The sequence below is a fragment of the Alnus glutinosa genome, chromosome 13 (genome assembly GCF_958979055.1).
Source record: "Alnus glutinosa chromosome 13, dhAlnGlut1.1, whole genome shotgun sequence".
Classification (NCBI taxonomy): domain Eukaryota; kingdom Viridiplantae; phylum Streptophyta; class Magnoliopsida; order Fagales; family Betulaceae; genus Alnus; species Alnus glutinosa.
The window spans coordinates 8,731,469-8,854,856 of NC_084898.1; the positions used below are offsets into that span (position 1 = coordinate 8,731,469).

At 38.1% G+C, this 123,388-nt stretch overlaps 3 protein-coding genes, 1 long non-coding RNA gene and 2 pseudogenes across 5 annotated transcripts; 1 reads left to right on the plus strand and 5 right to left on the minus strand.

Moving 5' to 3' along the window:
• Window positions 1-5,784: 5,784 nt before the first annotated feature.
• Window positions 5,785-8,235, minus strand: LOC133854738 (flavonoid 3'-monooxygenase CYP75B137-like). The gene is made up of 3 exons (XM_062291003.1): window positions 8,105-8,235; window positions 7,055-8,003; window positions 5,785-6,679 (listed from the first exon to the last, which is right to left on the minus strand). The coding sequence occupies exons 2-3, from the start codon at window positions 7,991-7,993 to the stop codon at window positions 6,047-6,049; spliced, it is 1,572 nt and encodes a 523-aa protein (XP_062146987.1). The 5' UTR covers window positions 7,994-8,003; window positions 8,105-8,235; the 3' UTR covers window positions 5,785-6,046.
• Window positions 8,236-9,439: 1,204 nt separating this feature from the next.
• LOC133853700 (uncharacterized) lies at window positions 9,440-11,629 on the plus strand. Of its 2 annotated transcripts, XR_009896711.1 has the most exons (3): window positions 9,440-9,566; window positions 9,672-9,709; window positions 11,317-11,629. It is a non-coding gene; the product is annotated as an uncharacterized LOC133853700 (long non-coding RNA). The 2 variants fall into 2 exon arrangements; XR_009896712.1 differs by lacking the exon at window positions 9,672-9,709 and having other exon boundaries at window positions 11,338-11,629.
• A 3,546-nt stretch (window positions 11,630-15,175) lies between these two features.
• On the minus strand, window positions 15,176-17,243 carry LOC133854945 (labd-13Z-ene-9,15,16-triol synthase, chloroplastic-like; annotated as a pseudogene).
• A 7,891-nt stretch (window positions 17,244-25,134) lies between these two features.
• Window positions 25,135-32,590, minus strand: LOC133853642 (uncharacterized). Its single transcript, XM_062289636.1, has 3 exons — window positions 32,313-32,590; window positions 25,907-27,581; window positions 25,135-25,812 (listed from the first exon to the last, which is right to left on the minus strand). The coding sequence occupies exons 2-3, from the start codon at window positions 27,576-27,578 to the stop codon at window positions 25,454-25,456; spliced, it is 2,031 nt and encodes a 676-aa protein (XP_062145620.1). The 5' UTR covers window positions 27,579-27,581; window positions 32,313-32,590; the 3' UTR covers window positions 25,135-25,453.
• A 3,238-nt stretch (window positions 32,591-35,828) lies between these two features.
• Window positions 35,829-37,940, minus strand: LOC133853874 (uncharacterized). The gene is made up of 3 exons (XM_062289897.1): window positions 37,563-37,940; window positions 36,757-37,175; window positions 35,829-36,039 (listed from the first exon to the last, which is right to left on the minus strand). Exons 1-3 carry the CDS (start codon window positions 37,938-37,940, stop codon window positions 35,829-35,831), a joined length of 1,008 nt encoding a protein of 335 aa, XP_062145881.1.
• An 11,595-nt stretch (window positions 37,941-49,535) lies between these two features.
• On the minus strand, window positions 49,536-52,415 carry LOC133853875 (anthocyanidin 3-O-glucosyltransferase 5-like; annotated as a pseudogene).
• Between the last annotated feature and the right edge of the window lie 70,973 nt (window positions 52,416-123,388).

A 123,388-nucleotide genomic window follows, 5' to 3' on the forward strand; every position in this document is an offset into this window, starting at 1 on the left:
CATCTTTTTTTTTTTTTTCAGATGAGATAAATAAGATCTTAGATAAGATTTTTATTTTCTTAATCATTTCCTTAGACAGTTGCCTTTAATCTAGCCATTGAGGACGTGAAGAGCTAGATAGATCTCAACCATGCATGAGCATTATCTAATCATGCATGGGTTCAGTTGGTACACCAATGAGAAATTAGAATTTTAGTGGAAATGCTGCTCGAGTGATTCTTGTTCTTCTTTGTTTTTAGAGTTACTGAAACTTTGATTCTAAGTTTTAATGTTTCACTTATATTTCTATCACTCATTGAACTATGAGTGAAGCTTCAAACCACCTTTAAACACCTGTAAAATCGGTAGAGAAATCAATCAAAACAACCTTTGTTTTTGAACCCAAAAACAGAGTGAAAATAGAAGAAGTAACTGAAGATGGAGAAGCAGAAGTAGGCGGCTTACTCGGGGGAGCAAGATTTCTGGGACAAGAAAATCGCTATACCAATCCTACCCTATTTATTCTAGATAGCAACGTTCTTCCTTGGTGTGGATTGTTTCTGGAGCGATTTCAAGGGATTTTTGGGCTATAGAAAAGCAAACCAGTAAGTTTTGAACTTAATTTATGTTTATATTTGAAGAATAAATCATTAGGATAACTCTTGTTTACGATATAGTATATATATGTATGTTTATGTGTGTGTGTGAGTGTGTGTGTGTGTGTGTGTGTGTGTGTGTGTGTGTGTGTGTGTCTGTTTTAACCTGCTGTATTTGTGTGTACTGGACTGTGCGTGTGTTAAAGAGAAGAAAAGAGTGTATGTGTGTGTTGTGTGAGTTTGACCAGAGGAGACAATAAATGGTTTGGGTGTTTAAGAAAGAAAAGAGAGAATAGTAAAAGGAAAAGAAGGTGTGTGTGTGTGTGTGTGTGTGCGCTGGACGTGAGGAAGGGTGTGTGAGTGTGCTATGTGGTTCAGCCAAAATGGAGTGAGAGTGATGGGTGAGTTTTTGAGTGAAAACAGTGAGTGTTTTGTGAGAGTGATGAGTGATTTTTTGGATAAAAAGAAGAAAAAAGGTGTAAACGTGTGTGTGCGCGCGCGCGCGTGTGATGGGGAGTTTTGTGAGAATAAAAGAAGAAGAGAAGTGTATATGTGTGTAAATAGAATATTTCTAAATAAATAAGATATTTATTAATAAGGGGGTATATATATATACGAAAACATAATCAGACTGATAAGTGTAACGACCCACCCCCAATGACACAATATTGTCCGCTTTTGGCTCCCCAAACCAAACTTCTCAGGAGGTCACCCATCCTGGGATTGCTCTCGCAGAAGCACGCTTAACTGCGGAGTTCTGATAGGTTCATAACCATCACGACTTTAAAACGCGTTGTGTCATAAATGGTGCATTTATACATATAGGCACATCCTTATTCCCAGGCGATGTGGGATGTCACAATCACCCCCTCTTTGGACCCAGCGTCCCCGCTAGTGTCCCTCATTGGCTTGTGCACGCTCCCCCCATCTCAGGTTGGGCAATGGCTCTGATACCATTTGTAACGACCCACCCCCAATGACACAATATTGTCCGCTTTTGGCTCCCCAAACTAGACTTCCCAAGAGGTCACTCATCCTGGGATTGCTCTCGCAGAAGTATGCTTAACTGCGGAGTTCTGATAAGTTCATAACCATCACTGCTTTAAAATGCGTTGTGTCATAAATTATGCATTTATACATATAAGCACATCCTCATTCCCAGGCGATGTGAGACATCACAATAAGCTCTTCAAGGGGGCCAGTATGATTGTACCAGGAGAGGTGATGATTCATCCTGCCAGAGTGCCAAATGCTTAGCATCCTCATTGGGGGGAGGTAAGTAAGTGAGTGGGTTGCCTATGAAAGGTGTTGCAAGTGTGCACACCAAGTGCTCTTCTCACTAAATGAACCCGGTATACTTTGTTGGCTAATGTTAAGTTACTGAAAGGCAAAGAGTGACCCATCCATATGGGGCATGAACAGTAGAACAAGGGAGCTAAGGAATTACCCCACAGGAACTGGAGGAAACCAAGCCAAAGGAAACAGCTCCTTGTTATCCTGTTGCTTGTTATTCCTATTGAATGCACAAGCTTATTATACATAATACATATACATATTCATATTCACAAAATATGTTTTGTTAGAAAAGGGAATGTTTTTATGGCATTGTTATATTGTCCAAATATTTTAGTATCTGGCGTTTAATATATTAATGCCGTTATTCTGTTTAATTTAAAAGGACAGAATAACAATATATTTTATACCACTATGTTTATTTATGTAAATCGTATTTTATAAATATAAGATACAGTTATATTTATAGTTGTTATGATGGCCAAATAAAGCAAATAAATAAGTAGGTTCATTTAGTATTAGTTACTAATATATTATTGCATAAATGTAATTATGCAGTTTCGAAGGATTGTCTTTCGAGAGAGAACTGTCCGTATCTTTATACTTACTGATGGTAATATTGGTGGACTTTTCCTTAATATTATATTTACTGTTTTGTTTATTTGGTTGTGCATGTGAATTTACATATTTTCTATTTTATTTAAACTATCTAATAACAAAGCTGGTAGGTAGAGGGGGTACAAGCCAGTGGGACCTTTGGCTCCTATGTTAACTTAATAAATAACTTGATGTTGGAACCTTTGGGTTCTAGTAAAAACTAATAAATTTTAAGTGAAGGGACAGTAATCCCGGGCAAACACGCTAATCTGGACTGTTGGCTTCATCACGAGAGGAGTGCAAAAGATAAATAATTAATACACTGCATATAAAATTGTTATATTACTACTTTAGGGTTATTTGATATTCAATCTATGTTTATGATTCATGACCCTAGACTATATATTGCATATACTTGTAACCTTGAGGCTATAAATTCATTGTGTTATATTTTATAAATAAACCAGCATTCATTATATTATTGGAAACAGTTGACTCACTTAGGTATTTTCTTTTGTACTATTCTTTTTCCCATATTAAACATTAATGCAGGTTATGAGGATGAGGAGTATCAGGATTTCCCAGATGGTTAGAAAGATCCTGATATTGGATTTTGAGACTGTGTTTTCTCCAATTTTGTCGACTACTATGTAGTAGTCCATTAGGTTATTATTCGGATATATTATATTTATATTTTAGTTGGATTGTAATAGTAATACTTTGCTGACATGATTGTATATTATTCGTGCCCTGCGTGGCACAAGTACTATCGTATGTGTAATTATCTAATTACACTTACTTATCTATTATGAGGTATTTTTATTATAAGCTCTGATGTTCTTCTATGTTAAAATCTATTAGATAATTAAATATATTCCGCTTCCATTTTATAACTTTGATGATTTCATAAAGACACGTGGAAAAATCAAAATTTTTCACTTATGCCTTTATGTAAAAGGTGGGTCGTTACAGAAAGTGTTGAGCATATGGCATTCATAACTTTGTCATTCGTAGCACAAGTTTGTTTTTGGAAGGCAGTCCATTCAGCTATTGCTGTATTCGGTGTAGTCCATCCAGATTCAATAATATGCCAAATGTCTATTGCTTTCAGAAAAATCTCATGTCTGATTTCCAATAGCCATAATTATATCCATCAAAGTAAGGAATAGAATTAAGTGAGACAGACATAATGCAAGGAGCCAGATCTGTTGTCTGAAGAGTTCTATTGGTACAGTTTCCGGTATGGTGACGTGTCGCCTTGTAATTCGTCAAACAAACTTCTTCTTCTTTTCCCTGCCTTCCTTGGGATCTACAAAAATAACAAACGACTAATCGGGGGCACTGACTACGCCCACTCTGATGACTAAATGAGTACAAGTTTTATGAATTTTAGAGAGAACTAAAAATCTCAGAGCCTAGAGAATATATATATCAAAATATCAGGTGAAGCAGTCTTATTTATAAGCTCTTAGTTAAAGACTCACTGGAGTTCTTGAAGTGTAGTTGGACTAGGAGTCTAAGTCCTAGATCGTGTAGGTTTCAACCTTATCTTTATAGAATTTGAAATCGAGTAAAAGTTGGATAGGACTCCGCCTCTTTTAAATGAATTCCACGTCGATAGGGACCTGTATCCCATTAATGTTGGGATACTGATCCATTCCGGAAATCTTGGGATTGGAGACTTAACAGAAATCTCACGAATCTTGGATATATAATTCTAACGGTTAACAGATACTTACTTGCCGAATCTGAGAAGATAGCTTCACGGTGCTTGTACTGTACACAAACCAATCCTCCAAGGTGAAAATATCTGAGACGTATTTGCTCTATACAGACTAGGAGATCTCAGTTTATTCTGCATCCTACAGAGTCTTCCTGTCTAAGGTGACCAACCTATCAAGACATGTCATAGTCCGAGGTGCTCAGGCACTGAGTTGATTTCTTCGTATAGGGTTGTGACAAACATCTGAGGTGTTACAACCGAGGTAACCAAGCCGGGTCGGATCTATGGATTGAAACTTCGACTTGACTTGAGGGCCACGTGGCTCGAGGCTGATTGTTTCACCAACAAGTTCTTCAATGGATTCCTTTAACTTAGAGCTTCTCTCTAAGTTAGACTTGAAAATGTTGAAACAATACAATAAAATAAAGCTCTAAGAGAGTTAGCACATCTAACAATTTCTGCCTAAACACCCTGTCTTAGCACAATGAGAATTTAGCTAAGGAATTCTTAAAAATACACAGCCTATGAGCCTCTTTATATAGGCATCAGAAATCCTAATTCTACTCAAAAATCGAATTTCATAGGTAGCGTTCGGACCTGCAACTGAAACTTCAAGCAAAAATTGAAGCGCATTCAAACCTGCAAGCCTAGCGTCCGAACGGTTGCACAAAGTACTTCCATTGTCCGCAATCATCGCATTTGCGTCCAGACCTCTATGAAGACAGGTGCTCTCTGTGTGTCACGTCTGCTGTGTGCTCTTTTTGGCTTATGTTTGCTAGGCCATTCGGACTTCAACGTCTACTACGCCGTTCAGACCTTCATAGGACTTTGACTTTTTGAGCTAGGCATTTGGACTAGCTGTAGGGAAAACCGACTTTCTGAGCTGTAAATTCGCCAAAATATTTCCTTCAACAGGAACTTGCCTTCTTAAGAGATATTCTGTGCAGATACTTGTCATGATCAGTCCTTTTCATAAAGGAATATATATTCTGAAATATTCTTCTGGAAGACTTTAGAAATACTGTGTCCCTGCTATGGAAGTCCCTGATATGGATTTCCCCAAGTGGTTTCCCACTTACTTCACAATACTATTAATACTCTCAAAATCTTTTTCTAGGTTTTTAAGAGATATGAGAAAAAATTTAGGGTTAAATCTTTACAAGAACCTATGGTTTAACGGGAAATCAAACGAACCTTTTAGTTTGAAAAAGTATCGCAAATGGTGCCTATGGACATCTAATAATCGCAATTGATCATCCGTCCATGTTCACTTCAATGATTTAAAGGGGTGCCATGACAAACCAATCAGTGACTACCATATGTCTCATATATCACATTAATATTGTTTATTTTTTTTAAAAAAAAAAAAGGAAAACAAAGAAAAAAAAAAAAAAAACACAACCTCATGGCAGCCCTAGGGGGTGACGCATTACCATGGGTTGGCTCTGGTCGAACCACGTTTGTAATGTTGGAAAAAACCGAAAAATAAATAAATAAATAAAACCTTGTGACCTAAACTTGATTTTTTTTTTTTAAAAAAAAAAAAAAAGAAAAAAAAAATCAGGATGGAAAGGGGAAATTTCATTCACAGGCCAATGCAAAAATTAATTAAGATTACTCTTTTTATTTCTAATTAACATAAATTTCAAATCAAATGAATGTATTACCACCTGTGGTCAAAGGCAATAAAAATTTATTTGAAAAGCATCTCAACATTATTTGGACGAGAAGAAATAAAAGATGTTACAATATTTTTGTATATATATATATATAAAGCTCCATATGTGTACTGGTTGACAAATGAATGCCGAACCAAGCAGAAGCGGTGCAGCTACCTCTATTAATTTCTCACTTTCTATTATTCAGTGTAGAGCTCGAATTTAGATAACCTTGGCGTTGGAATTGCAACCATTGGCTTCATTTTCTTGGTAACAATACCAAATTTGTCTGAAAGATCCAGCTCTGTGCCCTGTGGCAACTTCCACTCATACGAGTGCAGAAACGAAGCTACGACGTACATTAGAGACCTTTCTGCTAGTGGAAGCCCTGCACATATTCTTCTCCCGGATCCAAACGGAATATAATTAAAATTGTTTCCTGAATAATCCAATTTGGTAGGATCACTTATTAGGAACCTTTCTGGTTGAAATTCTAATGGGTTTTTCCAGATCTTTGGGTCCCTATGTATAGCCCAAACATTCAAGAAAACCCTAGTCCCTTTGGGTACGCAGTAGCCTCCAATGTTGGTAGATTGGCTTGGACAACGGGTTACTAGGAGAGGGAGTGCTGGGTGCAAACGGAACGTTTCTTTGATGACAGCATCTAGATAGTGTAATTTGGGCAAATGCGAATTTTCCACTAAGCTATCCACCCCAACGATTTCTGTTAATTCTTCATTCACTTTTCTCATTGCCTCTGGATGTTGCATCAGCTCCGCCATCACCCATTCCACCATCGTTATTGTGGTGTCCGATCCACCCACTACTACATCCTACATATATATATATATATATATATATATATATATTAAACATCAGCATATATGTGCTAAAGAACTAATTAAATGATTAAATTTAACTCTTTCTATTACCATAAGCTTTTAGGACAAGTCCAACAATATGTTACACTAAAAGTTACAAATTACTATCTATAATTAACGATCAACAGGGACACCATGCAAGACCATATCAACAAGTACATATAATTAAATTAAACATTTAAAAAGAATACCCAGATCGTACTACAAACTAATTATTAAGCTGGATTTGATTAATTACGGGTCAAAAGGTAGTACTCATTGTAGATATATTAGATTAAGTTGAAGTTATTATTAAGGGAGCGGAAAGTAGAAATTGGACATATATACCATAAGCAAGGCCTTGAGTTGGTTCATGCTTATCGATGTTGCAGCATCACCTTGATCCTTTATCTCCAAGAGAATTTGCAAAAAGTCCTTTTTTTCTTCAATCCTTCCTTTTCCCCCTTCTTTCTCCTTGGCCATATCCATCCGTTTTTCAATGGCAGAGTCAAGAATGCGTTCAATCCACTGAGAAATCCTCTTTGATTGCCTCTCAATCCCTTGCAAATCAAACCTTGCAAGGAATGGGAAAAAGTCAGAAACATTTGGTTTTGCAAATAGCACCATTAGTTCCACCAGCATACTCTTAAACTGAGCCCCAACAGTAGCCCCTTCCTCTCCTCGTAGCGTGCTGCCCCACAACATGCTCATGGTCGCGTTCATCACCGTCAAAAATGCCAATTCCCCAACGTCGATGGGGGTCCCAATTTTGTCATAGACATTTCTAATACATTTGTTAACCTCTTCTCTGCGTAGAATGTGAGAACTATCAAGATTTGCATTACTTAGCACCTCTCGTACAAATATCTTGCGCAACTTCCTCCAATCATGACCATATGATGCAAATGCAATATCATTTCCCCCATATGTGGCGGGTAGAGTAGCTATGGGAGGGTCACGGTTAGCGAATACTGTGTCTTGGTCGCGAACCACTTGTTTCACCAGTGATGGGGAACTGACCACCACACACAACTTTTGGCCAAGCCATACCTTGTAGATAGGACCATAGGCCATGGCCAGTTCCTCAAATTTCCTATGAAGCTCGGTACCAAGAAAGGGAAGGTAGCCGACAACTGGCAAGCCACGGGGACCTGGTGGCAGTGGAGGAACAACCTTTCTTGATTTCATCACGACTGCCCGTAGGAACCACAACACAGCAAATATAGAGATTAAAGCAGTGAGAGTTGCTCTAGCATCCCACCACATGGCCAAAACAGTATTCAACATGTACGTACGGCTTTTGTTGAAGAAAAAAGACAAACAAACAAGGAAGAATTAAGAATGACAAGTCTTCAAATTAAACTTGAAATTAATGTATTATCTAAAAGATTCTGTTACCTTTTCTGATATATATTTCGTACACTTTCTAGAGACAAACCTATTATGCGCAGCCGTATGTGAAGTGTTTGAAAGGTTTTGTCTGAATCAACTCCGAAGGTTAATTTGGGAAGGTTTGTCTGAACAGGGAAGTGATGAAATGATGAAGTGAAGTGAAGTGGATGTGTGAGGAAGTGATATGGTTTGTGATAAGGTTTGGTCTGATTGGCTGCCGCGTGTTCCATTTGGCAGGGAGAGTGCATAGGTTTCCAGTTTGCACTAGGCAATAATGGAAGGAAAGTAATTCCCATCCCTCCACACAACTTTCACACAATTGTCTTCAAGAAATAGCTCAATTGGCTGGGAATAACGCCTCATGAAGCGGAGATCACTAGTTCGAATCTCCCTTCTCCCCTCTTGTCTGGACATGTCAAAAAAAAAAAAAAACTTTCACACAATTCCTCTCATATTGTGTGGAACCCATACATGTGAGTCTTACATATGAGTCCCATACAATATGAGAGGAGGTTATGTGAGAGTTGTGTGAGAGTTGTAAGGAAATAATTTTTCGTACTGAAAACCTACTAGCTTGTGCATGTAGGCATTTTCCTGAATTGCAGATAATAGGGTAGTGGGCTACACATGTAATGGGATATGGGTAAGTTATTTCTAGTAGTGGGTTAGATATTGAGGCTAATATGTTAGTGCTTTAGCAGTTATAAAGTCCTTGTATTTATCTCAGTACTTCAAATTAATCAAGTATCAGAAATTATCTAGAGTTTTTATCTCTTAACCGTGCGTTAAAGTAAGAGGAGGGATTGACCCCTTGAAGTGTTAAACTCATTTTCTTAATTTCAGTCATATTATCCTACAAATAATCGGGCCCATAACAAGTGGTATCAGAGTATCGTTCTTGTAATGTCCAAGAAATATTTAATAGGTTTATTAGGATTAAATAAAAATAAGTCTATTTAGTATTGTAAAATAAAACAAAAGTGTTTTATTTTTTTTATCCTATGGACTTATAAATGGTAGCCATGAAAAGAAAATATAAGTGATACTTTTAAGTCCAAAGAAAATAAAATAAAAAAATGGAATGAGAAAAGAAAAGAAGAAATATATATATATATATATATATATATATGTATGAGATGAGGCGCACATCACTTAAAAAAAAAAAAAGAATGAAGGGACGTACGACCCTTCAGTGAAAGAGGCAGCCACCTCTTTCTTTAAAAAATAAATAAATAAATTAACTTGCGCCCCAAAACGGGGAGCAACAACATGTGAGGCGCGCCTCACTTAAAAAGCAAGAAAAGAGGCTGTGAAAAAAAAAAAAAAAAGGGGGGGGGAGGGAGGGGGGTGGGGGGGAGGTTTCTATTGAAAAATCTTCATCTATGGAGATCCAAGAGTCCAATATCAAATCTGACTTCGGGAACATGATCTACCTATGTGGATCTACGTTTTGACCGATCGTTTTGAGGTAAATTACTAAATTCATTTTTTTGGAATTTTTGATTAAATCTTGTAAATGTGAGTTTAATTGAGTGTTCTCTTTTGGTGTTTGGCTATTTGGAACTTTCTTGAGGCTACCCAAACCTTCGGTATTAGTTTGGTGAACTTTAGGTAAGTTTCCTAAAACTCTAACTTTTGAGTTATGTATTTAAATTGCAATTTTTGTACCTAACCCTAAGTAAACCTTATGGGTAAGTGTTGTTTGCATTAAAATAGCATTGTTGTGTTATGGGTTAGTAAATATAAAACTGTGGTTAGTATTTATTATGATTAGGTTAATGAATATTAATTTGGGGGTTTTTAGTTGCTTAAACCCTAGATTGTCAATTTGTGGATTAATTGCAATTAGAGTGTTGATTAATCCCAGAATTATCTATGGCTTCCATGAAAATAAGTATCTATGGGGTTATGTCATAATGTTAGTAATTTGTATAAATTGGAGATTTTAATTATAAACTTAAGAATAATTCTATGTATAGGTTTAGTTAATTAGTGGGTAACAAAGTAAACCCTAGAATTTTATGGGTAACTTAGTGATATAACTTTTGAGCGATTCAAAGTGCTACTTAGTGTGATTATTGATTAAGAAACTAAATGGTGCATTGTGTTGTGTATTAGCGGCACTTTGTGGGTCGAATCTAGAGTTGCTGGAATTTTGGGTGTACAAGCAGTCAAATTGAGTATTTTACTCACTGAGAAAATGTACTTTTATATATTTAATATATTTGCAAATGATATACGATTTTATTACCGAATCGACAATATGTTGATAATATGTTTTGGATGTGTTAAGTAGTTTTAATTATGTTGAAATTTCAATGATATTTATGAGATATGATGTGTGACTGGAAAGTGTGATTTGAATTGATTTGAAGAGTTTGATTACTTGCTGTTGTTGGGATTTAAATTATGCAAATGTTGATTGATTAATTGATGTGTTAAATTGTTTATGGATTTACATTGAAAGCATGAGTTAAAGGCATATTCATGAAATTAGAAAGTATATATATATTGTTTTAAGGTATGAGGCATAGGTATATGAGCGCTAAATGTGCATCGAAGTGAGGTTTATAGCCCACGGGAAACTATACTTGTGGTTAGTCCCATGAATTCTCGGATTAATTTTCATGAGATACTTGGGTTAAATCTCATGAGTTCTTGGGGTAACTCCCATGAGGAAACTTGTATAAGCATGTATAACATTGTTTTTATGAGTGTGATGTTTTTATACTATGAGTAGTTTTGTTAGACGTATTAGTGTGCATAAGAGTCTCAATGGAAAATAGCTTATGTATATTTCTATCAGATGGTTGCATGATTTAAATGCCATTGTTTTTTAGCTTAAGGTCTACGTGCATGTGAACGCCCTCGTGTGTATGTAAGCCTAAGTCACTGAATCAAAAGTATTATAGTATGTGAGAATGTATGTAGTTGTTTTCAACAACAAAACTTCTACGTATAAGTCTCAGTTGCATTGTACGCTGTAAATGTTTTCTAAAAAGTCGGTGTTTACTGTATCAGCTACAAGTGTTTCTAAAGACAAAAGTTTACAAAAGTGGGTAGCTGTTATAGCGTACGTAAGACTAAAAGAAAAACATTGGTTCTTTGCGAAAACTCAGTCAGTTTAATATCACTTAGGTCTCGGTATATATTATGTATTGAGATGGTGAACTCACATTTTCACCTATACGGATGTGGCTATCACTACAACCGTATAGATGATGTTACTGTGGCTGCAGGTACACCTGACGCGGATGATGACCCCGTAGTATTGTATTTGGGTTATTACAACTAGAGCTTGTCGCAATGGTTATAATGTGATGGACCGCGGGTTGTCCATTCTTTTGTGTATTTTGTTTATGGCTTGTGACGTGTGCGTCACTTATTCTTTTATATAAGCCATCTTGTTGATATATGATGTAATGATGTTAAGCCTTAAACAGATAGACTTGTGTTGGCTCTTTTTGTATAATCATTATTATATTCCGCTGTAAGGTGTAACTCTGAATATCAAGTGCATGTTATGGGGCATGTGCCATATGTTGGCTGAGCGACATGCAGTCGTACTACTATGAAGATCCATTTGTATGTTTTCAAAAAAAAAAAAAAAAGGGTTATCACAGTTCTTGCAACCATGACAAAAGGTACAAGAGTCTCCCAGTTAGATGAATCTCTAGCTAAATTTCACAAACCTCAATGGTTTGTGAAATTTAGCTATTGATATAATCATATCACAAACCACGTACAGGAAATTTAAAACATGAAAAGTTTTGGAAGGATTAGTTCACAACCAAACAATTATAGCAAACTTAATTACATTTTCTTTTTTTTTGGGGAAACTTCACATAAGGGTATCAACCTATAGTGCTTTTTCAATTAAGGGTACCGATGTAGCAAAACGTTCAATTGAGTGTATGAATTTATCAAAATCGTGCAATGTAGGGTATTTTGTCACCCTCCGTTCTAAATCGATGACAGAACCCAAAACACATGGATTTCACATGACTTTTTAAGTGAAACTTCCGATTATGCCCCTCACTCCTTCGCTGGCGTTGTCCGCTTCGTCTGTTATTTTCTTGGACTTGTTGGGAGCTAGAGAAACCAAAGGACAGCAAATCTCAGTGAATTACAAAAAGTCACAAATTTCATGATGGTGAGCATTATCCCTGGGTGCTCGGCCATGCATCCTCATCCCATATGCAAGCGCATCGCGGTCATCGCATCCGCCAAAGAAGGACACCTCACTGGTCGACGAGAATTCCGACCAAGCACTGGGCCCGGCAGAAGACACACTCATTCACTGCATGGAAAGAGCTTCCTAGAGACCATGTGGAGGATGACAACGCATTGAACTTTTCTTTTCTCTGTCTCTCAACTCCAAGCTTAGGAAATTTAAGTCCTCTCAGGCTCTCACAGATGCTCTCTGTCTCTCGGCCGCCCAACGTGTCATCCTGCTACAAACTCCTCAATGCAAAGCTGCCAAAGCGGTCACATAACCAAAGCTGTTCAAACTCGAAGTCGAGGAAGAACTCGAACTCCTCTCTGACTCTCTCACTCTCTCTCTCTTTCTCTCTCTGCAAAAAGAAGAAGAACAGGAGCCATGGCCGTTTCGTGCCCAGAAGCCACCAACCTCACCCCTTCACCCTATTCAACAGAGCACATCCTTTCCAACACAGACGCCGATAACGCCAACAGGACCTTGTCATTCTCTATAGTCAAACTACCCCACCTCACCGACTTCCTCCACGACCTCCAAACCCACCCCAACCCATTAGACCGCAACCCATTCTACCACCCTTCCGACAGCTTCTACGTCTCCCAGAACGACGTCATCCTCCGACACATCCTCGTAGATCTCTCCTCTCCCCTCCACTCCGCCGCCCACCATCGAGCCAGCCCGCGCAACCGAGTCTTCTTCGACCCGTCTCGAACCCAGGCTGCCATCGTCACGTGCGGGGGGCTCTGCCCCGGTCTCAACACCGTCATCAGGGAGCTGGTGGTGGCCCTCTGGGACCTCTACGGGATTGGACCCGTGAGCGAGTTCGTCGACACGTCCAGATGCTGTAACTTGCCGTTGGAGCCCAGCTTTTGAGGGAGAGTTCTGTTCAGTGAGTTTGTCCATAGGAGTAACGTGTCAAGTTCCGGTAACTCGCCGATATTTTCCGGTATTTCGCCGCTCAGCTCGTTTTCCAGTAGGCTGATCCTGGTGAGTCTCTTCAAGGAAGCTATTTCTTGAGGAATTGCCCCTGATAGCTGGTTTTGGGACAGGTCTAACACCTTTAGAGCTTTAAAGTTCCCGAAACTTGCGGGGATTTCGCCAGAAATTCGGGTCTTGAAGAGCAGCAACTCCTCAAGCATCATTAGGTTTCCGAATACAGGTGCAAGAGTGCCAGAAACATTGGTATTGGAAATGTCCAAGTACCTGAGATTCGATAAGAAGGATAATAAATTTAAATGAATATATTTTTTCTTCATAGAGGGGCATTAAGGGAAAATTTGTTTAAAAAATCACGTGAAAGTCACGTGATTTCACTTCCGTCATCGATTTAGAACGGAGGCTGACAGAATACCCTACATTGAATGGTTTTGATAAATTCATACACTCGATTGAACATTTTGCTACATTAGTACCCTTAAGTGAAAAAGCGCTATAATTGGGTTGAATTCAACAAACTTAATTACTTTAAACACTAATTAAATCAATTATTAGTTGCCCAGGTTTTGCTGTGTATATCTATATTTGCTCAAAGAAGATGTTTGGTAAAATCACAATTCGCCCATTAAAATCGGGAGTCACGTTTTCAAACCACCATGTTTTTCAAACGCACTCCCAAATTGGACACTTTCCACAATTTTGTTTAAAAATGTGTGTTTAGCCTGGGAATCGCTGGCCAAACATACCCTAAGAGGAAAAACGCCGATGAATAACCTGCCCTGTGGTGTAGAGATAGAAAGAACAGATGCATTCCATCCTTCTCTATTCTATGAAACTCTAGTAAGATCATTTTTAATTTCTATACAATTTTAATTCAAATAATTCAATGAAATTTACTTGTCATCTCGCAGATAAATAGATTCACACGAGATTAATGCAGTTGTAGTACAGAACACTAACTATGTGGTACTGCAATTCAAAACAAACATACTGCACTAGTTGAAACAGCTGTAGGACACAAACATCTGTAAAATCAGGAAACAAGGAGACAGGAATGCATGTGTATCATAGGAAACATGGTCTTGAAAACATATTAAACCTATGTGTGCGTGGATCCATACTCTGTTCTTGTCGAAGAACCACTGAGTATCATCTTAGAAAGTCATAATATTATGCAAAACTGAGGTAAGACAATATGGCAAAGACTCCAGCATATCAAAGACTATCTGACCATTCAAAAAACAACTGCAGTAAAGGGATAGTTAGGATTATCCATTCCTAACCAGGTCTATTTTTTTGATGAATAAGTGCGTGATATTATTACTAACATACCAACACCTTACAAACAAAGGTTGTCCAACCAAAACCAGAGAACACAAAACAGAGCAAACCAGAGCTCACAACCACCAAACAACAAGCAAATTTAAACCAGAACAGAAAGAGCAATGTCCCAGATTAAACAAAGAGCAACATTCTCTCTAGTCTTCGTGAATTTTCCCTTTCCAGAAATGCTAGACCGAATATCCCAATAGATCAACCGAAGCACCTGTTCTTCAGTTTTTGGACGCCCATGGTGCTTAATTTCGTTCCTTGCTCTCCACACATGATAAACAGCAGAATTTAAAACTAATCTGCAGAGAACACCCCACATTCTCTTAGTTTTCCACTGCCCACAACCAACATCCAGCACATTAGACCAGTCAAGATCAGGATTATCAATATTACACCTCTGCATGCAATTCTTCCGAATCCGGGAGCTAAAACTGCATCGGAAGAACAAGTGGTCTCGACTTTCTATCCATGCCTGCAAAAAACACACTGTGTGTCACCTGTATAACCCCAAACCATGAGCCTATCTCCTGTGGTAAGCCTATTTCTCACAGCCAACCACGTCAAGAACGCTTGTTTAGGAATGGCATAAGGAAACCAATTGATAGGCCACTAAGGAACCTCCGGTTTATTGACAATCATCCTTTTATGAAAGAAGATGTTTGTTTAGCATTGTTGTCAATTCCAGTCATCACACCACAGGCAATTGCACCCCTGCAGGCTGCTTACTGGTAGAGAGATGGATGAGGTAGCCTTGGGGTTGGAATTGCGAGTAGAGGGATCTTCTTCTTTAGCACAATCCCAAACTTTTCAGACAGGTCCAACTTGTGTCCTTGGGGAAGTTTCCAATCAAAAGAATGCAAAAGGGTAGCAACTGAAAACATCACCGTCCGTTCAGCCATTGCTATTCCAGCACAGATTCGGCGACCAGACCCAAATGGAAAATAATTGAAGTCACTCCCACTGTAGTCCCATTTGTCATTCGACAACCTTTCCGGATCAAAATTCAATGGATTTTCCCACATGGAAGGGTCCCTATGTATTGCCCACACATTCACAAAGACTCTCGACCCTTTTGGAATGGTGTAGCCTCCTACTGTGCACGTCTGGCTGGGGCAATGAGGGACTAACAGTGGCAACGCTGGGTGCAACCGCAGTGTTTCTTTCATCACTGCGTGTAAGTATGGTAATTTGTGAATGTCAGACTCTTCCACAATCTTGTCTTTCCCGACAACACCCTCCAGTTCTTGTTGGGCTTTCTTCATCACCTCTGGTTTGTTCATTATTTCAGCTATCACAAACTCTATTGTGTTCGAGGATGTTTCTGTCCCACCCAGCACCATATCCTGTATTTAATTATTATGTTTCTAAGGATTAATGAGAATTTATTTCTTTTAAAAAGAAAAATAATTTAAATTTAGATGCCTTTAATTTACCACGGGAAGGGAAGGGAAAGAAGAAAACTCAAAACATACCATAAGCAAAGCCTTGAGGTGGATCATGGTCATAGGTGTTTCAGAATCACCTTCATCCTTGAATTTCAACAAAAACTGCAAAAAATCCTTCCTCTCATCACCCGGGCCCGCTTCTCTATCAATCTTCAGCCTTTGATCAACCACTATATCAAAAATCCGATCAAACTTTTGCACCAACCCATCAATCTTTCTAGCTATGCCTTGCAAATCAAACGGGGCCAAACCCGGATAAAAATCCGAGATGTTTGGCTTTCCCAAAAGCTCTGTTATCTTGGACACCACCTCCCTGAATTCCGTCCGGCAGGGACGGAGCCAGAAGTTCTTATGGGTAGGGGCCAATGGCAAAAAAAAAAATTTTGGTAGGGCCAAATAAGCTAAATTTTTATTTTTACCTTATATTTTTAAAATTTTTAGAAAAAATAAATAAATAAATAAATAAATTCAACCTTATAAATTTTTTTTTTTTTTGGAAATTGGGGGGGCCATGACCCCTGCAACCCCCCCCCTCCCCTCCCTCCCTCCCTCCCTCCGTAGTAGCCTACTCCTCTCATCCTCCTCCATCGTCCCACCCCACAACATGTTGGTAATCACGTTGAGCACCGTCAAGAACATCTACTCCCCAACGCTCACGGGAGACCCGGCTCTACTATAAAAGTAGCCGACAGTTTCTCGGACTTATTTGCGACAGAGTATGTACACAGAGTTCAGAGTGGTGTTGCCAAGCATCTTGAGCACACGCACTTTTCTGAGCATCCGCCACTCCGGCACGTAAGGGGTCCATACTGTATCACGCCCACCGTAGAACACGGCCCGGGCCCTGGCGAGCACGTCGCGGTTGGCGAATGTGAGATCGTGGTCCTTGAGCACTTGTCCGACCAGGGAAGGGGAGCTCACGACGATGCCAAGCTTGTTGCCGAGCCGGAGCTTGAGAATGGGTCCGTGGGTCTGGGCCAGGCCGGCGAAGTAGGAATGGAGCTCCGGGTCGAGGGAGAGGAGGTTCCCGACCAACGGGAGGCCACGGGGGCCTGGGGGTAGTGGTGCTGGGGTGCCCTTCCTATATTTTTTGGCGTAAATCCACGCGTACAAAGAGAGCATGCAGATAACAAAAGAGGGAGAAAAGCAAGCGTGAGAGTTGGTCGTTTCCATTGCGAAGACTTTGGAGAAAATCTGAGATGATTGTCATCATATCCATGGTGATGTTGTTGGGATATGAAAGTGGAACAAGTAGAGTAGGAGAGATGTATTTTATTTTTCCTGCACATTTGTGTCAACAATAATGCATGGGGACCCAAGAATTCACAGCCAATTAATTCACATCTCTAGTAGCCTTTTCTTCTCTTCTCTTCTTTCTTTATGGAAAGATCTTATATATATATATATATATTGAGCTAACAGAATATCCATGCAACATACTTAACTACCATTTATTCAAGAGTTTTCTAGAAGTTAATTTTTTCTCTCTCCCCAAATCTCTCTCTCCAAAACTTCTCCAAAAGCCAGATTTTGTTCGCCGGGGAGGGGGGCTAGCCCCCCTCCTCCCGGCCTTTGTTTGTTTCCTCTTAGCCCCTCGGGGCTTTAGAGGTTTTGTTTCCTCCCTGGGTTGGTCCAGTGGAGGCTAGAGTCTCCTAACCAATAGGGTTGTGGAGTTTTGTCCCCCCGAACTTGTTCCGGTGGTGGTTTTAGCCCCCTAGTCCGTTCTGGACTATGGTGGTTTTGTTTCTTTTTTTGTTTCTCGTTGTCTTTTCTGTTTTGTTTGGTAGGAACATCCATTCAGAGGCCCTGAAGCGGAGAAGCTGCTGTTGGTGCTGCCGGTGGGTAGATCTGGAAGAGGCTAAAATTCACAATTTTCTTTGGTGCCAGATCTGCTCAGTTTCGTCCATGTTCTGATGTCACGGGCCACCCAGCTGCCCCCGTCGTTGTCCTCTGCTCCCTCCACCGTCTTTTCCAGTCGAGCTGCTCAAAGGTCACCGGCGCGTGGTGTGCACGTGCTTGGGGTTTTCCTCACTCCGGATACGCGTGTGTGCCATGCCCGCATCTTTTGCCGGTTCTGTTTGTGGCCGAGGCTTTCCGGCGGTCGTTCGCTGCTGCGACTCTTCTGTGCCTCACGCGACGTCGCCGGTGGCGGCGCGTGGGCTCCACGCGCCGTCGACGACGGTTTTGCCTCCGACGGCTGCCTCTTTTTTGGGTGCTCCATGATATTCTGTCCATCATCTGGCAGTTTTGCTCTGTTTTTCAAGCTTAACACTAGTCATTGGCTTTTTAGCCCAGAACGTGTGGCCTTCTCCCAGATCAAGTAACAGTTTTTATGCTTCCGTAGGGGCACCTTTCTGTTTGGCTTGGGTTTCTTCGTAGCAACTGCCTATGATGGTCTGAGAGTTTTTCTTCCCCAGATTGCTCTGCGCTCGATCAACCTAGTTATTGGTTTTCCGCCCAGATCGTGTGGCCTTCTCCCTGTTCAAGTAAAAGTTGTTTATGCTGTTGTAGGGGCACCTTTCTGTTTTGGCTAGGTTTTGTTGTTAGGAATCTGTTTGTGGACTCATGATGTGCGTACACCTATACGGTGATTGAATTATGTACACCATTCTTGGTGGTTTCTAATGAGTCTTTAATGAAAAGCCTATAACTCTCTTTCAAAAAAAACTACCATTTATTCTTTCCATATTTTTTTTTTAAAAATCATTTTATTAAAAGAGATTTACTTGATGGTTGCCATACATATATCACTATCTCTTTCTTTTTCCACATAAAAATTTGGAAAACATTTAGAGTATTACATTTTTTTGTTATAATTTTCTTACAAACTTAGATAGTAGTTCATAAAAAAATGCATGAAAGTTGAAATATTTATAGTAAAATTAATTCTTTAGTGGTTAATGAGTAATTAAGTTTAATGTTAATTTGTAAGGAATTTGTAGTACCTCTAATAACATTCGAAATCATTAATGCTTCGTTTGTTTCGGTGTAAAATGATTATGATTTCGGTATTTTACGGTGTTTGGTAGGATGAAAATAATAGTCAACAAAAATCATTTTCGGTTTGACCATAAAACCTACTTTAATTTTTGAAAAACGATTTACGGTTTTAAAACCGTAAATCGTTTTCCGAAATTAAACTCTTTGTCCTTGCGCGTACGTTTGATATTCGATTGCCGGAATTCGGCAATGGTCGGTTGTCGGAATTTAGGCGGCACCGGAATCTGACGATATTCGGCCACCGTCGCCGGATGCCGACCGAAATTAGTCGGAATTCGGCAGGATCTGACTGGATCCTGCCATTGATCCAGTCGGATCTGGCCAAAATGGCCAGGATCTAGCTGGATTTGGATGGATCCTGCCACTGATTGGGAGGAGTTCTGTGATGACTTTTTTTTTTTTTTTTTTTTTTTTTTTTTTTTTTTTTTTTTGAAAAGATATAAACGGATCTTCACAGTGGCACGACTACATGTCGCTCAGCCAACATATGGCACATGCCCCATAACATGCACCTGGTAATCAGAGTTACACCTAACAGAGGAATATAATAATCAATGTGCAGCGGAAATACATCTAATACATAATAGTTAATTACAACAGAAGCCATTTACATGTCTATCTATTTAAGGCTTATAAAACATATTACACTAATTACATATTAAAATACAGGCTCAACAAATACATATGTCATGTAGGACACGAGCCATAAATAAAATACCCAAAATATGGACTACCCATGAGTCCGTAACTTATGACTGTCGTGATATGCTCCAATCATAACATCACATACGCTAAATGGACGAGTTAATATCTATATCCGCAAAACCTGCAACAAAAGTATAAACGTCTATACGGTTGCGGGGGTTGCCGCATCCATACATGTGGAATTCTGAGCCCACCACCTTATCATAAATAAATACACTAAGACCTAAGAGGTATACTATTCACTGAGTTTTCGCAAAGAACCAACTTTTCTTTTCTAGTCATGCGTACACTATAACAGCCACCAATTTTATAAACTTTTGTTTGAAAACCCCCATAGCTGATATAGCAAACACCGACTAATAGAAACCATTTAAAGCATACTACGCAGCTGAGCTTATACGTAGAAGTTCCATTATTGGAAACAACTACATACATCCTCACCTACTATAATACTTTTGATGCAATGAGACTTAGAAAACAATAGCATTTAAATCATGCAACCATCCAATAGAAATATACATAAGCTCTTTTCCATTGAGACTCTTATGCATACCAATACGTCTAGCAAAACTACTCATAACATAAAAACATCACTCATAAAAACAATGTTATCCATGCTCATGCTAATGGTTTTATCCCTTGGGAATCGAACCCAAGTATAGTGTTTCAAGGGAATTTAACCCAAGTAAGCACTAGTACCTCAATGGAATCTAACCCAAGTAGGCACCTCATGGGAATCTAACCTATGGTCGAGGACCTCAAGGGAATCTAACCCATGGTCGAGGACCTCAAGGGAATCTAACTCAAGTAAGCACCTCATGAATACCTCAAGGGAATCTAACCCAAGTAAGCACCTCATGAGAATCTAACCCATGTATAATTTTCCGTGGGCTATGAACCTCACTTCGATGCACGTTTAGCGTTCATATGCTTATGCCTCATGCCTTAAATCTATAAATTTCATTTCATGAATCACGCTTATAACACATGCTTTCTTTATAAAATATAAACAGTTCAACATGTCATTTCTTAAACAATTTGCATAACTTAAATCTCTCATTTTATACTCACTCTAAAATCATATTAATATTCCATTGCAATCACCGTTTTCAAAACTCCCAACCATAACATACAGTGACTCCATTCATTTAAACTCCACATATCATATTCATACTTCAAAACATCATCATAATTTCAATATACTCAAAAGTACTCAAATCATCCAAAACAGTTCATAATCAATATATAGTTGGTTCAGGTTTGTAAAATAATATACATTTTTCAATTCATCATATATGAAAATAATACTTCTCAGTGAGTAGAATACTCACCTTGGCTGCGCGGATATTAAGCACTAGGTCTCCTAGACACCACCTTGCAATGTATCACTGTGGAATAACACATTGCACTATTTAGCACTTTAAATAATTAACACTCTAATTAGCACTTGATCGCTCAAGGCTAAACCGTTGGAAAACCCATAATATTTTAAGAGTTCCAAACGACTACACATAAATCTTAGACACTAATTAAAACTTAAACAATACTAACCCGAAGTATTTACAAAGGATTACATATTAAAATCACTATTTAATTATTTACTTATAATATACTAACCTGTAATTAATTCCACTAACCCATACATTATTTTCACTAACACTTTTATAATAGTATTAGTCCTAAAATTATATTCACTAATCTCTAGCTTATTTCTCACTAACATTTTATTAATATCATTAACTCTAATATTATGTTCATAAATCTTTTTACATCAATTACTAACATAATTTAACTATCTAAATTTTAATCACTTAAAACTCCCAAATTAATTTAACCCATCAAATTAGAGTTTCCAAACTTAAACCATAAATTATTTTACTAACACATAACATAATATTGTTATTTAAACATTAATAACACTAACCCATAATGTTTACTTAGGATTAGGCACAAGAAATCGCAATTAAAATACATAACCCAAAAGTTAGGGTTTGAAGAAACTCACCAAAAATTCACCAAACCAAAACTCATGGTTTGGGTAGTTTCAAGCAAGTTCTAAGTAACCCATTACCTAAAGAAAACACTAGATTAAACTCACATTTTAATATTTTAACCCAAAATTACGAAATCATGAGTTTAATGTTTTACCTCAAAACGATCGGTAAAAACGTAGATCGAGCTTTGTAGATCACGTTTTCAAAGTTGAAATTGAGTTTGAACGATTAGATTTTCATAGATAAAGGGTTTTTCTTTAAAACCCAAATAGAGAGAAGAGAAAAACTAAGAAAATCCGGAATTGCCGAGAGAAAAGACTTGGCTTCTATATGCAGGTGCTGTCCATGTCTTATTTGATATTCCATTTGACTTTTCCACATTACCTGATTCTTCTTTTCTCCTTTATATTTTGTTTTTGTCTTTTAAGGTGCGTTTGGGATTGCGATTTTGTAGACAATAAATGCGATTTTAAATCAAATCGCAGAATATAGATCGTTTGGGAACTGCGTTTTTAAAAATTGCGATTTGAAAATGCAGAAAATCTGCTTTTTCAAATCGCAGATAAGATGATGCTTTTTTGAAATAGCAGAATTTTAAAGGTAAATTCGCGATTTTAAAGGCTAAACTGCGATTTTGCCAAACGCTTAACTGCGTTTTTAAAAATCATTTTTTTCAAATCGCACATTTTAAAATCGTTATTTTAAATCGCACTTTTTGAAATCGCAAACCCAAACGGACCCTTAGTCATCTAAAACTTCTCATTTTTCTTTTAACGTGGACCACTTGCTTGAATTCTTGACTTTTCTTCTTATTTTCTATCATACCGATTCTACCCTTTACCATATGTACTTAGCTTTGTCTTTTAGTTTGACTATTCTTCACTTTAGTTATTCTCTCTTTTATTGCTTAGTTTTTCTTTTCTATTATTTTCCATTATTTTAAAATTTTCTTTTATTTAGTTTCTTATTATATTTTATCTATTTTCTATTGCTATTTCATTTTTTTCTATTTTAATTTCTTTTGAACCTAAAAATATCACTTATATTTTTTTTTTTCAGGACTACCATTTACAAATTCATAAAACAAAAATAAAAATTTTGTTTAACCAAACTAAATAAATTTATTTTTATTTAATCTTAATAAACTCATTTTATAAATTTTGGTCTTTAAAAACATTCTCTTGCATTTTAAATACACCTAATTAAGTTTAATCAATTATTTACATAAATTTATACTTTAATTATTAAATAATGTCCCGGATATTACAAGTTCGGCCTGAATCCGGCAACAGTGACCGGACGTTGCTGGATTCTGGCGACAGTTGCATTTTCACCTTTCGTAATTTTTCGTGCGAACCAAATGCCGAAAAATATTTTCGAGAAAATTATTTTTTTAAAAATAATTTCGACAAAAATATTTTACGACGAAAATCATTTTACGTCGAAACAAACGGAGCATAAGAGTGCATGGTCAATAAGTCAATCACTAACTAATTAAAATGACAAGTCAATCACTATAGAAAAATTATCAATGTCCTCTCAAGTCAAGCAAAAACACAAAAATGACCAAAATAATTTTCAATGAGACAAAATTACCCCCATTAATTCGAAAATAAAATAAAATAAAAACTGAAAAAAAAAAATTAAAATTTAATTTACATTTTAGAAATAAAAATTAAAACTTAAAGAAGGGACCAAAGGGTGGCCTTAAGGGCTAAGGCCATGGGGCAGGTTTGGCCATTACCCTTTCAAAACTTCAAATCTAACACTAGCAATAGGGATGTAATCGAGCCGAGCCGAGTCGAGTTTGAAGATTTCAAGACTGGATCGTTTATGAGTCGAGCCTAAATAGTCGAGCTCGAATTCGAGCTGAGCTATAAATTATATGTTCAAGCTCGGCTCGTTTAAAACTCGGGCGAGCTCGAGTTCAAGCTCGAGTTCGTTAAAAATGACATTCGAGCCGAGCCGGGTTACTGGACAAGCTCGGCTCAACTAGAGCTCGATGTAAACTATTAAATTTTTCAATTAGTGATCAAAGCAGAATTCAAGCCCAAGTTTATGAACAACCTCTATGCATTTATTAATAACATAAATATATAATATGTAAGTATATAAGGCATATTATAAAATATATTACATAACTATAGTTTATAAGTAACAAATTAATAATATGTTATTATATATAACTACAGAGTATAAACAATGGGATATGTATAATGTGAACAAATAGTAAGTCTAATATATTCTATATACCTAAGTAACTATAATATAAGTATAATATATAACTATTGTTAACCATGTGTGATGTGATATATGTGTTTATATATATATGCTAACTATTTAATATTGTTATATTGTTATATACTAACTATTAATAACTTAATATGTTAATTTAACATACTAAATATTGTTATCAAAGTATTATAATTAATATGTAATACTATATATATTATATTATGTTTATTATTTACTAATATATATGTAAGATATGAACGAGCTAACGAGTTGAACTAACGAGTCAAGCGAGCGATCCGGTCGAGCTTTAAACGAGTTGAGCTCGCGAGCTCTTATCGAGTTTTGTCGAGCGAATCGGGTATGTATCACTTACTATCAGGCGAGCGATCCGGTCGAGCTTTAAACGAGTTGAGCTCGCGAGCCCCTATCGAGTTTTGTCGAGGGAATCGGGTATGTATCACTTACTAATCGAGCGGGTTTCAACAGTAACAATCGAGTTTCTACAGTATCGAACTTGAGTTCGGATCGGGCTAAACCGAGCGGGTATCGAGCGAGCTGTCGAACGGACTGGCTTATTTACATCCCTAACTGGCAAGACCCTTATGCTCCGTTTGTTTCGTTGTAAAATGTTTTTTGAAAAATATTTTCGGCATTTTTGGTATTTGGTGGGAACTAAAATAATAGTCAACGGAAATCATTTTTTAGTTTAACTGTAAAAGCCTATTTAATTTTTGGAAATCGATTTACGGTTTCAAAAACGAAATCATTTTCTAGATTTAAACTCTTTATTCTTACACACACGTTTGTGGGAATCTGCCACCGTTGGACATTGAAGTTTGTTGGTAGCCCGACTCTACAGCCGAAGATATCTGAATTTTAGTATCCAATTGCTGAAATCTGGCAGCACTGACCAGATTCTGGCAAGCCAGATTCCGTCAAAACAAGCTGGAATCCAGCCGATGCGGGAATCTGGCATACTATATTCTAATCAAACTGGCCGGAATCTGACTGCATAACGAAAAAATACATCTAGCTCCAACATGATATAGTAGAGCATGTACAGCAACACAACTGTCAAATTCTCAAATCTCTAGCTCTCAATCTCACCGATGAAAAAAGAAACAAAAGAGCGTTTGTGGTTGTGGAAATACCGCCCGTGCGCCTGTGGCTGTACGTGCTGCTGCGCCCAGTTGAGATCATCTAGCTGTATATATATGTTGTATTTCTAAAAACCAACTAGCTACTGGCATATCAAACAAATAATCTAAAGCTCCATAAGAAATATAAAACAGAAATGCTATTTAATATCTCATTTTATCTTTTTTCCTAGTACACTAATTTAAAAAGAAAACTTTATCTATCTTGAATCAGTGCAAGGGAGCTAGATTCAGGATGGGACTATCGAACTTTTATGTAATACAAAATTCATTCAACATATATATATATATAGATATATTTTCTTTCTTCTATTTTTACTTTCTTCACAAGTTCATGGGCTAGCCCTGCATTCAAGGGGCATATCCAGCCACGAATCATCCAAAAGTGGAGACGAAGATTCCGCCGACTCAGATGGCCACTCAGAAGTAACATCAATTTCATCAAATAAAATGGGTCTACATTTTCCATCCCTACTACGATGACAAATGGCGTGTAACCAAAGATTGCAGTGCACAAAAACCATGTCATTCACTCTTTCCACGTCCACCCTGTTCTGTTTCTTACTATGCATGCTCTCAAAAGTGTTCCAGTTCCATCTACACCAATGGGAGCTGCAAGGTTGGCTCAGTATCCGTATTGCAGCTCTCTGGAGCGTGGGGATCTCGTACCCATATCCTGCCCACCAGTCACCTAAGAATTGCATGACAGCCAATTAGTTACACGTAAATTCAAGATATATAAATGGTGAACAATTTTGTGTGAGTGATTGCAGCTTTACACATACCTGGGGCATTCACAGTCCTTCCCATGACTGCAAAATCAGTCCCAAGGGCGCCTTGGGCGTTAATGTATATAGGATGTTCTTTAGTGATTTCCATTTTCTCTTTATCCGTTGTAGCCATCTTTAACATGGCCTCTTGAAACCCATTTCTCATCCTGAAATCAATCTTAAAGCTTGGATTGTAAAAAATGGAAGGATTAAGGAACGCTGCTGCAGAATGTAAGGAGGAATGAAGCTGCATGTTCCATCTCCGATCAATTATATCCCAGTACGGTATGTAATTCTCTTCAATGCCCTTGTAATATGTCTTGATTGCAATCTTTGCCCTCTCTATTGCTTCAAACATATAGCCCATAGCAGGCATGTCCCCATCAACAATGCGTAAGATTTTAACCAGTGGTTCAGAAACAGTTACAGCTTCATGAGCATACTTCCAAAATCTATCTAAATACAACAAGGACTTCATAGCTTGTGCATCAGGACGTTTACTGTAAATGGAGGATAACCACTCCGCATCAGAAAACATGTGCTTCAAATTGTCTTCCTGAATCACAATGGACCTCAAGGAGAGGAAATTGGTCACAAATCTAGCGATTCTTGGCCTGATCAAGTCCCTTCCGCAGGTGAATTTTCGCATCATATTCAAAGTCCACGCATTACTATAAATGTACCTTGTGATGCTCTTTGCCTCCTCCAACACAGTAGCCACCCACTCTTGTTTACCAATATCTTCTAACATCTTATTAATACAATATGAAGCACAAGGAGACCAAAACAATGAATTGTACTTGGACATAAGAAGTCTTCCCGCAAAAACATAACTGGCTGAGGTATCTGTTATAACTTGAACAACATTTTCCACACCGACTTCCGAAACAACAGACTCAAGCAACTCAAACAAGTGAGCTGCATCGTCTTCATGACCTGATATGTCAACCGACTTCAAAAATAGCGTCCCCTTTGGGCATGTAACTGAAAATACTACAATTGATTTGCTCCTACCATCAGACCAGCTATCACACAAGATTGTGCAACCTGTTTCTTTCCACTCATCTCTATATTTCTTGTAACAATCATGTATATCACCTTTCACTTTGTCCAAAAGAGTAGATTTCAATTTTTCATAACTTGGGGCTTTGTATCCCACCCCGCACTCTGCAATAGCATTTACCATTTCCTGATAATACATGGATTTAGCAGCACTGAAAGGAATAGAATTGTGAAAGAAAAAAACAGCAACTTTTTTATCTGCATCATCCTGTCTTTGTTTTTGAGCATCATCTATTGCTGGCTGTCCACTTGGTGAACGGCGTGGAAATAACAAAGACGGACAAGTGCTTCCATTCTGTCCACTAGATCCATGGTTAGGATGGAAGCCACCACTAGCCGAAGAGCTATTTTGTTGACCATTGGCTGCTGCTGCCCGATCAACCTTTGTTTTCTTGGGAGTTTTCTGTTTCTTGGGAGTACTTAAAATACTTTGGATATGGTCACGCACATCAGCTGGGACGTCAGCACAGGGGATTATATCTTTGTTTTTTATTTGAGCTAAGTGAAATTTCATCCTGTATACCCCTCCACTGAATTCCCGTTGACAATAATTACACCTAACCTTCTGTCTTGTTGCATCAACAAGGACACAGTGTTCCCAACAGGCATCTCTTCCTCGAACCATTATCTTTATAAAGTAAGAAATTCAGTAAGATTTATTTTTTTCTATTTTGCCAACACAAACGTATGTTTCAAGAAGAGTATATCAATATAGCACTTAAGAAACTTGCACACTTTTAAAACTGTATCAAAGAGCCAGATCATAATATGTGGAAATTAAAGCATGAAATAGAAGAGGATTTAGGAAAAGAATAATCTAAAGATAAGCCACAATGAGATTTCAACCAATTTGTTTTGTCAAAAACAATTAAGATATGAGGAAAATAACATGCATTTGATAAATATGTGAGAGCAGGTTGTAATAGTTGCATTTAGGTTCCTGCAACGAGTATAAACAGCAACATAGAGGACATAGCTATGTCAAAAGTATCCCAAGAGGAATGTCTTGCTGGCTGCTCTACTTTGCAAGCAAGCCATCAAACTCAACCTCACACTACGTCAATCATTATTCGTTATGTTGAGGGAATTGTCTCATGCCTCACTGAATTTTGGACTTGTGAAAGATAAGGACCTAAATTTTTAATTTAGACAATTAAGAATCCAAGTTTTGGCCATGTGATAAATAGATCCTTCCGTCATTTTTTGTCAAATTTTTAATGGTAAAAGTGTCAGTTGGCATATTATCCACATAAGACCAATGAAATTGTGTCACATGTATCAAAAGTTATGTCATCATGCCACATATGCCCATAAATGAAAAAACGCAAAAGAGAAAAGAGAAAAAACAAATGGTGAAGAGAAAGGTGGAGGGGTGGCTTAACCCCCATAAGGAGGCGACTAACCCAAGCAATGGGGGTGGCTCACATGGCAACCCCTAACAGAGGCAATGGCTCGTGTGACGACCTCCAATAATAGGGATGGTTGCGCAAGCCAACCTCCTGGCTGGCACAACCACCCTTCTACCCTTCTTTTTTTTCTTTTCTTTTGTTTTTGTGTGTTTTTTTTTTTTTTATTATTATTATTTTTATTACAGACGTATGTGGCATGATGATATGACTTTTTAATACACATGGCACGATTTCATTGGCTTCACATGGAGAAGATGTCAGCTGGCATCTCTACCATTAAAAACTTAACGGAAAAACTAACAAAATGACCTATTTGTCACATGGTCAAAACTTAGATCCTCAATTGTCAAAATTAAAACCTCCTATCCTTATCTGTCACAAGGCCAAAACTCAAGGGGCTACAAGACAATTCCCATTATATTCATTTGCAGGTACATTCAGAAGTGATCAATGAGAAGAAATTACCTCTCTTGATCACACAAGAACATGGTAGCTTGTTCTAATATCAGCTAAAAAATCCATAGGAATTGACTTTTCAAAACATTTTAGCCTATACGCAGTCTGTGCAGCTTTTAAAGTGTCCTTACTATAGCAACCAAAAAGTACAAGATCAAAATCCTTCCTTGCATCACAACCTGAAAGATCTGAACTCTTCCCTTACATTTTTATCAATTACCGTATGCCTTCCAAGGTTTGAAGCAAGCATCCCACGCATGTTTAGTGAATTACAGTATGCATTTCTTATCCTAAGGTTTCATTAGCTCAGATAAACTTTATCTCTTCAGCCATCATAGTTCTTGTGAAACTATGTTGCCCTCGCTTCATCTGAACCATGTACTATTTATCAAAAGTTAACACTAAAATTTCTTTGCTCTTTAACAAGCAACACAAGAAGAGATTTGCGTGCAATGCCCAAAACTTCGATATTATTTTCATGGAAAAGAAGTCTAAACCTTTTCAATTGGCACACATTAAACTTAAAGAAGATAATTGCATATAACCTGTTAAAAATGACCCTAATTGCTATGGACCCCACTTATTGCACTGAATGACCAATCACATGGGGTGGATCTACTAATGCAATGTTTTCCCCTATCCGACAAGCACAGTATAGAAATACTTTAACAATGATACAAGTTATATTCCAGTTATCGAGTGACCTCTTCTTGGTGACAAGGCTTACTTAGTTAACTTGAATTCTTCACGATAACAATTAAGATCCAACACAATGCATAAATTCAATGATCTGCATGCCAATACATGTTGTAAACTCTTTACAACTTAAAAGTTCCTTTTATAAGCTGTAAAGACATTTTGGTTGGTTTAATGTTGGCAAATTCAGTGTCCAAACTATTTTAGTTGTAAGTCTAGGTGGAGTTGTTAAGTAGGTACTTCAATTGGTGCTCAAAGACTTAGATAAAATTTGAGGAACAGAAGCTACCGTTCGCAATCATTCAAACGAGGAAAGTTTACGAGTTTTAGAATGACTATCAGAGAAGTCCGATCATAAGTTCGTTTGATAGCCATTCAAGCACGTTCTTCAAGTATTGCAAGAAGTGAGATCTGAGAGCTCCGATCACAAGAATTTTTTTTTTTTTAATTTTTATAAGTAATCGAAATATCATTAAAAGCGAAAAGCGCTACTCAAGTATACAAGGAGTATACAGAAGAAAACACTTAGGTAAAGGGGAGAAAATAACAAGAAAATTATGAAAACTAAGCTCCTACGGAGCTACAAATGCAGCTGTCTAAGTAAAAAGAGTAAAAAAAGAAGAAAGACTCAAGCTCCGCTAACGATCTCTCACGGTCCTCAAAACTTCTGTAATTTCTTTCCTTCCAAAGACACCACAAGAGATAAGAAGACAACATCTTTCATTTTTTTAAGTAATCGAAATATTATTAAAAGCGCAAGGGACCCCCAAGCACACAATAAGTATACATGAGAAAACATCTAGCTAGAAGGATAAAAAATAACAAGAAAATCATGATAACTAATCACCAAAAGAAAAACAAAAGCCGTTGTCCAAAGATACAGAATATAGAAAAATAACTTCATTTCCTCCAAAGTACTTTCATGGTTCTCAAAACTCTTGTCATTCTTTTCCCTCCATAGACACCACAAAAGGTACGAAAGCACCATCTTCCACACAACATCACTCTGAGCGCTACCGACAGTCCACCAACACGCATATAAGTCGACTATACGTCTATGCATAACCCAAGACAGCCCAAATCAACCGAAGAAAACATACCATAAGGCACCGACAACCTCACAATGAAGAAGAAGATGGTCTACAAACTCCCCTTTATTCATTTTACACATACAACACTTACCAACTACGATGACATGTTGTTTCCTCAGATTATCTATAGCAAGGATCTTTCCTAGGGCTACCAACCAAGCAAAAAAAGCCACCCTCAAAGGAACCTTGGTCCGCCACACACTCTTTCAAGGGAAGTGAAATCCATCATTGCGAGCCAAGACACTATAGAAGGACCTAAAAACGAACAAACTTTTTTTGGAGGGGACCCACCAAAGCTTGTCTTCACCTTTCTGTCTCACTCTAACTAAATACAACACCCTAAAGAACGAGGCAAAGACATCCACCTCCCAATCACCTTCCTGATCACAAGATTTTGAAACAGAGATCTTCAAGGTTTTGAAATCCAAGCTCCTGAGAGGTCCAATCCCAATTCCGTTTGAAGATAGTTTGAATGGTGGTGTTTCAAAAGGATCCATAAAGACGTCCGATCTCAAGCCGTTAGAAGCAAGTTTGATCACTTAGGTTTTGAAGCTAGATCTGAGACACCTGATCGCAACGTCGTTCAAACAGCCACCAACGATAAAACTGTGAAACCCTACCACACGCTCGAACACGTCATTAACCTGTTCGAATGCCGTGACCTCAAACATTGTATTCTCTAAACCGACTTGCACCTTAAACCTCAGTTTTTCCAAGGTCTATATAAGCTTCATAAGCCACGATTTTCAAGAGATCCTGAGGCCATTATTTTGTGTTCTTGGAGGGAGCTTTCATGTTCCTATACCTTCATTCTCAAACCTCTCCTAGACTTTGTTAAACCACACAAAAAAATCAAACGTTCAGCTACTGGAATTCCGGGTTGCAGAGAAAGCTTGATAGAAGATTGGTCAGAGTTCTGGAGCTACTGTGGTAGAAAACAAATGGTTCGTTTGTTGGGTACAATTCAGTTATTCAATTCCGAAATGGTTTTACTTTTGAAGAGTTCTTTAAAATGTTTCCACTTAGTCACCAAATTCATGTGCATCTTATTTTATGCTTTGTTGGTATTTGGTGATCTTTGTACGTGGTTGATATTATTAAATTGCTGGTGATTATTGTGATTGTCAAGAAAATACCTACTCACCCCCTCTAGGTGTTATTTGGGGTTGTTGGGTGAATTTCACATTTCTTAAAACTTCAGAAGTTTATCTTCTCCTCTAGTCCTGAACTCCATAAATTGTCGCAGATGCTGGAATATCCCTTCACACATTGGTTTGGCTTTCTTCTTTCTTTACTGTCTTTCCCTGATAAGATCCTTTGTATGTTATATACTACCCATTATGGCATAATAATTCCAACTGTTTACTCTAAGTTACTACCTTTTCTTAAATACAAAGGAATACTAATTTTTCTAAATAATTGACATTTTTAGTACTTGATTGACAAACTAGTGTGCATTCAAGTAAAATATCACTTAATTAATAAATAAGCTTCATAGCCAAATATATAAATCATCAACAGGTTAACAACCCCTAATTAATAGGAAATAAATAAGAAATGAGACACTAGCACAATTAATAAGCTAAAAAAGAACCTCCATAAAATTACACCCAAAAAAAAAACTATATCTTATCTAGTATATCTTGTGCATGAAATTACTAGAGAGAGAGAGAGAGAGAGACAGACAGACAGACAGACAGAGGGTACCTGGGTTGAAAGGGATCTGAGGCAGAAGTTGTTCCCGTCGGGAGCTAGATTGCAGAGAAAAAAATTGGGATCGGCGATTTGGAGGGAAAGGGAGGATCCGAGGAAATGGAAAACTACGGCGATAAATTAAGGGTCCTCGCCAGCCTCTCTTCCGAGGAGGCATGGAAATCGTCTACTGCGTCACGTGACGTGGTCCGCGCGTGGGTTTCGGTTTCTGAAAACAAGCACTAGCGTTTTTTTTTTTTTCTTGTACTTTTTTCAAATGATGCAATGAATCCTCACAAATTCTAGACACACTACGGATCATATCTCACGAAATATCATTTAAGTTAGAATAATATTGATTTTTTCTTTTTCTGGGCATTTGAATTTTTCTCTCATGTTTTAAAATGCTTTTTGTACGTATAAATAGCAATGAGTTGTGATTAGTGTACAACAATATTGTGTAAAGATATTTTTTAATTGCAATGCATATTATTGTAACACATGCCACGTATCAAACTTGTTTATAAGAATTAAGGGATAATTGTACCGTTGGTCTCTAGGGTTGGTTATAATTATTTTTTACTCCTTATGATTCAAAAAGTTCATAGGAGATTCTCGTAGTAAACAATAATTACAAATCAATCCCTGAACACTTTTTCCATCCAAAAATTAACAGATTTCGTTAGTTAGCCACGTCACACTCAATAGGAAGACGACATGTGTCCATTACAATAAAAAAAATAAAAAATCTAATAAAAATATAAATTAAAAAAATATTAGTTTTAAAAAATAAAATAAAAAAAATACAAAAAGGTAGCTGCCGACCCAGCCAATGGGGTTGGCCGCACACCACCCCTGGCCACCTGTCGGGGTCGCCACGGCCTCCCTCAGGGGCTGGAGGCCACCCTAAAATCCTTTGGGGGTGGCCTTCCAACCACAGGGGGTGGCCTGGCAGCCACCCCTTTGTTTTATTTTTCTATTTTTTTATTTTTTTTTAAAAAAATATTTATATTTTATTTATTTATATTTTTTATTGTAATTGACACGTGTCGGCTTCCTATTTGGTGTGGCGTGGCTGACTAACAGAATTTGTTAACTTAGTGGATGAAAAATTGATTCAAGGAGAGATTCGTAATTATTGTTTACCACGAGGACCTCCCATGAACTTTTTGAACCACAAAGAGTGAAAAATAATTATAGCCAACCTCAGGGACCAACGGTGCAATTATCCCAAGAATTGATTTGAAATTATTAAGGGTCAAACACATTTTTGCCCAACCATTAGCTTGTCCCAACATGCATTTTAGGAGTTGCAGATGAGAACTTTCTGTAAGTCCCATCCGGACACGATTTTAGCCCGTCCGGACACACGCATGTGTTGAGACTTTCTGGAAGTCTAGTCTACAAGTTTGTCCAGACACAGCTGCAGACATGCCAAGTCCATCCGGACACCAAAATGGGTTCGTCTAGACATACTTCACAGAAATTCTCCTTTGAGTATTTTATGAGTGTTTTCTTCCTATTTTCTCCTAATCTCTTACTTGATTAGTCTAGTTCTTGTTCTTAGTGTCTAATTAACTTATTGGACATTACATCCCTCCTTACAGGAATTTGAATTTTGTCTTCAAAATTTAGACTTTAATATCTTAAATCAATTTCCAAACATGTTTTTTTTTTTTTTATCTAAATAATTGCATAGAAGCGATATGACAAAAGAATCATACCTGGGTTTACTCGAACAAATGGGGATATTGATCTCGCATCTGCTGCTCAAGCTCCCACGAGGCTTCCTCAACACTGTTATTCCGCCACAGAATCTTCACCAGTATGATTTTGGTCCTTAGTTGATGTTCCTTATGATCCAACACTTACACGGACATCTCTTCATATGTCAAATTCGGTTGAATATCAAGAGACTCATAGCTTATCACATGTGATGGATCATGAACAGACTTTCACAACTAAGAGACGTGGAAGACATCGTGAACGCCCGCCAAACTAGGAGGCATTTCAACTTTGTACACAAGTGGGCTCACACATTTCAGGATTTGGAATGGTCCAATGTACCTTCGACTGAGCTTGCCTTTATTACCAAAACGCCATACGCCCCGCATTGGTGACACCTTGAGGTACACAAGGTCACCAACTTCAAATTCAAGCTTGTGGCGATGCTTATCCGCATAACTTTTCTGTCGGCTTTGGGCGGTCAGCATCTGCTTCCGAATGAGTGCAATCTCCTCTTTTGTGTCTTGCATCATTTCTGTGCCTAATAATTGTCTTTCGCCAACTTCATCTCAATATAGTGGCGATCAACATTTGCACCCATACAAGGCTTCATACGATGACATGCGAATAATTGCTTGAAAGCTATTGTTGTAAGCAAATTCAACTAATAGCAAGTATCGATCCAACTGCCCTTGATGTCCAACACTCACAACTTAAGCATATCCTTGAGAGTTTCGAAAAATAAAGAGACTTTTAATTTAACGTGCGTATGTGTAACTTGTAACAAAATATTGTAAAAGCGGAATTTAAATGAAACAAATATTTTGTTAACGAAGTGGAAACTCAATTAAGAAAAAAACCACTCCGGGGCAGCCAATCCTAGGATATCCACTATTCAGAAGATAAAGCTAGTTACATAGCAGTAGCATTCACATACCATTATGCAGTAGTCGTACCTTGAACTCTGTCGCATAACCCAATGCGAACGCTTCCCAACCAAGTCACCTAAATTATACTCTCTAAGCACAATGGAATTCAATACTAAATTCTTACAAATTACATGCCTAGAGGCCTCTATTTATAGGTTACAAAAGACCTAAATCAAGTCTGGAACGATTTTCTCTAGGCAGCATCTGAACGGTAACTAAGGGCGTCTGGACGGACAACTGTGCAACCGGCTTTCCAAATTCACTAATATTCTTTCCTAAATAGGGTCGCGTTAGAATGGTGTTGCCCTAGCGTCCGGACGGTTGCACTCCTGCTGCACGCAATTTCCATAATAAAATCTGAGCGTCTTGACAGTGGAGACTGGAGTCCAAACGGTTGCAACTCTTCTGCACGTCTTGCCTTATCAAGGATAGCATCCAGACGGAATGACTACGTCGTCCAGATGGTTGCAGCTGTCTTCCCATATCTGTGTTTGGAAAGGAAATCCTTTTACTTGTCAAACACTGAAAGGTGTCCGGACATGTTGCTGAAACGTCTGAATGGATGTAACCTGGAACAGTTCGAAGCTTTTGGACATAGATGGGAGTCCGGATGGAAAGTTCTCGTAGTTCAGACGGATGTTGCTTGACTGATGAGCTTCCAGACAAAATACCATGTCGTTCGGATGGATGCAAGGGACTTTCATTGTCCTGCAATCCGCACAAAATCTTCTTGAAGCACATAACTGAAATGTAGACTCCAAATATAAATAGCATCCCTGATAAATAAGCAACATTACATAGAAGCGATTTTGTCCAACAAAATTCAGTCAATCACAAACTAACAAGTTGGAATGGTTCTCTCAGATTGGCCATTGGTTTACGAATGGTATGCGGTGCTAAAATTTAGCTTAGTCCCCATTTCCTTCTGCAATCGCTCCCAAAAATTCGATGTGAACTTTGGATCACAGTCTGACACAATGGAGATAGGCACTCCACGTAGCCTTACAATCTCCCGCACACACATCTCTGCTAACTTGTCCAGTGAATCTGTAATCTTGATGGGGAGGAAGTAGGCACTCTTCGTGAGTCTGTCAATAATGACCCATATGACATCTTATCGGATTGGTGCTCTTGGTAGACCAACGACAAAATCCATACCTATTTGGTCTCATTTCCACATTGGCACTTCGAGAGGCTGAAGTTGCCCAGTTGGCCTTTGGTGTTCAGCTTTCATTAGTTGACACGAAAGGCATTGTACAATGTACTCAGTTACATTACTCTTCATGCCACACCACCAAAATTTCTTTTTCAAATCCTGGTACATCTTATTGTTGCCGGGATGAACAATGTACCGTGTCTAATGGGCTTCAGAAAGAATGTCTCTTTTCAACTCAGCATCATTAGGAATAACTGTTCTCCCATTGCTAGTCTTCAACGTTCCCTCTACAGTGAGATAGAACCCAAAGGCTTCTCTACATCTGGTTCTACCGATGAGATCTTGCAGCTCAAGATCATTTTCCTGTGCTTATCTGATTTTCTCCAGACTTTGTGGTTGTACCACAAGGGTTGCCATGATTGGTGGACCACCAGCCATCACTTCATCAATCTGGACAATGGCAAATTGTTGCAACAGCTAGTCCATGAGCACTTCTGGATTGGTCTAGCCATCAGAAGACTTTAGGCTTAGAGTATCAACCACTGCATTAGCTTTAGCAGGATGATAGAATATCTTACTATCGTAGTCCTTTAGCACTTCAAGCCATCTACGCTGCCTCATATTTAAAACTCTCTATGTAAAAATATACTTGAGGCTTTGGTGATCAGTGTGAATTTCACACTCTTCACCATAGAGGTAGTGCCTCCATATCTTTAAATCGTAGACAACTACTGCTAACTCCATTTCATGAATAGGGTAGTTCTTCTCATCATCCTTCAGTTGCCTTGAGGCATAGGCCACAACCCTGCCTTTTTGCATAAGCACACATCCAAGTCCTTTCTTTGATGCATCTGTATAGACCACATACCCAACTGACTCCATGGGCAGTGTAAGCATAGGTGCACTTACGAGTCTTCTCTTCAATTCTTGGAAGCTTGCTTCACACTTTTCACTCCACTCATATGGGGTATTCTTCCTTGTGAGGGCGGTGAGTGGCCCTGACAATGCGGAGAATCCCTCAATGAATCTCCAATAGTAGCCTACTAGACCCAAGAAACTTCGGATCTCCTGAACGTTCGTAGGTCATTCCCACTCAACAACAGCCTTTACCTTTGCTAGATCGACTGCAAGTTCGTTCTTGTTCACAACATGACCCATGAAGGACACTTCTTCCAACCAAAACTCACATTTCTTGAGTTTGTGAAACAACTTCTTCTCCCTTAGCACTTCCATCATTGTCTTCTAGTGCTCTTCGTGTTCAACATGATTAGCTGAGTAGACTAATATATCGTCGATGAACACTACAACAAAGTAGTCCAAGTACTCATGGAATACCTAATTTATTAGGTCCATGAATACCGATGGTGCGTTAGTCAAACCGAATGGCATTACGAAAAATTGATAATGGTCATACCGTGTTTGGATTGTTGTCTTCTGCACATCTTCTTCTCGTACCTTGAGTTGATGGTATCCCGAGAGAAGATCTATCTTCAAGAATTCTGAAACTCCCTTGAGTTGATTAAACAAGTCTTCAATTCTTGATAAGGGATACTTGTTATTAATTGTCACCCGGTTTAGCTCACAGTAATTTATGCACAGCAGCATAGACCTGTCCTTCTTCTTCACAAATAGCACCGGTGCTCCCCACGGTGACACACTTGGAAGAATGAAACCCCGATCAAACAACTCTTGAAGCTGCTCCTTCAATTTTCTTAATTCTGTTGGAGCCATACGATACGGTGCCTTTTGAATAGGCTGAGTTCCCAACACCAAGTCAATGGTGAACTCGATTTCCTGATCTGGTGGCAATCCCGTGACTTCTGTAAAAACCATCTAGATAGTTGCATACTATCGAAATATCTTCCAGCTTCGACTTGACTTCGGGTTTGGCTTGAACATAAGTCAAATATGCTTGTGCACCATCTCTAACACTCTTTATTGCTTGAACGACAAAGAGAAGTAGTGGAGTAGCTTGTACCCGTGACCCGTAGAATTTAAAGTCTTCTATACCTTGAAGTCAGAATGCCACTTCCTTCTTGCGGCAATCTATGTTTGCTCCATACTTGGGTAGCCAATCCATCCCCAGAATGACATCAAAGCCCAACATGCTAAATATAGTTAGTTTCGTTGGCAGAGTCTTTCCTCCTATAACAATTTGATAGTTGTCCACACATTTCCTACAGGGTACAGCGTCACCAATAGGAGTGGCCATGCATATGTTCTGTTCTAGGGGTTTGGTGCTCAATTTGCACAGCATCACATAAGTCGACAAAATGAAGGAATGGGTAGCACCCGAATCAAACTAGATGCAAGCTACGCTACCAAAGAAAGGAATTGTACTTTTGATTACTTTGGTGGCGTTCGCTTCAGCTTCGACATTGCCCAGTGTGAGTGAGTACACCCTTGCTTGAGCAGGTTGTCTAAGTCCCTTGGCTCCTTGCAGACATTGTAGGGCAATTTCTAACATGGTGGCCTAGCTTGCCACACCCAAAACATACACCCAAACCCAATCTACAAGGTCTTAGATGTTGCCTTCCACACTTGCTACACTAAGTAACATTGTAGCTAGCTCGGCTCTCTGAGGCATTCCTTCTCCCAAAGAATCCGAAACCATTACTAACAGATTGTTTCTTTGACGAAGGTGGAGGAGGGGGTGCTTCCTATTCACATAGTCAGCAACTGCTTCCTCGATCCCTCTCTCAACAATGGTAGTAGTGTGCACCATTTTGGTGTAACTGGTAATGTTGAGGAAAGCGATCCTCTCTTTGATTCTCAGCATCAGGCTGTCAAGAAACCTTTTAGCCTTGGTTTTCTCATCAGGGATGAGGTGTGGAGAATACCTCGATAGCTTCAAAAGCTCAGCCAAATACTACTCGACTAACATGTTTCCTTGCTTCAAGTTTTGGAATTCTTGGGCACATTGTTGTCATTGTGCTCGAGGGAAGAATCGGTCATTGAATTCCTTCTTGAACCGATCCCATGTAATTTGGACATTAGGGCCCAACTCTTCAGCTAAGACGACTTTAGTGGACTTTCACCACTACTTGGCTTCTTTGTCCAGTTCAAGTCCCGTGTAGTCAACCTTTTGACTATCATTACAACTGAGTGCATCAGCAAGGTCCTAGAAATTTGTAATCCAGTTATTAGGTGCTAAAGGCCCAACACTTCCATCAAACACTAGTGAGTTGTGTCTGAAGAAGTTGGCAGAAGAGCAACCGACCGTCTCATGGCGTTTGCCCAATCTAGGCATGGCGGCCATCATGGTCGTCATGAATTGAGTAGCATTGGCCCAAAATTGAGCCATGTCGAGCATATGAGAAGGTGGAAGAGGTGGTGGAAGAGATAAGTTACTGCTATCCCCATCACCAATAGACTATTCTTCCTCATTGTGTATCGGTAGTCTTTGTCTAGGTGGCATAACTCTGTGCGAGACATTGAAGTCAGCCTACAATGTGAGAGTGGAAGAGGTGCCACATAAACAAACACGGGTTATCTTAAATGCATTACAATAAACATGCAATGCACACAAGAATTCCTATTTAGGTTTTCATGCCTTTGTTGTAAAAGCTTTTAGAATCCTAAGGCTTTGATGTTACCCTTAGACTCTAACACAACTCTAGACTTCCGCTTTTCCTAACAACCCTCAGAGCTAATTGCTATGATACCATTAGCTATGACGACCCATTTTATTTTATTTTTTTATTTTTTTTATAAAAAATGGAATCGCATAGTGGCATGACGGATTTGTCACAAAGCCAACTCATAATACACATCCCATAATATGTACCTAATATATCAGAGATAACAACTATGCAGTGGAAACTAATTTTCATAAACTATCATGTGTTAATTACATCAATTGAGCCATATAACCGTCTATCTGTTTAAGGCTTAATTACAATAATCATACAAAAAAATGGTTGTACAAAACACATGTCACAGGCGACACAAGCCATATATCAAAATGCTTATATAAAATACGAATTATCCATAGTCCAATAATTACAATCATCGCGATAAGCATCAGTCGTAATAGCCTAAATACATTGCCACAGGGTCCTCATCGACGTCTGCGGTACCTGCAACCAAAGCATTAGCATCTACATGATCTTGGTGGTAACCACATTCGCATAGGTGAAAGTATGAGTCCACCAACTCAGTAGTATAAGACACACTGGTTTTCACAAAAAGCCAATCCATTTAATTCTACCGTATGTTTACAATAACAGCTACCAGTAGCATGATGCTTCTATTTTAAAAACGTTTCGTAGCTGTAAGTGTAAACATAGGTACACATAAATAGGAAAATCTTACTACATTATACACACATATCAATGATCTCATTGCTTGGTTATACGAGCATACATATATTCTACAACTTCGGAGAATATAAGTATATAGACACATCCAAATATGAAGCTCAACGACATCATATCTCAATCATACAAGCATACAGATATTCCACAACTTCGGAGAATATAAGAATACAGGCACATCAAGACATAACATCAATCATATATGAAAACCATTGACATCATAACCTAATCATACAAGCATACATATATTCCACAACTTCAGAGAATATACGTATACAGGAACATCCAAATATGAAGCTCAACGACATCATATCTCAATCATACGAGTATACAAATATTCCACAACTTCGGAGAATATAAGTATACAGGCACATCAAGACATAACATCAATCATATATGAAAACCATTGACATCATAACCTAGTCATACAAGCATACATATATTCCACAACTTCAGAGAATATGCGTATACAGGCACATCCAAACTAGACATCATTCAAATCATATGTAAACTAGTCGAATAGAAATATACATATGCTCTTTCCCAGTAAGACACATAGGCATATTAATACGTTTAGCATCAAAATCTCATAAACCATCATTAAACTCATGCCATGCATGCCATCATAATAGGAGACAACTTTGGCTTATATTAGCATCATAATAGGGGACAACTTCGGCCTATACTATTCATTATGGAAACAACTTCGACTTCCTTCACTTTCATTATGGAGATAACTTCGGCCCATTTTATTTTTACTTTTACATTGGAGGCAAATTCGGCTCCACAATCATTACATATATACATTCATGCTCATGCTTCATGCTTTCATACTTTCATGTTCAAATCAAATCATGTTCTTCACATACATTTTTCTAACACATCATGAAATCTTGACTTCACATAAAAGCTCATCAAATCATATCTTAAAACATCATTTCATATTTATCTCTCAAATCAAGTAAACATCTTCAAAGAATTTCTCAATATACATAAAAGTATTGAAAACGTCCACAAGCATATATCTAAAATAACATTGGCTCGAAGTAATCAAAACATATTATTTTCTCAACATAAATCACTACAAGTTCTCAGCGAGTAAAATACTCACTTTGGCTACTTGGTTTATGGCTTAACAGTGAATCCTCTACAAAAGCTGTGTAATGTATCGTTGTATTAACACATTGCATGATACATTAACAACAACATAACATTTCCAACTCTAAACTCCCAACTTGCTCTTGAATTGTTCAAGGGCTAGACCTATGGATAACTCATAGAATTTCTAGAGTTCCATTTGACAACCTAGTAACTAACATTGCTAATCCATAAGATTTACTTAGGGTTAGACATAAAAAATCACCATTTAAACTACTACAACAAAAGCTAGGGTTTTGAGGTTTTACCTTAAAATCCACCTAAACGTGACCTAAGGCTTGGAGATGATTGAGAACACTCCAAAGTTTACAAAACCTAAAAAACATTGAGAGATTAGACTCAATCCTTCAAAAATCAACCCAAAATCTAGAGAGATGAATTTTCGGATTTACCTAAAGTCAAACAGTGAAAACGTAGATCTTGCTTTGTAGATCACGTTTCTGAAGTCGTATTTGAGATCGGAGGCTTAAATCTTCAAGGATCAAGGGTTTTAGGCAAAAACCCTATGAGAGAGAGAGAGAGAGAGAGAGAAATTTGTAGAAATTGCCATTTAGCAATTTTTTTATACAAGCCTGTCCGGACACTCGTTTTAGGAGTCGCAAATGGGAACTTTCTGTAAGTCCCGTTCGGACACACGCATGTGTTGATACTTTCTGGAAGTCCCGTCCACAAGTCTATTCGTACACAGCTGCGGACATGGGTTTTCTGCCAAGTCCGCCCAAACACCAAAATGGGTCCATCCAGACACACTTCACATAAATTCTTCTTTGAGTATTTTCTAAGTGTTTACTTCCCATTTTCTCCTAATCTCTTACTTAATTAGTCTATTTCTTGTTCTGAGTGTCTAATTAACTTCTTGGACATTACATTATGACTCGAGGTGGAGAAACCATCCTAATTTCTCCTAGGACGCTCCACCCATGGGAAATTCAGCCCCACAATGTCAAGAACTGCACAATCAAGTATATCTGCAGTTTAGTAATCAAGTTTTCCATCCACCATCCGATTTCCATCCTCCCCACCATCAATGGCAATTATCTCCATATAGTGCCGGATTTGAAGATATAGTGTTGGCGGCTCTTAGCAACCTTGCTCAATTGCTGCATTCCAAGTCTTAATCCCTAGCCAAGCTAGAATTCCAAATGGAGTTGACAACTAATGCACTCAATCAGATAGAAGAAGCGGAGTTTTGGAGTCAATCAGAGGTCGATCATATAGAACAATATATGATTGATGAAGATGCTTCAAGTAGTTCTCATGATGAACTAATCCAGGCCAACATCCCACTGAGCAGTGAGAGGATAATTGACAACGAGATGGAAGAAAGGAGGAATGAGTTGGTTCTGACTTTTGAACCCCTATAAGATTCAATTCCACATCCAGTTCCTCTTGAGATGGAATATGCACCCAAGATACCTTTTCTTCAAGATCTCGAAGAGCCTATTGAGAAAGTGGGAGTACAGCTGAACATCTTCCATGCCACCTAGCAACCGCTGTCTAAGAAGGAGTGTTTCTTCCTAGAAATACTGAAACAATTTGTTGAAGACTCACATCCTGGCATTCTGACTAAGGGTTGTTTTGCATCTTGAAGAGTATGGCTGAAGACGTTAAACTCAGCGCATATGTGAGGCAACCCACTTTCTTTTTGTCTTTTTCTTTTTGTTTATTTTTATTTTTTCTTACTAACACTTCTCCTATTGCTTTTCATGATATTTATTTTTATTACAGAGCTGGAATAGTGCTTTATTTTTTAGGACATGCGTTCTTGTGTCAAAGTTTGGGGGAGTACTTTCACCCCAGCTTTTTCTTTCAACCCGGTATTGTATCTTTATCTATACATTGAGGACAATGTATCGTTTAAGTTTGGGAGTAGGAAACACATTTTGCTGTCCAATTATACATATTGTGAATGTCTGATAATGTTATTTCTAAGAATTGGGTTGAACTTTAACTATGATTTAGATTTCATTGGCGAGCTTAAAATTTTGAACACATAATCATTTCATTAGGGAATCTAAGTCTTGGCACTTACCTTTGGTACATGAGAATTCATATGTTTCACTTTGAACTTGAATAAGCACATTAGCATACAACTTGTGAAGTATGACATGGGAAACCGGTTCTCTATTTTCAATATCTTGGAGTGAGGTGATGACTATCCTTAGCATGAGATTGATAAAAAAAAAAAAAAAAGAAAGGGAAAGTTGAATTCTTCACTGAGTAACTGGACCTCTTGCCTCATTAAGCATTGAGTGTTTACGTCAAAAAGTGAGAACTTTGGATTGATTAATAATATGGCTAAGTTTAGCTTCGTAGCCTTTTTCACTCGAGTTAGAAAGTCTTTGTGGTGTTTTACAAAATTATCTACCTTGGGAGTCATTGGCCTAACACTCGATACATGGATCAATTAGAAAGCTTAAAGGAGCTAAGCATTGCACAGCCTGATAAAAAGAAAAGAAAAAAAAATGAATAATATCATCATGCCTTGGTATTTCATCTAATAGGGATCCCAATGAATTTTGAGGTATTGGATCATCTACATTGGAATTAATTTGAAGCCTCATAAATTGTGTGTTAGTTCACTTTACACCAATTTGGATTTGCGATACTTCAATTAGATAAGGGAATTCGAGGGTAACTGTTGGGAATAATACAACTCAGACCAGCTCACTCAAAAAGGTTGTGGGCCACCAGGCCCATAATTGGCCATGAGTGGAACCCTAATTAAATATTAGGTCAAGCAGTTAAAAATTGCAGAGTCAGAAATTTTTTATCCAACTACAAAGAGAAATAAGAAGAGATCATTCAAGTGTTCATTCAGCTTTAATCCAAGCCAGGGTGGCCGTAAGCCACCCCGATCCAAGCTAAGGTGGCTGTGAGCCACCCAGTCCAAGCAGGGTGGTCTCGAGCTACCCTAATCCAAGCCTGCGTAGCCACGAGGCACTCCTAGAGGTTCGGGGTGGCCTTAACCAACTTTGAACTTGCACGACCACCCCAAATACACTTCAGGGGTGGCACACAACCACCCCCAGGTTTGAGGTGGCCTGGAAGCCACCCATAGAGGTGGCGCCGACCACTTCCGGGTGTGGATCGCAGGCCACCCCCTCTATTTTTCCTTCTTTTTTTTTTTTTCTTTTTTTTGAAAATTTTTTTTATTAAATTATTGGTTTAGGGTATTTCTATCTTTAAACAAAATTTAACATCTAAAAATTGAATATTCCATTCAATTTAATGAGATTCCCTAACGGAATGGGGGTAAAGGTGCAAAAATGGTAGTTATATGCTCTCTTTTGGTCGATGTGTCAGTTCGTGGTGGCGTGTTGACAATGGCCACTAGTTCATAAGAGAAAAAGTAATTACCCTTAACATTTACCAAACTTGGTTTCGTATGATATAAGAGTTGGAGTCCAGCCTGAGATAGAGGGAGTGTTCACAAGTTTATGAGATTTGCTAGGAAGGACCCTGGGTCTCAAAAGTAGGTGATTGTGGTGTCCCACATTGCATGAGTGTGGGGAAAAGGGTGTGCTAATATAGAGCACGCTTTCTCCCTCTAAATGGTATGATGCCTTTTGGAGTAAAACTCAAGAACAAAACTGTGCATTCTTGGCCCAAAATGAACAATATCATACCACTTAGAGTGTGCTGTTACATGGCTAGGATAATGAATTATAATGAGAGTTTAGTTTTGATTGTAGTAGAAACCTTTGCTTCAAGGAATTTCCATAAAATGAACTCTTCATAAAATAGGGTTTTGAAAAAATCAAAGAACTTTATTAAATGAATTCACAAATCATTTTAGTTATTTGATATAATATTTAATCCAAATGAAGATCAAAAGAAAACATGAATGTCATGCATGTAGCTCTCATTTTACACTTTATGTCTGTTAAAGCATTTTCTAAATTAATAGGTATACATATTTATTTTTTGTTTTGGAATGTTTTAAATGGAAGGTATTAAGGAGCATTAAATGAAGAGACTCTCACATGGGAAAAAGAGAAATTTTAGTTGGCATTTATAAGGACCAATACACTTTAAGCATTTAAAGTAATATTTGGGTGTATGCACTTATGTGTATACTCTAGTACGGTGCGAAGCATTGGACGCACGTGATGATGAGTGCCAAATATTGTATATTTGGACCCTTTAATTTGCTTGTGCTAAATCTTTAGCTTTGGTATTTTCTGATTTTTTTTTTGGTTAGTTTTGGTGTTTTAGTGTTTTGCAGGTCATTGAGAGAAAATAACGATTTTTATGTGGAATTGCAAAGAAACAGAAAAACAAGTACATTCTGATATGTTGACTCGAGCACATCTCTGCCCACGAGCTAATTCCAAAAGAAAAATAAAAATAAAAAAGAAAAAGCTATTTTGTAGAAGACCAAAAAGAAATGAAAGAAAAAGAAATAAAAATTGAAGAAAGCCAATGTGCGTGGGATCAAATAAAAGAAAAGAAGAAAAGAAAAGTGGGATAAGAAAAAGATGAAAGTGAGGGTAGAGGCGTCATTTTTGGTCTTTTGTTTCTAACCCAAGCAACACCATATAAAAAGGGAGCTTTTCTTTTGTAAAAAAGGGAGAATGCGTGTGGAGAGGCGCAAGCCTACAGCCTCCAATCGAGAGTCTTCTTCTTTGTATGTTTTCTTTTATTCTTTGTAAGACTCTTAGTTTTTAATAAAGTTTAGCATGTTACTTTTAGTCATGAGAGACTAAAACTTCAATTAAGGTTGAAGATGAAGCCTCGCCATTGATTAGATTTTGTATTTTCATGTTTTGTTCGTATAATCTGAATGTATGTTCATTTCAATTCAATTAAATGATTAAAACTCTTTTAGTTGATTGTTTCAATTAATATATGTGTAAACATTGGATATTCAATATGTTTCATCCAACAGATACATTGAATCTTTCGATTAAGTTTGGATATCCATTGTGATTTGTTAATCAAATGGATACATTGGATGGTTTTAAATTAAATTAGATATTCATTGTGATTTGTAGAAAGAATTGATTCATTGAATCTTTAAATAGGCAATTTTATGAAAATTAGAACCTATAATTTTTCATATGAGCAAATGAACACCAATTTCTCCAGTTCAAGGTTTGAATCAAAGTCAAATTTTTACAACCCGAACTAGAGCAAACATTCTGATTTCTAGTGGCAAGCTCAAGCCATGGGAAATTGTGCTTCCCAATTTCATGAACTACACCATCTTGAATATTCGCAGTTCGAAAATCAAGTCCTTCATCCTTCATCATATGATCATTTTCCTCAACAATCTTCATTGGAAGACACGCTGAAGGAATTTATGGAGAAAACTAGTCAATCCACCATTCAAGTACCACAACCAGAGTCATCATTGGAAAAGACACATTCAAAGCTTTCATACACTCAAATAGCCAAACTATACAAGAGCTTAAGAATGTCACCATGGTTGATAGGCCAGCCATTCAAGAGATCGAAGATGCCACTATGGCCAACACTTCAGCAATTGAAAGGTTGGAAGGACAGCTTGATTGTCTGATTGCTGAGTTAAACAGAATGGAGGAAGAAGAGCTTCAGAGTCAGTTGATGGCTGAACGACACTACATGATTGATGGGGATGATTCCAACAATCCTCATCATGAGCATGTCCAAGCCACCACCACACTTGAGAGTGAAGAAGTTGTTGAGGAGATTGTTAATGAGCGAAGTCTGGAAAATCATTTTGAAGAGAGCTGTGCTCAATCCAAATTTGATTTGGACATGGTATGTGAGCAAGTTGAGGCCTTATGGGATTCCGCTCCTGAGATACGACCTGAGAATGGGGAAAACACTAAGATATCATTTCCTAACACATCTTCATTAGCAGTTGAGGAAATAGAGAAAGACGAGCATTTGGAGTCTATTGAGCACCTAAAGCAAATTGAGCCCTCCATCAACTCCAAATTTGTCCAATGACAAGGAAGTGAGTACTGAAGCTCATTCATTCATCACAATCCCTCTTAAGACACTTCATAAGCCCCAAGCTTCAATTTTTCAATGTCTCAAAGAGCCATCTTATGCCAAAATTCTCAAGGATTTATGCACAGAAGTGCGCAGATCTAGAAACCATCTTCCTAAGAAGATCCATCGAAGTAAGCAAGTAGACTATCTAAGATGGCGAAACATTCTTTTAGAAGGCTATCAAATTCTAAAGAAGAAAGGGTGGAAGGGATTGGTTGGACATCCAAATGATCGGAGAAAGCACTGTAAAATTTCTTTTCCATTTTACTTTCTTCACATTTTCTTTCTTTCCTTTTTCATTTTCTTTCTTGTCATTTTATTTTTGACAGCAATTAATCTCTTGATCTTTGTTCCTATGTGACAGTATTGCTGTTAGTTTTTGACAGGAGTTTTGGTGTATAAGTTTGGGGGATGCCCTGATCTTTTTCCTACTCGGATTTTCCTTCCTTTTTGGTAACGTATTTCTACACTACACATTGAGACAATGTATAATTCAAGTTTAGGGGTATGGAAAAACACTTTTTCTATTTGTTTGTTTTTCTATTTTTATTTGACTTTTTGTTCTAGAATTTTTTTTTAAAAAAAAATATTAAAAATTAAAATATTGTGCTATGTTGTTGATTGAGTATGATTACATCGCAATTGTGGTTTGTATGTCATTGGTTGGTTTAACATCTTGAACATTCCATGTTATTAGAAATCTGAATCTTTTAACTCATCTGATAGATTAGAGAGACTTTACTTGTTTGAGTTATTTATCACAAGCACATTAGCATAGGGTCTGTGAGGTATGGGATTTGAATTGAGGAATGTGTGCCTTGAGATTTGTAGGATGATTTGTTGATAAAACCTTAGCTTAAATTCAAAAAAAAAAAAAAAAAATTAGTTTGAGTTCTCATTGAGTAATTGGAACTCTTGCCCCACTAAGCATTGAGTGTTTGCGTAAAAAGATGAGAAATTCAATTTGGTTGATTGTATGGCTAGTTTGGCTTTGTAGCCTTTTTTACTTGAGTAATTAAACCCTTAGGGATGTTTCTACATCTAGTGCCCTAAAACCATCTGATTTGTGAGTCACTGGCCCAACACTCCTTACATAGGTAAATCAAGAAGCTTAAGAGAGTCAGGCATTGCACAACCTACAGTGAGTGGCGTGAGTGGAAAGAGAAATCGAGAGAGGAGAGAGAAAAGGGTAATTTTAATATTTGTTTATTCTTTTGGTGAGTGAATAGTGATCATTATTGTTGGTGAGTACTATTCACTCGCCAAAACTTTTTGGTTATAGTAATGAGGTTGCTAGGAGTATTTTTGTGTATTTTCACCAAATTGCCTCACCAAGTTGATAAGGCTGGTAGGAATGCTCTTACGTGCATTTTGAGAAGCTTTGTAAATAGTATTTTTGTAAACAACGAGTTAGAAAAATGGTGAGTTTTGTTAGTTGGTTTAAATTGGGCCAATTGAAATGGGTTCCGTTAAACAAGTGGCTAACCCATTTGTTGTATAAAGATAGAGAAATGATTTTTTAAAATCTCTTGTACACTCATGTGGGTCTTGTAGATCTAATGGTTGATTTAAAAACGAGATGTATAGGAGATGTACAAAAGATGTACATGGAACATGTCTCATAAAGATATTCCCAAAATTGTAAGAAAGGTAGAAAAATAGTTGAGAATAATTCAATTGTTAGAAGGTTCAAGTATCCTCCAAATACTTCATTTCAACACAAGTTTCCATCATTCTGGCCTATTCATTCTATACATTCACGCAATTCATTTATTCCTTCCATTGTTCTTATTACCATTCATAAAAAAAAATAATAATAATAATAAAAATAAAAATAAAAATTCCTAGCATTGCTGGACTGATATCTTCATTTTACGTACAAACTAATGTCGGCCAACGTTTCTCCATTGCTCAGAAAACAAACAAACAAATAAGCCAACATTTGCTGGTGGCTCACGGAGCCTTAAACTTTCTAGCGTTGCGATGAGTTCATTACACATAACTTTGCCAATTGAGACATAGCCGTGAAAGAGGAACCACCCTCAGTCAAAGCCTTCTCCCCACTGATTTTGAGTTCCCTAACTCTATCCCTCATAGCCTTCCCTTCTTGGCCATCCATAACTTTCCTCACCATCATCTCAATCTCCTCCCTTCCCACCACTCCTTTAGTCGGTGCAATTTTCGAGCAGACAGCCACTCCTACCTCTTCCGCTAGCATCGTAGCATTCATCATCTGCTTCGCATACAGAGGCCAAGCTATCATCGGCACGCTGCTTAGTATACTCTCCAATGACAAGTTCCACCCGCAGTGAGATAAGAACCCTCCCGTAGATGGATGCCGCAGGATGTCCGATTGTGGTGCCCACTGCGTGATCCCCAATCCCAAACGGTGGGTTCGCTTCAAGAACCCATCAGACAAGTAGGCTAACGCATCATCACCTCTGTCAGCGAACACATCCTTCTTGCTGGGTGGGTGTAGCACCTGTAACAAATTCTCTTTAAATTAAGCATAACCGGTAGATATGTATGCGAGATGGTAAAAAAAAATCATTTCTTTAACTGGTATGCCACCCATATTTATTGTAATTTAAATTAAACATAATTATGAGTGTTCAATAACTTATTTTAAATAAACATTAAGTTGTAGAATCAAATAATTAGACTTGATGGGATGAATAAATAAGGTGAAATTTTAACTGAGGCTATTTGGCCAAGCAATAAATAAAATTGTGTAGCATCAATAAGGCTAATGTAGGCATAGGTTAATTTTATATAGGAATTAAAAAATATATTTTAGCTCCAAGAATTGTAACTTATTTTGTAATTACGCCTTCAAACTTTAAAAAATGACATGTCAAATTTGACACTTTTTTATTTTTATTCCCAAATTACCCTTCAAAATATATATATATATATAACCATTTGAAAAATAAAAAAATAAGGGGACTAATATGAAAAGGGCACCCCTTTTTGGTGTTTCCAATTTTATTTATTTTTATTTTTTTGAAAAGTACACATATCCCCCTTAAATTATCAATGTTCTCCCCTCCCAAACTACTAATTGTGTCGATGTCCCTCCTCAAACTACCAAAACATGTCATTGTCCTCCCTAAGACCAACAAAAAGATAAAAATGATCTTATAAATTTTTTTAAAAACAACTAAAAAAATTAAAAAAAAATAACATTTAAAAAAAAAATAAAAAAATAAAAGAAAAAACGATTTTTTTAGTGATTTTTTTTTTTAAAAAAAAGAATATATTTTTTTTAGAAAAAAAAAGAAAAAAAATAAATGAAAAGTATATAAAAAATTAAAAAAAAAAGAAAGAAAGAAAAACCCGTTTTATTTTTTTTTATTTTATTTTATTTTTTGTTTTTTTGTATAAATTTTTGTTCTTTTATATTTTTTTGATAATCTTTTTTGTTTTTTTTTTTTTAAAATATTAATCGTTTTATGAAGGGTATTTTTGTCATTAGGAGGGACATTGACATTTTTTTGATAGTTTAGGGGGAGATTGACACAATTGGTAGTTTGGGGGAACATTGATAATGAGGTATTAGTTTGAGCGGGTTACGTGTAATTATTTTATTTTATTTTTTAGTTTTTTACTAAATTTTTTTTTAAATAGTTTTTTTTTAATAACTTTAAGGGTATTTTAGAGATAAAAATTCAAAAATGTCTAATTTGACATGTAATGATAATATGTGAAGCCTTAATGTCATTTTTTAAAATTTTGAGACATAATTGTAAAATAGATGATAATTCAGGAGACTAAAATATAGTTTTTCCTTTTATATATCTTCTTTTTATCCAAATTTTATCTACCAAAAGTTGATGTGGAGTAATCTCCCAATTTAAAAACTTATTTTCATGTATCAAATACTTGGAGATCACGTTTCAAAAGTATATAAAAATTAGCCATGATAAAATTTTAGCATAATATTTGTTTTGTAAACTAACCCAATAAATCTCTGTTGGCTCAGCTCCAGCCCCCAAGCCAGCTCCGTGATTTGTAGAGCCGAAAGAACCCCAAGACTCCCAAACGCAATATTAAGCACAGACTCAACTGGTTGCTCGTCTACCCAATCCAACAGTTGGCTCCTCGAAGCCGGCGGTCCAACCGATCTGATCAGCGGCCCCACGACATTAACCGGTGCCGATCCATAGCTCTCTTCCTCTCTCATGGCATTAAGCGTCGCGGCATCTAGATCTTCCCACGTGTTCACCAAAACCCCATCGCTCTTACGCGTATTTGAACCCACATGAAGGAAGGAATGGTATTCCTGCTTTGTACGGTCCATCAATGGATTAACCACGTCTTGGGGCCGAATCGGCATGCAATTGGGGAGCCTTATCGGTTCTTTCTGAACAACGTACTCTCCTTCTATCTCCTTATCAAGGATTGGCGCGTATAACATCAACGCAAGGGGCCATGCAAAGCTAACAAACACGTACTTTAACATGTGAAACTCAACGGTGACATCCAGTACTGGAGTTCCAAAAATATCGACGACGAGGGCGATCGGGGTTGGCTTCAGGGTGGAGATTGCAGACCGGAGAGTTTCCCTGATTTTGGGCATCATGGCAGTTAGAAGCGTGAAGGTCGGAGTATTGGGTTGGAGTTGGCCGGAGAGGTCCACGGGTGGCAGTTCGACTATGTCTAGGAGTTTCTGGGCCTTGGCTGGTTGGATGAGCTGGGATTCGCCGGCTGTGGCTTGATATTCAAGGACGACAAAGAAGGTGACTCAGAAGTTGTGATTGGCGACAAGGCGATTGCCGAGCTCAATGTCACGGACAAGGTGGCCAACACCGGGGCTAGAAAGTATTACTGCATGTGGGTTTGAGCTTTCCATGGAGAAGATGTAAAACTACGCTGCATGAAATTAGAGAAGAGAATTTCGAGCAATTTAATAGAAAATCAAGTAGGTCCCATATTCGGGCAGATGCTTATCCACCGACAGATGCCCTAATTATTGAGTAAGTTAAAGAAGAATTTTCAATTCAAAAGATTTATTTTTCACTTTTGAAAAGAAATTTCCTTTCTGGAAAAATCAAAAGAACTCGTTAAAGAGGGAAACTTCACTTATAGTTGTCTATTTTTTTTTTTTTTATCTTTTTTTAAAAAATTGTATCTAAATTTTAGAAAGTGACAATTTAAGATATTTATTAATTGTTTAATTTTTTTTAATTTTAACCTTCTTTTAAATTTTTTTTTGTTAATTCCTATTAAATTTTTTAAAATACACTTACTCTTTTAAGAAGAAAAAAATTTGCTAGGATTTAGATGTTCATCAAAATTTAACAGAATTTTACAAAAATACCCATACTTGAATCTTTGAAAATTTTTATATTTATTTTTTAAAATAAATACAGAGGTATTTTGAAATTTTTTATAAGATTTAACAAAAAATTCTAACATATGGTTAAAATTGAAAAATATTTAAAAATAAATACCTTAAATTAACTTTTTTTAAGTTTAAATACTTTTTTAAAAAAATAATAAAAATAATGAATTATAAGATACATTAAGTTGGACTCACACATGTAAATACCCTACTCTATCTTGAGGTTGTGTCCCACTCGTGTTAAAAAAAAAAAAAAAAAAAAAAAAAAGGAGGAAGGATAAGTTTTAGTGTTTTACATGATGGGAAATGCTAAAGAGGAGACTCTCATCCCCCCTTTGTCACCCTCTTTTCCTTAAAAAAATTGGTTTTTATTAAAAAGTTGTCTCTAATGTCACATCAGAGACAACTTTTTAATAAAAATCAATTTTTTTATTATAAAAGGGTGATAAGGGAGGGATGAATGGAGGATGTGTAGAAGCTCTCTTACATGATTGACATCGGGTCAAGTGAAGACTCTATGATGAGTCACTGTCGATGGCACATGACACTAGAAGACTCTTTTACTTTGCATTTCTGATAGACATCACCAAGAGTACTGCACGACGCGGGCATGACTCTCCATTATATTTTTGGTCTTTGAATTTTAAAAATTTTATTTTTTAATTTTTGAGTTTTAATTTGTATTATAGTTATTATTTCAATTTTGAAAAAAAATCGAATTAATACCTCAGTTAAGTTTTTTGTCTAAAAACTAACGGCCTGTTACGTGTTAACTCTTGAAAATTAACACGTGTTGTAGTATAAAAAAAAAAAAAAAAGTCTTTAAAAACTAATTACAAAAATATTAAAAACTAAAAAAAAATTGAATTAAAAAAAGAAGAAGTGGGGTGGCTGACTTGACCGGTCTAGGGTGGTTCGATCACCCCATAGCAGAAAAAAAAATAAAAAATAAAAACTTCAAGGGCCACTTGGGTGGTTTGACCACCCCATAGCAGAAAAAATAAAGGGTTAAATACACTTCTGGTCCTTGAGTTTTGGAAACTTTATTTTTTAGTTCCTGAGTTTTAATTCGCATCACAGATGATACCTCAATTTTGAAAAAAGACCAAATTAGCACCTCAGTAAGTTTTCTGTTAAAAACTAACGGTGTGCCACGTGTCAACCCCTGAAGGTTGACACATGTCACAATATAACAAATTACAAAAAAAAAAAAAATCTTTAAAAATTAATTATAAAATAAAAAAAATAAAACTAAAAAAAAATTATTAAAAACTTTAAAAAAGAAAAAAGATAAAAGAAAAAGAAGAGGGTGGTTGAGGCACCCCCTTGGCCACCATGAGGGTGGCCAAGGGAGTGGCTCAGCCATCCCCATGACCACCCCCACGGCCACCACCCCTAAGGGCTAAAACCCTTGAATTATTAATATTATTATTATTTTTTTTATTTTATTTTTTACCATAGAGTGGCCAAACTACCCCGATGTGGTCTTTTGTTTACCAAAATATATTAATAATAAATAACCACTCGCAATAGGACAAATCCTTGTAGGGTAAGGCTATAAAGAGGGTGTCGAACCTCAAGGACTGCAGGGGTATTGTTATCAAATTTATGAAAATTAAAAATAACTAAAGAAAAATAAAAGATTGTTGATTTTATGATTAACTAAAGTGCATAAAATAAATGTAAAAGATAATTGAATTATAAGAGAGAGAAAGAGTAGAGTATTGACTTCACCGCTACCCGCACATCAATGGTTAATCATATTTAATTAGAAGAATAATCTATGCATGCTATAAATAAACAATAAGTTACCATATTAAAGAATAAGTATAATCCATCTTCGGTTGGCACGGATTGTCCACCTAACCACTAAGATGCGGTACGACCCGTCTTCCCTATGTATGGATTAGCTACGTCTTTAATAGGATACATACAATCAATGGAAAAGTATAACCCATTTTCGGTTGGTACTAATCATTTACCTAAATTACACTAAACTAGGGTGTAGTACGATTCGTCTTCCCTAAGCATGACCTATCTAATCCTCTTGATCATATGTCAATTAAACCCGTTGTATAATCATCATTCTCATAATCACAAAAAATAAGAATGATTTGAGTTCAATAAAGATAAAAACCTTTCTAAGACAAGAGAAGAATTATACCAATATTGATTATGAATTGAAGAACAATTGCATTAAAAGATGAAGAACAATATCAAATTGTAGCAATTCTCATAATTATACAACCAACATGCATAAACTAAAATTCTCTAAATTAAAATAGAATCAAACCATTATACTTGGATAGGGCTACATCAATACCCTACAAAGGTTTTTAGCCGCTCATTGTAACGCCCCGCTTTTACAAAAAGCGTAAGTGAAATTTTTTCGAATATTCACGTGACATTACTATCTCATCAGAGTTAATTATTGGCAACATAATATATATATAATACAGGCTTGGGAATTAAATAACACTTCAGAGTTTTTACTGAAATACCTCAAAATATATATATAAAGAAAGTCATCATGGTCATATAAAAGATAGTAGTTATGCCTCACAGGGCTCATATAATTATACAAGTCAAAATACTAAAGCTTAATAATTACATAACGGGAATATAAATATTGTCTCTGAACTAGGTTAATGAACTACAACAAGGTAGTTCCCAAAAAAAGAGTCAGTTTAGCCTCGAATATCAGCATCAGGATCCATCTAAAGGATTGGATAGTCCTGATATTCTTCTTCTTCATAACTTGATTTAGCACATAGTACAAAGAGAAAACAACAACACAATAAACTAAAGTGAGTCTACTGTTTCCCACAATAATATAAATGTTGATTTATTTAATAAATGCAACACAATGCAGATATGGCTTTATAATCACGTGTATATGTAATATATGATCCATGGTAGCTAATCATAGTCACAGATTGAATATATACATAACCATAAGACAGTAATATGACAGTTTTATATGCAAGGTTTAATTATCATCTTTTGCACTCCTTTCGTGATGGAACCAACGGTCCAGATTAGCGTGTTATGGAAGCCAACGGTTCCCATCACTTAAAGCTTTTTTGTTTGTTATTGGAATCCAAAGGTCCCAGCAGACTATGAGCCAAAGGTCATAGCCCGTTTATTTATTAAGTGTCACGGAAGCCAAAGGTTCCACTGACAGTCATCAACCCCCCGCTGTATACCAGCTTTGTTATTAACCAGTTTAATTAAAAATAGTAAACATGTAAATTCACATGCGCAAACAAACTAAATAAAGCAGTAAACACAATATTATGGAAAAATCCAACAGCTTCGTCCTCAGTAAGTATAGAGATACTTACTAGTTTGCTTCAACGATTATCCTCAAAAACTGCATAATCATAATCATGCAATAATAATAGATTAATTAAAGGTACTACAAAACAATTATTATCACTATATTTATTCTCAAGAAATTATTATAACAATTATTCTAATACTTCTATTTGTAAATTGGATGACGTAACGGTATTAATATTTGGTTCTCTTAATTATGGTATTAATCGTCATTTTAGATTATTGAGTAATGAAACATAATCAAATATTTTCTTTTACTAACCATTAGTTCCAACTAGTATATTTTTACATATAACTCACACACATACACATATACTTCTAAAATAATTCTTTCTACACACACACACACACACACACACACACACACATATATATATATATAATAACTCACACACAATCACCTTCTTCAAGCCCTCACTTTTATCAAAGTCCCACAATACTATATATATATATATATATAGATCACAAGTTATTAAACCCATAATCTCCTCAACACGCTCACTTGATTCACACTTAAAATACACTCATTCATACTGGAAATTCCAGCACACATTTCACACACAAATTTACTTCTTTCTTTCCTTCTATATCATGTACACATACTCACAACACACATTCAGCACTCTATTAATCAACACACACACATTTCAGCAGCTCATTCACACACAACCAGCATCACACACACTCTTCTTTGCTCCAAAACACATCTACTCTTCACTTATTAGGACAAGGACTGATTTAAAATTATTAAGCATTAAACACTCCATTTACCAGGTGGAAGCTTGGGTAAAAATCTGGAAAAACTCCTCTGTTCAAAGAAAACAAACACCAAAACATTAACATTCATTTATACATATAACTTCATGGCTATAGCTCCCTCTAAAAGAAGAGAGCCAACCATGGTTTAAAGGAATAAGTGCTGAATTTCAGAGAGGTAAAATGAAGGTTTACTTCCTGGAATTTGCACACAAATAACTAGAGAAGGAGTGAACTGGTCCAACACAGGATGTTCATTTGTACTAGAAATAAGGAAGGATTTCAGATGTTATTTTCTAGTGTTTTGTTGAGAAAGAAGAGGTGGTTTAAGGCTTCATTTCTGATTTCTAAGTGTTGGATTCATGTGAGAAATAAGAGAGTTTTTCTCCTTAGAGTTTCTACACTAAACAGGGAGGGAATAGAGAGCTTACGTGAGAAAGGGGAAGAGGGAGTTTGCTGGAGAATTTGCACCCTATTTGCTCAATCTATGACCCTATTTATAGAAGACTTGTAAGGCTGAGATTAAAATGGTACAAACTTTTCAATGGACGGATTTTTGACAGCTGGATGGAGAAGATCTTCAACAAATCAAATAAAATCTCATAAAATCATATAAGATTATTTAGCAAATATCTCATGTAATTATTACTATACCTAGTTCCTTTTCAACCAAACTAGACTAACTAGACTAACTAAAGGAGTTTTTAATCATCTAAAATCATCTACACGCATTGGGTTTAAGAAATAAAGGAAAGAAAATCGTTTATTGTTGTTTACACGTAAACTGCATCACACTGGATAATTAAGTCGCTCGACCGACTGAATAGCCGCTCGATCAACTTTGGTTAGTAATTTCTTTACTAATCCGATTCCTATACTTGCATATGTATATATATATATATATATACACACACACAATCCTATTTAAGCTAACAATAATAATAATAATTAAGCCTTATACTTATGCATGCATATCCACATATTTTATTTATGCATTATTATCCTAAGCATAGCATTTTCCTAGGTATTACACTCATGACGTTGCTACAATGGCCTCCTGCCATGATTACTTCTCTTCAACTCTTCAAGCCTTCAAGAAGTTTTTCTCTGAATTTGCTTTAGGTAGCAGTGTGTCTTTCTTCAATGTTTAGAGGCCTATTTATAGAGATTAGGAGAGGCCTAGAAGCTCTTGGAATTCCAGAAAAATCGTCTCTTGAGTCTTCTTGTCCAAGTAGAAGATTGAAACTTCAATCCAAGTAGGAAAAGGACTCCAAATTCATCCAGAATTGCGGTCTTTTATTGCGAGGTAATTTTGACATAGTAAACGTCCGAATTAGAGAAAATCTATTTTGTCATATTTGTTTATTTTTTATTATCTTTTTAACACCACCAGTTTCATTGTAATCCGATATCTGAGCCAAAAGTTATGATCAAAACACTGAAACATGTGCAAAATCCAAATTTGAATCCAATTTGATTTTGACTCTTAGTGGAGAAATTTTGATTTAATCATTCACTTGATTTGATTAAACTTAATCACATCATATAAGTCTTCTATTATGATTAGTTAAGCTTAAACATATCTTCTAGGTCTTCTCAAAGTGTGCTTTAAGCCCAAAATTAATGGAATTAATTGCATCTTTATTTAAAACCTGAAAACAATAAAACAACATAAAATCAAACAAATAACAATGCTAAGGAATTAACATATGCAAGTTAAGGGGCTTGAATGTGCAACATTCGACGCTTATCATACCTCCAAACTTACATATTGCTAGTCTCTTAGCAATACAAAACAAGAAATAAAACTGAAAAACAACAAGATAAATCATTCTTTCGTGGGATGTACGATTGTATTTAATGTATGCAACAAGCCTTTTAAACCCCTAGAACTCCCTAGTAGACGAGTGAAGTCTCGTGAGGGTTTGCCAGAATTGATACCCACAAACGTTATGCAAGATTATGTTATATATAAGATTGAAGTGTTACAAAAACAATGATTCTCATTCATTAGCAAGCTTAGCAAAATAAACTCCATCTTCACAATTTCAGGAAATTAAGAATTAAGCTACTAACATGGCATTATGAGATATCACAAGATTCAATTAGTGTAAAGTAAACTTAACACATAGTCATGAGGTTTCAAAAACTACTCTCAATCATGCATGGTTCAATACTCAAAATTCGCTGGACTCCCCATTAGATAAAACAACCAAGGCATATTTATTATTATTATTATTATTATTTATATATATATGTACGCTATGCAATGCTTTGCTCCCTTAAGCTTTCTAATTGACCCATGTAACGAGTGTTAGGTTAATGACTCCCAAACCAGATGGTTTTAGGGCAATAGGTGTAAAACACCCTAAAGACTTACTAACTCGAGTCAAAAAGGCTATGAAGCTAAACTTAGCCATTTTATCAATCAAAGAAAACTTTCACTTTTTGACGCGAACACTCAATGCTTAATGAGGCAAGAGATCCGGTTACTCAGTGAAAAGCTCAAAGTGATCAATATTATTCTTTTTTTTTCTTTCTTTCTTTCTTTCCTTTTTCTTTTTCTTTTAATTTTTTTTTTGTTTTTTTTTATTTTTATGCCAAGGTTACTCCTCCAATAAGTTACCCAGCTGCATCCAAGATATTAATAATAGACATAACTGATTTCATATCCCATAGACTACGTGCTAGTGTGTTTGTGAGAATCAAATTGAAACAAGTAATATCTCACACTGCCAAAGAAAATAACAAAACTTCTTAATTCCCTAGTCAAGTGATCATGTGTTCATTATGTTAAGCTCACCAATGAAATACAAATCAAAATAAAAGTTCAATCAAATTCTTAGAAATAACATGATCAGGCAGTCATAATATCTATAATAGGACAACAAAATGTTTTTCTCACCCCCAAACTTAAACGATACATTGTCCCCAATGTATAGATAGAGATACAATACCGGGAGAAAGGAAAAAAAAAATGGGGCTGGTTATACTCCCCCAAACTTCAATGCAAGAATGCCTGTCCTAAAAAAAACAAAGCACTACTTCAGCTTTATAATAAGCATCAAGAAGATCAACAAGAGAAGTGTTAGTAAAGTGGGTTGCCTCCCATTAGCGCTAAGTTTAACGTCTTCAGCCAGACAAACCAAATCCACAAAGAAATCAAAAAGGAGGAAGGATAAGAAAAACTCCTGATATTCGTCAAGTAGATGGAAACAACATCTCCATTTTGTTTAATGCCCTTTATGTAGGGCTGCAATCATTGCCCTTGGTAACTCTGTTATGTACCTCCTTGGACCACCGAGAAAGAATGTTACCTGGAAGCAGTAATTGAGATGTTCTGGATATGGCCAATGGAGGAACGTCAAGTTTGGCAGTAGTGAGAAGCTAGTAATTTGCTTGGCCTATGGATTGCCCTGTATCACAATTATCCACCTTGATGTGCGTCATACCAGCCGCGAAGGGATCTTTAGTAAGAATGCAAGGAGGTGGCTCTGCAACCAAGTTCTCTATGGAGTCTAGAACGAAGCACTTAGCTTTATCTGGTGGTTGCTAGAAGGTATGGAATATGTTCAATTTTACCTTCAGATTCCCAAACCTGATCTTCATAATTCCAGTCCTACAGTTTATGTTCGCATTAGCCGTAGCTAAGAAAGGGCGACCGAGGATTACAGGGATCATCTTTATGGGATTAGCCACCGGTTCAGTATCAAGAACAATGAAGTCCACGGGGAAATATAAATTGTCGACTTGGATAATAACATCCTCGATGATTCCCCGCGGTTTCTTGAAGGATCGATCAGCCAATTGCAAGATAATTGGTGTGGGCTTTAATTCCCCCAAGCGGAGTTGTAAATAGACCGAGTACGGCAATAGATTCACTCCAGCCCCCAAATCAAGGAGGGATTTATCAATCTTGTGGTCTCCAATAATACAGGAGATGGTGGGAGCACCAGGGTCCTTGAACTTTGGAGGGAGACTGTGCTGAAGGATAGAACTGACCTGCTCAGTGAGAAACACCTTCTTCAGAGTGTTGGCCCTTGTTCATCACTTTTGCGTACATAGATCTTTGAGAAATTTGGCATAAGCAGGCACTTTCTTGATGGCATCAAGGAGTGGGAGGTTGATTTTTACCTGTTTGAAAACCTCCATCATATCTTATATTTTCTCTACTTGTTTCTTGAAGTGAGAAGGTGCCTTGAGACGTACTGGGAATGGGGCCCGGGGCTCATATGGCATCTCAGGAGTGGGAGCAGATGAATAAGAAGCCTTAGTTCTTTCTTGCTTACCCTTTTCCTTCTACAGATTCTGTGGGGTGGCTGGTTGCTCATCCTCTTTTTCTTGGACATGATTGTCGACCCTTCTTCCACTTCGCAATGTGGTGATAACCAACACTTGTTGGTGATGTGAAGTACCGCCTTCTACCATGTAATGTCCCTTCAGGTTGGCAACCGGTTAACTTGGAAGTGTCCCTTCTTCCTTCTTGTTGAGTGTATTAGCCATCTGTCCCATCTGCACCTCTAACTTGGCAATGGATTGAACCATTGGTCCCATCTGAGCCTCAATTTTGGTAATGGCTTGGGAGTGAGAGTTCACTATCTGATTCTGAGAGTCCACTTTCTGATTGATCTCGCTCAGAAGTTTCAACATCTGAGCTTGAATGTCAGAATCTGACTGAGGAGATGGTGTAGCCTGAGATTGCTGCTGTGGAAGGCAGTATGTGGAAGAAGATTGGTAGGGTTGCCAATTAGATTGAGCTTGATTGTGCACTCCTGGGACTGAGTTGCTTGAAGCTTGGGCCTTCCATGAGAAATTGGGATGATTTATCCACCCTGGGTTATAAGTATTGGAGTATGGATCATTACCCGGATGTGAAAAAGCTGCATTGACCTGCTCAGTTGAATCATCAGAAAACTTTCCTGCGGTAGGACAATCATTTGTGTGATGTATAGTTATAGAACAGAATGAGCACGGTGTGTGCTGTGTGTGCATGTGAGCAGAATTAGGAGCAAAACCAGCAACCATCATTTGATCTAATTTCCCAGTGATAGCATCAACTACTTGGGTAGCTACATCTGAAGAATGTCCTATCTCAAAAAGACCTTCAGTCTTTGGTGCTTTAGGTGTAGGTGCTTTACGTCTAGTGGATGCATGCTGAATGGAATTATTACTCAATTTTTCAAACAATGTCCATGCTTCATCCTCACTCTTCATCATGAATGTTCCCCCTCAAGATGCATCTACCATTTGTCTATTAGGCTCAGTCAAGCCTTCATAGAAACTTTGCACTAACTGCCACTTTGGGACAACGTGGTGTGAGCATGATCTAAGTAGGTCCTTGAGTCTTTCCCAGGTCTCATACAGTTGTTCTCCCTCATATTGGGAGATACTAATGATAGCTCTCCTAATATCATTGGTCTTTCCTATGGGAAAATACTTCTTTAGAAATTCCTGTTGCAATTGAGCCCAAGAAGTGATGGAGTTTGGTGCTAAGGAATGAAACCAATGTTTGGCTCTTGCCTTGAGGGAGAAGGGAAAGAGACGCATCCTTAGAGCGTCCTTAGTGAACCCGCTCAATTTAATGATAGAACAGATTGCTAGGAATTCACCGAGAAAGTCGTAAGGATTTTCAATACTAAGTCCTAGAAAAGATGGTAAACTCTATATAGTGCTAAGCTTAATCTCATAGTGAGCTACCGTAACATCTGGTAGCCTGAGACATGTGGGAGAAGTGTATGTGGTAAGGAGATAATGATCTCTCAAAGCCATTGGGTTATTGTCACCCATAGTCTCAATGCTCTCCTAGCAAATTAGAATTCCTTTCGGATCTAAGTTGTCTAAGAGTACGGTCAATGTTGGGGTCGCAAGAAATTAAAGGTAATGATAGAGAACGACGACCTAGCATACAACAAAACAAAATAAAGATAAAAACAGAATAAAAAGCTCACAAATGGTCCGTAGGAATACTGAAATTTAGCTGTTGTAGATGATGATGGCACTCAGTGAGGAATCCTTGTAATGGGAAAAAGAAAAGAAAAACTAAAAGCAAAATTAGAAACAAAAATCAAAAGAAAAAATAAAAATAAAAAGAAATAGAAAATAATGAAGCTAGACTTTAATCTTTAAAATTTAATAACGCAACTGTTAAATAGTCCTCGACAATGGCGCCAAAAATTGATGTGGTCTTTTGTTTACCAAAATATATCAATAATAAATAATCACTTGCAATAAGACGAATCCTTGTAGGATAAGGCTATAGAGAGGGTGTCGAACCTCAAGGACTGTAGGGGTATTGTTATCAAATTTATGAAAATTAAAAATAACTAAAGAAAAAGAAAAGATTGTTGATTTTGTGATTAACTAAAGTGCATAAAATAAATGTAAAAGAGAATTGAATTATAAGAGAGAAAGAGTAGAGTATTGACTTCACCGCTACCCACACATCAATGGTTAATCATATTTAATTAGAGGAATTCAATCTATTGATGCTATAAATAAACAAGAAGTTACCATATTAAAGAATAAGTATAATCCATCTTCAGTTGGCATGGACCGTCCACCTAACCACTAAGATGCGGTACGACCCATCTTCCCTAGGTATGGATTAGCTACGTCTTTAATAGGATACATACAATCAATGGAAAAGTATAACCCATCTTCGGTTGGTACGAAACATCTACCTAAATTACACTAAACTAAGGTGTAGTACGATTCGTCTTCCCTAGGCATGGCCTATCTAATCCTCTTGATCATATGTCAATTAAACCCGTTGTATAATCATCATTGTCATAATCACAAAAAATAAGAATGATTTGAGTTCAATAAAGGTAAAAAGCTTTCTAAGACAAGAGAAGAATTCTACCAATATTGATTATGAATTGAAGAACAATCGCATTAAAACATGAAGAACAATATCAAATTGTAGCAATTCTCATAATTATACAACCAACATGCATAAAATAAAATTCTCTAAATTAAAATAGAATCAAACCATTATACTTGGATAGGGCTACATCAATACCCTACAAAGGTTTTTAACCGCTCATGACGTTGCTACAATGGCTTCCTGCCATGATTACTTCTCTTCAACTCTTCAAGCCTTCAAGAATTTTTTCTCTGAATTTGCTCTAGGTAGCACTATGTCTTTCTTCAATGTTTAGAGGCCTATTTATAGAGATTAGGAAAGGCCTAGAAGCTCTTGGAATTTCAAAAAAATCGTCTCTTGAGTCTTCTTGTCCAAATAGAAGATTGAAACTTCAATCCAAGTAGGAAAAGGATTCCAAATTCATCTAGAATTGCGGTCTTTTATTGTAGGGCAATTTTGGCATAGTAAACGTCTGAACTAAGAAAAGCTATTTCTGACATATATTTGTTGCATATTTGTTCATCTAAATTCAAGTCATATATATAGAAATATACACTTGGGGTTAACTTGTAGATGAAAGAACCCAGTTCCACGACAGGTGTAAACCACATTCACATTTTTCCATGATTATTGTATTGCTAAAAACTCATAACGAACTTAGGTTCCAATATGTTGAAGACAAGAACACATCCAGAAATAGATAGATCAAAATTTAAGGGCAATTTCACGTTTCTAAGTACAAGTGCACAATTTTTCAGTAGTCAATATGTTTCTACAAGTGATCAAAAGCAGTCAGTATGTTTCAATAAGTTTGCAAAAGCATTAGATTGCACATCCAGAAAGCCATAGGGTTCACGTTTAGTAAAATCGTTAACATTTTTGAAATTGTGTTGTGCAAGTAAAGGGCCATTGCTCATCAACATGGAAAATTAGAGCTAGACTGGTGTTTCCTTCCCACAAAAGCAATTTATACCTGCATGAGCTGAATGGTAAATCCATCGCTAACTGTCATTTTATCTAGGTCTTGGCACGTTTTGATAAATTCATCGAAAGGAGGACACACACCAGTGCCTTTAGAGCGGTCCTTAGCCAACATTGCTTTATAGGATTGAGATATTGCTTGGGTGAGATAACCATACTTCTTCAGAGTATCAACCAAACCACTTGTTCTTTGCACATCAAATCCCTCAAAAATCTCTGTTGTAAAACAACTGCAAGGCACGGGATTAAAAAGTTGAAAAATAGATTATCAAGTAATTCTAACTTTTTTGACTTACCCAAAAAAAAATTAAAGGCCATTTAGGGGGTGGGATGGGCAGGTGCCTGTACCCATGCCATAATATTTCCTTGCCAATTAATATGAAACAGATTCCCGCTCCCAGTAGTTCACAGCAAAAATATTGCTAATTGCCTAAATGAGAAGTAGAAGTATTCTGATAAATTAATCACCAACCATAATGGAGCATGCAGTAGTTGCAAACTTGCAATTCAAACTGTGTAACAAAACCACCTGTTTGGTTTTGAAATTCCGAAAACAATGTGTGGATTAAGAACATGATTTGTTCAAATACAACCATGTTGATTTGAAAGGCCAACTATCGATTATTTTCCATATAGAGACCGAAATCCATGGCTAAATAAGCGCATAGCATATGACAAAAACAATGGAAATACATTAGAACAACAACGGGAATATATTCCATTGATATGTAAGAAGGCCCTTTGGTTGGAGATTAGGTCCTTCCTGTGATCAATATAGATGTGGTAAAATGCTTTAATATGGGGTAGTTGATTAGAAGGCTAGGTCAAGGAATACAGGGGGTTTGGAACTGAAATAATGCAAAAAAACTAAGAACCAGCTATGCAATCGAGGTGATGTGGATGATACCAATGAACAATAATATATCAATATTTTTTAGGATTAGTAATGCTGATTGGGAGTAGTTCGTATAAGGCTTTACAAAATAGAATTTTTAGGATTAATAGGGGTTTGAAAGAGGTCAAATGGTGATCGAAATTAAGATGTGAAGTCAAGAAAATAAAGAGAAAACTCTCTAGTTAGGCATTTTGATGTAATAAAGACTAAGGTAACTAATCAAAGAATAACGTCTTTGATTCTGCAATGAGAAGCGCCTTTGTCTTCTACCCAAAAGATAAAAACAAACCTGTAGGCTAAAAGAAAGATAAAACTCCATAGAGTATTTGAGAGAGAATTATCTGATTTTATAATAATTCAATGGTTGAGTTTTACATAATAATCAAGCCTATTTTTAGAAAAGAAATACTTGTAGAGAAAGTATCCTAGCAGTAATAGTAAACTTATTCCTAGTAGCAATAGTAAACTTAATCCTAGTGGTAATAGTAAACATATTTCTAGTATCAATAGTAAACCTAATCCTAAAGAGGAAAAAATTATAAAATAAATAAATAAAACTATTTATTTATTTGTTTTAGTGGGGACCGCATGTCCTGCATCAATCTCCCCTTCTTGAAAAGAACTCGTCCTTGAGTTAAGTTCCGATTCTCTAGTGTAAAATATTCAAAAATGTCTGCCGCGTTGAATGTTGAAGATATTGTCAAGTCCTCGGGAAGATCAACGACATATGCATTATCATTAATCTTTTTAAGTATTTTGCATGGACCATATTTCTTATTTCTTAGCTTTCCAGAAACACCATCACAAGATCTCCTTCTCGAAAAATCTTCGATCGCTGACCTTTGTCTGCTGTTGTCTTGTACTTAGCATAGGATTCTTCTAGATGCTGACAAACTCCCTCTTGGGTAGCTTTCACTTTTTTTTTTTCTGCTAAATGCTTTGCTGCCACACTTGCTCCTAGGAACTTGGGTAAAGCTGCAAGATCTACTGCAAGTCTCGGAGTTCTCCCATAGACGACTTCGAACGGTGCCTTCCCAGTGGATTGATTCACATATTGTTGTAGGCAAACTCAGCCTAAGCTAAAGCCAAGTCCCATTGTTTCGGTTTGTCACCTGCAATATATTGAAGTAAATTACCTAGAGTTTGATTAAAAACTTCTGTTTGCCCCTCTGTCTGTGGATGGCTCGTACTACTGAAGTTCAGTGCTGTGTCAAACCACCTCCATAATGTTAGCCAAAAGTGAGACAAGAACTTAGTGTCTCGGTCAGAAGTGGTAGACTTTGGGACTCCATGCAATCGAACCACCTCTTAGAAGAATAGATTGGTCACTTGAACAGCATCAGATGTTTTCTTGCAAGCAACAAAGTGAGCCATTTTGGAAAATCTATCCATAATTACCATTATAGAATCTGCTCCTCGTTGGGTTCTCGGGAGACCCAATACAAAATCCATGGATACATCTTCCCACGGTGCTTCCGGTATTAGGTAAGGCATGTATAATCTTGTATTTTGGGTGCTCAAAGCTATTCTGCTGAGGGAGTCCAAGTGAAATTATTTTTTCTTTAGCATCCTCGTTAAAGGGGTTGCAATTTTACCATAATCTTGAATTAAGTGTCTGTAATACCCTGTTAGGCCCAAGAAGCCTCTCATGGCCTTAAGAGTTTCAGGCTTTGGCTACTGCTTCATTGCTGCTACCTTTTCGGGGTCAACTCTCACACCCTTGGAAGTTATGATATGCCCCAAGTATTGGACCTCCAATTGATTGAAGATACACTTACTTCTTTTGACATATAGTTGATGTTGTGCCATTACACTACCAAAAAAAAAAAGCCCATTCTTGGCATTTTTTAAATGCCTGGAATGTATAAACAAATGCTAGGAACCATGTTCCTGGCATTTGATTAGTGGCAATTTTAATGCAGTCTCTAAAAAGTTGAGGTTATTGGTATATGTGGTATATGCTAGGTTATCTTGGTGCAAATTGTTGCACCAGGAATGACCCATGTTGCCCCAAGAAGTAATTCCTGGCGCATTGTGAAGCATCCTAGCGCATGCCTCATGCGCAGGGAAGAGTTTGCTCTTTCAGGTGCATGGGCTTGCGCCAGGAAGAGTTTGATATTTCTGGTGCATGCCCATGCGCCAGGAAGAGTTTGATTTGGCACATGTGTATTTAATTTGTATTAATCCCATATAGCCAAAATTTTTAAAAACCTATAAATCAGTTTGAAAAGTACCACAATCCTAATAAACAAAAAATTAAGCATCATACACAAATCTGTATAAACTAATTACTTAAACATGTTTTGATAAACAAATTCATAAGTAAACATCATACACAATAAATAAACATGATCTGATTAACAAACTAAATATCATCCACAATAACATATCTTAATAAATTAAATTCTTAAACAGATCCTGATAAACAAATGAAACATCATTCACCATAACCATCAGTGATTAACAAATTAAACATCATATATCCTTGATAAACTAAAACATTTGTTGTTCCCACAAAATTCTTCATTTAGTTTCTTTGTCCTTCACCGTTGAACAATATCCCCCTAAAATAACGTCATCAACACTACTGTTTGCCTACATAGAAATAGTCATCCACGTGAATCTTAATTCAATGTATTGCATGAAAAGAAAAAGGACCAAGGAATTGACAAAAACTGGGAAGCAATCACAATCATGTAAAATAAAAGAAGTTTGTGTGAAAATGGACCAAGACATTGACAAAAACCGGTATTCACTCTCAATAAAAAATGGGAAAATATTTGTGGGGTTTTGTGTCCATGATCAACCTACATTGCTTCATTTGTACTGCATAATGATCCTTTTTACTTCATGAGCACTACTACTCTTGCCAATCTTATCAAATAAAAGCTGAAAATGAAAGAAAAAAAGAAAAAGGAAAAAAAAAAAAGTAGCAAGTGTGACCTCAGCCTGTAATAATACTCTTCCACAACATGTGTCAAAATCAACTGGCTTCCAGTCAAGAACAAGCAAAGCTATCAATAAGTTAACAATGAAAACCAATCTTTTTTTTTCATCCTTTGCCTCTACTAATTCATGTCAAACATTGGAAATTTAAAGTTTATACCTAATCATCTTCTTCCTCAATATCCACTTCATCATTATCATGATATGCATTGGTGACACATTAGGGAAGAATAGGACCATAATCAAAGTTAAAATTCAGCTGACTGACCATTTGCATACACCATATATTTTGATCATAATATGAAAAAAGGTATTCATTATATATGCTAAAGGCAATGTTATGAATTTACCGATGGGTGCAAATCCTCAAACGCATCTTTAAAAGCCTCAAAGTCCTGATAAAATTGGTCATGTCAACATATTGTGGAAAGTTATATGGGACTTGTGGCAAAAGAGGACATGATTGAAAAATATTGGACTTCTAATTAACAGTGTGTATGAACAATGTAAAACAAAATATTAAAGGCGGAATTAAAGGAGACTAAGATTTTGTTGACGAAGTGGAAACTCAATTAAGAGAAAAACCACTCTGGGGCAGCCAAACCCAGGATATCCACTATTCAGAAGACAAAGCTAGTTACAAAGTAGTAGCACTCACATACCCCTGATGCAGTGGTTGCACCTTGAACTCTGACGTGTAACCCAACACGAACGCTTCCTGGTAGTCAACTCGACTATGTGGATTTTAAATTTATAAGTTTTACCACTTCGCAATAGTACGAATCAATTGTACTATAGTAAGGGTTATCAAACCACAGAGATTGGGGGTTGTTTTGTGTAACGGGATATATAAAGAGTGTATTTAACTTAACTTAAAAATAAAAACAAAGTAAAGTTGTAGAATTGAAGCTACAACGAGTAAGGTAGTAAAGATGGAAAATGAAACAACTTAAAAGAAACTTAGGGTATTGATCTCATCTAATCCTCAACCAATGAAATGCTTAAAGTCTATATGGATCTTCCTAACATGAATGATATGAGCGTGTAATGGGTGTCAACCATTACGACGACCTCGACATGAAAATACTTTCGTTAGAACATAGTTATAAAGCACATAGTTTCACATTAAACAACTCCACGTAAAGATTATTCTATAATTGAAAAACGTTTACACTATAAAAGGTGTGGGGTGATTAATGCTCCCTAGCTTGCTACTCTATAAAACATCCTAATAAGCATACACAATACATGAAAACTCTAGTTAGGCCACAATGATAAGGTATCCTAGTTTCACACTGATCTATTCCATGTAAAGATTAAATTACAATGGAAAGACGTTTTATACTACCAAAGGTATGAAATGACCGGTGCTTCCTGGCATACCCTATAAGGTAACTCTAATAAGTAAACACATATCATGTCAAAAAGAACCATTGCAAAAGACATCGTTCTCTTTCAAGAACGTTGGTTTTATTCAAGAAATTAAGAAAACTCGACAAGTATATCTATTTTTCATGAATAAATGGATTGGAATATTGAAGACAAAACTTTTTAGCATGAGTTTTGAAATCCTCTAGCCTTACACAATCATCAAACATATCAAGAAAAACTCAAGAACATCAAGAAAAATCCATGGTTTTCGGAAAAGAATTCGATCAAACCCTAAGATGAGATTTAGCTAGACATAATCAAACTAATTTAAACATAAAAACAGTAAAGAAACAAGATTAAAATGAACTAAAAACAATATATTTAAAGTATGGAATTCGGATTACATAAAAGAAATGAAAAGCACTAAAATTAACTAAGAAGATACACCTGAGAAAATGGAACCCCCAAAAGATGTATGATCTCTACCTCTCATGTTGCTCTCTATTTATAGAGGAAGAGATTTACAAAATAATATCTAAAGAAGGGATAAGATAAGAGATAGGATAAGATAGGATAGGATAGGATAAGATAGGATAGGATAAGATAAGATAAGATAAGAGATATTTGGAAATATCTAAGTTATTTTGAAAATATCTAAGATATTTTGGAAATATCTAATAATATCTAAGAAATATCTAGGAAATATCTAAAAATATCTACAAATATCTAGGAAATATCTAAAAATATCTAGGAAGAGTGACATGTCATCATTGTTCCAGATTGTTCCGAAAATAACCAAATTCGATCGATCGATTATAAAGTCGATTGATCGCATTCCTGGTTGCCCTATCTCGATCGATCGCATCTCGCACGATCGATTATAAAGTCGATCGATCGATTTACCTTAGCCGATTCTTCACTTGGCAGGAGCAACTTTGAACTCTGAAAATGACCAAATCGCCCTTGATGTATTTTTAGGTCTAATTCGGATATTTTGAACTAGATTTCAAATAAGACCTGAAAATAAGACAAAACACAAAACTACAACAAAACGTTATATTTACAACACAAACTAGGCATAACAAATGTAAATTAAGGGGTCTTGAATCGAATAATTCAAGACTTATCACACCCCCAAACTTACATAATGCTAGTCCCTAGCATTACAACTAGAAATTAAAATATAAACAACAATCTACATCCTCTTTCGTGGGAAACGTGATTGCATTTGGCACATGCAACAAGCTTTTTAAACCCCTAGGCTACCCTAGTGGATGAGTGAAGTCTCGTGAAGGTTTAGCAGAAATGCTACCTACAAACATTCTTTACAAAATATACATGTTACCTAATAGAAAGAAGTATCATCAAAACAATGGTTCATAATTCATGAACAACTTTAAACTAATAAACTCCATCTTCACACAGTTCAGAAAATCATAGTCTACTCACTTACAAAGCAGCCGGCTAAGATCTCACATGTTAGAAATGATGCAGTTTGATATTAAAATACAATTATGGAGCTTTCAAAGAATATAACCTACATACATGCTCCAGTGTCTCAAAATTCTTTGTATCTCTCATAAGATGGAATCACTAAGGCATAGACAGAATTTATTTACATTATTTATTATGGTTATGCAATGCTCAACTCCTTTAAGCTTCTAAATGACCTATGTACCAAGTGTTAGGCCAGTGACTCCCAAACCAGATGGCTTTAGGGCACTAGATGTAGAACATCCCAAAGGGCTTAATAACTCAAGTAAAAAAGAACTACGAAGTCAAACTAACCATTTATTATTAACTTACATCTTTTGACGCGAACACTCAATGCTTAATGAGGCAAGAGGTCTGGTTACTCAATGAAGTTTTTTTAAAAAAAAATATGCCCACATCATTCATCTAACAAGTAATCTTGGTTTTCCGAGACACTAAAAACCATATGCAAGGTATTAACTTAAGTACATACCCCACAAACAATATGCCAATGTATGTCATGATTTTCAAATTTCACAAGTGAATCTCATAGCCAAAAGTAATTAAACAGACTTAAAATCTCTAATTGTGTGATCATGTGTTCAAAATTTTAAAATTGTCAATGAAAAGCAAATCACAATTATAAATCAACTAATTTCTACAAAACAACAAAGATGTTCACAAAGAAATTTGAAATTTTTTTTGTACAAAACTTAGACTAAGTGTACTTCTATATCCCCCCCAAACTTAAAACAACACATTGTCCCTAATGTGTACAAAACAAAAGCATGGTTAAGGGATAAAGAAAACCTGAATGGGAAGGTATGGCTCAAAGCATATCCCCAAACTTAGAGGTAGGAACACTAAACCTGAAAAAGAAAACTAAAAAGAAAGTGAAAGATTAAAAATAACAACAGAATGAAATATAAACAATTGAACAGAATTACTTGGGGTGCCTCCCAAGAGCGCTAAGTTAAACGTCTTCAGCCAGACCCGAAATCCGCTCTAAGTTTGGGTCGTATGGAAAAATAGGCAATAATAATGAACGACGACCAAACATCCACCAACAAAATTTAATCTATATATATAAGGTACATAAAAGAAATGAAATGAAAAAGGAAGAAAACTAACAGGTTTTGCAGTGAGGCAGTGCAGTAGTAGCTGGAGTGCTACTGCAGGAAAAGTTGCTTGATCGACTTTTTGGTCGATCGATCAAAACTTCAATCGATCACTTTTATAGTTTATCAATTGATTCTCTGCAGAAAAGAAAAATGCAAGAAAAATGCAGAAAAATAAATCTAAAACAAAATTAAAGTCTAAATATGCACATGACAATAAGAAATTAAATGTAGATTCAGTCTAGAGTCAGTAGAAAAACAATGCTGCTCAAAACAAAAATAGATCAATCGGATAAAACAATCCTGCAGAAAACAGACAGAATCGAATTGAAACACTAAAAACACTAAAAACAGAAAGTAGGCAGTAAGGAAAACAGCTTATAAACAGAATTTACAGTAGTACTAAATCAAACTAAATACAATCCTAAATATCCCATAAACAACCGTTACAATCCCCGGCAACAGCGCCAAAAATTGGTAGCTCACTCGACTACGTGGATTTTAAATTTATAAGTTTTACCACTTCGCAATAGTACGAATCAATTGTACTATAGTAAGGGTTATCAAACCACAGAGATTGTGGGTTGTTTTGCGTAACAGGATATCTAAAGAGCGCATTTAACTTAACTTAAAAATAAAAACAAAGTAAAGTTGTAGAATTGAAGCTACAATGAGTAAGGTAGTAAAGACGGAAAATGAAACAACTTAAAAGAAACTTAGGGTATTGATCTCATCTAATCCTCAACCAATGAAATGCTTAAAGTCTATATGGATCTTCCTAACATGCATGATATGAGCGCGTAATGGGCGTCAACCATTACGATGACCTCGACATGAAAATACTTTCGTTAGAACATAGTTATAAAGCACCTAGTTTCACATTAAACAACTCCACGTAAAGATTATTCTATAATTGAAAAACGTTTACACTATAAAAGGTGTGGGGTGATTAATGCTCCCTAGCTTACTACTCTATAAAACATCCTAATAAGCATACACAATACGTGAAAACTCTAGTAAGGCCACAATGATAAGGTATCTTAGTTTCACACCGATCTATTTCATGTAAAGATTAAACTACAATGGAAAGACGTTTTATACTACCAAAGGTATGAAATGACCAGTGCTCCCTAGCATACCCTATAAGGTAACTCTAATAAGTAAACACATATCATGTCAAAAAGAACCATTGCAAAAGACATCGTTCTCTTTCAAGAACATTGGTTTTATTCAAGAAATTAAGAAAACTCATAGACAAGTATATCTATTTTTCATGAATAAATGGATTGGTATATTTAAGACAACTTTTTAGCATGAGTTTTGAAATCCTCTATCCTTACACAATCATCAAACATATCAAGAAAAACTCAAGAACATCAAGAACACTCCATGGTTTTCGGAAAAGAATTTGATCAAACCCTAAGATGAGATTTAGCTAAACATAATCAAACTAATTTAAACATAAAAATAGTAAAGAAACAAGATTAAAATAAACTAAAAACAATATATTTAAACGGAATTCGGATTACATAAAAGAAATAAAAAGCACTAAAATTAACTAAGAAGATACACTTGGGAAAATGGAACCCCCAAAAGATGAATGATCTCTACCTCCCATGTTGCTCTCTATTTATAGAGGAAGAGATTTACAAAATAATATCTAAATAAGGGATAAGATAAGAGATAAGATAAGATAAGATAGGATAGGATAGGATAAAATAGGATTGGATAGGATAAGATAAGATAGGATAAGAGATATTTGGAAATATCTAATAATATCTAAGAAATATCTAGGAAATATTTAAAAATATCTACAAATATCTAGGAAATATCTAAAAATATCTAGGAAGAGTGACATGTCATCATTGTTCCAGATTGTTCCGAAAATATCCAAATTCGATCAATCGCATTCGTGGTTGCCCTGTCTCGATCGATCGCATCTCGCACGATCGATTTTTCTTCCTCTGATGATTCGATTGATCGATTATAAAGTCGATCGATCGATTTGCCTTAGCCGATTCTTCACTTGGCAGGAGCAACTTTGAATTCCAGAAATGACCAAATCGCCCTTGATGTATTTTCAGGTCTAATTCGGGTGTTTTGAACTAGATTTTAAATAAGACCTGAAAATAAGACAAAATACAAAACTACAACAAAATGTTATATTAACAGCACAAACTAGGTATAACAAATGTAAATTAAGGGGTCTTGAATCGAATAATTCAAGACTTATCACCTCCCAACCAGGTCTCCTACCTGAAGGGGTCTTCAATGGAATCCTTTACCTTAGGGCCAACCCTTAAGATAGACTTCACAGATGATCAAATCACACACTGGTAAAAGCTAGAAAGCTAGCAGATCTTCAATATCTCCTTAAACACCCTCTCTAAGCTCTAAGGAATTCACTGCGGAATTCTGTGTCAAATGCATGCCTAGAACCCCTTATTTATAGGCTTTAGAAGACCTAAATCGAGTCAAAAATGGAGTTTCTAGCACGCGCGTCTGGACGGCAGCCTTGGGCGTCTGGACGGGCAACTTTTTCCTTGTCCGAAAAGCAATTCTCGAATTTTTGCAGGGCCGTCCGGGCGGTTGATGTTTCCATTCGAATGGGGTCTGTCCAAACAATAGTAATTGCTATCCGGACAATTAAATTACAACATTTTTCATTAGCTTTCCAACGACGCCAATTTCATTCCAATCGATATTTGAGTAAAACGTTATGACCAAAATACCGAGGGTGTTCAGATGGCTTGACCGAGCATCCGGATGATCAACTGCAACCGCCTTTCCAAAATAGTGCTAAAAGCTTCCATAACAAGGCCACGTCCGGACGGTGTTGCCTTAGCGTCCGGATGGTTGCACTTCGGCGCACGTAATTACCATAATAAGGCTTTGAGCGTCCGAACCCTGAAGGCTGATGTCCGGATGGTTGAACTGGTGCACGCAATTTCCATATATGATGCTTGATCGTCCGAACCATGAAGACTGACGTCCGGACGGTTGAACTTTGTATGCACGACTTGCCTTAGAGGACATTGTCCGGACAGTTTTAGCCGTCTTCCCATAACTGTGTCTTGAGGCAGAAACCCTAATGCTTGTCAAACACTGAATGGCGTCCGGACGGTATAGCCCCGTCGTCCGGACGGATTCACTGGAACACTGGGATCTTCTCGAACTCCAAAGAGCGTCCGGACGATTTGCCATTACGTCCGGACGGATGCAACCTTGAACTGTTCGAAGCTTCCAGACACTGATGGGCATCCGGACGGAAAGATCTCATAGTCCGAATGGATGTTGCTGACTAATGAGCGTTCGGACGGAATACTACGTCATAAGCACGGCTGACAGGGAACTGAAATAAACTTCCTTGAAAACTTCACAGAATCTTCTTGAAGAACATAGCTGAAGAGTAGACTCTGGATAAAGCAGCATCCCTGTGAAAGCAGCAACATTATATAGAAGTGATTTTGTCCAACAAAATGCAGCTAACACAAAAACTAACAAACTCCCCCTTTGGCCATTCTGGGACAAAAATCACTTGACGGGTTAAAAATACAATCCCGGTCCAAATCAAAAATTACTCCCCATTTTTCTCACAAAGGGACAAAGGGTAAAATAGAGTAAGGAGAACAAAATACTCCCCCTAAATGTCTCAGAAGGACAAGGGTAAACAAAGTAATAATATCGACAGACAAAAAAGTTCTAAAATCCAAAACAATAGGAAAATAGAGAAGAGTCTACAAGTGGCCCAAAAGATAGGAACATAAATCCTCCAAGTACCAAATCCTATTGATCCACTGAAATCAAGTAACGGAGAGAAATCCGTATAAAAAGCTGGATTTGTACTACTTCGGCTTCTAGCTCAGAAAGCCGAGAAACATGGACTGAAAAACCTTCAATCTCTTGATTTTGCAAAGCCTGAAACTGATTATCCGCAGATTGACATCCTCTAAGCAACTGGTCTGCAAGATAAATGAGAAGATTCACAATGAACCTCTAACTGATGCAGATCTGAGGGTGATACTACGGAAGGCTCTGCATGAGCTAGGGGAAAAAGCTCATCTTAATCCTGAGACCTTTGGAATTTGAACATCCAACTTCAACAGCGGTCAGTTTTCTAAATGATCCATCTGTCAGATATTGTGCTGGGAGCTGCTTGACAACATATTCCTGAAAAGATTTAAGCAGAAATATTTCCAAAAATAACACCACAAAGAAATATTAGATCCTGTTAGTCCCAAAAAGAAAGTGGTATTATGACAACTGTCAATTGGATGCCCAAGAATTACAAAAACAAAGATCGCAATCCAAATGACCCAGATATATCACTATCAACCCAACACACAGACAGAATAGGATTTTCATGCACATGATCTCAAGAAAATATCCCAACAAATATTCCAATATTCTAAAAGCACAAAAACTTAAAAGAATAACGGACGACACAATGAAGATCATGGGATGAGAAGAGATGTGCAAAGAATGCCAAAATCTAGGGAGAAATCCACGAGAAAAACACACAACATGACATGATAAATCAATAAAAATGCAAAGATGTGTGTATGGTAGAGAAAGGGATGAAAGTCTTAAACCTGTAGAGATCCTGTCCGGACATGTCACTTAACCATCAGGACGGCTACTGCTAGAACAGCTTATGGCAAGACTGCGCTTGTTCGGAAGTAAGAATAGGTCCGTCTGGATGCTTCACACTGAAAATCTGAAATTGGAGAAAAATTTGCAGAAAAATATTTTTCCCTGAAGTTAGCTTCAGAACACGCATGTATAATCAACTGATAAAACAGTCAAATAGCATTGCAAAAATATGCAAAGATAGAAATGAGAGTTAAGTATTCAATAAGCACAAATTTCCATGCAGATAGAAATTTTAAATAGATTACTCAACTCATGCAATGCATGTGTGTGTGTGAAGACTTTTCCCAAAAGGTATGAATTTAACTAATATGACAAAAAGCAATTAGATTTTCTAGACAAGAGAGAAAATCAATAAAGGATTAGTCAAAAGTCAAACCTTATTAATTACTAGGGCCTAGCCACCCTCATCTGATACACTCCCCCTAAGATGCAGCACCTATTTGTTTTACTTGTACCATGAAGGACAAGGTAAAATTTTACTTGCACCATGAAGGACAAGTCTTATTTTAGCACAGAAGCAATGGATATAAGCTTATAGCACAGAGTTCTTAAGAATAACTGCTTGATTCTTTTGGTGTTGAAATCTAGAGAGTGCCAGAATTTTTAGGCTCTAGGTTCAACTAGCATGTGGTCAATTTGACCATCTTAATAAAAAACATCTCTCTCATTAGAATTTGTAGAAGCAAGAAGTCAAAGAGGAAAATGATGTACCTTAGGGGAGCCTTGGATAGTGCACATTTTCATCGCATGAGGAAAGTAAGTATCTATCATTAAGATGCAACAGGAAAACTTAGCAGATATCATGCATAAACTCTCAATCATATATAAGCATATTTAATCAATGCACAATGAACTAAGATATCAGGAAAAAACACATGCAATATCTAAAAGGCTATCAAAAGAAAAAAATTAAAAATTCTGCATCTTCTCCCCAAACTTTTTTTTCTTTTTCTTTTTTGTTGAAAACCAATAAATAGAAAAACAACAAAGACATGCTTATGGAAAAGGAAATGACATCTAATCTCAGCATGTAAGGTAAAACCAAACCTGTCCTCATGGAGAGAGGTTTAGAAATACCAATACAGAAAAGCAACCGCCCGACGTGCTTTAACTGTCATCCCCCAAAAATATCTGCAGATATTTCTCAAGACAACAAGAGGAAATATGGGGGATAAAATAACCGGTTCCTCAAACAGAATGCAAGGCATGAATAAGATATGACAAGAAAAACAATGCAATACAAACATACCTGACATGCACTAGGATTTAGGAACCAAAATCCTAGGCATGGTGAGACTTCACCTTTACTAGGTGAGTCCACTCCCCCTTAAGGGATGAATGGTCTCATCATTCTTGACCCATACCTGCTTGACCCGTGGCGGTGGCTTGCAGGTCTTGTCCATATTGTCCACTCTCCTTAACATACCTTGCATCACACTCAGAAACCCTTCATAGTCATGGTAGCTAATGGGCTTCTGTGGCTTTCTCTTGTAGCGCCTTGATTTGTTCTTCTTTGGTTTGCCACTTTGATTGGCAGGAACAAACTGATGCTGATGTCGTGGAGCCTGATGTGTTGTCGGAGGTAGAATGCCTGATGTAGCTCTTGCTGGAAGCTCCTTTTGAGCCTTTGACTTCTGAGCCTAGAGCTGTGGACATTTGGGTTGAATGTGACCAGTGATGCCATAGTGATGACAGGTGGGCAAGCTTTTTTTGTTTGAATGCTTCTTTATACTCTCTGAAGAATTATAGTTAGCATTCTTACAAATAACATTGCCCTTACCTTTTATATGTCTCCTATGCGGAGGGACATATTTTGATGAGGAAGAGTCTTCAACTTCACTTTTCCTCAGAGCATCCTGCTTAATCTAAGGCCCGTGGGTTCTCAACAAATAACAATTAGGCCTAATATGACAAATCTTCCCACAATTATGACAACTAGGGACAAACTTACCATGAGCTTGTGTACCTGTATCTTTGGATTTTGGCTTCACACAGTTATTTAAGTAAGAATTTTTAGAACAAGTTGCATCTACTATCACAAGCTTAATATCAACAAAATCTAATTCAGAATCAGAAGCATGTGAAGTAGAAGTACTTAAATTAGCAGTCAAACCAGGCTTGTTCGAAATATCTGAATGAATACACAGCATGCTTTTCAAATTATCACTTGAGAATTTTTTCAAGAGATTTTCAGATTCCTTTAATTTATTCTCAAGTGTATCAATCATGTCGAATAGCATGGTATTCTCATATTTCAAAGAGTCAATCAAAGCATGTGATTCAGATAATTGAACAATGAAAGACTCTTTTTCTTGCTTCACCTTTTTAAGCTCTTTATGAGAAATTTTAGAATGTTGAGCATTCTTCAATTTATTAAAAACCTTAAAGAGCTTAATATCAGAATCCTCATTAAATAACTGAGAAAAATTCATGATAAAAGGTGTAATAAAAAAAATAGAAGTCACAAGAGATGACGATCACACTCAGGAAATAAACCCTTGACAGAGTGTACCTGCTCTGATACCAATTGAAAAATATTGGACTTCTAATTAACAGTGTGTGTGAACAGTGTGCAACAAAATATTAAATACGGAATTAAAGGAGACAAATATTTTGTTGACGAAGTGGAAACTCAATTAAGAGAAAAACCACTCCTGATGAAGACAAGACAAGAGACAAAGTAGTAACACTCACATAGCCCTGATGCAGTGGTCGTACCTTGAACTTTGACGTGTAACCCAACACGAACGCCTCCCAACCAGGTCTCCTACCTGAAGGGGTCTTCAATGGAATCCTTTACCTTAGGGCCAACCCCTAAGATAGACTTCACAGCTGATCAAATCACACACTGGCAAAAGCTAGAGAGCTAGCAGATCTTCAATATCTCCTAAACACCCTCTCTAAGCTCTAAGGAATTCACTACGGAATTGTGTCAAATGCATGCCTAGAACCCCTTATTTATAGGCTTTAGAAGACCTAAATCGAGTAAAAAATGGAGGTTTTGGCACGCGCGTCCGGACTGCAGCCTTGGACATTCTGACAGGCAACATTTTCCTTGTCCGAAAAGCAATTCTTGATTTTTCGCAGGGCCGTCCGGACGCTTGATGTTTCCATCCGAACAGGGTCCTTCTAAACAATATTAATGGCCATCTATACCATCAAATTACATCATTTTTCGTTAGCTTTCCAATGACGCCAATTTCGTCCTAATCCGATATTTGAGTAAAATGTTATGACCAAAATACCAAAGGGTGTCCGGACGGCTTGACTGAGCGTTTGGACGGTCAACTGCAACCGCCTTTCCAAAATAGCGCTAAAAGCTTCCATAACAAGGCTGCGTCTGGACGGTGTTGCCCTAGCGTTCATACGGTTGCACTTCAGTTGCACATAATTACCATAATAAGGCTTTGAGCGTCCGGACCCTGAAGGCTGATGTCCGGACGGTTGAACTGGTGCACACAATTTCCATATATGATGCTTAGTCGTCAGGACCATAAAGACTGACGTCCAGACGGTTGAACTTTGTATGCATGACTTGCCTTGTGGAGGACATCGTCTGGACGGGATCACACATCGTCCGAACGGTTTCTGCCATCTTCCCATAACTGTGTCTTGAGGCAAAAACCCTAATGCTTGTCAAACACTGAATGGCGTCCGGACGGTATAGCTACGTCGTCCAGACAGATTCACTGGAACACTGGGATCTTCTTGAACTCTGAAGAGCGTCTGGACGGTTTGCCATTACGCCCGGACGGATGCAACCTTGAACTGTTCAAAGCTTCTAGAAACTGATGGGCGTCCGGATGGAAAGATCTCGTCATCCGGACGAATGTTGCTGACTGATAAGCGTCCGGACGGAATACCACATCGTCCGGACGGTTGACAGGGAACCGAAATAAACTTCCTTGAAAACTTCACAGAATCTTCTTGAAGAACATAGCTAAAGAGTAGACTCTGGATAAAGTAGCTGTTGTGCAAATTATAATTACTCGCAAGTGCACGAATCGTTTGCAATATAGTGTTATGCAAGTGCGAGGTCGATCCCATAGGGAATTGAGTTGCGAAAATTAATCTCTATTCAAACTAATCCTATTTTAATCTAGTTCCAAATTTAGGGGTTTTTAATAAAAGAAAACATAAACAAAATTAATGAAAATAAAGGGGTCTAGGGTTTTGGAATCCACATCACAACAACCTAATCTCATGCTCATCACACATATTTTGAGGTTTTCAAATGCAAATCTTAGGTATGTTCTACTTTTGCTTCAAAAATTGTTTAAATCATTCAATGAATCCATTCTTCCACAAATCACAAAAGATATCTAGTTTCAACTAAATCATCAAATGTATCCATAGAATGAAACACAATGAATATCCAACATACATGAAAACCCAAGCCATCAATTTAATGAAACTATATCAAATCATCACTTGTATCCGGAAATCACAAGAAATATCCAATAATAATCTCAAAAATCAGAGTAGAACCATGAGAAATCAAAGCCCATAAACTCAAATAGCATAAACAAGCAATGAAACTCAGTTTCTATTCAATGGTGAGGTTTCATCCTCAACCCAAGACGAAAGTTTAGTTATACATCATTTCTCAAAGAAAACGTAAATGAACAAGAAGAATCAATAAAAACATAAATAAACTTACAAAGGAAGGTGGTTCTAGGTGAAAATCACCCAAGAACCCTAAGCTAGGTCAAAATCGGCCCTTTGGGGCGCCCAGACGGTCTCTATCGCGGCTCCTCATATTGAGAAAATGAGAAAAAGACGAATTTATAGAGTTAGCTAGGGTTTCTGTCCCGCAAAAATTCGATCGATCGATTTTAAAATCGATCGATCTACTTTTCGATCGATCTACTTAAAATTCGATGGATCTACTTTTTCAGCACTTCCGAAAATCCAGCTTTCTATGTATTTTGACTTGAAAATTGTCATTTTTCTCTTATTACCCTGTAAAAACACTAAAACTAACCAAAATATCAGAAAGTAACAAAACTAAAGGTTTAACTAATGTAAATTAAGGGGTCCAAATATACACTTTTTGGCACTCATCAGTAGCATCCCTGTGAAAGTAGCAACATTACATAGAAGTGATTTTGTCCAACAGAATGCAGCCAACACAAAAACTAACAGTGACCATTGAGCCAGATGCACACCTAACACCCATTCCACAAATGGATCCAGGCCATTATTTGCAAAATACTTGTCCATATGCATCATTTGGATCCCAAAAAATACAACCCTGTGTGGGCGTTCGCGTCGATGGAGGCAATTGTGATATTAGCTCCTTGATTAGTGCCTGTAACAAGATAAATGGATTAGCAAATCACCAGTTTGTCTTATAACCTCCTTACATGACACCAATAAAAAAAAAATAACTTGCAATTATATTAACAAAAGAAATCAAACACATATACAATTTTCTCCCCAGCCTCTATTGTCACGAGGGTGCCATCCTTGTGTGTGCAAGTTTCGATGAATAAAGAGCTTCTGTCAGGGCTTTTCCTTGATCTCGACTCCTACATATTATGAATTTTAAAACATACATACAAAACAAATTATGTTAAAAGGCATCTAATGCATGACCCACTAAATATCTCTTTCAATGTGTACGTCCTAAAAAACAACCCGAGCTAAGCTCTTTGACCTAGATGTGTGGAGTATGGTTTGCGTGGCCCAGCATTCCTTATTTTTTAAGGGTTTTCCTCTACATATTATAAATAAAATAGTAAGATAAATAAGCGTAACAAATGTTGGGATGGTAATGTATTACGGATCAGTCGTGGCAATTACATGTTCAACTAACTCACCTGGTTGGATGTTCAATGAATTCCTAAGTTCATATTTATACTCCCTACTTCTTTTTGAAAATTCCAAGTATGCATGTTTTATTTACAATCTCTAGTGGAAAGTTCGTCTCAAACTCGAACTTCCTCTACATAGAAGTTATAACCACAACGGTGTTAGTACTATCATTCCAACAAACAATGATAATGGATATATTTCAAAAACAACTGAATGATTCAAATGTATGTATAAATTTATTTTCTCACACGAATAATCTCCCACTTTGCTTCTTTTTTATCCTTTGGCACATATCTCCAGTCGTTGGTGATTAGAAGGCACAAGCTAGTTGTTCTCACAAGGAAAGAACAAAAGTGGGGGAACTTATCGCTACCCACTCCAACTACATGACCATCATTATTCATTAGAATGACAATTCGTAGTCCAGTAATGCCCAGACATTTCTCGGTCCACCTACGCTACATGTATCGTGAATTCCAGTCTCATATGTAATTTAAAAAGAATTTACGTAAAAATAGATTATACAATGCTAAAATGTTAGTAAAACAAACTATTAAATTGTAAATAAATTGCATACCAATAGTCATGACCTCCCCCCTTTTATAAACCGTTCGTTGGGCCCTCAAGGTGCTTTGGGATGGCCAGCCACAATGGTCCTAGGCTGTGGGGGACAATTGTGCATCAAGTCTAATGATGGATGCTGGTGAATCTTGTGTCTCCCGGTCCGGTGGTTGGGTCTCGTCGTCGATGCCTATTGGTTGGTGCTGCGATATGGAGACTAATGGATTAATTAAACATCTATATTTACGAGGTGCCATTTATACCTATATACATGAAAACACGTGTTAGCAGGGAAACAATCTGGTTATTTTGAGGTGTTCAAACAATAGGATTAACACATTTAAGACCATTATCAAAGCATGAACAAAATTTCTCACGTATTGAAATATGCTTACATTATATTTACCTAAGCGTTTTCACCAGAAGTATTTCCTATTCGAACCATTGTAGAATTATCTACTGTTATTCCTTCTATATCATTTCAAACCAACTCATCATTATCAACTTCTCTTGCATGTGTATCTTGGATTTGAAGGTCAAAAGGCTCGCACTCACGACAGGTTTCAACATTGTCTTCGTTTGATTCCCCCTGACCGTCGTCGTACACATCTCTTGCTTTTGTTTGAAGTAAGACAACCCAATCTGGGTTCCTTCATCCACAGCATAATATACTTGAGATGCTTGATAAGACAATATGAACGGATCATCAGTAATATTGTCACCAATGTGTATTAGGTGAGTGAAATTTACAAGGATTAAGCCATATTCGTCCTTCATCTATCCTCTGTTACATGTTACATCCGCCCATTTACCCTTGAATATCAAATATGCGAGTTAGCATGGTGTAGTAGGTTGGGCCATCTATACCGAGTACACTAACTCCACTATTTTGGGTTGTCTTTCCTTGATCATTCCCAATAATGCAAAACAAATTGCCATTACTGACATATCGCTTAAATTCTGAGGCTATTCTTACAGGCCCTACAGCATGCCACTTTAAGTTTTCCCCTAGTTCATTTATGCGGATCTCATCCATTTATTGAACCTGATATTTGGGCATCACATCATTATAGTGAATATAATTTCAAGCAATAAATTAACCATGTGTATCAGCATGCAGCATAACACTTACATAGTCCCAGTACCAATATGAAAATTATGCGATATGCTTCTTATTTAATTCCTCTATCGTTACGCTTTCCATATTGCTTGTTTGACTTTGTGCATCAATGTGCATCCTGCATATTACCCGGGTTAACATCAAAATTTTGATCATATAATCTAAACAATATTTTACTCTTGATATTAAAATTGCAACTCACGTGCGAAATGGAGTGAACATTTTCGGTGTTTAAGTGGATATATCAATGTGCCTATCTAAATGTAATATTATCAAGTTTGACAGTACGAATCGCCCCTCTAGAGCCATCCACCTTTCTTAGAGGCTGATTGTGAACCGTTGTCACATTTTTCGAATACTGCGAATGTTAGTTTTTGATTGGCTGCATTCTGTTGACAAAATCACTATCATGTAATGTTGCTGCTTTAACAAGGATGCTATATATTTCAAAGTCTTCAGATATTTAGAGTTTATTTCTTTAAAAATGGAAAGAGCCTTATTATGACAAGTTCAATGTCACAAGCATTAAGAAGGCTATTTCAGAAGTTCCAGGAAGATTTTGTGCAAATTTCAATTCAGAGAAATCGGATCCCAAGATTTCGTTTGGACAGCTCTGTCTAGAATCTGGACGCTCATCAATCAAGAATATCCGTCTAGACGACGTGGCAATATCGTACGGACTCCCATTTTTTAGTATTTTAATTTGCTACATTCTGGATAAAACAAAACGCTTTATGTAAGGGTTGCTTTTAATACGATGGTCGGTTTTCAATTCAAAATCTTCATGTTTTTAGATAATGATCAAATCAAAGAAAATAACAGATCACAAGCTTCTAGAAGATGTCCATGAAGAGTCCTTGCAAAATCCAAGACAAAACAGCCGGTTCCTGTGCAACCGTCCGGATGAGCCTTTGAAGGTGTCTGGACGCCCCTCAGTGTCCAGTAGATATCGATGAAGACGTCCGGATGTCAGAGCAACACCGTCTGGATGCTATATCAATCAGTATTCAACATGGAGTTGGATTTCAGAAGTCGACTTTGTTTGGGAAGTCTCTGCAAGCCGTCCGGACGATGTGGCAACACGTTCGGATGATGTCCAGTATTTCAGAATATTCTAGAGTTCCATTCGAATGCGGAAAGGATTTTAGTGAAGACCGTCCGGACGCTCGGTCAAGCCGTCCGAATGTGAACCTGATAAAGATAGAATTACGCTGTTTCGGAAAGGATATCGCAGAAAACCGTCCGAATGTAGCTAACTTCCGTCCGGACGCTCGACAGCCAGAGGCCTAATCTCAGCAGTTTTAGGTTTCTTGTGGGCCTATAAATAGAGGGCCCTAGGCTTATATGTTGTACAGAATTTGACAGTGAATTCCATAGTGCTTTGAGAGGGTGTTTAGGGAGAATCGAAGATCCACTAACTCTCAAGACGTTGCCGGTGTGTGCTTAGTTGTTCGTTTGAAGTCTATCTTAGGGGTTAGCCCTAAGGTAAAGGAATCCATCAAAAACCCCTTCAGGTGGAAGATCTGGTTGGGAAGCGTTTACGATGGGCTTTGTGTCAGAGTTAAAGGTATGACTACTACATAAGGGTATGTGAGTACAAGTGTCTTGTAACTAGCTTTGTTTTTGGATAATGGATTTCCTAGGTTTGGCTGCCCCGGAGTGGATTTTCTCTTTACAGAGTTTCCACTTCATAACAAATATCTTGTCTTATTTAAATTCCGCATTTAAGATATTTGTTTGCACACAAACACACACACTTGGTTAAAATTAGAAGTCAATAATTATTTTCACCATCAATGTCAAGAAGCTTCGAACAATTCAAGCTTGCATCCGTCTGGACGTCTCAGCAACACGTCCGGATGATCTTCAGAATTTCAGAAGAAATACAGCGTTCAAGTGCATTCGTCTGGACGATGTGGGAATACCGTCCGAATGCCATTCAATGTTTGATAAGTAAAAGGATTTCCTTCAAAGACACAAATATGGGAAGACAGCTGCAACCGCCCGGACGTCAGGTCTACACTGTCCGAACGCTATCCTTGATAAGGCAAGATGTGGAGAAGAATTTCAACCGTTTGGACGTTAGGGCAACACCGTCTGAACGCCAATCCTTATTATGGAAATTGGATGCAGCAGAAGTGCAACTGTCCAGATGCAACCCTATTCAAGAAAGAATATCAACGCTTTTGAAAAGCCGGTTGCACAGTTGTCCGTCGGAACGGCCTCAGCTTGCATTCGGACGCCGCCTAGAGAAAATCGTATCAGACTCGATTTAGGTCTTCTATAGCCTATATATAGAGGCCTCTAGGCATGCAATTTATAAGAATTTGATATTGAAGTCCTTAGAGACTAGAGAGTATAATTTATAAGTTATTTTATTGATCAGTTTGCTCTTAAACCTTTGCCGTTGTGCTGTTGCTGTGCTTATGTTGAAGTCTATCTTAAGGAGGAGCCCCAAGTTAATGGAATCCATTGAAGACCCCTTCAAGTAGGTGACTTGGTTGGAAGGCGTTCACATTGGGTTACGTGTTAGAGTGTAAGATACGATCGTTGCGTAAGGGTATGTGAGTGTTACTGACTTGTTACTAGTTTTGTCTTTTGAATAGTGAATTTCCTGTGTTTGGCTGCCCCTGAGTGGTTTTTCTCTTAATTGAGTTTCCACTTTGTTAACAAAATATCTGTCTCATTTAAATTCCGCATTTTGATATTTTGTTACACGTTGCACACACACACGGTTAAATTAAAAGTTTCTTTATTTTTCAATATTTTATTTTCAGCGAACAATATGTTAGTTGTTCATCCATTATATACCTTTCCGCAATAGAGCCTTCTGGTATAGCTTTATTGCGAACGTTTAGCTTGAATCGATGAAGGAACCTATATTACATAAAAATGTGTAAGTATAGAGTACTTTGGAGTAGAAAATAACTTTTAATTAATGAATTGTGTCGTACCTCTCAATAGGATACATCCACTAATAGTGAACGAGTTCACCTAACTTACATTCACGAACCAAATGTATGACAATGTGCACCATAACTGTGAAAAATCATGGCGGAAAGATTCTTTCCATATCACACAAAATGAATGGGATTTGAACTTCAAGGCGATCCAACTCTGCTAATCATAGTATTTTGGAACAAATCTCACTGAAGAAAAAAGACATTTCTATTAAAGGTTTTATAACCTTCTTTGGCAAGGGTCCACGCAGTGCAATTGGTGTGAGTTGTTGCATGACAATGTGACTATCATGACTTTTCAAACCCCTAATAGAACGTTTCTTAACTTTCACACAACGTGACACGTTTGAAGCATACCCATCTGGCACTTTCATATTTGCCAATACCGCCAAGAAGTCATATTTCTCCTTATTAGACATTGGGAAGCAAGCAGCCAGTAAAATTGTATTGTTAGGGTTAGTATGGACAGAGTGTAGTTCACCTCTTAAACCCATCTTTTCTAAGTCAAGATGTGCCTCGTCGTTATCCCTTGTCTTACCTTTCATGTCCAATAGCGTGCCTATAATATGATCAAGAACATTTTCCTCCATGTGCATCACATTAAGATTGTGACGCAACAAATTATCTTTCCAACAGGGCAATGTGAAAAATATACTCCACTTCTTCCACCTTACTGGCTCATCGGTAGAATCTCGATGGTTCCCTCTCTTTTTCCCTACACAAGGCTGAATTGCAACAAATCGTGTTAGTATTTTGGCCTCATTCTGTGTTTGGACAAAATCACTTATATGTAAGGATGCTGCAAACAGGGATTCCACTGTTCAGAGTGAAGTCAGAAGAATTTCTAAGTTCCTTGTTAGCCGTCCGGACGCCCATCTGTCTACTGCTCCATCCGTCCGGACGATGTGTCATCTCGTCCGGATGCCAGATACTCCAGCATCATTCGTCTGGACGACGTGCTTCTTCCGTCCGGACACTTCACTGTATCGAGAAGCTTCTGTGCCAGCTTGCTTCGTCCGGACGTTTCAGCAGCACGTCCGGACGCCTATCAGTTCTCGAACAGTTCATTGATTATTTCCAAGTTCCAAGAAAGGGAAGATCAATCAACCGTCTGGACGATGTGATATACCGTCCGGACGCGTATCTCCGTAAGGCAAGAATCGCAGTTAAAAATAAACCGTCCGGACATCTGACAGCTGTGGTCCGGACGCTGGTGCATCGTATATGGTAACTGACGAATCGACTTCAACCGTCCGGACGTCTCCTCCTTATGGTCCGGACGCACATGCATCAGATATGGAAATTGCGTGCTGAAGTTTAGCCGTCCGGACGCTCCTGCCTCTTGGTCCAGACGCGCGAAGCCTGTTATGGAAATTACTTGCAACGGACATGCGTCCGTCCGGACGATCGAGCCATCCCGTGCGGACGATGTTCTTATACAGGAAAGATTTCTCCGCGAAAATTTCAGAAAATCCTGTCGCACAGTTGTCCGTCCGGACGGTCATGGTCCACCGTCCGGAAGGCTCACAGGCTTATTTTGCCTAACGCTCATTCTGACTCCCAGACTATAAATAGGGGTCCTTAGGCACTTAGAGCTGCAAGAATTCGGTGTGAATTCCATTAGAGCTCAGAGACGTGTTATTTCCTCTAGAGCTGATTTTCAAGTGTGCTGCGCTGTAAACCGAAGTCTATCTTAGAGGTCGGCTCTAAGGTAAGGAGTTCCATTGAAGACCTCTTCAGGTAGGTGAACCTGGTTGGGAAGCGTTCATGTTGGGTTACACGTCAGAGAGCAAGGTACGACCACTGCATCGGTACATGTGAGTGTTACTATCTTGTACCTAGCTTTGTCTTTTGAATAGTGGAATTCCTGGGTTTGGCTGCCCCAGAGTGGTTTTTTTCTTAACTGAGTTTCCACTTCGTCAACAAAATCCTTGTGTCATTTACTTTCCACTGTGCCTTAATTTTTGTTGACACTTATGCACACACTTTACTTTTAGAAGTCATTTCAATTTTTCAATTGGTATCAGAGCTTGGTACACTCTGAGAAGATTAATTTCTTGAGTGTTTTTATATTTGACTTCTATATTTATTATGTCTCAAACTCTTAATTCTGTTCCTGCCTTTGATGGCTCGAACTATGGCTATTGGAAGGCACGTATGCGTTTCTTTTTGAAATCTATTGACTGTTGGGGTATTGTTGAGACTGGTTTGACTAAACCAGAGGATACAACGCTTGAACTAGTCATTGAAAAGAACGCTCGTCTTTCAAATGACAAAGCCCTCCATGCTCTATGCCAAGCACTTTCTCCATCTGAATTCGCCAGGATTTCAAATTGCGAATCAGCCAAAGCAGCATGGCAAATTTTGGAAACAACATATGAAGGCACAAAACTTGTAAAATCTGCCAAACTTCAGATGTTGATTTCAAAATTTGAAGAAATTAAGATGTTAAAGGAAGAGACATTTGGAGAGTTTTACTCTAAAATAAGTGACCTAAGGAACTCCATGGTGAGTCTTGGGAAACCTATCTCGGATGTAAAACTCATCCGAAAAATTCTCAGATCTTTGCCCGAGCGTTTCAGGATTAAGGTGACGACCATTGAGGAAAGCAAGGATCTTGATGAAATGAAGATTGAAGAGCTGGTTGGATCTCTTCAAACATACGAGCTGTCTCTACCCCCGGTCAAGAAATTAAAGACCATTGCTTTTAAGTCTTCCAAGAAGAGGGTAGAAGCCTCCTCTGAAGAAGAATCTGAGGATGAAGAAAAGGCTGTGGCAATGCTTGCCAAAAATTTCAGAATACTAATGAAAGATGATCAGTTCAAGAAGAAGTTTTCTGAAAAAGCCAAGAAACCTCTCAGAGAAGCTGAATCAGAGGATGAGAAAGATGCCAGAGGACCCCGATGTTTTGAATGCTCAGGCTATGGGCATATCCGGGCGGATTGCGGGAATCTCAAGAAGGGCAAGGGGAAGGCTTACAATGTGACTCTCAGTGATGAGTCCGAAGAAGATGCTCCAGAGTCTGACAAATTTCTGGCTTTTGTGGCCCCTTATGTTGAAGAAGAAGACTCATATTATTCGGAGCATAGTGAGAATGAGGTAGAGCTAAAGGAAGCATACAAAACTCTCTACAAAGAGTTTGAGAAGCTGAGGGAAGGCCGAAAGCAGCAAGTTAATGATCTGAACAGTATGCATACTGAGAAGAGCTCACTGCTGCTCAAGATACAAAAGCTCGAGGAAAAGCTACTTGAGACACAGCTCCAGCTAGAGAGAGTCACTGATGAGAAGTTGACTCGTATGCTGTCCATTCAGAAGAGCCCACATGACAAGACTGGTCTCGGGTATGTAGCTTCCTCTTCTGATATTCCTTCTTCCTCGAAGACTGTGTTTGTGCCTCCTACAGTCCCAAGCTTCCTCCAGTTATTGAAGATAAATAGAAGGAAAAGGTCAATGATGATGTTCCAGGCACTCAACAGACTCATTCCATTAGAAAACCTCCTATTTGCCATCACTGCGGTCTCAGTGGGCATGTACGGCCTCAGTGCTCCCTCTTGAAAGCATAAAAGGCCAAAGCCAAGAAAGAAGTGCCTAGACAAGCTCAGTGTGGCACTGTACCTGCAGTTCAGCATCAGACTCCTTGGCATCAAGCACCATGGGGACAAGCACCAAGACATCAGTTCCAAGCCTCTTGGTCTCATGCTCCTCAGCATCAGCGGCCTCAACATTGGTTTGTACCAGCCAATCAGAGTGGCACTTACAAGAGCAAACCCAGGCATTTGAGAAGGCCTCAAGAGCAATACATCGGTGAGCCTCCTATTTGGATGCAAAACATAATGGAGTGGATGATGTAGTACCCCAAGAGGGGGAATAGAGCACCTAGCGGATTCAGGTATTCATGCCTAGGATTTGGTTCCTAATCCTAAGGCATCAGGTTTGATTGCTAGCATATTTTCCTTGTCATATTTATGTGCTAGTTATCTAGGAACCAGTTGGTTGTGCCCCCTTGTGTTTTTTTTTTTTTTTTTTTTTTTTTTTTTTTTTTTCTGAGAAAACTTTATAGGTATTTTTGGGGAAGACGAAAAAAGCAAGTCGAGCGACTGTTTTTCTGTAGTGGCATCTTTGAGCACACACAGGTTTGATTGTACCTTAGCATATGATGTCTTTTTCCATATTGCTTGTTGTGTTGGTTTATTTCCTTTTTTTTTTTTTTAAAAAAAAAAAAAAAATTTGGGGAGAATTTGCAGGATATTATTTCTCTTGGCTTATTAGATATTGCATGCATTCTTGCCTAATATCTCAATTCTGTATGCATTGATTAAATACGCTTAGATATAATTGAGAGTTTTGACTATGCTAGCCAAGTGTTTTTCCTGTTGATGCAAAAAGTAGGATAGCTTCTTTCCTCATGCGATGAAAAAGTGCACTATCCCGGGCTCCCCTAAAAGTACATCTTTCCTTCTCTGACTCTTTGCTTTTGGAAATTTTGGATAAGAGAAGAAGTCCTTGATTAGATGGCCAATTTGACTACAGGCTAGTTGAACCTAGCATTTATAAATTCTGGCACTCCCTTCAGTTTGCAGTACCATAAGTTTCGAGCAGTAATTCATAAAAAGTTATGTGCTTTAAATTTTGTTTAATCACTGCTTATGTGCTTAAATTTACCTTGTCCTCTATGAGCAAGTAAAAAAAATTATATGTGCTGTATCTTAGGGGGAGTGTATCAAATGAGGGTGTCTAGGCCCTAGCAAGCTATAAGGTTTGACTTTTGGCTAATCTGTCTTGAATTTTCTCTCATGTCTGAGAAATCTAGTTGCATTTTGTCATGTCTTGGATAGTCTTACCATGTGGGAAAAGAGTCTCCACACACACACACGCATTGCTTGAGTTGAGTTGCCTATTTGATTTTTATATGATCAGGAAAAATTATGTGTGCTAATTGAAATCTCAACTTTCTTTTATATCTCTGTGTATTTCTGAGATGCTCTCTGATTGTGTTATCAGTTAATTATGCATGCGTATTCTAACACTGACTTGAGAAAATTTGATCTCTGTAAATTCTTCTCAGCCTTTCTGGTGTTTCAGTGTGGAGCGTCCGGACGGTCTACATTGAAGTCCGGACGGACTGGTGGTCCGGACGGTTCTCCCTTGGAGTCCGGACGGAGATGGAGCCCACAAGTTTGGACAGGACCTGACGGAGTCCGGACGCGCACTGTCATCATCGTCCGAATGGTATCTTTATATCGTTCGGACGCGCGTGACCTTTCTGCTCCTTTCCAAGGCAGCTAGCGTCCGGACGTCATCAATCCACCGTCCGGACGGGGACCCCACAGCGACTATAAAATGCTCAGATCGCCGAATTCTCTTCATACCCACAAAATCAGATTTTTTGGCTGTTTGTGAGTAAGGTTGGCTTTAAGTTTTTGGCATTTTGCATATATCTCTCATATTTCAGGTATTTTTCTAGTCTTTTTCTCCTCAGTTTTCTTTAAAGCTGTTAGAATGTTATTTAATTTTGGAATATGAGATGCATATATTTGCCATGCTGAAATTTCTTGGGCTTAGTTGATATTATTTTTGAAGTCCCTTTACTACTGTTATTCTGCCAAATTTGTGTTATCCTAACAAGAATATTTTTGGAATGTTTTTTTTTGGAAATTCTTGTTGGATCTTTTGCAGAATCATGTCTGCCGGCAGCCCACCCCGCAGGGTCCGTCAGAGGCTTGTGGAAGATAGGGCTGAATTTCATGCCAAAATTATGGACCGCTCTGTCATCGCTAAGCGGAACGTGCTTCGGGCTGATATCATGGTACCACCAATGAACAACATTCTTGACATCATTCAGACGTACAACTGGGGATATTTCCACAGCTGTGCTTGTGTGGTGTACACCAGACTAGTCAAGTTGTTCTACGCCAACCTGGAGGTGGTGCAGAATGATGATCATGGAGTGGTGCTCCAGTCCTCCGTTGGAGGCCACCTCATCATTGTTGATCCTCAGGTCATCAGTAACATCATCTGAGTCCCAGTGCTCGAGATTTCGGCCAGCCCCTACAATGAGGTGGTGCTGCCTCCATCCCTGGATGATCTCAGGGAATTTTTCCGTGCCGTTCCACAAGGTGTGGAACGCTCTACTGCCATCCGGATTGGTGCCCTGTCACCCTCCCACCGCATGCTGGCCAAGATAATCCAGCAGAACATTTGGCCGGTTGCCCGGCGCAGTGATTTGATCCTGAAACGGGCCCAGTTTGTCTATGCTATCCACCTCCGCCTACCTTTCTGCCTATGCAAGCACATTTTGGGGGTTATATTAGAGGCTCGTGATGAGAGCACTGCTGGTCTCCCTTTTGGCTGCCTCCTTACTCAGATTATTCTTCAGTCGGGCATAAATGTCAATGGCGAACCAAAGAAGAAAATCCAGCTGCCCATCAGCAAGCAGACATTGATGAAGTCTAATGCGCAGCTGAGGAGAGATGACTCTGATGATGATGAGGCGCCCCCACCTGCTGCTATGCCAGTCAGTTTTCCAGATATGGCTTCAACCTCACATACTGTACCGCCATCTGAGCCAGAGGTAAATTATGCTCAGAACTCTTGCTGCACTTCAGGGAGGGATGAGCAGCTTGCAGGTGTCTATGTCGTCCATGCAACAGTCTATGAGTTCCTTGCAGCTTGCTGTGCACTCCATCGATAGGCGTGTGGAGCAGAACCAGCTGGACCTTCAGGAGTGCCTGAAGTATCATCATCCTAACAGCAGTGATGATAAAGATGGTGCAGATGGGATTTTACCCATGACTGAGGATGTTTGATTCCCTCTTATGTTTTTTTTTTGTAGTCTTTTTGTTATTTTTGAGAAAATTTCTGTTTGTGGTTAAAACTTTTTGGATATATATTACTTTGTTTCCCGGGTCCTTCTGAGACCGTTAGGGGGAGTAATTTTTATGACAGTTAGTTTTTTACTCTGTTTACCCTTTGTCCCTTTGTGACAAAAAGGGGGAGTAATTTTTATTTTGGACCGGGAATGTATTTCCAAACCGGTCAAGTGTTTTTTGTCCCAGAATGGCCAAAGGGGGAGTTTGTTAGTATTTTGGCCTCATTCTGTGTTTGGACAAAATCACTTATATGTAAGGATGTTGCAAACAGGGATTCCACTGTTCAGAGTAAAGTCAGAAGAATTTCTAAGTTCCCTGTCAGCCGTCCGAACGATGTGTCATCCCGTCCGGACGACCATCTGTCTACTGTTCCATCCGTCCGGACGATGTGTCATCCCGTCCGGACGCCAGATGCTCCAGCATCATCCGTCCGGACGACGTGCTTCTTCCGTTCGGACACTTCACTGTATCGAGAAGCTTCTGTGCCAGCTTGCTTCGTCCGGACGTTTCAGCAGTACGTCCGGACGCCTATCAGTTCTCGAACAGTTCATTGATTATTTCCAAGTTCCAAGAAAGGGAAGATCAATCAACCGTCCGGACGATGTGATATACCGTTCGGACGCGTATCTCCGTAAGGCAAGAATCGCAGTTAAAAATAAACCGTCTGTACATCTGACAGCTGTGGTCCGGACGCTGGTGCATCGTATATGGTAACTGACGATTCGACTTCAACCGTCCGGACGTCTCCTCCTTATGGTCCGGACGCACATGCATCAGATATGGAAATTGCGTGCTGAAGTTTAGCTGTCCGGACGTCTCCCCCTTATGGTCCGGACGCACACGCATCAAATATGGAAATTGCGTGCTGAAGTTTAGCTGTCCGGACGTCTCCCCCTTATGGTCCGGACGCACACGCATCAAATATGGAAATTGCGTGCTGAAGTTCAGCCATCCGGACGCTCCTGCCTCTTGGTCCGGACGCGCGAAGCCTGTTATGGAAATTACTTGCAACGGACGTGCGTCCGTCTGGACGATCGAGCCATCCCGTCCGGACGATGTTCTTATACCGGAAAGATTTCTCCGTGAAAATTTTGAAAAATCCTGTCGCACAGTTGTCCGTCCGGATGGTCATGGTCCACCGTCTGGACGGCTCACAGGCTTATTTTGCTTGACGCTCATTCTGACCCCCAGACTATAAATAGGGGTCCTTGGACACTTAGAGCTGCAAGAATTCGGTGTGAATTCCATTAGAGCTCAGAGACGTGTTATTTCCTCTAGAGCCATTTTTCAAGTGTGCTGCGCTGTAAACCGAAGTCTATCTTAGAGGTCGGCTCTAAGGTAAGGAGTTCCATTGAAGACCCCTTCAGGTAGGTGAACCTGGTTGGGAAGCGTTCGTGTTGGGTTACATGTTAGAGAGCAAGGTACGACCACTGCATCATTACATGTGAGTGTTACTATCTTGTATCTAGCTTTGTCTTTTGAATAGTGGAATTCCTGGGTTTGGCTGCCCCGGAGTGGTTTTTCTCTTAACTGAGTTTCCACTTCGTCAACAAAATCCTTGTGTCATTTACTTTCCGCTGTGCCTTAATTTTTGTTGACACTTATGCACACACTTTACGTTTAGAAGTCATTTCAATTTTTCAAATCCAACTCTTTCTAACTGTGACATGATCTCTTCTCCATTTAGCACAATAGGTGGAGGATCCAAATCTTACTTACCATCAAGTGATTTCTTATCCTTTTGGAACCTATGATTCATTGACAACCATCGCCTATGCCCCATATAAGCAAATTTATGGCCATTTCTCAACCGTTTCGACCGACTATTATGCATACAACATGAACATGTAGCATGCCCTTTCGTACTCCACCTAGACAAATCATCATATGCAGGACAATCATTTATTGTCCACATCAAGGCCGCACGCATAATGAAGTAACCCTTCTTGGCTGCATCATAAGTTGGTACTCCGACATCCCATAATTCCTCAAGTTCTAATATTAGGAGCTCTAGGTATACATCTATCTTCATTCTAGGTGCACTTGGGTCTGGGATAATCAAGGATAACATAATAGAAGATTGTTTCATGCTTATCCACGCAAGTAAGCTGTACGATACCAACATTACCGGCCTAGTACTATAAGAATTTCTCATATTGCCGTCTAAGCCAAGCTTGACATTGCGTGGGTCAAGGGCAAATCTTGGGTACCTCTCATCCAATGTCTTCCAGCCTTCACCATCGATTGGATGCCGTAGTACCCAATCCTTGGTGCACTTATCACAGTGCCATTTCATGTGTGAAGCGGGCTTCTTTGACATAAACAACCTTTGTAACCTTGGAATCAAAGGAAACCATCTCAATACATTTGCCAGTTTTCTTTTTGATTTTGGGAAAACTTCAATTTAACCCCATGAAGTTAACATCAATCTGCAATTCACCCACCAATGTTTCAATTTTGTCAATTGCAGCTCATAAAGTTGAAAAGATTTTCAATGTACCCCATTCCTTCCAAAATTGTCGTCTCAAGTGACGGAAGTTGAAACACGTATGCGGCACTTGTGATTTTTAGTCCCAATTTGACGAAAATGCCCATATTTATATTTAAAATGCGGCGTTTAACTAAAACACAAAGTACACGTCATCTCCATCTTTCTGATATGAGCATCTGCTTCTCTCCCTTGTAAACAGCCTTGCTCTCTCCTATTCTTAGCGCTCTCTCTCTCTCTCTCTCTCTCTCTCTCTCTCTCTTTCTCTCTCTCTCTCTCTCTCTCTCTCTCTCTCTCTCCGATCAATCCCATCAAATTTCCACCATTCTTTCAGGCTTCCGTCTGCCCTCTAAAGGGAGTTCACGCTGCCCCCACAATGCATGTACAACCTGACAACGTGGCACGTAAGATTGATCACATGCCGTCGTCGGCACCATCACCATTGACATTGGTTTTCACTCTTTTCTACATGTTTTTACATGTTGTCAGTGTCGTCTCTTCTAAGGCTTCCGCCCTCTCCCTGTACAACAATACCGAACTTCTCGGCCAGCTGGAAAGGCTCGACAACACCATGCTCAGAGAACAAAGCAAATTGGGTTGGTCTCCATTGCTGGCAAGGAAAAGGTCGGGGTTGAAGACTCGAGAATATGGGACTAAACGGCGTCATTCACGTAGACCCGTTCCTGTTACTATCATGTTTGAGAGCTATAAGATTTATGACAACAAGTTTGACGGTCCCTTGCCGGAGTTAAAGAAACTCGGTGCATTGAAGTCGGTGTATTTATCAAACAATTTTTCATGAGTGATTGGTAGTGATGCTTTTACCGGTATGACGTGGTTGAAGAAGTTACATTTGGGGCATAATCACTTAATAGGTAGTATTCCTACATCATTAACATCATTACCAAAGCTTTTGGAGTTGCTGAGATACAAACCTCAGAAGCAAAATAGTAGTAGGTCCAGCAATAACGAAGCAATTGTATGAGAGATTTGGAAAAAGAAATTAAATAACAACAACAACAATAAAAAGAAGCCGATAAGAAATCAAATAAAATAGAAAAGCGGTTTCAAAGTCAAGCAACCGAATCATCAACATCAGTTGGAGATGAATTCGCATCCAAACCTATAACATATCCCTTTAATGTAACAAGATTGTTGAGCCAGGGATGGTCAAACCAGAGTTTTTGCAAGGTCTATTGGCTCAACCTCTAGAAGTCGCCATTGGCCAGTAGCTCTCGAAGCGATCGAACTAAATCCGAGAACGAAAAACCTGGTAGAGAAGCCATGCAGAATAGATCTAGAAAGGAAACACGAGAAAAAGGAGCAGAGGTAGCTGAGAGGAACACTAAATTCTTTGTTCAGTACAGAGAGGTAAAGACCATGCTCAGTTTTAGACACCCCAAAACAGAGCACAAAGAATAAGACCATGCTCTGCCGAGGAGAACCATAGTGTTCCAGTAGCCACATTCATACCAAGAACGGAAGAAGGGAGAGTCACAAAAAGGTTCCAATCCTTAACACACACAAGCAATCATACAAAAGAAAAGGGAAATTATTGTTAGAGGATTTTATTGAGATACACATCTAAAACACGTATAACACGTGTTAGATTAGCTGGCTTTTTTCTGTTATACCAGATTGTATTTAACTAGTTAATTAACTTAGCCAGTTAGTTTACTTTTGCTAGTTAGTTAGTTAGCTTTTCTGCAGAATTTATATATGCAGCTTGTAAACTCTTGATCATTTATCGAATACAATTCCAATTTGCAAATTCTCTCTGGTCTCATTTCTAATATGGCATCAGAGTAGTAAACCCTAGTTCTTCTTCCACTCAAACATTCAATCTTCCTTTCCTCATTTTTTTCTTCTCATAATCTGATTTCATATTGTTCATGGAATCAAATTCTTCGTATTCAACAATTTCTACAATGGATTCTAATCCATTGTATCTTCATCATGGTGACAGCCCTGGTTCAATTCTAGTAACTCAATTGCTCACTGATGACAATTACTATACATGGAGCCGATCAATGTTCATGGCCTTGACTGCCAAGAACAAACTTCAATTCATCAATGGAGCTTTGCCTAAACCTTATTCTTCTGATCCAGATTTTTTTGTTTGGACTCGTTGCAACAATATGGTGTTGTCCTGGATCATCAACTCTGTATCTAAGGAGATCGCAGCAAGTGTAATCTCAGTTGACTCCGCAGAAACCATGTGGAATGATCTTCGTGATCGGTTTTCTCAGCAAAATGGACCACAAATATTCCAAATTCAGAAGGCTATCTCATCTATGTCTCAGGAGGATAAATCGATAAGTAGTTATTTTACTGCTCTCAAAGGACTATGGGATGAACTTCTCATCTATCGTCCTTTACCTATTTGCCTCTGTGGAAAATGTTCTTGTGGTGTGTTAAAAACTCTCGCTGAATACCATCATCAGGAATATGTTCTTCAATTCCTTATGGGATTGAATGAATTTTTCTCTCATGTGAAAGGACAAATCTTGTTAATGGATCCTCTTCCACCCATTAACAAGGTTTTCTCTTTAGATGTTCAACATGAACGACAAAAAGAGATATCTGGTTCATTGAGCACAATGAATAACAATGCATCTGCTTTGTTCACAAAAGGTCCTTCCATTTCTCTTTCTCCACCTTCTTATCATCGACCTACTACAAGTTCTTCAAATCCTCGGACTGGTAAGCCAAATACCATCCGTAAGGATCGTCCCAAATGTACACATTGTGGTGTGTATGGTCATACTGTGGAGAAGTGCTACAGGCTACATGGTTTTCCTTCTGGTTTCAAGTTCACCAAAGGACAGCCAACTGCAAAACATGAATCTGCTCATCAAGTATCTAAAGCTGATTCATCTACTGATGCTTTGCCAATTATCCAAGAACAAATTCAGCAACTATTTGCTTTTATCAAATCCAACAATCCTGATGTAGTTTCATCAGTGAATTAGGTTACCGTGCCTTCAAACCACCTTGTTGCCAACATGTCAAGTAATCTCTTTACCTGTTCTACCTCTTTGCACAATTATTCTCATCATTCGGTCTTTTCTTCCATTTCAACATTTCAAGTTGCTTCTAGACTTGTTAATCAACCGTGGATTATAGACACGGGCACTACTGACCATATGGTTTGTTCCCTTTCATTTTTTACCACTATCACTGCCACTACTTCCTAATTTGTTAAGCTACCAAATGGCCAACTTGCCTCGATTACATATATAGGCACTGTTAGAATTTCTGCATCTTTAATTCTAACTGATGTTTTATGTGTTCCATCCTTTTCTTTCAATCTTATTTTAGCAAGTAAACTCACAAAGTTCTTTTCTTGTTGTCTTATCTTTCTTGCTGACTATTGTTTCATCTAGAACCTGTTGACATGGAAGATGATTAGAGTGGGTAGAGAGAATGATGGCCTATTCCACCCGCTCGATAATTTAGTATTACTTTCTTTTGTTTCACCTCTTATTTCAGCTCATAGTCTCTTTGTTAAACAAGTTTCTTCTGATGTATGGCATTTTCGTTTAGGACACTTTTCTGATTCTAGAATAAAATTTCTTAGTCAGTATGATCCTAGCATTTATGTTAATACCAATAATTGTTGTACTGTTTGTCCATTGGCTAAGCAACATCCCTTACCTTTCCCTGTAAGTGATTCCACATCTAATAAAATCTTTGATTTGGTTCATTGTGATATTTGGGGCCCTTTTTCCACTGATTCTCTTAATGGTGTTAAATATTTTCTCACCATAGTTGATGATTTTTCTCGGTTCACATGGGTACATTTAATGGTTTCTAAGTCTCAAACTCGGACTTTACTTGTTTCTTTCATTAATCTTGTTGCCAATCAATTTAATACCATGGTAAAAATATTAAGAAGTGACAACGGTATTGAATTTCAGATGCCTGAATTTATCAATCCAAGGGTATTGTGCATCAACTCAGCTGTGTTGAAACTCCACAACAGAATTTTGTTGTGGAAAGAAAACATCAGCATCTACTAAATGTTGCCCGAGCTTTACAATTTCAGGCTAATCTCCATTTGTTTTTTTGGGGTGAGTGTGTTCTTTCCGCTGCTCACATTACCAATCGCATTCCTACTCCCACTTTGTCTAACAAAACTCCTTTTGAATGTCTTTTTTATGTTCTTTCTCAATTTTCTCATCTGTGTGTGTTTGGTTGCTTATGTTTTGCGTCTACTCTTACCCGAAATCGTTCTAAGTTTGATCCCCGAGCTAAGCCTTGTCTTTTTATTGGTTATCCTTATAACATCAGCGGATACAAATTGTTTGATCTATCTACTCATTCTATTTTCGTTTCTCATGATGTTGTCTTCCATGAATCTATTTTTCCTTATCATCCTACTTTCGCTTCTTCTAATCCTCATTTTCATGATATAGTTCTCCCAGTCCCTATTTCAGATGATGATATTCCTTCTTCTTTATCTTCTAATCTGAATCATGTCATTTCTATTTTTGATCCACATTTTGTTCCTCCTGTTTTTGATCCTGTTGTTGACATTATTCTTGTTTCTGATTGTTGTGTTGACAATGTTTTTGATTCTGCTTTGCCTCTCAGACAATCATCTCGAATTAAACATAAACCCAGTTATCTTCAGGATTTCCATTGTCAACCGGCTACATCTTCTCTTTCCTCTCCAACTCATTCTCCGAGTACTTCAAGTAATCCTTTTGCTCTTTCCTCTGTTCTTTCTTATAATAAATTGTCACTGAAAATTATTGGACTTCTAATTAACTGTGTGTGTGAACAGTGTGCAACAAAATATTTATTGCGGAATTAAAGGAGACAAATATTTTGTTGACGAAGTGGAAACTCAGTTAAGAGAAAAACCACTCCGGGGCAGCCAAACCCACGATATCCACTATTCATAAGGCAAGACTAGTTACAAAGTTGTAGCACTCACATACCCCTGATGCAGTGGTCGTACCTTGCACTCTAACGTGTAGCCTAACACGAACGCCTCCTAACCAAGTTTCCTACCTGAAGGGGTCTTCAATGGAATCCTTTACCTTAGAGCCAACCCCTAAGATAGACTTCACAGCTGATCAAATCACACACTGGCAAAAGCTAGAGAGCTAGCAGATCTTCAATATCTCCCTAAACACTCTCTATAAGCTATAAGGAATTCACTACCAAATTCTGTGTACAGTGCATGCCTAAAGCCTCTTATTTATAGGCTTTAGAAGACCTAATTCTAGTCAGAATTAGAGTCTCTGGCACGCGCGTCCGGACGGCAGCCTTGGGCGTCCGGACGAGCAACTGTTTCCGTGTCTGAAAACTTCTCGAATTTTGGTAGGGCCGTTCAGACGCTACTATATTTCCTTCCGAACGTATCTATTGGCTGTTTAGACAATCAAATTGCATAATTTTTTGTTAGCTTTCCAATGATGCAATTTCATCCCAATCCGATATTTGAGTAGAAAGTTATGATCAAAATACCAGAGGGTGTCTGAACGGTGTTGCCCTAGCGTCCGGATGGTTGCAATTCCGCTGCACGCAATTTCCATAATAAGGTCTGAGCGTCCGGACAATGGAGTTTGACGTCCAGACGGTTGAACTTCTTCTACACGACTTGCCTTATGGAGGAGATCATCCGGACGGGATCACACATCGTCCGGACGGTTGCAGCCGTCTTCCCATAACTGTGTCTTGAGGCAGAAACCCTAATGCTTGTCAAACACTGAATGGCGTCCGGACGATATTGCCACGTCGTCCGGACGAATGCACTTGAATGCTGGATTCTTCTTGAACTCTGAATAGCGGCCAAACGATTTTCCATTACATCCAGACGGATGTAACCTTGAGCAGTTCAAAGCTTCTAGACACTGATGGGCATCCGGACGGATGTTGCTGACTGATGAGCGTCCAGACAGAATACCACGTCATCCGGACGGATGCAAGGGAACTAAACTGACTGATTTGAATTCTGCACAGAGTCTTCTTGAAGCTCATAACTGAAGTGTAAACTCTGAATAAAACAGTATCCCTGTGAAAGTAGGAACATTACATAGAAGTGATTTTGTCCAACATAATGCAGCCAACACAAAAACTAACAGTCACCTTCTTACAAACACTATGTTCTTTCGGTTTCCTCTTCAATTGGGCCCAAATATTATCATGAGGCAGTACAACATTCTTGCTGGCGTGATGCCATGCAAGCTGAGATCAAGGCTCTTGAAGATAATGATACTTGGACACTTATGCCTTTACCTCCTACCAAAACTCCCATAGGTTGCAAATGGGTGTTTAAGATCAAACATAATTCTGATGGCTCTATTGAAAGGCATAAGGCTCGACATGTAGCAAAAGGATTTACTCAATGCGAAGGATTGGACTTTTTTGAGACATTTTGTGACGACCCGTTTTTTTTTTTTTTATTTATACAAAACTTAAAACGAGTCCTCACAGTGGCACGACGATATTTCGCAAAGCCAACATATGGCACATGGCCCATAACATGTACCTAATAATCAGAGTATAACATATATCTATCTATACAGCGGGAAACATAAATCTGAATAGCGAAAATTACAACTTATACATCTATCACAAATTAATTACAACAAAGAGCCATTTAACATCTATCACAAATTAATTACAACGAAGAGCCATTTAACATCTATCTGTTTGAGTCTTATTAACACAATAATTACAAAACAACAATGGCTTTACAAGGAATAAGTGACACAAACGTCACAAGCCATACTAGACCTATAAAATAGTGGACAACCCATGGTCTGACAATTACAACCGTCGCGGTGAGCTTCAGTTATAATATCCCAAGTACACTACTACCAACCCATCAACTATACCGAAGTACCTGCAGCCAAAGGAACATCATCTGCACGGTTGTGGCAGTATCCACATCCGCACAGGTGAAAGAATGAGTTCACCGCCTCAGTATAAAACATACTAAGACCTCAGTGATATTAAACTAACTGAGTTTTCACAAAGAACCAACCTTTATATTATTTTTAGTCACGCGAGCACTATATCAGCCATAATTTACCAATAGCTAATACATCAAACACCAACTATCCAGAAAACATTTAAAACATACTATATAGTTGTGAACATTTGTAGAAGTTATCTACCGCTTGGACGTTTCTACATATAGACCCCTCTATAATAATACTTTTCATCGGTCGCTCAGACATATGTGCACACGATCACTCCATCACAGATATCACGTATACACATAAGTCTTAAGTAATAAAACATGGCATCTTACTCTTCTATACTAGGATAACATCCTTCAACAAAACACTCGCAACACCATCTCTAATCGTATTTCAGCTTCGTACCTTGAACGTCAGTAGATCATGAGAGCACTAAAGCTAAACTCAATTATGCTAACATGTCTTCCCTGAAGAACAATAACAGTCAACCTTCATACGCATAGACATGCCATTACTCGCACCTGGACAGTCATGTATCCATGTACTTTCAAGTTCAATGTATGACATCTTAACACATGCGACCATCCGATAGAAATATACATAAGCGCTTTTCATTTAAGACACTTATGCATACCAACACGTCTAGTAAAAGCTACTCATAACATAAAAACATCACTCATAAAACAATGCTATACATGATATGCATTGAAAATTGAAATTGACTTCTAAAAATAAAGTGTGTGCAACAAGTGTCAACAAAAATCAAGCACAGCGGAAAATAAAAGACACATAGTTTTTGTTGACGAAGTGGAAACTCAATTAAGAGAAAAACCACTCCGGGGCAGCCAAACCCAGGAATTCCACTATTCAGAAGACGAATCTAGATACAAGATAGTAACACTCACATGTACCGATGCAATGGTCGTACCTTGCTCTCTGACGTGTAACCCAACACGAACGCTTCCCAACCAGGTCTCCTACCTGAAGGGGTCTTCAATGGAATTCCTTACCTTAGAGCCAACCTCTAAGATAGACTTCAGTTGTAGCGCAGCACACTTGAAATGGCTTCAGAGGGATCTTGAACTTCTCTGAGCTCTTGTGGAATTCAATATCGAATTCTTGCAGTTCTCAATGCCCAGGGGCCTCTATTTATAAACTGAGGTGCAGAATGGGCGATTGCTATAATATGTACGGACGTCGTCCGGACGGTGAACTTGGGCCGTCCAGACGGACAACTATGCGACAGGATTTTCTGAAAATTTCGCTAAAAATCTTTCCTGTTTAAGACCTGCGTCCGAACGATGAGACACTGACGTCCGGATGGTCGCACGTCCGCTACAAGTAATTTCCATATAAGGCTTAGCGTGTCTGGACCAAGGGGGATGAACGTCCGGACGGCAATTCTTCAACACACAATTTCCATATCCGTTATGCGTGCGTCCGGACCAAGAGAAGTAGACGTCCGGACGGTTGAAGTCGAATCGGCAATTTCCTTAACTGATGAGCGCGCGTCTGGGCGGTGATATTTGAATTGTGATTCTTGCCTTAAGGAGACGCGCGTCCGGACGGTTGATCGATCTTCCCTTTATTGGAACTTGGAAAGAATCTGAGACTGTTTGAGTACTGATATGTGTCCGGACGGGCTGCTGAAATGTCCGGACGGATGCAAGCTGGAACAGAAGCTTCTCGATACAGTGTAGGGTCCGGATGGAAAAGATGCATCGTCCGGACGAATGATGCTGGTCTGTTTGGCGTCCGGTCGGGATGAACACGTCGTCCAAACTGATGGAACAATGGACAGATGGGCGTCCAGACGGGATGACACGTCGTCCAGACGGCTGACAGGAAATCTGAAATCTTCTATCTTTTTCGCAATGCAAAGTCTTCTGAAAATGCTTTGACAAGTAGAATCCCTGTTTACAACATCTTTACACATAAGTGATTTTGTCTAAACACAGAATGAGGCCAAAATACTAACAAACTCCCCCTTTGGCCATTCTGGGACAAAAATCACTTGATCGGTTTGGAAATACAATCTCAGTCCAAAAATTAAAAATTACTCCCCCTTTTTGTCACAAAGGGACAAAGGGTAAAACAGAGTAATAAAAACCAACTATCATAAAAATTTGTCCCCCTAACGGTCTCAGAAGGACCCGGGAAACAGAGTAATATAAGTCAACCAGTTTTACAACCAAAAAGGAAGGAAAAACATCAAGCTGAATGGAAAGAAGAAAAAGCAGCATGGATAGGTCCTTCACAAATATAACAGCACGCGCATGTATCCCTGTCTTGAGAAATTAGACATAAAGCATGTCAAAATTATTCAAACATACAGTTGATAGACAAAAATAAGATAGGCACAGATTCCCTTGCAACTTGAGTATGGAAAGTAGCACTATTTGCTCATGCAATGTGTGGGTGTGTGAAGACCTTTACCCATAAGGTATGACTTTCAATATTTTGACCAATAGCAACCAGATTTTCTTAGACAGGAGAGAAAATAAATGGAAGATAAGCCAAAAGTTAAACCTTACTAAGGCCTAGCCACCCTCATCTGATACACTCCCCCTGTGATGCAGCACCTAAGTGATTTACTTGTACCATAAAGGACAACGTAAATGTTTTACTTGCACGTAAAGGGCAAGGCATAAAACAAATGTAGCACATAAGCAGAGAATATATACTGTAAAGCATAGATTTCATACGATTAACTGCTTGTTTCTTATGGTGTTGCAACTATAGGGAGTGCCAGAGTTTATAGGCTCTAGGTTCAACTAGCATGAGGTCAATTTGGTCATCGTATCAAAAACTTCTTCTCTTATCCAGAATTTCTAGAAACAAAAAGGTCAGAGAAGGAAAGATGTACCTTATAGGAGAGTCATAGATAGTGCACATTTTTCATCGCATGAGGAAAAGAAGCTATCAATCAAAGCAAGTGAGCAGGAAACCTTTGCATATGTCAGATTTGTGTTCTCAACAATATGTAAGAAAAATTCATCCATGCATAGTGAACTAATAAACCAAGTAAAATGCATGAGAGAGCTGACATACCTTAGAAGGGACCAACCTGCTAAATTTTTTTTTTTATTTTTTTTATTTTTATAACAACATCATGCGGGCAAGAAGCTTATCCCAGCATGGAACATCATGTCTAGGATATGGCACACACAAAGGGACTCAAACCTGCTACCATCTAGAGGTTTGGTAAGAATATCAGTCAATTGGTTTTCAGTGGGGATGAATGAGAGTGATACTACCTCGGATTCCATAAGATCACGTAAGAAGTGATGTCTGATGTCAATGTGCTTGGTCCGGGAATGCTGAACGGGGTTCTTGGAAATATTGATGGCACTAGTATTATCACAATTGATAATCATAGTATCTTGAGAGAATCCGTAGTCCCCCAGCAATGTCTTCATCCACAGTAATTGGGTACAGCAGCTACCCGCTGCAATATACTCAACCTTAGTAGTGGAGAGAGATATGGAGGCTTGTTTCTTGCTCATCCATGCAACAAGATTGTTCCCCACATAGAAACATCCTCCTGAGGTGCTCTTTCGATCATCAGCATTTCCAGCCCAATCTGCATCAGAGTATCCTGCAACAACAAGGTTTGTTTCTCTAGAATACCAAATGCCATAAGAAAGGGTATCATTGACATACCTGATGATACGCTTTACTGCAGTGAGGTGATATTCCTTAGGATTTGCCTGAAAACGAGCACATACTCCCACACTGAAAGCAATGTCTGGTCGGCTGGCTGTAAGATACATGAGGCTCCCTATCATACTCCTATAAAGGGATGGATCAACAGATTTGCCTGCAAGGTCACTACTAATCTTGACACTGGTACTCATGGGAGTACGGGCACGACTCTTCCCATCCAAACCAAACCGCTTGACTAGATCTTTAGCATATTTTGACTGAGAGATGAAAATGCCTTCAGTAGTTTGCTTGACTTGAAGGCCAAGAAAGTAGTTCAGCTTTCCAATCATGCTCATCTCAAATTCCTGCTTCATTTCTTCAGAGAACTCATGGGCGAGAGAATCTAAGGTAGCTCCAAAAATGATGTCATCAACATAGATTTGAGCAATAAGTTTGTGAGTACCTTGATTTCTGATAAATAGAGTTCGATCAACTTGTCCCCGATTAAATCATTTAGTCAAGAGATAAGTAGTTAAACGCTCATACCATGCTCGAGGAGCCTACTTGAGCCTATATAGAGCCTTTTTCAGCTTGTACACATGATCGGGATGATGAGGATCTTGAAAGCCCTTTGGCTGCTCTACATAGACTTCTTCTTGAAGAACACCGTTTAGAAATGCACTTTTAACGTCCATCTGATGGATTCTAACCTGGCAACTGAGGCAAAAGTTTCATCAAAGTCGACTCCCTCTATCTGAGTATATCCTTATGCAACAATAATATTCTTGAACCACATTACCATGCTCATCTGTTTTATTCCAGAAGATCCACTTGGTACCAATAATATTCTGTTCTGCAGGATGAGGAACCAAGGTCTAGACATCATTTCTGGTGAATTGATGGAGCTCATCATGCATTGCAGATACCCATCCTTCATCTTGTAGGGCTTCATCAACTTTCTTAGGTTCTGTCTAAGCAAGGTAGCAACTGTAGGAAGACTTGATTGGCTACTTCACTGGTAGGCTGAATGACTCTACTTCTGAGCCTACGTCCTTCATCTATGGTCCCAAGAAGCTGCTGAGGAGGATGATTGTGCTTCACCCATGATCACTTAGGAGGATTAGCAGGAGTATCCTCATCTTCGGAAGTAGTGGGAGTGATATCCGAAGTCGTGGGGGAAGAGGGAGGCTCATCTGGAGACACGTTTGGAGAGGACTTAATAATGTCAGTTGGAGCTGTTGAAACGTCAACTGAATCAAGTTGATTTTCCTCCCTGCTGATTGGTCTCTGAATTTCTTCATCATCAATGACTACATTTATAGATTCCATCACAGTCTCTGTTCTTTTATTGAATACCCTGTAGGCATGACTGTTTGCGGCATATCCCAAGAATATACCTTCATCACTCTTGGTATCAAATTTCCCTAGATTCTCCCTGTCATGAAGTATATAACATTTACTTCCAAAAGTTCTTAAGTACTTTACCGTGGGTTTTTTTCCTCGCCAAATCTCATAGGGAGTCTTGTTTGTCTCAGGCCTCAAGTAGACCCTGTTGATGATATGACAGGCAGTGTTTACAGCTTCCCCCCAGAAGTGTTGAGCAAGATTCTTTGAGTGGATCATCACATGAGCCATCTCCTGAATTACTCTGTTCTTCCGTTCAACAACTCCATTCTGCTGAGGAGTGATAGGTGAAGAAAATTCCTGCTTGATTCCATACGAGAGACAGAATTCTTCGAACTTGGAATTTTCGAATTCTCTTCCATGATCACTGCGGATTCTCATAATGTGGCAATTTTGCTCAACCTAAATCTTCTTGAATAAGTGCTAAGCTGTATCAAAAGCATCAGATTTTTCCCGAATAGGAATAGCCCAAGTATATCGAGAGAAGTCATCAACAATAACCAGAATATACATTTTCCCACCTAGACTAGCAGTTCTAGTGGGACCCATGAGATCTATGTACAGTAATTCTAAGTTTCTGGAAGTTTGAATACCTGAGGTCTTCTTATGGGCTGCACGAGTCTGTTTCCCTAGTTGACAAGAACCACAGATTCCCTTTCCAGTCTTCTCCATTTTGGGCAGACCTTTAACCACATCTTTGCCTGCAATTTTCAGCATATCTGAGAAATTTAGATGCCCTAACCTTGGTGCCACAGCTCACTGTCATTTATAGTTGCCTTGTTGCAGAAGATCTGAGGATCTGTAGTCAGACCAGAAAGACCATAGCAATTATTAGCAGTTCTTTCTCCTCCCATGAGCCATTTGCCACTGCTGTCAAATATATTACACCCCTTCTTGGAGAATTGCACCACCAGATCATTATCACAAAACTGGCTGATGCTGAGGAGATTCGGCTTGAGCCCCTCCACATATAAAGCTTCCTGAGATGTTCCGAGGCCTGGAATGTCGATGATCCCTTTTCCAATGACTTTGGATTGGCTCCCATCTCCATAGGTGATCCGTCCACCTCTGCCCATCTGAACTTCTTTTAGTAAAGTCTTATCACCTGTCATGTGTTTAGAACAGCCACTATCCAAATACCACAAACAAGTATCAAGAATTTTTAGTGCAGTATGAGAAACTAAACACAGGTTGTCTTCCTTTTTAATCCAGACTTATTTGGAAGCTTTTTGATTATTAACCAGGACAGATCTTTGCTCATTAGGGGTGAGGTATGCTAACTTCTCACTAATGAGTTTAACTTGATCACTTAGCATTTTGACTTGCTCTACAAAACTTGGTTCATCTTTTCTAAGGACAAGGGTTTTGTTCCAAGGTTTCTGAGACCTAAGTTGAAAACAATCTAGACGAATATGACCAATAATACCACAGTGATGACATGTAGGTACAGATTGATTTTCCCTTTTTTTCTTAGATTGAGTATGACTATAAGACATGATAGGCTTAACAAACATGGTTTTATGAATAGACATATCATGAGAAACAGAAGCAACTTTATCCATACTCAAATTAGGCATAATGGAAGTGAAAGAAAAAATAGCACTCAAGAAATTAATCTTCTCAGAGTGTACCAAGCTCTGATACAAATTGAAAATTGAAATTGACTTCTAAAAATAAAGTGTGTGCAACAAGTGTCAACAAAAATCAAGCACAACGGAAAATAAAAGACACATAGTTTTTGTTGACGAAGTGGAAACTCAATTAAGATAAAAACCACTCAGGGGTAGCCAAACCTAGGAATTCCACTATTCAGAAGACGGAGCTAGATACAAGATAGTAACACTCAGATGTACCGATGCAGTGGTCGTACCTTGCTCTCAGATGTGTAACCCAACACGAACGCTTCCCAACTAGGTCTCCTACCTGAAGGAGTCTTCAATGGAATTCCTTACCTTAGAGCCAACCTCTAAGATAGACTTCAGTTGTAGCGCAACACACTTGAAACGGCTTCAGAGGGATCTTGAACTTCTCTAAACTCTTGTGGAATTCAATACCAAATTCTTGCAGTTGTCAATGCCCAGGGGCCTCTATTTATAGGCTGAGGTGCAGAATGGGCGACTGCTATAATATGTACGGACGCCGTCCGGACGGTGAACTTGGGCCGTCCGGACGGAAAACTGTGCGACAGGATTTCTGAAAATTTCGCTGAAAATCTTTCCTGTTTAAGACCTGCGTCCGGACGGTGAGACACTGATGTCTGGACGGTCGCACGTCCGCTACAAGTAATTTCCATATAAGGCTTAGCGCGTCCGGACCAAGGGGCATGAACGTCCGAACGGCAATTCTTCAACACGCAATTTCTATATCTGTTATGCGTGCATCCGGACCAAGAGAAGCAGACGTTCGGACGGTTGAAGTCGAATCGGCAATTTCCTTAACTGATGAGCGCGCGTTCGGACCAAGGCTGACTGACGTCTGGATGGTGATATTTGAATTGCGATTCTTGCCTTAAGGAGACGAGCGTCCGGATGGGATACCACATCGTCTGGACAGTTGATCAATCTTCCCTTTATTGGAACTTGGAAAGAATCTGAGACTGCTCGAGTACTGATATGCGTCCGGACGAGCTGCTGAAATGTTTGGATGGATGCAAGCTGGAACAGAAGCTGCTCGATATAGTGTAGGGTCTGGACGGAAAAGATGTGTCTTCCGGACGGATGATGCTGGTTTGTCTGGCATCTGGACGGATGAAACAGTGGATAGATGGGTGTCCAGACGGGATGACACATCGTCCAGACGGCTGACAAGGAATCTGAAATCTTCTATCTTTTTTGCAGTGCAGAATCTTCTGAAAATGCTCTGACAAGTGGAATCCTTGTTTACAGCATCTTTACACATAAGTTATTTAGTCCAAACACAGAATGAGGCCAAAATACTAACATGCATGAACTGAGGCTATTGATACTGCTAATACTGATATGCTGCTGATACTGATATGTTGGTCATACTGATATGCTGCTGATACTGTTATGCTGCTGACACTGTTATGCTACTGATACTGATATGCTGCTGATACTGATATGCTGCTGATATACTGATACTGCTGGGTATGTATGCTCTAAACTACATGCTCTATGCTTTGTGCTTGACCAGTATATTTTTCACTATTGTATCATGCTATAAAATCATGCTGTTACTAAATCAAGTTTCCTTAAAACTAACAAATCCAACGTTTTATCAAATACTTTGAAATCGTTCAAAACATAGTTTCTTCATAAAACCTAAACAGTTTCAACATGACATGTTCTCAAACAATTTTGCATAATTTAAATCCCAAGCGCAGAACTTAACACTTTAAATCAATTTAATACTTTTCACTCATGTATCATTTCTTAAACATCATTGATATAGTTTAAAGATAATCGAAACTAATCAAATTATCTCAAAGCATATAATTCATCTTATGGTTGGTTCAGATTCATAAAACAATATACATTTTACAAATCCATAATACATAAAAATATAATTTCTCAGTGAGTAGAATACTCACCTTGGCTGCATAATACACATGACTCCAACATTTTTCCAATGTTCTAGTTACTCGAACTCTACATTGGATAACGATTCGACGTCTCCAATCATGACTCAAGCCTACAAACATTGGTACTGTTAGACCACACTATTGAATCCCATACTCTATAACATCCTAACTACCCACAGGCTCACACGTTGCGTCACTCGCTTCTAAAGCTATATAGATACATTAAGCTATTATTAAATTAGCGTTTAGGTCTTGGTTTATATTTTATTCATCCAATTATCTTTAAGTTACGTTTACTATTTTATTTGCTTACTATTATTACGTCATATTACCATTGTTAATCTCTTAATGAGTTGTTATTTATTCACTTAGGTTAGCAATGTATATTTGGTTCATATACATGCATACGTATACATATACATACATATATGCATACAACGCTTGAATCTAATCTGATGATACCCTAAAATACTTGGTGTACATAGATAGATGGATTAGCTACTTAGTCACCCCATATTGGATTCATATTAATTTAAGTGTTCCTATAAGCTTGTTAGCTTATATTAGATTAGGTCGAGGCACATACATAGTTTTTCTATAAAATTACATAGACACTTATTTTCCCCGAAACTACATTCTCCAATGACTTTATACGCAAATCCAAGTAATATCCTATCAACCAAAACTACATATAATTGGCCACTAAAAGGAATTACCAAATCCAACTTCTAAAATACAATCCCATATACCATTGAACTCAATTCATTACATAAATGGCGGTACATTTCTTTCCAAAACCTCCACATAATTAATAACCACATCATCAAATTACTAACCAAAAACCAGATTTGGGTTCCACCAAAAACACCCATCCAAATCGGCCCATATTTCACCAAATGAACACCCAAGACTTCATCCCACTCTCTCCTAATCAAACACCAAAGCCCAACACCAATTCAAAATCAACATATCCATGTAAACATGACAAGAAATCCTACCATTAATCACCACTCACTTTTGGCTATAACAATCTCAAGCAATAAGGAATCCAACCGATGAATTCTACCAATTGAAACAACCCGATCAACTAAAATTCACTCTAATAAAGAAACATAAACCAACATCATCACCCAATTTACAAATCCCCAAAACCAAATTCGGATTCCACTAAAAACATTATGGAAGTCTAACCACAAATTCAACAACCTATTTTAAAACATTAAACACAATTCCAGCATTACTAAAACCAAAATCTGAAGATAAAAACACCATTAGGTCCAACCTTTTATAAAAACTAATCATAACTTCAATATCACATTAAAGCCCCAATTGGTTAAACCAATCCCTACAACAATACATCCAAATATCATTTAAACATAATATCAACAACAAAGCCCCAATTGGAACCTTCCAAAATCAAACTATTTTTGCTTAGCATAAACCCTAACTTACAAGCACAATCAATAACCCATTCAGCCACATAGAAAATCATCAACAAGCCACAACTAAAATAAAATCCCAAATCAGCCCTACAATCTCCAATAAACCCCCATTCGGATTTGCAACCAAAAATCTTAAACATCAACCCTTGAAAATCAACCCAAATCAAAACCTGAATATCAAGAATCAAACCAACCCATTCGGTCAACAACAAAACCAAATGAAAATTCAACCAAAATCAAAGACAAGGGGAAGAGAAACCTTACCGAAGCAAGGTCGGAAATCGGCTCACTGGACCGCCGGAAAACGCACATGGAGGACCGGGTCTCTGGGCCTTTCGGGTTACGAGTCTCCGCCGGAAATCCCCTGGAGCCACCAGAAATAGCACCACTGCCCACCGGCGACACCCACCGGAAATCAGCTCCAAGTCTCCCTCTCTCTCGGTGCATCTCTACATCTCGGGCTCTCTCCCTCTCAGGTTCACGATCTCTCTCTCTCGGCGTCAATCACTCTCTCTCAATCTCTCATTTTTGATCTCTCACGAGCGTGTGAAGAAGAAGAAACAAGGAAGAGAGAAATGCAAAAGGAGAGAAGAAAAAGAGAGAGGAGCTACGTGTGAATTACGGGAAGAAAGGAGAGAAAAGAAAGAAGAATTGGGGGGGGGGGCTTGCTGCGGATGTGAAATTGAGGGGGAGAAATATCTCCCCAAGTAATCCATAGCCACACACGTGGCTATGGATAAGGCCAAACTTTGGTTTTATTTAATACTAGCCCCTATCCTTTCTAAATTACACTATTACCCCATCTTATTTTATTCATTTCTCAAATAATTATTACTCAACCTCATTTTGCTAAATATCATTACAACTTAACCCTACAATTAATTACTCACTACATTAGGACTCATTATTGGTATTTCATTTCGTAATGACCCATTAGTAGTATTTTATTATTTTATCTTAAACTCATTTTATTTTAGATAACATAAATATTATCACTTAAAACCTAATTATTAATCTCATCTTATTTAAAAATATAAATCATTAAATTCTAAATACCTTATTTATTTTCTTGGTCTTTACACATTTTCTCTTGCGGCAAAATTGACCACTGTTCGTTGTCTCCTCGCTTTGGCAGCTATTAATAAATGGCACCTTCACCAACTAGATGTCAACAATGCTTTTTTGCATGGTGACCTTGATGAAGAAGTTTTCATGAAGCCTTATTCTGGTTTTATTTCTAAAGGGGACAATCATGTTTGTAGATTGAATAAATCCCTCTATGGCTTGAAGCAAGCTTCTCGGCAGTGGTTCTCTAACTTTTCCTCCACTTTGCTTCTTCATGGTTTTACACAATCTAAATCTGATTACTTTTTGTTTACAAAGTCCACGGGCTCATCTTTTATGGCTCTCCTTGTTTATGTGGATGATATAGTCTTGGCTAGCAACGACCAGTAATCTATTCGTGAGTTTATTGTTTTTCTGAATACTCATTTCAAGATCAAAGATTTGGGGCCTTTGAAGGTTTTTCTTGGTTTGGAGATTGCTCGGTCCACTGCTGGAATTTCTGTATGCCAACGCAAGTTTGCGTTGGATATTTTAAGTGACACTGGTCACTTGGCTTCTAAGCCTTCTACTTTCCCGATGGATTCTAATGCTAAGTTTTCAGCTTCGGATGGTGAATTGCTCGATGATCCCAAATCCTATCGCAGATTAATTGGTAGGCTGCTATATCTTACCATCACTCGTCCTGACTTAACTTTTGATGTCCACACTTTAAGTCAGTTCATGCAGGCTCCCGCAAGCCTCATTTGGATGCTACTTTTCGCATCCTTCATTACATTAAGGCTGCTCCTGGTCAGGGATTATTTTTTCCAACTTCTTTTTCCTATCACTTGAAGGCTTTTTGTGATTCTGATTGGGCTAGCTGCCCTGATACCCGACGTTCTGTTTTCGAGTTTTGTGTTTTTTTGGGTGACTCCTTTTATTTCTTGGAAATCTAAGAAACAAACTACTGTTTCTCGCTCTTCAGCTGAGGCTAAATATCAGTCTATGGCCACTGTTTGCTATGAGATTGCTTGGTTGTTTCAGCTTCTCAAAGATTTTTCAGATTTCACACTCTCAATCCACACTTTTATTCTGTGACAGCAAATCAGCTTTGCATATTGCTGCTAATCCCGTATACCATGAAAGGACTAAACACATAGAAATTGATTGTCATGTAGTGCGAGAAAAAATCCAACAGGGTTTGGTCCGAAATTTACATGTTTCTTCCTCCAACCAGTTGGCTGACTTGTTTACTAAGCCTCTTGACTCTGCTATTTTTCAGTCTTTGTTATCCAAGATGAGCATTCTCAACATCCACTGTTCATCTTTAGGGGGGTATTGAGATACACATGTAAAACACGTATAACACGTGTTAGATTAGCTGGCTATTTTCTGTTATACCAGATTGTATTTAATTGGTTAATTAACTTAGCCAGTTAGTTTACTTTTGCTAGTTAGTTAGTTAGCTTTTCTGCAGAATGTATATATGCAACTTGTAAACTCTTGATCATTTATCGAATACAATTCCAATTTGCAAATTCTCTCTGTTCTCATTTCTAATAGATTTTTATTTTTTTTGTTATCGTGATATCTGCTAAAGACTGGCAAATGTTGTCTCGGGAGAGGTGGTTGCCACTGCCAATGTGGCTTCCTCTCATGCAGCCACCGAAGTCTCATCACATGCAGCCCTTATGGCTACCACCAATGACTCTTAGGTGCATGCAAAAATAAAGCCGGTGGAGCTCTGTTGCAGCAATGAAAAACGGAGTCAATAGAGACTCTTGTTTTGTAACCATGTAGCTATACAATGCCCTGCCTGGCAAAACCAAGAGACGATTGGCGTGGTGGCGATGGCATGACAGCAGACGGGGATGAGATTGGCGTGGCCTCTTAGTGGAATAAGAAAAACCTCGGCTGAACAACTGAAACTCCATCAGTGCAATGAAGTAGTTTATTAGACCTCCACAAGTTTCCGCCCTCGCGGCCGGCACGTTGAATCCTGATTTCACGACGAGCTCCCTCGTTGCAGTTGCGTTTGCCAAGAGGCATGCCATCATTGCTAGCAAGATGAACGCATTTTTCGTCGCCATTGTTTATGTGTGTTTGTGTGCTAGCTTGTGAAAGAAAAAGAGAAAGATTGAGATCGAGGATGAAGAAAATTCGGAGAGTCGAGATATTCATAGGGTTCAGTAAAATCTTACTGTTACCAATAAACTTTTAGTGCCAGAGCGACAGGGCGCACTCAAAGCCGGTGGTGGTCTTGGACGTTCTGTGGAAGACGACGATGCAGAAGTGGACGAGTTGAATTGTTTTACAAAAAGGGATAAAAAGTTGCGTTTTAAATACAAAGGAGGGCCTTTTTGTCAAGTTTCGTCCAAAAATTACACATGCCACGCATGTGGTTGGACTTCCATCACTTGGGATGAAAATAACAAACGGAATGGCTAAATTGAAAACTTTTTCAACTTTACGGGTTGGAATTGACAAAATTGAAACATTAGTGGGTGAATTGCAGATTGCTGTCAACTTCACGGGGATAAAGTAAAGTTTTCCCTTTGATTTTTGTGACAAATCATCATCCAAACTCCTGGTCTGCTTCCGCTTCGATGCTTTGCATTTTGTACATCTTTCTAACTTTCCAATATCCTTCCAAAATAATATACAACCATTGCGACATGTTGGGATCTTCTCGTATCCTAAGCTCAAGTCCCTCATGTACTCTTTAGCCTGATATGTATCTTTAGGCAGCTTTGCATCTTTTGAAATAATACCTTTAAGAAACCTGAGCAATTTTGAGAACGATGTGTTACTCCATTCACTTTCACACTTCAAATTAAATAGCCCAACAATAGCACTAAATATACTGTAGTTGGTGCATCTTGAGGACAGTGGCTCATTTGATTCTTTCAACAAGTCAAATAACATTTTAGCTTCCTTAGTGCATTCTTCATCATGTTGTACATTATCGGCTTCCACACCCATTTGAGACCCACCTTCATTTACTCGAATATCGTGTATGGAGAAAATATCATGCAAAAGGGATTGCATCCCACTGTCACCTTCATGAATTGGGTCCATATATATTGACGGGAATGTTAGTGGCCTGATCAGTAATGATTGAAATTTGTTCTCCATGCATGAACCATGTTGTGTAACTCTGCATAAACCCCCATTTTCCCAATATCAGATTGTTGTATACATCACTGGAATGTAGTTTCTTATGAAAATTACCCTTATTACACGGACAAATTAATCTTCCAGGTGTTTTTGTGTTTTCAAGTGCAAACTCAATAAAGCCTAAAACACCATTCCTATACTTTGGACCGAACCTAGGCATTGTGATCCAACTCTTGTCCATCACTTAACTACATTAGAAATTTAAAAAAAAAAAAAAAAAAAGTATGAATTTTCAATAATGATTAAATATAGATGTCTAATTAGAACAAAGGGATGACTAATTTCATACATTTCGGTTAACAGTTGCATAGGAAAATGGCATTGTGTTACCAAACCCAATATTAGAGGTATTTTTCATAAATATTATGACTTACAAGATGGACAGATCTTTGTGCCTTCCAAATATATAAAGAAAGACCACTACAAAAAAATCACCATTTTTGGACGGTTTCAAATCGTCCATAAATGGTAAAAAACTGTTTGGAATAAAGTCCAAACGGATTTTTGTGGATGGTTTAAAACCGTCTTGGATTTTTCATCCAGAATACCGTCTAGAATTCTAGACGGTTTTGCCCAAATAGTCCATAATTAATATATTTTTTTTTGTATTATTTTCATTAATGATATAATGGTATTATATTAATTTTAGTCTAGAATTAATAATCTCTCTCTCTTTCTCTCAGTTCACAAACCCCATATTCAGCTCCACAATCTCTCTCTCTTTCTCTCAGTACGCAGATCGGTTTCTTGCCCCTTTGATGAACCACATTCTTGCTCAACCTCACTCTACACAGACAACAAATTGCAAACAATTCAAACCAATTAACTAAAACAAAATGAACAAAAATCAGAAATACTCAAACCTTTTTCACTCCCTGAACGACAATAAACAAATATTCAGAATCCACAACATTCATAACAACAGCAACAAAGAAGATCTACAACAATAAACAAAGACTACTGAGAACAACATCAAACAGAGCAAATATACAACAATATACACCAACCTGCGACAAAGAAAAAGAGAGGAAATTAGATCCGACCGGAAATCTGTCAACCCACGCCAACCCACGCACACTGGCCAGTGACAGAGAAAGAGAGATCCGGCCAGGAATCCACGCACACTGGCCGGGGACAGAGAAAGAGAGAGAGGAAGAGAGATCCGGCACCCACGCATACCGACCGGTGACAGAGAAAGAGAGAGGAAGAGAGATCCGGTCGGAAATCCACGCACACCGGACAGATCTCTCCCTATCAAACCCAGAAATCACATTACCCATTTGGTTTAGCTTCAAACAACCCAAATGTAAACAAAAAATTAAGAACCAAAGACTAAAGAGGGATAAAATCTAACTTGAAGGAACCCACATTTTTCAATCGGTCTCTTTCTCTCCTCTCTCTCTCTCTCTTTCTCTCTCTCTGTGTTTCAGTCGGAAAGAAAGAAAGAAAAAAAGAAAAAAAAATAAAAAAGGAGAAAGAATAAAGAGGTAGGCATTTACAGGCATTCACAAAATTTCTAAGTATATTACAGACGGTTTGAGACCAAACCGTCTAGAACATTTACAGACGGTTTGCCCGAAGCCGTCTGGAAATTTATTTTTCTAGATGGCTTGTCTCAACCCGTCCATGGAAATATAAATTTCTGGACGGTTTGGTCCAAACCGTCTATAAACTATAGACGGTTTGAATAAAACTGTCTGAAAATTTACATTTCCACACGGTTTTGTACAAATCGTCTGGAATTTTATGGACGGTTTAATAAAACCATCCATATTAAATTTTTTACGGATGGTTCTAAAAAATCATCTCTAAAAATTTAATTTTAGACGGTTTTAGAAACCGTATAGAAAAAACCAATCAATAATTCATAAAGAAAGGCAATGTTGGAACTACCGATTGTTTTAGAAGTAATGGGCATAATTATTTTGAAAAAAAAAATGAGGAGGAAGGATCCCTTCCTGCGCAGGAAGGGATCCTTCCTCCTCATTTTTTTTTTAACCTCTCTCTCTCTCTCTCTCTCTCTCTCTCTCTCTCTCTCTCCACCACATTCCTTCAATTATTTTTAACAAATTAAGTATTCCTCCAACAAATTGAAACCCTAAATTGAAATCCTACAACATCATTCAAAGATAAAACATGAATCATGTAGAGGATGAGAGAGAGGGAAGAAAAACACACCTGTGAGTTCGATGGAGGAGAGCTGGGGAGCTTGCTGCGTAGGTAGATGGCGGTGGTGCAGCTTCCTGCAGGAGGAGAGATCAAAGGCGCTAGAGAGAGAGAGAGAGGTGTTTAACAATTTAGAATGCGTGAGAAAGATGGAGAAGGAGAGAGAGAGAGAGAGGAATTGAAATACTAGCGGGATTACTTTTCCTGTTCCTGCGCCTTATTTTTGATCTTCATAGTGGCCATGATGAGTGCGAAATGTAGTTTTTGCCATCTTCTTCTTGTACACGTACCTGATGATATCCCGAACGCAAATCCAGTTTTGTAAAAAATTTGGCTCCATTTAATTCATCTAGCAGCTCGTCGATGACTGGTATAGGGAATCTATCCTTAATGGTTATCTTATTGAGCTCGCGGTAATCCACACACATTCTCCACGTAACTTCTTTCTTCTTTACTAGCAGAACTGGTGACAAATATGGGCTGTTAGAGGGTCGGATTACCCCTCTTTCCAATATGTCGAGCACTTGTGATTCAATCTCGGTTTTCTGATGGAATGGATAGCGGTAAGGCTTGACACATACTGGACCTGCTCCCAGTTGGAGAAGGATTCTATGATCGTGGTTCTCGGGGGAGGCAATTCCTTGGGTACGTTATGTAAAAACCAGGTTTAGTTCCTCCAATAATTATTGCATGTCTCTCTCTTTTGAGCCAACCAAGTCTTGCTCTTCTGGGCACTTGACTTCCATGTTTGCAGAGTGTACGAGTAGCACCTCTTTCCCTCGTTTTGCTCCAGTTTTTAAACCAAGCAGCAGCACGTCGATCTCTTCCTTCCGATACAAAATTCATCCTTAACTTCTTTAAATCCAACAAGATTGGGCTCAATATACGTAGCCATTGGGTACCAAGAACGATTCCATTTCCTTCCTTGCACTTTCACCTAGACTTGAACACATTTTCCTAGGCTTCAGATTTTCTCACCCGAGGCCAAAATTACGTCCATTACTCCTACTTCTTGGGGTTGCAATCTCAATAGTTGGGCTAACGCAAGACTCATGAAATTATGGGTACTTCCCGAATCGATTAGTACCAACGAAATTGTTTACCTAATTTCTCGATATGGCTTCATAGTTTCAGGAGCATCTCTTTCGGATTCGGTCACGGCTTGTAGAGAAATCTCGAGTTGATCCTCGATATCTCCTTCTTCTTCTTCGTCCAACACTCCATCTCCATCTCCATTTTCTGTCAGTGTTAAACGCTTGACAGGAATGGGTGGCTAGGTTGTAACTGGATGCATGGTTGCCCAGCGACTACCCTTTGTTATGGAATTTTTCTTTAAGGCTTCATATAATCGTGCCAACCCAATGGCGGATGTGAGGGTGGAGGGTTTTACTGCCCTTGTATCCGCTTTAACTTTTTCCTTTAAGCCACTTACGAAACAACTAACATGTTGACGCTCTACAAATCTGTTGGTACAGTTTTCGGTACGGTGACGTGTTGTCTTGTGATTCATTACCTTCCTTGTAATTAACTCTCCTCGTAATGTGCAAAATAATAAACGGCTCGTAGGCTCTGGGGGTGCCGACCATACCCCCACTCCGATGCCTAAGTCAATTCAAACTATTTATTTTCTGGAGAGTATCAATAATCTCAAAGCTTAGAGAATCTGTCTGTTAAAAATACCTGGCGTAGTGGTTTTATTTATAGGCTCACAGTTTACAGTTATAAAACTGCTAAAATACTTAGAGCATAATTTGATTAGGAGTCTGAGTCCTAGATCACATAGCCTTTAATCTTATCTTCATAGAATTCAAATTGGGTAGTAGAGTCCAAACTGTATATAACACTCTCTTTAGCTAATGTCATTCTATTAGGTACCTTATCCCATATTTAATGGGATAGAAGTCTATCTTGATATGTTTAGGATATGCGTCTTTTTGGAGATAACGAATGGTTTTGTACTTAGGTCTGATCTGGCCGGGCTGACCCGATGGGCTCGACCCCCGATACTACCTTAGGCCCACGTGTCTTTGGTGCTAATTATTTCTCCAACAGTTACCCCCTAATTCTCTTATTTGAATTTAGAATGTAAAAGAATTAAGTACCTCAATTTCTGAATCTGGATCTTCCATAATTTGTATTTGACTTGCCACCTCTTTCGAAGTAATTATGACGAATAGTGCCTCGAATCTCTGGATTGGAGTGGCGTCTGATCTGATGGATGCCAATTCAAATCTTGGGCACTTGTGATCTGTCAGAGTACTAATAGCAATTTCCTATAAATATCTTCTACATAAGTGCCTCTACATAATATTGTCGGTCGGGCCAAAGCTGTGAAGATGATCTTTTACTCTCAGTAGGAGATGGATCGGACTGATGTAGTTGATTTCACCAAAATTGTGGTGAAATGCCACTTTGAGAGAACACTTTGCGTACAACTTTCCTGATATCAAGGTTCCGAAGCTTCTTCATCGGTAGTGCTTCGTAGACCGCTTCCACAAAAATCTCTCTTGGCGCCTTTAGAGGCTCAGACTAGCGGTGAGGCTTTGATTGTCCGAGACTTACAACGACTAGGGGCTTCTGGTGGCTCGAGGTTTTGTGCTTGGTGTACTGAATCTTCTAATCTGAACACCATCTAGCTTGGTCTCACTTGGTTATTTTTTGTAGAGGTGATATCCCGTATGGTTTGTTATAGGAGTTGTCTCCCCGTAAGGTTTTGTTGTAGGGGTTGTCTCCCCGTATCTTTGTCCGAGCTGCTCCTGAGAGATCTTAATCTGAGAGCTTGGTGTAGCTTCGGTGATTTTCCCTTTGCATAAGCTTTAACTTTGTTGAACTACCCCATAACTTTAGTCCGCGACCGCGGGCTAAGTCGTTCGAGGCGGATAGTCAGGTCCTCTTGGTATCCTGGACAATGT

Bases quoted from the DNA above. Each gene is read 5' to 3' on its own strand.
- LOC133854738 (XM_062291003.1), bottom strand. From the start codon at position 7,993: ATGTTGAATACTGTTTTGGCCATGTGGTGGGATGCTAGAGCAACTCTC. The intron at 6,680-7,054 runs GTATATATGTCC...ATATATATGTAG, and splicing joins AACTCAAGGCCTTGCTTATG to GATGTAGTAGTGGGTGGATC.
- LOC133853642 (XM_062289636.1), bottom strand. From the start codon at position 27,578: ATGGTTCGAGGAAGAGATGCCTGTTGGGAACACTGTGTCCTTGTTGAT. The intron at 25,813-25,906 runs GTATGTGTAAAG...TGCAATTCTTAG, and splicing joins AAGGACTGTGAATGCCCCAG to GTGACTGGTGGGCAGGATAT.
- LOC133853874 (XM_062289897.1), bottom strand. From the start codon at position 37,940: ATGGTTTTTACAGAAGTCACGGGATTGCCACCAGATCAGGAAATCGAG. The intron at 37,176-37,562 runs GTACGAGAAGAA...ACGAACGTTCAG, and splicing joins CGGGATACCATCAACTCAAG to GAGATCCGAAGTTTCTTGGG. The intron at 36,040-36,756 runs GTATATTTTTAC...CATTATTGACAG, and splicing joins ACTGATCACCAAAGCCTCAA to ACTCACGAAGAGTGCCTACT.